The sequence below is a fragment of the Ceratotherium simum genome, chromosome 5, assembly GCF_057802395.1.
Source record: "Ceratotherium simum simum isolate JZ-2026a chromosome 5, ASM5780239v1, whole genome shotgun sequence".
In the NCBI taxonomy this organism is placed as follows: Eukaryota; Metazoa; Chordata; class Mammalia; order Perissodactyla; family Rhinocerotidae; genus Ceratotherium; species Ceratotherium simum.
Genome location: NC_141904.1, coordinates 54015595 through 54136248, shown reverse-complemented (window position 1 = coordinate 54136248; position 120654 = coordinate 54015595). Strand labels below are relative to the sequence as shown.

The following is a 120654-nucleotide window of genomic DNA, read 5'->3' as shown; positions in this document are numbered from 1 at the left end:
TGACTACAAAGTGTTTGGTCTGAGCAACTAGAGGGAAGGCTGTGGGAGGAACAAATTGGAAGGCAGGAGGGTGTGGTGACTCAGGAGTTCAATTTTGGACATGTTGCTTTTGCAATGCCTATTAGACATCCGAGAATAGATGAAGATATAGCTCTGGAATTCAGAGGAAAGATCCTGGCTGGGGATACAAATTTAGGAGTTGATGGCATATACATGGGATATAAACCCATGAGACTGGCTGAGGGCCCCTGGGGAGTGAGTGTAAAGAAGAGAAAAGGTCTGACGCCTGAGCCCTGGGGCTTATCAGCATTAGGAGGACTGAAAGATAAGGAGGGAGCATCTAAGAAGATGGAGAGATGTGGCCAGTGAAGCAGGAGGAACATTAGAGGGAGAGTGCTCCAGAAGTCAAAAGAACAAAGAAAAGTAATCAATCATGTCAAATGTTCCTGACAGGCCAAGATGAGGACTCATGATTCTTGCTACAACATGAATAAAACTGGAAACATTACGGTAAATAAAAGAAACCAGTCACAAAAGGCCACATATTGTATGATTCTATTTATGTAAAATGTCCAGAATACGCAAATCCATAGAGACACAAAGTAGATTAGTGGTTACCAGAAGCTGGGAGAGGAAGAAATGAGGAGTAACTGCTAGTGGGTATGAGGCTTCTTTTTGGGAGGTGATAAAAATGTTCTGGGATTAGAAAGTGGGGATGACTGCACAACTTTGTGAATAAACTGAAAAAACCACTGAATTGTACACTTTAAAAGAGTGAATATTATAGTGTGTGAATTATATCTCAATTTTAAAATTTTTTTGAGAAATGAGAACTCAGAATTGACTATTGGATTTCGTGACATGGAGGCCAATGGTGGCATTGTCAAGAGTGGTGGCGATCACTGAAGTGGGTTTAAGAGAGAGTGGGAATGGAACAATTTGAGCATCACCATGGACAATAACTGTAATGGATTGAAACACATCTAATATGCTTAAATACGTGAGTTTATAATGATACTTGGGGGAAAAATCACAAAAAAGAACCCAAAATCAAATTAGAAGATGCTAGGGAATCAACTCATTATTTTGAGACTAGTAAATAAAGAAAAGAATCAAGAATTGATCCTGCCTTTACTGTATAAATTGTACCATAGGGTATCCAATAGTAGTTGAGGGTAAATATCTCTTTGGCGCCACCACCTGGCCCCTGGTCCCACACCCTTCAAATCAAACCTGTATCTGATCAAGTCTCTAGATTCAGCTACCAATTTTTAGGAAATACAGAGGGCAGAGAAACCTGTTACACTACACCACAGGGATGCAATCAGCAAAATACAGACTATGAAAAACTCTGAAGGACAGGCATCGTGGTTTCTTCAACACACAAATTACAAGTGAGGGAAAGACGGAGAGAGAGAGAGAGGGCACAAATGCAATAAAAGGACATTATTTGAATCCTGTTTCAAATACTGCAAAAAAAAAAAACGTTATGACATAGATGAAACAATTAGAAATTTCAAGACCTAATGGATATTTAATGATAGTAAGAAATCATTATTTTTTAAGGTATTGGTTATGGTACCAGGGTACTTATCTTTTAGTAATACATATACACTGAAATATTTACAGATGATGTGATGTAGTATATGAAATTTGATTCAAAATATGGAAATGGAGAAGTGAATAAAGCTATAGATGAAACAAAATTGGCAACGATTGACCACTGTTCAAGCTGGGCGAGGAGTATCTGGGGGTTCATTCTACTATTCTCTCTACTGTTATGTCCGTTTAAAACTCACCATCAAAAAAAACATTGAAAGAGGGGCTGGCTCCGTGGCTTGGAGGTTAAGTGAGCTGGCTCCGCTGCTGGCGGCCTGGGTTTGGATCCCGGGCGTGCACCGACGCACCGCTTCTCCGGCCATGCTGAGGCCGCGTCCCACATACAGCAACTAGAAGGATGTGCAGCTGTGACATACGACTATCTACTGGGGCTTTGGGGGGAAAAATAAATAAAAAATAAAATCTTTAAAAAAAAAGGTTGAAAGAGATAATGGGAGGAGAGGACCTGGGGAGAGCAAGTACAGACCACTCTTTAGAGAAGCCAGAAAAGAGAAGCAGAGACATGGGACAGTAGTTAAAAAAGAATGTGGGGGCCAATGGAGGGTTTTCTGAAAATGGCAGACATTCGAGAAGGTCTGTATTCTGAAGAGAGAATAATCCAGTAGAGGGGAAAACAACTGGGAGAGGGAACAATTCCTGGATCGATGCTCTAGTACAGGTGTTAGGCATTACCTGCAAATAAAGCTAGCACACTCTCACAGCCACATTATGCCAGGGACAGAGGATTCCTAGGAGAAAAACCATATCCGAGGTTGTTCTATTGAAGAGAATCACAGAAGTGAATCTGGGGTACCTCCTCATTCTTGGGAAGCTTCTTCCTGAAAACACCCTCCTTCCTAGGATCAGGCCTTAAACCGGCCATGATTATTCTCCACTAATAGTAATTCCCCCTAACACCGACTCAGCACCCTTTTCCCAAGAGTTTTTCGTTTTAAACAATTATTTTTTTTGCGGAAATAATAAAAACAAAAACAGCCCATAATCCCACTGCTCAGATATCCCTGTTAATATTTGTAATAGAAGTAATAAAATGAAAAGTAGATGCCTCTCTCTATTCCTTAATAATAACCACAGTTTTTCATTTGCCTTTCTAGTAAAGAAAAATGCTATATATTATTAGCATATATGTGTTTGAATAAAAATTCATACACAAAAAAATCATAACAAAAAACATCATACTATAACTACGACTCTGCACCTTACTCTTTATACTTAGTAATATATCCTGGCAATCTTTGTGTGTGTGTGTGCGTGTGTGTGTGTGAGGAAGACCAGCCCTGAGCTAACATCCATGCCAATCCTCCTCTTTTTGCTGAGGAAGACCGGCTCTGAGCTAACATGTATTGCCAATCCTCCTCCTTTTTTTCCCCAAAGCCCCAGTAGATAGTTGTGTGTCACAGTTGCACATCCTTCTACAGCAAGTAGAAGGGACGCGGCCTCAGCATGGCTGGAGAAGCGGTGCGTCAGTGCGCACCCAGGATCTGAACCTGGGCTGCCAGTAGCGGAGCGCCCGCTCTTAACCGCTAAGCCACTGGGCCGGCCCCCTATCCTGGCAATCTTTAGCGACATTGTTTTAATGGCCACAGTGCACTTTTTAAAAACCAATTTGCTGTCTATCGTATCTTACTCTCATTGAAGCACATTGAGAACAGATCTCACTTTGCAGATAGCAAAACTGACCCGGAGCGAGATTAAATGGCCTGTCCAAGGTCTCACAGGAGTTGGAAGCTCAGGAATAGTAGTTGCTGGGTTCCTTTCACTCGCTGTGCCACAGCGCCTCCCAGTGGCGTTCAGGTGACATTTTCCACCCACAGCCCCACGGCTTCCATCCTCATAGTCCGCAAGTTCTCAGGAAATTTTTCATTTGAATTGTTAAGATCACCCCATATCCTAAGACAAGATGTCTCTTTTTTACCCAACTTCGCTATTTGTGAAATGATTTTTATAACCATTGAGATTTAAATTTCTTAATAGAATGTTAAGTTGTATATCCTACAATATCTGACTTTCTAAGCCTTTCACGTGGAAAGAGAAGGCATAGATGCCCAGAGAAGTTTCTTTTATCAATTTCTTAGATTTAGTCCAATGTACTGAGCATTTTCAAATGTTTGTGATTCTTAATCCTCTGGCGGAACATGGACACTTTTGAGAATCTGATGAAAGCCACCAATCCTCCATAGACACTCAAAATCTTGCTTTTAATCCCAGGGCAGTCACAGAATTTCTGAAGTCCATGCTCAGGCCCTGGGTTAAAAACCACTGCAATCATGACTTCATCTCCTTATTTTGCTACACCTAAGTATATCTCCAACATTTTAATCAGTGTCACAACATGCTCTCTAATTCGCTCTAACTTTTAACATATATGCCAAATCTTCTCCTCCTGCTGGTTATTTAGGGATTTCTCAGTATAAGCTCAACTATCACAGACCATCCGAGAACTCTGAAATATTTTGTTTAAAATGTTTTAAAAAGAACAGAATTAGATTTCAATTTCCACTGAAAAAATTATTCAACAAAAAAGATATTGAAATTAAGATTTGACCTAAATTATATAGTGATGACTTGATGCTCAGTCTTTACTTACACTGACAATAAAACCAAACAAAACAAAAGTCCAGGCTCTGGATATGGTGGGGAGGGGTCAAGGGGATAGAGGACTCATCACAACATCAATTATTAATCATTAACTTCAGAAATATAATGAACCTCAGGGACAGAGAAAGTTTATCCTTTGGCTTTTGGGTGGCAAAAACTCTCCCTGAAGAAAATCTTTTCTTGTACCACCTTTAGAATCCTCTACTCTAATTAGGTTCTCCTTTTCTGAGGTGTCCTAGGACATCACTTTACAAAGGCTTGGGCCCCCATGGAAATGGAGTCTGCATACAACACCATCATTAAATAACAATAAAGGACCATATCAAATTTTTTTTTCACATAATTAAAACTACCTTTGCTTTCCCTTTTCCACGGTGACTATCCAACTTTTCAGCTCAAAGACCACTCTGAACAAGAGTTTAGTCAGCTGCCTGAAACATGAAAAGACTATTTGCAAACATTTCAAAAAAGTGAACTTCACTATTTAATGATAAGGTGAGAAAAAGAGGGGAAAGGGGTAGAAACAATAATGTCATTTTTCTCACCTCTAAGAGCTTTTTTTTTTTTTTAAGATTTTATTTATTTATTTTTTTCCCCCCAAAGCCCCAGTAGATAGTTGCATGTCATAGCTGCACATCCTTCTAGTTGCTGTACATGGGACGCGGCCTCAGCATGGCCGGAGAAGCGGTGCGTCGGTGCGCGCCCGGGATCCGAACCCCGGCCGCCAGCAGCGGAGCGCACGCACTTAACCGCTAAGCCACGGGGCCGGCCCATCTAAGAGCTTCTCTAAGGCCATGTCCCTAACACCAACCCTAACTTCATCTCCCAAAGAGCAAATACTTTCTTCAGCATGAAACCAAACCCTCTCTACTGACTTACTCAGTGTTAGAGCAAGAAATAGAGACCCCTGCAGACTTGGAAGATGGTGACCTTGCTGTACTGGAGGCTGGCTGCCCAGTAGAAGCAATTCTTCAGAGCCACAAAAGTTCCTCCCTTCCAGTGCTAGTAGCAAAGGTTAAAACAAGTGGTTTTACCTTTGTGGGTTTTTTTTGGGGCGGTTGCCTTGGATCTGTTTCTCTGACTGGAAATATTTGTCATTTGTTGTTATTGTTCTTGTTATTATTACAAACTCAACAGAAACCCTGGAACATGAGGACACAGGAGTCCTAGATGTGTACCTGATTCATTCTGAAATTACGTGTAGCTTTTAAAGGGATGTTATTTACCTTGCGAGGGGGCCTGTGATAATGCAACCTCTCCCTTTCTCCAATTTCTAGGCTTAGAACAAGCTGCAAAACCAGATTCTCCCCCTCATAGTGGCCACTTTCCCAGTACAATGTTTTAATTAATTAAGTAGAGCACAGAGGCCGTTTCTCTCTCTGTACCTGCTAGCAGAGAGCAGATTTAACCAGCATGTCTGTCTCATCTGATTCACTACTATAGGATTTTAGAAGGCCACCCAGGAAAATATACACAAGAAAAATTACCATAGTTCCGTGCTAGACTAGCTCACTGGGAAACTTCTGATTACCTAGCAGTATGCATTTGTCCTTGGCTCACAAACGCCCTCACATTTGAACGTATATGCCTGGCCTCAGCACTTTTCAGGCATAAACTCTGCTGTCGTTTAATCCTCTTGACAGCTAGCATGTGTTCCAGGGCTCTTGAGGGTCGTGATGGCAGTGGATCAGGTGTGTGAACCATGGTGCCATCCATTTCCCAGACAGGGATGAGGGTCTTTGGGTGGCCACCAGTGAGAGGTCAGGCTTGGGTTTCCAAGAAGGCAGACCCAAATTTCATACACAAGTATTTCAGCAGAGATACCACATTCCTCATTCCTCACACGCTGCCATGGCCATGCTGGCTGTCCCCTACTCATAAAACAAATCTGTCATTTATGGCCTAGGTGGAGGGAAGAGAACCTTGTCACTGATTGAGCCCTTACCATGTGTAAGGCGCTATGTTAGCTAATTTGTTCACATTTTCTCAGTGTGGGCAAATTTCTCAGTTTCTGTAAGCCTAGAAGGTAGGTATTATGAACGCAGTTTTTTTCAGATGAGAAAACAGATCCAGAGAAGTTAAATGACTTCTCCAGAGGTGCCAGCTGTCAGGTGGTAGAGCCAAGATGGGAGTTCTCGTTTGACTTTCTGATTTAGAATGCTCAGATGTTGGGTGTCTTAAAGCTATTGGTGAGACATATCACAGCAAATAGGAGAAAACAGAGCATTCTTCCCAAAAATGATCCAAGAAATATTACTCAAAAATGTAACCCCAAAGAGAATCCATATGCTTTTCTCTGTAACACAGCACAGACAAAGAAGGGAGTTGGTATCTTCTCCTCTCCTCTCAGCCTATCCTAACCCTATCCCTCACCAAGGCTCAATTCCAGGTCTGCCTCCTCCATCACAGCTCCTCTGAATGCCCTTCATCTGGGAGTCAGCCCTGGCTATCAGTACCGTATACCACCTTATGTTGTTGGTGTTCCCTCTTCTAACTTTCCTTCCCAAGTCCTAAGTACCTGATGGGAATTATAATAAGCAGAGAAATGTTAAGGAAAAAAAAAAAGTAAAGGAAGCAACCTAAGTGTCTATGGATGGATGAATGGATAAAGAAAATGTGGTATATATACAATGGAATATTATCCAGCTATAAAAAATAAGGAAATCTTGCCACTTGTGACAACATGGATGGACCTTGAGGACATTATGCTAAGTGCCACAAGTCAGACAGAGAGAGACAAATACTGTATGATCTCACGTATATGTAGAATCCAAAAACAAAAAACAAAAAAAAACCCTCATAGATACAGAGAGCAGATTGGTGGTTGCCACCAATTAGCAATTGGTGGTGGGAAGTGAAGGGTGGGTGAAATGGATGCTGGTGGTCAAAAGGTACAAACTTCCGGTTATAAAATGAATAAGTCATGGAGATGTAATGTGCAGCATGGTGACTATACTTAATAATACTGTATTGTATATTCAAAAGTTGCTAAGAGAATACATCTTAAAAGTTCTCACTCCAAGAAAAAAAATTTGTAACTATGTGTGGTAATGGATGTTAACTAAACTTATTGTGATAATCATTTTGCAATACATACAAATATCAAATCATTATGTTGTACACCTGAAACTAATATAATGTCATATGTCAGTTACATCTCAATTTCTAAAAAGGTAAAAAAAAAAAAAAAGCGAAGATCCTGGACATTCCACAGATTGGGTCCTCAGCCCCTGATATCCAGAGTTGACTCTGTTACAGCAGAAGCATCATAGCATTGTGGCCTCACCATGTCCCACCTGAAGAGAAGGAGGGGAAGCCAGGAACAGATTGTCCAAAGTCCAATCTTGTGAGAGTGAATGCACTGAGTTGTTCGGCAGTGAAGGAGCAAGAGAGGAGGAAGCCTGTGCCCAGCTCCAAGGCAGAGAAAGCTCCAGTTACAAAATTGAGTTAAGTTAATCATGAGTGTCTTCCAAAAATAGTTCCCAAAGTTTTTTATGCTACCTAATAAAATGTTATGGACACCAGAATTTTTATATGTTTCTCCTTTCTTGCTTCACAACCCAGTTCTGTTATCTTACTAGCACAAAACCATCTTTCAGACTTCCTGAAACATCCACCCTGAAAGCTGCTAGCAGAGTAGCTCAGGTAAAACGCATTTTGCCTGGGAATGGTCCTCTGGACAACCATTGGTACATTAGCGTTCGTTTATTGGTTTTGCTACGTGATTCCTTGGACGCCAAAGGGCTGAGATCCCAGATGAGTCCATGGATAGTGAGGCAGAGTAGTTTTGTGGGATGGGCCCTGTGGTGATGGGTGCTGGTTCCACCTCTGTGGAGGCAGGATCTGTCACCTCACTTACTGGAGAGCCAACTTTCCTCTAAATGAAACAGGGATAAACATCCTTGCCCTGTCCTGGGTTGAGTATTAAAGGAGATAATATGTATGGACGTTCAATGTAAGACATAAATATTTCTATGGCAGTAGCAAGGTTCAAGACATGCTACTCCAAAACATGGCACTTTGGCATATTGAATATTTCAAGCTGAAGGAATTTGAGAAATGGCAGGTGCGGGAAGGACTTGCTGACCTTTCCCTGAAGCAGGTCATAAAACCCTCATGTGAGAGAGGCCCTCCCTATACCCAGAGGAAAGGAGCACCCTTATCACAGAAGACAAAGGGACACAGAGAGGAATTTAAACAGAACTTGCTGAGTTTCCCGCACTTTACTACACTTAGCTCATATTCTGTATCCTGTCATATCTTTTCCCAACTTCCCATTCTTCATCAAACTTAGCATAAAAACACCCAGGTTTAACCATTTCTTTGGGTCTTTATTTCCTTATGAAGGCTCTTATGTCACATAAAACTTATATTAAATAAATTTGTATGCCTTTCTCCTGTTAATCTTTGTCAGTTTAATTTTCAGACCCAGCCAAGGACCTAAGAGGGTAGAGGAAAACCGGTTTTCCTCCCCTACAGCAGGCAGTATGTTAAAAGATCAAAGTACCAGTGCGGATGTAGTTTATCACTGTTCTTATCCTGGAACTGTCAAGACAAGATTGTTTGGTCACAACAAATAACAAGTGTCGGCGAGGATGTAGAGAAAAGGGAAGCCTTATGCTCTGTTGGTGGGAACATAAATTGGTGCAACCACTATGGAAAACAGTATGGAGGTTTCTCAAAAAATTAAAAATAGAGCTACCATACCACCCAGCAATACCACTTCTGGGTACTTATCCAAAGAAAACAAAAACATTAACTCAAAAAGATATATGCACCCTTATGTTCATTGCAGCATTATTTACAATAGCCAAGACATGGAAGCAATCTAAGTGCCCATTGGTAGATGAATGGATAAAGAATATGTGGTGTGTATTATATATATATATATATATATATATATATATATATATATAGTGTATATATACACTATATATGTGTATAATATATATGTATTGTGTGTATATATATATACACACAATGGAATATTACTCAGCCATAAAAAAAATGAATGAAATCCTCCCATTTGCCACAAAATGGATGGATCTAGAGGGTATTATGCTAAATTAAATAAGCCAGAAAGAGAAAGAAGAATACCATATGATTTCTCTTACCTATGGAATCTAAAAAAAATAAGACAAATACAAAACAGAAACAGACTCATAGATACAGAGAACAAATTGGTTGCGAAGGGAAGGGCAAAATAGGTGAAGGGGATAAGAGGTACAAACTTCCAGTCATAAAATGAATGTCATGGGGATGTAATGTACAGCATGGGGAATATAGTCAACAATATTGTAACAACTTTGTATTGATGACAGATTTGTTATGTAAATAAATGTCGAATCACTATGTTGTACACCTGAAACTAATACAATATTGTACCTCAACTATACTTGACTTAAAAAAAAAAAGAGGGGGCCGGCCCAGTGGCGTAGCGGTTAAGTGCATGCACTCCGCTGCTGGCTGCCCAGGTTCAGATCCCAGGCACGCACCGACGCACCACTCATCAGGCCATGCTGGGGCGGCGGCCCACATAAAGTGGAGGAAGATAGGCACAGGTGTTAGCCCAGGGCCAGTCTTCCTCAGCAAAAAGAGGAGGATTGGCATGGATGTTAGCTCAGGGCCGATCTTCCTCACAAAAAAAAAAAAAGATTGTTTGGTCAATTAATTCTATACAAAAATGAACTTCCTAAATATTTATTGCATGGACTGGCCCTGTGGCTTAGCAGTTAAGTGCGCGTGCTCCGCTGCTGGCGGCCCGGGTTCGGATCCCAGGCGTGCACCGATGCACCGCTTCTCCGGCCATGCTGAGGCCGTGTCCCACATGCAGCAGCTAGAGGGACGTGCAACTATGACATACTATGTCAACTATGACATATCTACTGGGGCTTTGGGGGAAAAATAAATTAATTAATTAAATTAAAAAAAAGATTAAGTAACTTTAAAAAATATATATATATATATTTATTGCAAAAAATGCTACTGAGTCCTCAAAGATTTGTTGCTTATGTTTTTGCTTTAAAGTTAAAAGTATTTTAGTATACATACGTCTGATGGGGATGGTTTTAAACAAAACTAGATTCAAAAGCTAGGTAGAAGATCAAAAGAAAGCCAGGTCTGTATTTTTCCCTCGGCTTTTAAAAGGCTATTTTCTCCCCATCTGGATCTTGGAGGACAGGTGACCCTAAAGCAGAAGGCATGGCCACACCATGAGATGGCGCAGTCAGCAGTTCGCTTTGCTCTGCTCAGTCCTATGAAATATGTAGGTCTAATAGATGCAGGCCTAACCCACGTTTTCATAAAAGGTCAGTTCTCTTTTGTTTCACAATGTTAATACATTTACCCTCTGCCAGACCCAAGAATAATGACATAAACTCGTCGGCTTTGCCTCTGAAACTTATTGTACACCACCAGTCTCCAGTTTGAAGGACAAAATCCAAAGACTGCTCCTTTTTTATGGTCAATGATACTTTTTAAAAAAGACCTTTCTAGGTCACATTAGGAAAGATCTATGCTATTCAAAACTTCAAAAATCAGTCAACTTCTTGGGGGGGGAAGAAAAGACTCCTTGCTTATTCTGAGAAGGCACACCAAAAGATGACATTAAGATTACCTGTCAATTTGGTTCAGCTGATGTATCTCTAGCAATTGCAAGCTACACGGCTCATTTCTTTGGTGTGATATGCCTTTCAACAGATCTCTTGGCTGCTTCCTATAGATGATGTGCCGCAATCCTCAGGGATTCACTAACTAAAGAATTTGAGATTTTTATGTGGGTATATCCTACTAGTATAAACTGTGGGTGGGCGTTTTTTTCTCCCAAGCCTCAGTTTTCAGTAGATTACTTTAAATGCAAGAATCTGTAGAAAGCAGAGAATGCCCATATGGTAATGTTTCACCCAAGTAATCATATTTCCCTTTCCTTTACTAAACCACAAGGCAATTTAGCTCAAAAACAGATAAATGGAAAGTTTAAAACTGTGTGTGTTCTCCTGCGCTTCATTACTGAAGAATAAAAGGCCATCAATGGAAAACAAAGATAGGAAAGGGTCACTGAAAGGAAAACAAAGTACTTTCCATATGAAAGCATCCATCAATACTTAGGAAATACATGATTTTTAGACATTTACAAATAAAAAGCCCCAATTTCCCCCCAAATCTCTTAAAACTAACGTACGTCTATCTTAAAACGTCTCACTTAGATTATTTTCCAGCATTAAATACTATACAAATACAACTACTTTAAAATACTCTTAAAAAACAACATAGAAGTGTCTGAAAGTTAAAGAAACTTTAAGAATTAATTTTTCAAAACTAGATATAGCTCTTTTAAAAAGTAATTTTGCCAGCTTTTGCTGCTGGAAGATTTCACATAAAAATAACTAAATCATATTTTTCATACAATTTTACCAGAAAGACATTTATATTGTATGATATTTTTAATGTCATATCTTTTTATTTCAGTTTTTTTTTTTGCTTATACTTATTAGCAATCTAAGTAAAATAAAATTACAAATATTCAAAATGAGATTCTATTTGGTTCACATTTTAATATTACCTTTCTAGACCATCTGCCTCTGGATTTTCAATAAAAGATCTTTTGGTTTGAAGATCTTCATATTTGCCAAAACACAGTTTCTAGAGCTTTAGGAAGTTGTCACGCTAATACAATCACAAAATGAAATGGTGCAGAGCAGCTTAGGAAGATACAGGAGAGGGGGTGTTTTATTACATTTCTGTACCAGATCATTGTTTCTAGGAGGTAATCCATAAATTTTTAATCCTTCTAGTGTTCTTGAGCAATGTAAAAAGGACTGCTCCTGACCTAGTTCAACCTCTTTTATCACACTCGTGGCGATAATTTTATTGTGCAGGAAAAATTGGTTATTCCATTATCTTTTAGGTTAACGCTTATTGAATGGCAAAGTGTAATTTATGCACTTCTCTTTAGATAATGAATATTGAGGTCTCCTTCAAGGTCCAAAACAGGTAATATTCTTTAAATTCAAGGCTGCAGGCAACATCCAGATGAGCAAATGGTTTTTCATATTGTGACAGTTAATCTCCATTAAGCTATAGTATTTCAGTAATTCAGAGGGATTTTTAATATAGCCTGTTTAACATCAATTTCTATGCTATAAATGCAATTGAGTGCATAAAGATAGAATTTCCTACACTTGAGCCTTCAGGACAAATGAATTCAAGTTTACCAAAATAGCATAAACTGTATCTTGACCATGTTTATTATCCCACAAATCATATAATGAGTGGTTTACACAAGAAAGACTCCCAATGAATCCTCTCGTCAGTTCTGCCTCAAGTAGACCACAGGTTGGAGACCAAAATTAAGACAATATGTAAACAGAAAACAGAAAGCATTGAACCTTTTACGTACGTACATTGGTTTTACCTCAAAGTGGGAGGTGTAATGAAGATAAATAATTCATTCTTAAGGGTATTTCTGTGAAAATTCAATCCATAGGAGTTCAACAACTTATTAATATGCCCTAACCACTGAATAATCAAATTTCAGATTCAAGGGAGCTAAAACTCATTAAATGAATTAAATGCATATGTAAAAATGATTATGATGTTAATTTTGCCAGATAAATAAATATTAATAAATGAATAATGGTAATATAAGACTAGAAGCAACCCAGAACTGAAACCAGGAAGACACAGAAAAGAATTCACAAACAGAAAGAAACTACAGATTCTATTATTAGTACTGCTTACATTTTCATATTAATCTAAAGAGGCAAGAAAGAAGCTTTCAGGTTTCAGAGTTGACATAGCAGATAGATGCCTTTACTCAAACTCTTCTTATTGTGTTGGCTGAAGAAACACTTGTATTTTAATATTCCCAAGGGAATAAGGAAGACAGAATTAAAAGAAATCCAACTGTATCTGTGGAAACTCTCATGGAGAAGTGCATTTTAAACGACAGCCTCCCATTTTAGCTTAGCAGGTTACTTCATGATGCATTTGCAAAATCAATTGCCTAATGGTATAGCAAAAAATATTTTTGGTCTTTAGCCACTTTGTGACTCTGCAAATTTGTGCCTATAACTGATTATAAATGCAGAGCTCTGGCTGAAGTCCTTTTAAAACCTTGACTTATTGTCAAAGCAGTAAGCAGTGTGTTCTGGTAAATCATATGCTTAATTTTAATTCTACTTCAGAAGACTGAAGTTTTATTGCTGACTTTCTAAGCAATCTGGAGGCTAGACTGAGCTAACAAAAATACCTCAAAGTACTGTAGGGGAGGAAGACATCTCCTCTACCCTCTCTGGGTCCTTCTGGCTGGGCTAAGAATTAAATTGACATGATGCAGAATAACAGGAGAAAATCAAACAAAGCTTTATAACATGTGTACATGGGAGGGACCCAGGAAAAACTGGGTAACTCAGCCATCTGGCTGAGATTCTCATCTTAAATAGCATCTTCAGCTAAAAACAAAGGAGGATGTTAGGGGTAGTGGTTTGGGACTTCAAAGGGGAGGAAAGCAGTTCACATGGAGATGGAAACACAAATGTTTTTTAGACAACTGTTTACGGGGCCACCTATAGAGAATGTGACCCAAGAGACAGAATTTCCATAAGATGGGCTTGTTGGTGCCTTTCTTATCACACCTATTTTACATTATACTATACTTATCTCATGGTATTAACTCCTTCCTGGAGCAGGCCTTCTATCTTAAATTCTTTTAGGCCGTTAGAGGGAAGCCAAAGTTTCTTTCAGAAAAAGAAATAATTTGTTTTGTTCTTAAAAATAATCAAGGCAAAGAGACACATTTTGGGGTGGCCAATTCTGATCCCCCACAGTACATAATTCCTCAAACCCAAAAGAGTTCACTTCTCATTCACATAATAGTCTGAGAAGGATACTGTGGTCAGCAGGCAGCTCTCCAGTGTGTGGTGATTCAGGGTCCCAGCTCTTTCCACCCTCTGCCTCTGTCATTCCTCATGGCCTCAGAGTCGCCTGTACCCAGCTAGCAGAAGGGAGAAGAGAAAGTGTAGAGGGGCAATGTGCTCCTTTAAGCCTTGGCCTGGAGAAGGCAGACAGCACTTCCGCTAACATTCCACTGGCCAGATTGGGGTCATAGAACCATACCCAACCCAAAGGAGCTGGGGAAGTGAAGCCTAGCTGTGTGCCTAAGGCAACAGAAAAGGATAAATGGATTGTCCATTTGTCCGTGATCAGCAAACAATCTCTGCCACAGGCCAGTCAACTCATCTTGTGCTTGTAGGCTCCTTCATTTACAAGTGTGTAACAATTATGTATACCCAATACTGTCTTGAGAGCTTGTGAATATCTATACCTATGAAGCACTTTGAGTTCCATGGATAAGCAGTGCACTCGTTGAATATATTGCTATTGTTTACGCCATTGCTATGCTATTGTTATTTGAAACATTACATTGGGCTTAGTAACAGTAAACAACATAGAACTTTCTACCAAAGAACATTACCAAAAACACTATGTGAAATGCAATCTTGCCTGGCAATAAAGGGATTAACTAAATGCTGTTCTCATCCCATGTTCTTTTATTCTAGTTACATTACTCCATATAGAACAGCTATTTCTTTCTTCCTGGTTGAAAGCATTAGTATTTCTGCTCCAGAACTGATGGACTAAACTAGTTCATATATCAGAAATATAATTCTAGAAAACATCTGGCACCTTTTAAAATACGTTTATAAAATAACATTTTAAAATACAGAGGTCTGAGACCTTTCTGGAAAAACTCTAGGAAAGAATTACCATCCTAAGTATCTCGTAAGGGCAAGCTAATGAATTTTATAGTAAGTTCACAACTTTTTGGAAATCAATCATGTAAAATAAATATCAGTAGTGAAACAGCAGCACAAGGATAACAAGTTTCACTCACATGTAGCCAGTGTAATTTAAGAATGTGCCAGGCAGAATGGTAGCAAGATACACGATCTACCTCAAAGCCATGGTTAGAAGATGCTAATCCCAACTCAGCAAATGAATCATTATATGACTTTGGGAAAATTAGCTTAGTTTCTCTGCCTAAAAAGGCAAACAGTAATAAGCAGATACTTCTAGAATAAATCTTCAAAATCTGAGAGAGAAAGGGAGATGGAGAGTGAGAAGTGGAAGAGAGGGGAGACAGAGAGATGGAGAGAAAATGGACACAGGGAAAGCTGCAAGATTGAAAAGGTGCTGAATGCTTGCTCTGTGCTATACTAAAAACAACATGTCTGCTTCAGGAAGCATAGAGTTTATGAATCAAAATATGTTAATACAAGCAAATCAGGCATCATTATTTATTTAGCACATATGACAAACAAATGCTTTGTTAGATGTGAGTTTAAACAACCATCCCTTCTCTCAGGGTTATGCTATAGATAAAGAGAAAACATACTAACATTCCAATTAATCCAACAAATAGTTATTAGCCCTTGCCTCTCTGCCAGGTACTGACAATGTGACAGTAAACAAGACAGACGTGGTTCCTGCTTCATTGAGCTGACAAGATAGACAAAACATAAGTAAATAAAATAATTACAATTTGCAGATAAGAGCTATGAAGAAAGTGAGGAAATGAGCCAAAAGGATATCAGAGGGATATCAAAGAGAAGAATGTTCTAGAAAGGGGGAACAACAAGTGCAAAGGCCCTGAGGCAAGACTCACTTGGCACATGTTCAAGAATAGCAAGGAGGTCAATGGGCTGGGGTAGAATCACTGAAAGAGCAATTCATAGAAAATGGAGATGGAAAGACAGCAGGAGGCCAGACCAGGCAATGTCTCCTAGGCCAAGGCAAGGACTTTGGATTTTACACCAGAGAAATGGGAAGTCTGTGACTGACTGACAAAGTTACACAGCTGGTAAACTTGGAACTAAAACACTCATCTTCTGACTTGTATTCTAGTGTCCTTTACCTTAGACTCTGTGATTTTATTTTTCATTTTATTTTATTTTGTGAGGAAGATTGTCCCTGGACTAACATCTGTGCCAATATTCCTCTATTTTGTATGTGGGACACCACTGCAGCATGGCTTGATAAGTGGTGTGTAGGTCCACGCCCAGGATCTAAACCCACGAACCCAGGGCCGCCGAAGTGGAGCATGCGAACTTAACCACTCCACCACTGGGCCAGTCCCTAGACCCCATGATTTTAAATGGTAAGTTTTGTTTTTTACCACAAAGGCACTCAGAATGAAAGAGAGCTGGCGTTGGATTGATTGGGTTTTTTTAGATTGTCATATTTTAAATTATTTTTAAAAAAATATTTTTTTAAAAAATTGACATTCATGGAACACAACTCAAAAGTGACCACAGGTTTTTCAGTGCAGAGTTAGACTCTTTCCCACCTCTGATCCCAGCCACTCATCTCCCCTCCCCTCCCGCTAGTCTCTGTCATGGCCTTAAAGGAGTTGAGTTTCAAGATGACATTCATGCACCAATATTTACTGAGAGTCTATTCTTTGCCATGGGCTGTACTAGGTACTGGAGACTTAATAGACTAAGACGCAATCTCTGCCCTCTGAAAGCCTATTGTCTAAAAGACACAAGAAAGCTCTTAAGGTTTGATTCACAAATATAAGGCAAAAATAGGTCCCAAAGTAAAACAAGAAGATTTTCAATTCCAAAATGTTCACATTTTCTTTAACATATCTTAAGAGCTGTATAGGGCATTAAAGTCAACACTAACGTTTTTGGGTCATGCAAACAAGCATTTTGAAGCAATTTTCTATTCCAAATATGAAAACTCCCTAAAATAGCTTGGGGTTCTTCACTAGTTTATCCCTATTCAACCAAAAATAATAAATGAAAAGGAAATGTCTTCAATTACTTTAGGAAATCTATATAAGAAAAAAAAACTAATGAATAAGTCACAAAGATGTAATGTACAGCGTGGTGACTATAGTTAATAATATTGCATTGCATATTTGAAAGCAGGTAGGACAGTGGATCTTAAAAGCCCTCATCACAAGAAAAAAATTTTGTAAGTATGTACGGTGATGGATGTTAACTGGGCTATTGTGGTGATCATTTTGCAATATATAAAAATATCAAATCATTATGTTGTACACCTGAAACTAATATAATGTTATATGTCAATTACACTCAATAAAAAAATAACTTTTTAAAAAGAAAAAAACCTAAATTCAGTTTCATGTGTGCCTTTGGATTTTGTACCAAGGGAATGTATTACCTATTCAAAAAATACATATATATCTTTTTAAATCAGGGTACAGATTGAAAGTAGGTAGAGGGGAGTAGGGCTCTGTCTCCAGGAGGAAGAAAGGCAGCCATAGTGTGGAGGAAAGGACCCTGGGGTAGAAGGCAGGAGTCCCTGAATTCTAATACTAGATCCTCCCTGACTAGTGTGGAACTTTGAGCCAGTGATTTCTCCACTCAGCTTCAACGAAATCATCTACCAAGTGAGGATGACCACATCTTCCCTACCTCACCATTAGACTGTCAAATGAAAGGGAGCCCTTGCCCTTCTTCTGTGATGAACTCCTACTCATCCCTGGAGCACTGATTCAAACATCACCTCCCCCATGAAGTCTTCCTAGACTTTCCTGACCAGATGACATTAGTGGCTCCATCCTCTGGGTTTCAAGAGAAATGTTTCTAGCATTGTCCCAGTTTCCTGACATTGTTCTACTTCTTTCAGTTTCTCCCAGAGGCAGGAAGTTGTCTTAGTCTGTGAAGCTCCCAAGGGCTAACAGTTCACAATTAGAAGTTCAATAAATAAATACTTGCTTAATGAACAGTGAATGAATGATACATGTTTCCTTGTCTGCATTTGTACACACTTCTTACATGTGATAAATAAATGAAAAGCAATAGGATATATTGGAGTATATGAGGAAGCCATTTAGTTTAAAACTAATTCTGCCTCACATGGCCTATTGATCATGCATTGTATGTCTGCTTTAAACATTTACTACATACCAAAGACAAGAATGATGCCCTTAGAGATAAGGATGTAACTTCCCCCCATACTGGCATTTCTTCAAGGATAAGCATCTCTTCCTAGAAACTAAGGATTGATTACCAACTTGCTGTGCTCACCTTGTGACCACTGACCTGCTGTGCCAGCCAAGCATCTCAGGACAGTAGTAAAAGAGATACTCCTATCATATGTAACATATGCTCTTTGTTCCAAGACAGTATATAACCACTCTATACATCCCACTCCTTAAGAGTGCTTCCTTCCTTGGGGAAGGCAGGCCCTGGGCTATAGTCCTCAGGCCTGGCTCATAATAAACTCACCCCAATTTTGATTATGAATCGTTTGTGTTGACACGATTCTGCAAAAAATGTAAGATATGAATGGACGTAAAATCATAAACAATACAAATATTATGGGCTTTTTCTTTCAAAAACGTTCAATTCCATTAGGGCATCTTTTCAACATAAGCAAATGTTTTAAACAACAACAACCGGGGGTGGGGGTGGGGGAGGGTACATGGAACAGAGCTCCCTATAGTCTCCACACCTTGTTTTACGCTTCAGCTGGTACCAGGCTCTTAGCTGTTTGCTAAAAGAATGAGTTATCTTTTTAAAGCTTTAAACGATTCACGACAAACTCAAGCCTCCACGGACTCTTCTCAAGACTGGATGGAAAGATTTCCGTAGGATTCAGACGAGGAAAATAAGCAGCAAGAGTGAACAGCACAAGACACTCCTGTGTAGTTACAGGCAGGTTAGTTTGGCCTTTTTCAAAAATTTCCTTCAGAAAAACACGACATTGCTAAGGTGGTGATCTAGTGAGATGCGAGATCTGGGGTAACTTTCGGGGTTCCCTCGCTCCCCCTCTCCGCTTCTCTGAGCTTTCTACACGGCCCGTGGAGCCCTGCAGGGCCACAGCGGGGTTTTCGTGCTGAGGCCACGGGCCCTTCCCGTGCGCGAGCCGACGCAGGCCCCGCGTCCGTCTCCAGCCTCGTCCGGAAGGAGCTCGGAGGAAGCTCTTGGGCAGCCTTGATCCCGGCGCCGGGACGTTTTAGCCCGCGGAAACCTCGACCTCCACCTGCCAGCTCTGCTACGCGGTCCTGCACACCGCACCGGGGCCTCTAACACCTGCAGAGGCCGGAACCCGCCGCCCGGGGCGTGGGCGCAGCGGAGCGTAATAGCTACGGTACCGCCCCGCCGCCAGGCCCCGCGGAGAGGCGGAAGTTGAGGGCGCTGACGCAGCTGGGGGAACTTTGCTTCTATGGCACCTTCCTGTCCGCTACTCCGCCCCCGCCAGAGGGGCTCGGCTCGGGAATTCAAGATGGAGTCGCTGAGCCGAGCTGGGCAGGAGATGAGTCTAGCGGCCCTGAAGCAGCACGACCCCTACATCACCAGCATCGCAGATCTCACGGGCCAGGTCGCTTTGTACACCTTCTGCCCTAAGGCCAACCAGTGGGTGAGTGCGGCCAGGCCGCTGAGGTCGCTCGCCCTGCCGCCGCCTCTTAAAGGGGCCGCGCGGAACGCCCTGGGTGGGGGGCGATGCGGGAGGCCAGGACGACGGAGGCGAGGCCAGGGACTGTAGAATAGCCTGGCCGGCGCCAGAGGGGTGTCGGGGGCGCCCTGGATCGGGGGAGAGGAGCGAGAGAAGTAGGCCCAAGACAGGGGGAAAAGCCGATAGAGAGGAGGATTGGAGGAGAATCTGTCGCTTGGGGTCGGGTCCGGGGACGTGGGCGCCCTGCCTTCTTTGCAGGTGTGTTTTAGAATACGAAGCCGATGGGGTCAGAAAGATGCCTGAAAGATTGTTTGAAGCTTCGAGGGTTATTAAATAAGTTACATATGCATAACATATAAAGTAAACACCTCGTAAATACAAGCTCTCCCCGCAACAGACACATAAATAAGAGCCCCCTTCGCAGAGGTCATTTGGATTGAAAGCTTGAAATCCAGTTAGTTTCAGTTCTTGGAAAAGGAGGTGGGGATAAGTCCGGCTTTTATCGAACTACGCTGTGTTTCCCGAGTTTTGGAGAAGATTTCAAGGCACTTAGGAAAAGGGCTTCGTATTAACTGGATTCCTTTGAACTCTTTGGAAAACGAGACCCTGTAAATGTGTCTCCTTTCAGCTCTGCTGCTGGTGATGTCACCTCTGAATGCTCCCATTAGACTAAGTACTTTTTGGCTTTTTTGCACGGAAGGGGGTCCGAAAAGTTACGTTCAGTCTGTTCAGTGACTTGTTAGCCCCTGTTTGAAGCTTCGTTCGTTGTTTAAATAATATAATTTCCCGTTTTCTCGTAATCGACCCTTCTTAATGAACTCATTCAGCTATAAGCTTGACATTTAGAAAATAATCCGTACATGTTTGTTGGATTGAATTCGTGAGTGACTGACGTTCACATTTCAGTAAGGAATGAAATCTTTATGTTAACAAAACTCTAAAAGATTGTTATTGTAATATGTCCTTTACAATATAATGCTAACAAAACTCTAAAAGATTGTTATTGTAATATGTCCTTTACAATATAATACAGATACATAGGTTATATTTAATCAGTAATTTTGTGAAAATCATTTGGCATTTATAAACGGTTAATTCAGGTGAACAGAGTTTTCAAAATCATCTTGCTTTACTTTTTCTTTCCTTCATCTCCTGAAAGAGGAGATATAGGAGGCCACAAATAAGAAAATTATAGAATTTTTTTAAGTGTAGCTGTTTTAGACGTTGCCTTAGTTTGAATTGTTCTTAATCATTTTTCTTTTCTTGGTCTACCTATAAATTTGTGAAATATGGATTGCAGACAAATGGTGAAGACTTGGGGCAGGGATTTATTACCAGCAAGCTTTTATTTCCAGTTTTTAACAGACTTTCATTATTTTGGAATTTTAATTGTGGAGTTCTATTTTAAATATGAAATACAAGCTTTAATAACCTGAATTGAAAAATAAGCTGCTGTCGTTCATTTGGATCATGGCACATAGAGCATAACCAAAATCTTTCTTTCTTTATTATTTTACAGTGAGTTGTAACTTTGCACAGTGTTTTGTTTGGGCAAGTTTGCTTCCACTGTAAGACAGTTGATTACCAATTTCTTATACTAATAACTTGACATTTGAAAGGCAAGAAAAAGCCTCTGAATCCTTAGGAAGGAAAAGTTTCATGTGATATTTCAGCTAGGGCAATACTCCTGGAAGAAATCAAGATGATAAATATTTTTTAAAATTTTTTATCCCAACAAATTCAATTTGATATGACTAACATTTAAGGTTTTCTAGCAGTTTGTTGATTACATTAAAATATTTAGGTCCCATCCAGGCTGTGAACTGCAGACTATTATGGTTATTTGTTTCTTTAAAACATCATAACTGTTTAAAACCTAAGTACACTCTTATCACAGCAAGTGAAAGATGATATGAGTTGTACTTTCTTAATCAAAACATTTCACTTTAAGCTAAAAAAAATTTTTTAATTATATGTAAGACCTACAGTAATTACATTAAGGCAGAGTATAGTTTCAGTATTCATAATTCTTCAACAAAGTTCTAAAAATAAGCTAATCATTTTTGACAGTATTTCTTAACTAACCACAGAATTTGCTACTCATGAAAATCTCCCAATGATGAAACAAAGTGTCCTATAAGATAAAATTTTGTTTTTTTATCCTACTAACTTTGATAAACTTTAAAAGTGAAGAAATTGCTGTACACAGGACCTTGGCTTTAAAATTAAGAAATTTGGCTAAAACATTTTGGCTTTAAAAAGTGAAAGTTGGGGCCAGCCCAGTGACCGTGATGTAGTGGTTACGTTTCAGCACACTCGGCTTCGGCAGCCCGGGGTTCAAGGGTTCAGATCCCGGGTACAGACCCTCACCACTCGTCAGCCACGCTGTGGCGGCAACTCACGTACAAAATAAAGGAAGATTGGCACAGGTGTTAGCTCAGGGCCAATCTTCCTCAACCAAAACAAAAAAAAGAGGAAGATTGGCAACGGATGTTAGCTTAGGACCGGTCTTCCTGAAATTGAAAAGAAAAAAGTAAAAGCTAATTCTAGGGTTTTCTTCTTTAAAATTTAAAAAAGGAAAAGAAGGGGCCAGCCCAGTGGCTAATGGTTAAGTTCACGTGCTCTGCTTCAGCGGCCTAGGGTTTGCGGGTTTGGATCCTGGGCGCAGACCTACACCCTGCTTATCAAGCCACGCTGTGGCAGGTGCCCCACATATGAAGAAGAGGAAGATGGGCACAGATGTTAGCCCAGGGCCAATCTTCCTCAGCAAAAAAAAAGAGGAGGATTGGCAACAGATGTTAGCTCAGGGCTAACCTTCCTCACCAAAAAAAAAGGAAAAGAAAAATGCTGTAGATACAAGCATGTTCCTGGATTGAACATTGCATATACATTAATATGCATCAATAGCATAGAAAGGATACAAAAGAAGCTGGTAACAGTAGTTTGTGGACTGAGAGACTTACTGGGCCTGTTCAAAAGAGATTAATTTTAAAATAAATAAGTCGATCTTAAACATGAAGTAGTTCTTCTCCGTTGGGACTATTTGGGGTTAGATTATGGAGAAAAAACTAATTGATTCATTGTCTGTTATAGGAGAAGACGGATATAGAAGGGACCTTATTTGTATATCGAAGGTAAGCTTTTTTTTTTTTAATGATATTTATTTATTTTTTTAATTTAAATGTGAGCAATGTAGGGGCTGGCCCGGTGGCGCAAGCAGTTAAGTGCACACGCTCCGCTGTGGCGGCCCAGGGTTCGCCAGTTCGTATCCCGGGCGCGCACCGACGCACCACTTGGCAAGCCATGCTGTGGCGGCGTCCCATATAAAGTCGAGGAAGATGGGCACAGATGTTAGCCCAGGGCCAGTCTTCCTCAGCAAAAAAAAGAGGAGGATTGGCAGATGTTAGCACAGGGCTGATCTTCCTCACAAAAAAACAAACAAAAAAATAAATTAAAAAAAAAATGTGAGCAATCTCATATGGAGTGGTTCATCTCTGTTGTACATTTGTCTTTGAAACTGTCCTGCTTGGCTCTTCAAGTATTCATCCATCCCTAGCTGTGAGATCCTAACTAAGTTATGTCCTTTCTTTGAGCCTTCCTGTGGTTCAGAATAAACATAACCAGAAGTTATTTAGGAATCTAGCAAAACCGTCTCAAAATAGAAAACATTTTCTAGTAATGAATGAGTCTTAAACAGATTCCTTCCTCCTTCCCCCCCATATTTAAAAAAAAAGGTATGTAGTCGAGAAGACTATAATACATGGACTAGCTCTATAAAGTAATGTAGTTGAAAGTTCAGTTTCTGCTGCTCTGTGGTTACTGAATGGGAGGTTATCTTCTATAACTCTGGTTCTGTCCCCTTTTCGACCTCCCCCAAAAGTTCTGGATTGTGTACAGTGTCTTTGGTAATGTGTTTTTTTAGTTTGAGAGTCCTTTAGAAAGCCTGGATTATTCATAATTGCACATTTTTTATTTTCCACTTTTTAGAGAATTAATTATTATCTTAAAACGTGATTGGTTTGCAAATTGCAGCCTTTGTTTTGTCTGGCAGTTTTTGTGGCCTGAAGGCAACTGACAGGTTATGATAGTCACGGAGTTCCTTGTTTTCCTGGATCGCTCTTAGGTCTTGCTCTAACTGGGGCAGGTTCCTTCCCTTGATTTCTAAAGCTTAGGGACTCAGCAGGAGTTACTACTGACATATGGTTCTTTTCCTTTTTTTTTTTTTTGTGTGTGTATTGTGGGTTATCTTTTAATGATTACTTTTCTCTGTTGATGGTAATTAACAAGAATTTGTCAAATACTCTTCTAAATTTTGGTGGACTGCTTTGAGATCTTGTCTAAACACACTGATCTTTTTTTTTCCCTTAAATGTAAGGGCTTTGATATTATACACCAAGCTCTTTATTCTTTGACACTTCGTTCTCTGTTATTCATCTTTCTCCTTTAACAAAAAAAAAGGCTTTCACCCTTCAGCTACTTCATTATCAATATAAATCTCTAGAAACTCTTCAACTTTGTTAGAACCTTGGTACCTATAATATTTGGAAAGTACTTTCCTAGCCTATTGTTACAGTGTAGTATAGATCCACTGATTGTAGAAAATGTGAAATTTAGTATAATGAGTGACTTGATTTAATAAAATTCATGGAGGTATTGAGTCTAATAAAAGGACACTGAAGAAACTCTGTTTGGGAAATGTGAGAACATTTTATGTACCTTGGGTAAAGCTATACTGGGATGTCAGAATATCACTTTGCAGAGACCTTAGTGTAGAAGCCTGGATTTGGAGTCAGAAAACCTGAAGCTGAATCCCGGTTACATTATTTGTGTGACTTTGGGTGCAGACCTTAATCATTCTGAGCTTGTTTCCTAATCTGTAGAATAGGATTCTAAAATCTTTCCCATGTACACAGAGAAACGAATGAGAAACTATGAAGTGTTAATACATGTGAAGAATGTCTAAAGGATCATGTGCTGAATCACCCTGATATGGGAACCAAGGATGTTGCTTATTGTAGGATTTCGGGCATTTTCTGTTTAACTTAAGAGAATTATAAAGAAAGACCCATTTGGTGCAAGAAAAATCATTATTGTAATGGCGGGCAGTTATTATTATAACCAATCCTGTATCATATTTAAAATAAATGATATTTTCATTGAGCAGATTTTTATTAAACATCTGCTGTGTGTCTCTCTTAGGATACATCTGAAAAAATAAGACAAAAACCCTATTTGCATGGAGCTTGCTTTCTAATGGAGAAAGACAGTAAATATAAAAAATGATAAGTAAGTGGTATGGAAAAAGAGAGAGGAGAGTTAGAGGTGTTGAGCTTGGGAGCAGATTGGGAGCATTAAAAAGGGTAGTTCTCAGTTAGGCCTCATTGAAAAAGTGACATTTGAGCAAAGGCTTGCAGGAGATGAGATAACTGTAGATGCTGGGCAAGTGGTCCAGGCAGACGTCTTTAGATGGAAGCATACCTGTAGGGAGAGTGGTAAGGAGCTCAGTGTGGCTGGAGCAGGAGGAGCAAAGAAGAGGCATAGGAGATGAAGTCAGGGGGGGCCTTGGCAGACTTAGTAAGAACTTTGACCTTTACTCTGAGGGACTGAGTCCTTGGAAGCTTCTGAGAGGAGGAGGGGTATGATCTGATTTAAATTTTTTGTTTACGATTTTAAGTGCTACAATTTTAAATTTTTTTTTTACAATTTTTTTAATATTGTATATTGCAATAATATAGTCATTCTTTGAAATGGTAATTTAAAAAGTAGATAATGTTTCTGCAAATTAAACAGTGACTACAGATTTTTTTTTCTTCTATTAAATCTAAGATCAGCTTCACCTTATCACGGTTTTACCATTGTGAATCGACTGAATATGCACAATCTAGTTGAACCAGTGAATAAAGATCTGGAATTTCAGCTCCATGAACCATTTCTTCTGTATAGAAATGCAAGCTGTAAGTATATCTGTTTTATTATAGTTTGTATATTTACAATTAAAATTGAGTGACTTTAGTTTCTATCAGCACATTACTTTTGGAGTTTCAAGTTTTAATAAAAAATATGGTCTGTACTCTTTTATGGTTATATAGGAATCTCTTAGTAAGATTAAACCTTTTGAATTGGGCTTCTAAAATTGAAACACCGTTGTATACAATAACATATTTTAGTTAACTATACTATTCTGTAGAATAGCATTACATTATATTCCTGTGGTTTGTTTTATGAAAATAAGTTTCACTCTTTTTGTTCTGACAGTGAATTATTGGCTGCCCATGCCCCTGAGCAACAGAACTTAGTTTGAGAGACACAAGATGGGGACAGATACTGATATTTCTATCCACAGAGAAAGTACTGTCTTTGCCCTGGTAGTGGTAATTTTCAATCTGTTTATTTAGTTGAGTAACTAGTGGGTACATGCGCTGGGGCAAAAGTGATTGTACTTTAATGTTAATGATACAATAACCCATGTGGAGTAGGCAGGCACTTAAGTCAACTGAAACTCAGAGGTGAATGGCAGCTACTCAGTTGGAGAGTGAGGATTATACCCCTTTTTTCTGCTTCCTAGTCCAGGGTCCTTTTAGGCATTTTACAGACTCTGAGAATGGTTGCATGCAGTCAGCAAAGCCAGAGTGGCCCTTTCAAGAAGTAAAGTCAAAAAAGTATGTTTGGTTCCTGTATTTCAGTATGGGTACTGAAGGTATGAGTGCTGAGGACAGGAGACAGGCAGTTTGTTTGGCACTGACTGTGGGGATCTCAAAAGTGGGGATGGTGGTAGAGTAATTGTGCTGTAACTACTATCTGGGGAGATTGCTGTAGAAATGTTGCTTCTGACTTAAAAAGTAAAAATTACAGTGCTTGAATTTCACTTGACTAGGAGGTAACTGGTATTGGCGGAATGTCTTCAGTGTAAAATATAAAAAGCTGCTAGAAATTATGCATCTTTTTTTTGTTTTTGGTGAGGAAGATTAACCCTGAGCTAACATCTGTTGGCAATCCTCCTCCTTTTTTTTTTTTTTTTTTTTTTTGCTGAGGAAGATTGGCCCTAGGCTAACATCCGTGCCCATCTTCCTATACTTTTATATGTGGGACGCCTGCCACAGCATGGCTTGGTAAGCGGTGCATAGGTCTGCGCCTGGGATCTGAACCCACGAAGCCCGGGCTGCCAAAGCAGAGCAGGCTAACCCAACTGCTACGCCACTGGGCCGGCCCCAAATTATGCGTCTTTTAATTCCCTGAATAAGAAATGGCAAGGTCTATTTTGAAGCTAGAAGCCCCAAGTTATTCTCCCCTGGCTCACTTTTAAGTATCTAAGTGAAATAGAATCTCTCTCTTGACTTTTTGGTAAACTATATGTCCAGATAATTACCTCTCTAGAATTTGAATTTCTGTGGACATATTGGCAATGCTTTTTAACACCTGTAAGTTCAGAGGGATCTACTTAAACTAATGTTAACAGTAGAATTACTTCAGATGGCTGTTTTCTTTGTGCTGAACATTCTGTTAAAGGGAAAGTTCTGCAAAGGAACAGATCCAATTTTTTTTTTTTAAGGGAAATTGGCTTAATTCTGCTCTTTGCTACCTAGAGACTTAATCTAGCTATTGCTTTCAAGAAAAGTTTGATTATTAAAGTAGTCAGTAGGGAAAAATTATCAGAGGTCCGTGGACTTAATAACCATTAGCATAAGCCTGGAGTGGATCATATTGTATTTGTTTCACAAGTAAAGGTTCCTATGAAGTTGAAAGTGCAACATAACACAAATATAATTGAACTGTGATTAACCAAAATTTAGCTAATGAGAGCCTCAATATCTGGAAATATTTCTATAGTCGATGTGTGGAAGAAACGAAGGCAAGTTATAAGAAAACAAGCTACGTTAGGTTTTATTTTGTGAAAATCTAGCAGATAGCTCAAGTGTAACCTGGGGTCAGCATAAAAATGTCAATATTCTGTAACTTTAACTCCATTATAGTATCATAGATTAATTTGTTGTAACTATAAGACATGAAATCATCAGGAGTGTTTATTATGTTAATTAGAATATTCTTGAGCAGAAGTGTGCACTAATGCATTTTATTTTAGAATGATATTCAACAAGAAGTTGAAACAAAAATTTCCTTAGTTAAACAGAAAACTCACTTAACCAGGTCATTCCAGTCCCCAGTTAATTGAGGCACTGGATCATCTCCTAAGGGCCATACAGTTTCTGATATTGCTAATTAGAAATTCAAGAGCACATCAGCTTGTTTTCAGGCTAGAGAAAGGCCTGAAAAGGTCAAGTACAACACCGTGGGTATGTTAGAAACAGTCTAGAAGAGGAGCTTGGGGACACTATTTAAAGGAGTAGCTTTATCGGGGAGAAGTGACGAGACAGCATAAAGGGATTCTGGGAGTATTAAGATCTCTCTTGAGTGTGTGTTTTGTCTAGCTGATCTCAAAAGTGGAAGATAGTCTTGTCAGGTCAGCAAGCCATTGAGCTGTTTAGGGATTTGCTCTTTAAATAAAAAGTTAATTAGTGTCTGATCGTGTATACAGGTAATTATACCTAATTCTGTAGCTGTCCTCTTTTCTTGTGGGAAATATCACCAAGACACCTGACCCATTTTACTCGTCACACCTTCAGATCCAGCTTCTTTCGCTCAAATCAGTTTTTAGAGTTAATAGAAAATTGAACTGTAACTTTTTCTAGTTCTAAACTGTTGGTTTTGTTTTACTTTTTAGTTTTTCTTTATACAAAATACCCACCCCCACCTCCTCAAGAAAAAGGTAAAATCTTACAGAGAAAATGCTTATCAAGGGCTTAGTTTTGGTGATTCTCTTGAATCTTTCAGAAGCAGTCTATTTTTATAGTATACTCTGCAAAGCACCTTTTGGCAGCCACAAGACCCCAAAGGGGCTACGGTGAGGTTTGGGGAGACTGGAGATTCTGTAGTTATTAAGCAAAAGTGATGTTCCCAGCACCTTATTTTGATTCCTGATTTACAGATGAGGAAACGAGTACCAGAAAAATTAAGAAGCTCCTTAAGAGTCACAAAGGTTGTAAGTGACAGGGGCAGAAGTCAAATCTAGGTCTGTTGAGCTTCAAAGCCAGTGTTCTTTCTACTCCACTGCAACAATAAAATTACTTAGTTCAACAATCCACGTTCTAGAGCACTGCTATCCAAAGAACTCTGTGATGTTGGAAATGTTCTGTATCGGTACTGTCCTGTATAGCAGCCACCAACCACATGTGACTGTGGAGCACCTGAAACGTGGCTAGCGCAACCAAGGGAAAAATTTTTTCATTTTATTTAATTAATTAATTATTATAAATAATATAATTTAATATAAACTAAATTTATTATTTAATCAGTTTGCATTTAAATAGCCATATGATGCTATTGGCTACCGTGTTGGACAACGGAGGTCTAAAACATGCTCAAACACCCTTTTGTTGTGCCAAGCCTGATTTTAACAAGCATCTGGGAAGCTTTGGATTAGATTTTTGTCTCCCACTTAGTCATTCCTTTTTAAAATTTATAAATGATTTCTAGATACAAAGGCTGCAGAAGATATCCCTGAGGGTGGCTTTGCCATGGTAACACTCCTTTGGTTTGGAATTTAGTTTGCAGACAAGAATTCTATTCTAGGCTTGGCCATTCTACCAACTGTAACCTTGGATGAATCGCTTAAACCACTGATGTAACCTGCTTGTCTTAAAAGGGCATCATATATATGAAGCACATACAGATATAAATTATTACAGACTATGTCTCCATCCTGGACTCAGACCAAATGATCTCATCGATGAAAGAGTCATAAGGACTTTAGTATTATTCAGGTCCTCTTATAACCCAGGCCCGTAATGTGCTTCTTCCCATCCCTTCTGACTAGTACTGTGACAAACTGGGGACTCTGTTTATCTTTACAAATACTATTTTCAGATGTTGTAGGAGCCATGACTAGACAGCCTGAGGTATGATGAGTTGAAAATATACGTATGTTAAAAATGAGAAATCTTAGCGGGTACAAATTTTTTAAAACTCTGAACAGAAGCAGTTCTGATCAGTGGGTTATGGTGTTCATTTTTATCAGAATACTGGAATACATAGTACCCTCCTGGCTAAAACTTTGTGTTAATGTAATGATGTTTTAATCTGTGGACACTTCTCCCTAAAAAACATTGATGATAGTTTTAATTTCATCTGTGATTAGTTGAAAAAACATAGTTCTTTTGCTATGTAAACATATGCGTTACTACCAGTCTGCTCATCTTCTGTTTGCATTTGTAAACAGAATCCATTTTACTAACTGAATTATAAAACCATTCTTTGGCAACTCTGAACTTCTAGGAGTTCTGTGGCATAGGCACATCAAAGAAAGTATCCTTCAGTCCTGTCTAGCAATATCATGACAGCAAATCTTACTTCTACAAACGTTTAGAAATGCTATATGAAATATTAAATGCATAGCTTAGCCGGAAGGGGAGTAGGGGACATTTCAGTGGGCCAGCATCAAAGTAAAAACTGAAAGCTAAAGTGGAAAGCTTGTGACCTGACACTGCCTGCCAGCTGTTATGGCATTCTTGGGGATGGGGAGCTCTCCTTAATATAAGGACCCCATTATAATTACATGGGATCAGGAGACAAGACCTTGAGCCCGCATGAAGTAGAGAGTTGGAGCTGAGACCCACATTCCAGCATACAGCCAGGTCCCCTGATGAACTACATATTAATAAATCAGAAAGATATAGATCCACCAACCTAGGGAGATGACAGGTAAGCTTATGTCTCAATCTGGGCTGTGAGTTAGAGGGAGAATGTCTCCCCTGAAAATTGTAATTGTGAGCCTTCCCTCGTACAAATTTTTGGTTCAAGTGACACCATTCATTTGGTATAATTTATTACCTGGGCCAAAAAATTAACATAAAATTAATCCTCAGCTGGTGAGTACTCTAGGACAACACCTGGCAAAAGCAAATGGAAACCCTTCTGGAGGGACACATCCTTAACCCAGATTGCCCAGGAATCTCATTGATAAGCCTCATGGTCCAAAATTACTAAATATTACAAGGAAATAATTCACTGTCAATGAAAGATAGGATACAAAAACAGCGGGGTTAGCCAACCCTTCCCAAAAACTTTAGTTAATGAAATGATCAGATAGAGATTTAATGGATGTAAATATCAGGTGTAGATTATAAAATAAAATGACAGATTTGAAAAATTACCAAGTAGAACTTCCGGAAATTAAAATCTTAATTATTGAAATAAACTCTCTACCTGGACTCAACAGTTAACTTGTTACACCTGAAAAGAGGATTGGGGAACTGAAAAAGACATCTGAGGAAATTATCCAGAATGCATCCCAGAAAGGAGAAGAAATGGTAAATATGACAGAGAGGATACAATTGGAAAGTCTTAACATGACAGAGAAGAATTTCAGGTTGATAAAATAGATTTAGAAAGAGGCAATATTTGAAGAGATTATAACTGAAAATTTTCTAGAATCCATGAAAGACATAAATCTCAGATTTATGCAGTAGAATAAGGCCCCAAGCATAATAAATAGAGATAAATACACATCTGGACACATTATGGTAAAACATCAAAGGCAAAGAGAAGCAACCACAGTCTGCTTGAGATTGATTATTGACAAAAGAGCACCAGTTAGACTGACAGCATATTTAGTTGCAGCTACTGAGTTTGGAAGACAAAGGAATAATATTTTCAGAGTACTGAGGAAAAAACAATTAACCAACAATTCAGTAATTTAAAAAAACAAAGACATTTTTCAACAAAAACAGAGTTTGTCTCCACCAGACCTTGCTGTGAGCACTTCTAAATCAACGTTGTCCAGTATGGTATCCACTAGCCACATGTTTGAAATACACTTAGTGCAACTGAATTTTTAATTGTATTTAATTTTAATTAAAGCCTTAATTTATCTAATTAATTTAAATTCAACAGTGCAGTTCTAAAGGCTGTAGTTCAGAAGTAAGAAAATTGAGCACAGAAGTAAGAAATGAGATATAGGAAATAATAATGAGCAAAGAAAAGGAGGTAAATCAAAATAAGCGTTGACTATATAAAACAATAAAATGACTAGTTTGTGTAGAGGTATTGAAAAGGTGAAGAAAAATACGACACCAATAACATAAGATAAAAGCTCTTCAAACTTAAAGCATCCCAAGGCTGAGGTGAGGGTAGGTAAATTGATTAACTATAGACTTTTAAATCAAGTTATGTGTGTTCAAAAGATTCAGGGTAACCATTGCCAAACAAAAATAGGATGTCTTAACTTTTAAACCAGTACAAACCCAAGATGGGAAAAAAGTAGATAGAAACCATGGGAAATAGAAAGCCCAAAATAAAATGGCAGAACTAAATAAATCAGTAATTAGAACAAATGTTAAACGAACTAAACTTAACAGTTAAAAGACAGATTCTGAGATTGGATAAAGACACAAAAGTTGCCTATAATGCTGTTTTCAAAAAACTTAAAACTCAAAAACTTGGAAAGGTTGAAAATAAAGGGATAGAATGAGATAAATCGGGCAGCTATTAACCAAACAAGGCTGATGTAACCATGTTAATCATGTATGAGAGATTCTAAGGTAAAACACATCATCAGGGGTAAAAGTTACCATAAAATGATAAAAGGAGTAAATTACCTAGAAGATAAAACAATTCCAGTCTGGTATGTACCTAGTACATGTCAGAAATACATATCGAATTTTAAAAATCATAATTATAGTGGCAGATTTTAACAGGCCAACTCAGTTATTGACAGATAAAGCAGACAATTTAGTAAGGTTATGGGATATTTAAACTATGCAGTCAACTTTGATCTAATGGGCATATAAAAAACATTGCTTCCAGCAATTCGGGAATTTGCATTTTTTTCAAGTACATATTAGAATTTTATAAAGATTATCATAGGTAGGCCATCTATCCCAAGAAATTAGAGAGGAAAAAAGAGATACCTGAGTTAAATTGAAGGAAAATATAGATGAGTAGAAATTAATTGCAGAAAGTAGAAATTGCAATAGAACAAATACAATGAATCAACAAAACAAAAAACTCTCCCCTATAACCTGATTGATCCAACAACAGCAAAAAGAATGAGGAGAGGCGTAATAGGCAATATATTGCGACTAAAGGTAGAGAACACAAATTTCTTAAAAACAAGAAAACACTATGAAGAACTTTTTGTCTGTAAGTTTAAAACATAGATTATACTGTCAATTTCCTGGAGGAAACATAGTGTAACAGAACTTACTCAGGAATAAATAGATCTGAATGGATTCACAAACAATAAAATAATTGTTTATTGGTCAGTAGTTTAAAATTTCTCTATTCAGTAAATGGTACTAGAACAGTTAGTTCTGCATTTGAGACTGGCCTCTGAAAAAGCAGATATAGGATCTATACATTTCTGATCTTATCACAGGAAACTTATCTCCACAGACCACTCTTCTGCAGTGAGGAAATAATGCTTCTCTTATCCACCATTCCTTCAAGCTAGCGTTGGACGAGCACCTACTACAGGAAACATACCTCACTAAGTACGTTTCTTTTAGAAGGTGCTTTTCTCCAAGACCAGTGTCAGGGGGACTTTGATTACCACTTTCTCTGGGCAGCTTTTAGAGTGTAAGTAGTAACCCAGAATATGGTTTTTTATATATATGCTTACTTATGTCTTAATTATGAAATACCCCAAGAATATTCTCTAACGTAGGTTCTGAGCAATTTTTTTTAAAATCTAAAATTTGGTATGTGAATCAACAAAACAGTAAAAGCAAGCAAAACTGGTTTTTCTCCTTGTTACAGCTAGACAGTCTACAGTATAACCTGTTTAATTGAAAATATTAAGATAAAAGTTGTGGTACCATTAATCTCTGTAAAGTCGATTCTGGCATTTAATGATTTTCTTTTGCAAAAACTATTTCAATATTGTCTTTTACTTTGTTTTTAAAGTAACAAAACAGTGACTATGTAACTCAGGCGCACACCTTAATTCAGTGATATTTACTGAGTATCTGTCATTTGCCAAGCACTTTACCAAGTGCTATACCATTTCGGTTAAAATTATTGTGTACTTTTAAAGAATTTTATTTATTTTTTAGTCCTTAGGTTCTATTGTATTTTCTTAGAAAATTATAAGCAGTCATTAATTTCTTATATAATTATAAGCAGTCATTAAATTGTGTTAGAACTTTTAGTCAGAACTCTGCCTTTCTGGTAAGGGCCAAGATTCTTAATGAAATATGCTACTATATTAATCCCAGTGCCGTGCATATTTATTCCTAAAACAACCCTGTTACTGGTGAAAAGTAAGTAATGATTTAAGATCTGTGATTTGAGAATTATCAATTATAAATTAGAATGATTAGACTAGTAATAATGCAAATCTGACCCACCAGAGAGACTGAGGGTGTTCACATGTTTTTTCCTGGTTGTTTTTAGCAGCAATACTGATCCATTAATTAGAAGGAATATACAGTCTAGATTTTCTCTTTTCAGACCTAACTTGATTCTCTCCTTAGATCAGTGTGTGATGGTGGTTTTAGCCAAAAGAGAAGTGATTATTTTACTGTATGTGCGTGTTAGACTTGGCATCTTTTTGCTGAAAGATAATCATTTTAACAAGGACAACTTTTCATGTTTCCTCCACCAACTCCTTAAAGCGTGAATCTCCCACTAAAAGCCACCTTTCATATTTTAAAATGTTTTCTATAATCCAAAAGTACTTTTGGAAAAATAACTAAGTATATTGCTCTATAACCTGCTTAACAACAACAAAATAATCACCATAACAATAACAATTGAAAATAAAAATACTATTGCTATTTAATATTTTTAAGAACTTACCTCCAAAAGCCTGCGAGAAGTACCCCTTCGTTTCCACTTCACTTACAACTTTTCCTTTATATCGGGTATCAATCTCTTGATACAAAGCATTTTTAATTAAAATTAGATCACTAGAAAAAGCAGGGAGGTTCATTTCCATTGTGTTGAAAATGGCGCTGCCAAATGGAAAGTTTTAGTAGAAGAAATACTGTAGTGTGTGGTTTTTTTTTTTTTTTTTTTTGGTCTCTGTCCTTTCTCGGTTCAAGGGCAAGACTCAGAACGGTAGAGATGTTAGGTGGCTGTTGGCATTTGGCGCGAATCTTCAGACTTAAAGCACAGTGCAGAAAATTTCCTTGCAAGAGGAGTTTATAATTTGTCAAGTCAAAAAATGTGAGTTCTACCTCCAAACTGTAAGAGGAATTTATAAACAATTTTAAAAGTTCCACAGTTCATTCTTTGTGATTTTTGAATTCAGCACAGTGCTTCTTGTTTAGCCTGAAGAAAGGCAGTCAGTCTTCCACCATCAGCAGCAGCGCTGCCGTGGTTGGTATGATTCTGTAATCAGTGAAAGAGAAAGGATCTGTGGCAACTGCATTAGTCTGGCCTTCTGGACCAAGATAAGGAAAGAGCCTTGCTGTTGCCACGCTTGTAGACTGAAGAGGTAAAAACACCATGAAAACATAGAGCGACTTAGACTCCAAGGCTGAGCTGGTGTCACTGTTAGATCAGATGTTTCAAAAATCCATATTGCTTTCTATCTGTTGTAGGCTGCTGCTTAGTATTCTAGTAGAGCCTCTACCAGGTACCTTCTTGTTAACTTGGTGAGTCCATTAATATTTCAGAACTTCCTAAGCAGATTCTTTTCATTATGCCTCACTGATTACTGGCTTTTTTCCCCCATAGGTAGTGTTTGTCAGGTTAAAAAAAAGCAGTTTTTACCCTTTTTTTATTGTGGTGTTATCTTAATTATAAAGATTTTAATAGTTACCCACATGTGCACCATTTATCTCTTTTAGATAATTAATGTTTTCTCTTGTGAGAACTCACAAAGGAAAGCAACAATTACTTGTAGCTAAGTGGCAGAAATGTGTTCTTAATATGTAATATGTATGTGTATAGGCTTTCACTGTGCGTTTACATCGTGAAGTTGGTTGTGGAGGTAAAGATTGAAACAGAGTAACCACTAGTTCAAGAAGATTTGAAGTCACTCTGGAGTGGGCAGAATAAACCTCAAGACTGAGCCCTTGAGGTTCAGTACCCTGGAGTATCCAGGCAGATCAAGCTACTTACAGAGTCACTGCTCCCAGGCATGCTCAGCTTTTTCTTTTTATTAAAAGAAAAGCAGGGGTCAGCCCCGTGGCTTAGGGGTTAAGTGCACACGCTCTGCTACTGGTGGCCCGGGGTTCGGATCCCGGGCACACACCGCCACACCGCTTGTCCAGCCATGCTGAGGCAGCGTCCCGCATACAGCAACTAGAAGGATATGCAGCTATGACATACAACTATCTACTGGGGCTTTGGGGAGAAAAAGGGAAAAAAAGGAGAAGGATTGGCAATAGATGTTAGCTCAGGGCTGGTCTTCCTCACAAAAAAAAGGGAAGGCATAGGGTAAGCATTTGCTACCAACATTTAAAAATTAGGATATTTTACACACGCACACACACATATCTGGATTTCTACCTTTTCTTCTTATGACGAAATGGCATGCGTGGCCACGCAGCATCTGCGTTTCTGGAAGCGCTAATAGTCAGCCAGAGCTCTGGATAGGGCATGCGCACCACAGCCTCACCACAGCCTCACCGATCTCACCACACCCTGAGGTCTCTTATACCCCTGTGGGCGTTTGCTTTACAACCCTGGACTGGATGATCTCTTAGTAAATTGGTAGAAAACTATGTAGGAGAGAAGTTAGGGAGGGTGAGAACAGAACTTCTCCTTTTTCTTTTACTACTGTCTGACCTAACTATTTCTCAAAGCCCTAAGTGTAGATTTTTAGAAGCCTAGGAAATAGGAACTCAACTCCATGGAGGCCAAGGGCCATGCTTCCTACCCTTTATTGTCCCTTATGACACTAAAAAGTGACAATATTTGTGTGATACACTGGGGTGAGTAGACCACCAGTGGGGGTTGGATGGGTCCAACATTTTGGCACACCATAATCGCTTGCAGCACACACTTAGGGGAAGCTCTGCCTCAAGGAATGGCGAGTACTATGTGGCAATAAATCCTAACAGTAGAGGTAAAACCCTAGTGTGAGTCCCTGTTTTATTTGAGTTGCTCATCTTTTAAGAATAAAAAGTTTATAAATAGGAATGATCAGCTGTGATATTCTTGGGTTTATTTTGCTAATCCCCAAAACAGTTCAGTAGTCATTTCATATATCCGAATCCTGTACTGAGTTTGCAGTGTTAAAAAGGGATTGTGGAAGCAGTGTTCCTGGTAAATGTTTCACACTTGATTTAATTTAGAGAGGGTTGTCAAATTTTAAAATAATAAACCAAAGAGCTTGCAGAATAGCATTTTTAAATTTCCTGGCCTAAGTCTTTTAGCTAGTGTTCAATAAATAATTACAATTTAAATTTTAGAAAGTGGGTTCTTTCTCTACCATGTTAGTGTTCAGTGGTGTTTTGTTTTGATTTTTGGTTTTTGGTTTTTTCAGTAAGGAAGACCAGCCCTGAGCTAACGTCCCTTGCCAGTCTTCCTCTTTTTGGTGAGGAAGATTAGCCCTGAGCCAACATCCATGCCCATTTTCCTCTATTTTGTATGTGGAATGCTGTCACAGCATGGCTTGATGAGCGGTATGTAGGTCCACACCCAGGATTCAAACCTGAGAACCCCAGGCTGCTGAAGTGGAGCACGTGAACCTAACCACTATGCCACGGGCTGGGCTGTCAGTGGTTTTTGTTTTGTTTTGTTTTGTTTTGTTTTTTTTGCTGAGGAAGATTGGCCCTGGGCTAACATTCGTGCCCATCTTCCTCTACTTTATTTGTGATGCCGCCACAGCATGGCTTGATGAGTGGTACGTTGGTGCGCACCCAGGATCCAAACTTGTGAACCCTGGGCCACCGCAGGGGAGCGTGCACACTTAACCACTCCGCTACCGGGCCAGCCCCCTCAGTGGTATTTTAAGATATGTGTTCTTTTGGCCAAAGAGACTGAGCTGCTAAGGTAACTGAATCACGGTTACCAGCCTTACTTATAGATTCACACGGCATTTCCTCATCTGCCTGTTTGCCACCTACCACGGTCTCCTGTTGTAATCCCAGGTCAGTCAGTCTTTGGCTCCATACCCTTTTTCCTGTGTGTGTGAGTGTTCTACTGCCACCTCAGAGCCTTTTTCTTCTCTCCTTTCCCAACCTTTTGATGTGATGTGGAGCCATGAGGCTTATTCTTGTCTTAAAGGAAATGATCTGTCAAGACAGAGGCATTTGCTTTTTCACTTGCCAGGGCAGGCTTATGTTTGTATAATCTATTCCATTCTTACATTACTTTTATAATCCGAAGGGTCTTCCTTATGTCTAGAGTAAATGTTTTTCGCCATGTTCAAAGCCCGTTTTCTTGTTTTTGTTTCCTGGTGTAGGGGATCTTTGTCAGTATCATCTTTAGAAATTTCATAACTCTTAACACTATTGCCAAAAAGCTTTTATCAAACCCCCTTGTCTGCTTGGTACTATACTGAGAAAATCTCCAGCCTCCTCAAATCCTTTTAGAAAATAGGTCAGATCTAAATAATAAATGAATCAAAAAGACAACAGGTGCATGAGAGTGATTCCTAGCTCTGTTTTTGTGACATTTCACAGGATGTCTAGGAGTCTCAAGGGATTTTCCAAAGTCTCTGAATTAATTTGGATTTTCTTGATCTTGTGTGTGCTGTATATTACTCCAGATGAGAAGGAGAGTGAGGTATAACATCAAATCATAGTAGGCTGCTGGATATTCAAACAGGGCTCTCTAGGGAAATGGAAAACTCTTGCCCCTCAGCTTTTTAAAATTTCTCAATACAATACCTTTAATCTATGTCAGTCTTATTTTTTTTTGGTGAAAGATTGGCTCTGAGCTAACATCTGTTGCCAATCTTCCTTTTTTTGCTGAGGAAGGTTGGCCCTGAGCTAATATCCGTGCCCATCCTCCTCTATTTTTTTTGTATGTGGGACGCTGCCGTAGCGTGGCTTGATGAACGTTGCGTAGGTCTGCACCAAGGATCCGAACCTGCGAACCCGGAGCAGAGTGCACAAACTTAACCACTACACCACCAAGCCAGCCCCCAGTCTTATTCTTTATACTTTTATAAGAAAGGGACTGTCATTTGAAAAGCAAAGTAAACATTTAATTTTGGATATTCTTTTCTGCATTTTGATATTTTTCATGAAAGTACAACCTAAAGGTAATTAAATGTCCTGTCACACCCCCTAACTCTTCAGTGACTTGTCTGTGCAGCATGACTGGGGACAGCTGCTAACAGCCACGGTATATTGTGGATGTCCAATAATTAAATAGTTTGCCTTCATCTTGAGAAAAGCCACTTATAAAACAGGATGCCATCATTATTTGCCATAGCAAAATAATACTGTATTGCCAGATCCATGATTCCTCTGTGGTGTGGTTAATCAAGAAAAAATTATTTCAGGATATTTCAGCAAGCATGTTTTGGGCCTTATGTGTTAGAATGTAAGTTCTCTTGGGGGAAGAATACTTAGCTTTGGTTTGGAGACAAGGTCCTCCATGGTTTTAGCTGTCTGGCAGACTTGTCTGTCTTTCCTCACCAGTGACAGTGACAGGCTCAGCGGCAGCTCCCTGGGCCTTCTTGCCAGTTGCATGCACTGAGCATTTGATATGTTGGCAGACAGAGCTGATTCTTGGATGCGTGTCTGAACCTCTACAGGTCTGCTTTTGGCAGAATCGAGTGTGACTCTTATCCTTTACCCATTAAGCTATCATTATGGCTTCCTTATCTTTGTTTCTTCTGCAAACATGCCTTTGAAAGTGTTTGGCTCTTTTTTGGCAGTTTACTTGATAAGGTACAAGAGTGGAAGGCGTGTGTCTTATTTCTAAATTATAGAAATTATTATAAATTATAGAAATTATTCTAAATTATAGTGTAGTTCTTCAAAGGAAAAGGGGGGACTTAAGTGAAGATTTGTCACAATAAGTTTATAGCTCTGTTGGACTTATTTTGATTATCAATATGGAATTCTTTCCTAAGAGTTTGGTTTGCAGTCCTCTGTGAAAACATACTTAAATGCCTCTGTTTAGCACAAAAAAAAAATGTTGTGTGTTCCCCTCTGAGCCTGATATGTTACATTTCATAAACTTTTTCTCATCCTATAAGTTGTATGAGTATGTCTATTAGAGGAAAACTGGAATCTTTTATATTTGGACTCTTGTGTTTTGCATGTTCTTTAGCCAGGGTTGGAAGAGGCATATTTAGAGAAAGGTAGTTATGTGTAATTGCCATATATGGTGTCTTTTCAAACCCCAGTCTGATTTACTCTACATTGGAGCAATCTTTAGCTTCTAGGAACATAACTAAGACCCCGCAGTAGATAATGCCTAATGATTATCTCCTCTGCAACAAGGCTGCTTCTGTGCTCCTTCCATTGGCATGTGAAAGCTAAATTTAAACTATTGACTTGCATGATGTAAAATATTCCAGAGTTACTTGTTATTCATTGGATGTTGATTCTGTTTGAAGCATTGGTAGTGTTTTGAAGTTCTGTGAACAGAAGAGGGGCTGTGAAAATGGATTCCAAACACAAGAAACTATTCACAGCAGGCTAAGGCTCAGAAAACAAAAGCGAACCTAAGCTGCCTCATGGTAGTGCATGCAGTCTTCTGCAGGACACATGGCCAGCCGTGGGGTCTGACCGTTAAGGACAGTTTTAGTGTAATTGGAGGGTTTCCCTACTAGAGAATCCCCTTTGCAAACAGGGCAGGAAAAAAATCATGTTCATGATCTTTATTCATTAAAATCAAGTCATTCACTCACTCTCTGTATCAATAATGTTTTAATTCACTCTACAATGACAATAGAAAAATCCAACTAAACTTTTATTTCCATTGAAAAGGGAACTTTTAAAGTTAGAATTGGCCATGAAGTCTTTTTTATAGAGTATAATGACCTTAATTCAGGATGAAACAAGAAACTCGCCATGAAAATAGTCTTTATTGTACACTGAAAACTATAAATTAATGAAAGAAATTGAAGTAGACACGAATAAACGAAAAGATATTCCATGCTCATGGATTGGAAGAATTAATATTGTTAAAATGTCCATACTACCCAAAGCAATCTACAGATTCAGTGCAATCCCAATCAAAATTCCAATGGCATTTTTCACAGAAATAGTACAAACAATCCTAAAATTTGTATGGAACCACAAAAGATCCTGAATAGCCAAAGCAATCCTGAGAAAGAAGAACAAAGCTGGAGACATCACACTCCCTGATTTTAAACTGTATTACAAAGCTATAGTAATCACAACAGTATAGTATTGACATAAAAACAGACACAGATCAATGGAACAGATTAGAAAGCCCAAAAATAACCCCGTGCATATATGGTCAATTAATTTACAACAAAGGAGCCAAGATATACAATGGGGAAAGAGCAGTCTCTTCAATAAATGGCGTTAGGAAAACTCTGGACAGCCACATGCAAAAGAATGAAATTGGATGACTATCTTACACCATACACAAAAATTAATTCAAAATGAATTAAAGACCTGAGTGTATGACCTGAAACCATAAAACTCCAGAGGAACACATAGACAGTAAGCTCCTTGACATCGGTTTTGGCCACAATTTTTTGGATTTGACACCAAAAGCAAAAATAAACGTGGGATTACATCAACCTAAAAATTTTCTGCATGATAAGGGAAACCATCAACAAAATGAAAACGCAACCTACCGAATGGGAGAAAATGTTAGCAAATCATTTATCTGATAAGGGGTTAATATCCAAAATATATATTAAAAAACTCATACAACTCAATAGCAAAAGAATAGTCTGATTAAGAAATGGGCAGAGGCTCTGAATAGACAGACGTTTTTCCAAAGAAGGCATATGGGTGGCCAGCAGATACATGTAAAGATGCTCAACATCACTAATCATCAGGGAAATGCAACTCAAAACCACGGTGAGATATTACCTTGTACCTGTTAGAATGGCTGTTATCAAAAGACAAGAAATAAGCGTCGGCGAGGATGTGGAGAAAAGGGAACCCTCGTGCACTTGTTGAGAGGGTTGGGTGGGAATGTAAATTCATGTAGCCACTATGGAAAACAGTATGGAGGTTTCTCAAAAAATTAAAAGTAGAACTACCGTATGTTCCAGCAGTTCCACTTATGGGTATTTATCTGAAGAAAACAAAAATGCTAATTGGAAGAGATATATGTACCCGCAAGTTCATTGCAGCATTATTTACGATAGCCAAGACATAGAAACAACCTAAATGTCCGTCGATAGATGAATGGATAAAGGAAATGTAGTGTGCGTGTGTGTGTGTTTATAAAATTCGTATTCAATGGAGTCTTACTCAGCCATAAAAAGGAACGAAATCTTGCTGTTTGTGACAACACGGATAGACCTTGAGCACATTGTGCTAAGTGAAATAAAAAGATAAATACCTCATGATCTCACTTATATATGAAACCTTAAAAAATAAAACAAAAGCCGAGCTCATGGATATAGAGAACAGATCCATGGTTGCCTGAGGGGGGGGAGTGGTGGAGTGGACAAAATAGGTGAAAGGGGTCAAAAGATACAAATTTCCAGTTATAAAATGAATAAGTCACAGGGATATAATGTGCAGTGTGGTGACAGTAGTTAATACTGTATTGCATATTTGAAAGTAGCTAAGAGAGTGAATCTTAAAAGTTCTCATCACAAGAAAAAATTTTTTTGTAACTATGTATGGTGACAGATAACTGGGCTTATTGTGTGATCGTTTTGCAATATATGCAAATATCAAATCATTACGTTATACGTGAAACTAATATAATGTTATGTGAATTACACCTCAGTTTAAAAAAGCTTTTAGTAACAATGGCTTTCTAAATTAATGTATGTTGATAGTATCAGTATAATGTATATTGATTAATATATATTAATGTATATTGAGTTTAAATAATAGTTATAAAAAAGAGATTTTTAATTTATTTAGTTTCTTGTGCTAACATTTATATTTCCTATATTCTATCATCCTTTTACTGTATAATTTTTCTTTTTCTTTTTTTTTTTTTTTGTTGTGAGGAAGATCAGCCCTGAGCTAACATCCATGCTAATCCTCCTCTTTTTGCTGAGGAGGACCAGCTCTGAGCTAACATCCATTGCCAATCCTCCTCCTTTTTTTCCCCAAAGCTCCAGTAGATAATTGTATGTCATAGTTGCATATCCTTCTAGTTGCTGTATGGGGGACGTGGCCTCAGCATGGCCGGAGAAGCGGTGCGTTAGTACGCGCCTGGGATCCGAACCCGGGCCGCCAGTAGTGGAGCATGCGCACTTAACTGCTAAGCCACGGGGCCGGCCCCTACTGTATAATTTTTAACTTAATTATGTATGCTGCTTTTGTTTGTTGCTTTAGTCTTCAAGCATAATTGAAGCTCATTAACTTTTTGTTTCTATAAAAAAATTTTGTTGGGGCCGGCCCAGTGGCGCAAGCGGTTTAGTGCGCGCGCTCCGGTGTCGCAGCCCAGGGTTCGCCAGTTCAGATCCCGGGCATGCACCGACGCACCGCTTGTCAAGCCATGCTGTGGCGCTCTCCCATGTAAAGTGGAGGAAGATGGCCAGGGATATTAGCCCAGGGCCAGTCTTCCTCAGCAGAAAGAGGAGGATTGGCAGATGTTAGCTCAGGGCCAATCTTCCTCACACACACAAAAAAATTTTTGTTATTTCAACTAATGAGGCAGTGACTGTGTAGTGGCAAGACAGTAGGCCTAGTAATGAGAAGATCTGAGTTCTAGTTCTAGTTCTAAGACTATTTTTCTCTGGTTTATTAGTAAGTCACTTAGTCTTTCTGTGAGCTTCCATCCATAAAAGTGCATAATGAGACTTCTGCTCCAAACAAAATGGCATAGACTTGTCTCTCCTTGCTTCTCCCTGTTATGTACAACTATAAAAATACCCAGAAATAACACAAGAGACAATCAGGAGAATTCTGAAAGGTAGAAAGAGGAAGACAGTCTGGTGTGAGACCCAGAACTGGCAGGACAACACAGCAGCAGCATAAGGGGACCCAGGCTTGGTGTTTCTTGACCTCCAAGCTAGCAACAGAAGGTGGCCCAGGTAGGCTTATTCCTCTCCTTGATTGAGTGGGAGCCCTGCCAACAGTACCAGGTGAGCCCAGCAAAACTGGCAGGAAGGATTGGAAGCCCTACTGACAATAAGTCGCCACCAGGGGAGTGCTTTCCCACCCCTCCGTGGTGGGGAGGATTCCCATCACAACCAGCCTGGGCTGGGGAGCAGTCTTCATCTGTGAAGTTTAGAGGCTTCCGTCCGTACCAGAGGCACACCAGATGGCCTAGCCATGGCAACTCCTCCCACCCCTTCAAGCAGCGCTGGATGAGACCCTACTAAATTCCCACCTCAAGAAATTAGATAAAGAAGAGCAGAATAAACTCAAAGCATACAGAAGTAAGGAATCAAGATGAGAGCAGAAATCAATAACATTGAAAATAGAGAAAAATCAATGAAACAAAAAGCTGGTTCTTTGAAAAAAGTCAATAAAATTGATACATCTTTAGCAAGACTAACAAAACAAAAAAGACTAAAAAAAAAGAAGACACAAATTAGCAGCATCAGTAATGAAATAGTGGATATCACTACAGATTCTTCAGACTTTAAACGAGTAATAAGAGAATGCCGTGAACAACTTTACATTCATAAACTTGACAACTTAGAAGAAATGGGCCAATTCCTTGAAAACCACAAACTACAAAAGTCAGCCAAGATAAAATGATAACATGAATAGTTATATAGCCATTAAAGAAATTGAATTCATAATTTAAAAGCTCCCAAAAAAGAAATCTACAGGCCCAGATGGTTTTACTGGGGAATTCAAAGAGGAATTAACATTAATTTTATGGTTTCTTCCAGAAAACAGAAAAGGAGGCAACACTTCTCAGCTGATTTTATAAGGCCATTATTACCCTGATAGCCAAACAAGGCAAAGACAGTACAAACAAAGAAAAATACAAACCAGTATCTCTCATGAATTTAGATGAAAAAAATCTTCAACCCAATATTAGCAAATTCCACAATATGTAGAAAAGAAATATAAATGATGCCCAAATGGGCTTAATCCAGTTCTGCAAAGCTAGTTCAATATTGAGAGTCAGTCTGTAATCCACCATATCAACAAGCTAAAGAAGAAATAGCAGAACTATCATGTGATCATATTTTGTGGGTTTTGACACACACAAAAAATAAATCAGATGTCCATTCATGATAAAAACTCCCAAGTTAGGAGTAGAAGTGAACTATCTCTTGATAAAGAGCATCTACAACAAACTTACAGCTAACATCATATTTATAGTGAAAGGTTGAATGTTTTCCCTCTAAGATCCCAGCCAGCAAAGCTTTTTGTAGGCATAGACAAACTTACTCTGCAATTTATATGGAAAGGTACAGGCCCTAGAAGCTAATAAAACAATCTTGAAAAAGAAGCATAAAGTGGGAGGAATTATTCTACCCAGCATGAAGGCCTACTGTATAGCTGCAATAATCAAAATAGTGTGGTATTGTTGGAGGGATAAACACGTAAATAAATAGGACAGAACAAAGAATCCAGAAATAGACCCACACAAATATGCCCAGCTGTTATTTGACAAAGGTATAAAAGATTCCTCAATAGAAGAGCATTATTTTCAACAAATAATGCTAGAGCAATTGGACCCCCCAAAAAAATGAACCTCAACCTAAACCTTTTTATATAAAAATTTACTCAAAATGAATCACCAACTTAAATGTAAAACTATAAACCTTTTAAGAAGAAACATAGGAGAAAAATTTGAAACTCAGGATCAGCGAAGAGTTCTTAGACTTGACAACAAAAGCATGATCTGCACAAGGAAAAACTGGTAAATTAGACCTTGTCAAAATTAAAAACTTTTGCTCTGGAAGGACCTTATTAAGAGGATGGAAAAAACAAGCTACAAAGAGGGAGAAAATACTTTCAAACCCCATATTCGAAAGAGGGCTGGTATCTTGAATATATGAAAAACTCTCAAAACTCAACAGTAAAATAAACAATTCAATTAGAAGGGGTGAAGAGTGGCCGCTACACCGGCCCCGTGGTGTAGCAGTTGAATGCGCGCGCTCCACTGCTGGCGGCCTGGGTTCGGATCCCGGGCGCGCACCGATGCACCACTTGGCAAGCCATGCAGTGGCGTAGTCCCACATAAAGTGGAGGAAGATCGGCATGGATGTTAGCCCAGGGCCAGTCTTCCTCAGCAAAAAAAGAGGAGGAGTGGCAGATGTTAGCTCAGGGCTGATCTTCCTCACAAAAAAAAACGGGGAGGCAAAGACATGAACAGATAATTGACTAAAGAGGATATACAGATAACGAAGAAGCACACGAAGAGATGTTCAACATCATTAGCTATTAGGGAAATGTAAGTTAAAACCACAATGAGATACCACTATACACCTATTAGAATGGGTAAAGTTAAAACAGAAGAACAAATGTTGGCAAGCATGCAGAGAAACTGGATTGCTCATCCATTGCTGGTAGGAATATAAAATAGTGCGACCACTCTGGAAAACAGTTTAACAGTTTCTTATTAAACTAAATATTCAACTACTGTGACTCAGTAACTGTATTTTTGGGCATTTAACCCAGAGACATGAAAACTTATGTTCACACGAAAACCTGTACATGAACATTTCTAGCAGCTTTATGCATAATAGCCAAAAACTGGAGACACTCCAGATGTCCTTCAACAGATAAATGGTTAAACAAACTGGTACCTCCATACCATGAAATACCACTCAGCAAAAGAAGAGAACGAACTCTTGATGCAGGTAACGACTTGGATGAATATCCAGAGAATTATGTTTAGTCAGTAAAGTCGATCTCAAAAAGTTGCATGCTATATGATTCCATTTATATAACATTCTTGAAATCACATTATAGAAATGGAGAACAGATTAATGCGTTTGCCAGGAGTCAGACACAGGGGAGGGGGGACCAAGGGAGAAGGGTGTGGCTGTAAAAGGGCACCAGGGATCCTTGTGGCCATGGAAATGTTCTATATCTTGATTGTATCAATGTCAGTAGCCTGGCTGTGGTATTATATTATAGTTTTACAAAATGTTACCATTGGAGGAAACAAAGGGCACACAGGATCTCTGTTTATTTTTTACATTGCATGTGAAGCTACAGTTATTTCAAAATTAAAAGTTTAATTTTAAAAAAAGCGTAATGGGGGGCTGGCCCCGTGGTGTAGTGGTTAAGTGCGCGCTCCGCTGCTGGCAGCCTGGGTTCGGATCCCGGGCATGCACCAGTACACCGCTTGTCAGGCCATGCTGTGGCGGCATCCCATATAAAGTAGAGGAAGATGGGCACAGATGTTAGCCCAGGGCCAGTCTTCCTCAGCAAAAAGAGGAGGATTGGCATGGATGTTAGCTCAGGGCTGATCTTCCTCACAAAAAAAAATAATAATAATAAAAAAAAAGCGTAACGATACCTGCCCTTTCTGTACCCAAGAGTCTTTGTAAGTATGAAAGGAGGTGCAGCCTGGAATGAGCTGTGAGTGTCACGGTGGGCGCACGTGGTAGCAATGAGCCATACCTATCCATATGTTTGTTTTGACTAATATATTCAGTATTCCTACTCTACCTTATTCAAAAAGTATTTACAGTAGTTTTTATATATTGTTATCTTTAATAATAAAGTTCTTTATCTGTTCACCAAATATTTTGTGAGGGCTGTCTTAGTGCTGATCACCATACTGGGAATAAAGAAAAAGGGAAAAGAAGTATGATAGACTGAGTTCAGCCCCAGAATTTCCATTCCACGTGTAAATGGCGTTGATCATAGGGTGGATCTGGAGCTGGTATTTGTTTTTAAAGCTTTGTTTTTACTGTAATGTAATATTAATTCTTAATTTTAAGTTTCAGGAGATTCATAAAAGTTCTAATGTTTGGTTAGCTAGTGAACTTGGTTTTCAGTAATCAAGACGCTTTTTTTCCACATTTCACTATCAATTTGGAATGCATCTTACAATCAATGTTGATTCTTAGTTTAATTGGCAGCATTTTTTTTCTTGATAACATAAAAAAAATGGTGCATCTTACACTTAGTGGCATCTTAGGCTCAATGAGATCTGGTAATGTAATGTCTAAAACCAGCTGTTTTGCGATTTTCATCTGAATATTTTACCTGTCCTAATTTTATTAATAATTTTATTAAGCAGTTTTGGGGAGAGACTTTTTTTTTCCTTTCGGAGAACTGTTAACAATTTGAGGGTCTGGGCCGGCCCCGTGGCTTAGCAGTTAAGTGTGCGCACTCCGCTACTGGCGGCCCGGGTTCGGATCCTGGGTGCGCACCGACACACCGCTTCTCCGGCCATGCTGAGGCCGCCTCCCACATACAGCAACTAGAAGGATGTGCAACTACGACATAGAACTATCTACTGGGGCTTTGGGGAAAAAAAGGAGGAGGATTGGCAATAGATGTTAGCTCAGAGCTGGTCTTCCTCAGCAAAAAGAGGAGGATTAGCATGGATGTTAGCTCAGGGCTGATCTTCCTCACCAAAAAAAAAAAAAAAAAAAAACAATTTGAGGGTCTGATGGTAAATTCTGTGACATTCCTTGGTAATAGTTTATTACATATACCCAAATGTTGAAACCTCATTTCTCCTCATCTTTTTTTTTTTTCTTTGCTTTTCAAGTGTCAATATACAGTATCTGGTTTTATGACAAGAATGACTGTCACCGCATAGCCAAACTCATGGCCGAGTAAGTATTTATATTGCTCCATAGATTTAATTAATGATATATGAGAGATGAAAAAATGACTTTTCTCCTTCTCTTTGTTACTAGAGTCTGCTAACTCATGTATTTCCCCCCTAATTTCCTGTTTATTGTCCAAAATTTGGAAAAGGCAGAAAAGCTTAAAGAAATCTAAAATTATCTATAATCCTACTACTCCCAGTGTTAGCATTTTAGTCTCTTTCCTTTCAATCTTTTTCTTTATGTGTGCATTGGGTTGATGTGTATGATTGTTTCTCACAAAAATAGGATCATACTGCACACCCTACTTTTCATGTCATCCGCATTTTTCCAGGGTGTTAATAGTCCTCTACAGTATTTCTAATGACTGCATTGTGTCCAGTCCAGCAGACAGATCATAATTTAACCAGAATCTTACTGTCAAACATTGGTTAGGGCCATCAGACTGCCTGCCTCCAGATGATATCGTCTACGTCCAGTGCACAGCCTAACCACCATATGCAGTGGGTCTGATTTAGGTTCTCTCCAGATTTCCCCTGTGACAAGTAGTACCATGTCCAGTAGCTGATAGAGAACTCCCCCGCACGTCCATGTTTACTTCCTTCAAGTGAGCTTATTTTTGACACCAATTCTACGTATAGTAGTCACCAATCCACTAAGGGATTGTGTTCTGGGAGATTTTTTTGTAAGTCATAGTCTTGGAATTTGGAAAGTAATTTTCATTGAATTAATGTTCTAAAGGGTGGATCATTGTCCTTTCTCAAGCTAGCCCACAGAAGCCACCCCTCATGTGGCTTATCTGTATTGCTGGTACTGCCAGTCTGGATTCTGGGTGCCCAAGACGCTATGGTGCTAGAGGGGCCTGAGGTGCTATACAGAGCTCTGGGCAAAAGCCTACAGTTAGCAGTGTATTCTGGTGCACTTAGGTTTCCTTTTCAATTTTTGCTTGAATCTCCTCAGAAGTGTGGACCTCTCTTCCCTCTCTGTCAAATCAGAATTCCCTTTGCTCTCCTATAAAGTTTTATCTACATGTTTGGAAGAAAACAATCTTAATTTTTTTTTACAGTCTAATTTTAAGCTAATTCTTGTAAAAGTGTAAATAAATCATTAATCCCCAAACCTCAGTTCCAGGTATATTTGCATTTTGAAAGAAGTGCACGTGGCTAAGGCCAGGTTTTAATCCAGGACTGCTGACTCGTCCTGACTGGGACTGGGTGTTTATCAGCCTCCTCCTTTATTTGCTCTGGCTGTGAGCTCGCAGGGCAGGCCATGTTGATTACTGTAGGCACCCCTGAGGACATTGTTCCATATGAACTTGTGTCATTCATATTTGAAAAAATGTTGGCTCTCTGGAACCACACTTTCTTTTTAGAATACCTTTTCTCTAAAAAAAGATAAAAACTACTTGTTTCAAGGCCAATTATTTGATGACTACTTTTTATATAGTTTTGAAAGTGACAGCAAAGGCAGCTTACTTCTGATTACTTAGAAGATGCAGATTTGTTGATTCTTGGTTATCCTGAAATCCGGAATATTTTTCTTAAGTGTCTAAGGTTTGAAATGTATTCATATATAGACTTCCTACTGCATACCAAGAGCTTTTGGGCCCCAGTTGAGAGAACCGGGTTCTTTTAGCTCTGACAGCTCTTCACAGAAACTATTTTGAGCTTTTTTTCTCTATCAGGCCAAGTGGTACCCCTAATGCAAGACTTCAGATGGTGTAAATGAAGCAGAGTACTGAAGGCCTACCTGAAGATATTGTATTGAATCCAAAAATAGGATGAGGAAGTAGAAACAGGAAGCAGAGAGGGAAAAGAAAAGCATTCAGGGTTCTTTCACTAGAAATGCCCAAAAGAGGGACATTTGCTTCAGCTTTCAGCTTGTTTTACTAGAAGCAAGGGAAGTACTGAAAGTAATTAAGGGAATGCCCTCGTGAAACAGTCGATAGTGATTTTTCAAGTGTCTGCCCTATTTATGGCTGAAGAGAATACCTTATATGTTAACATTAACTTTGTGATAAATGGCATTCCAGTCACCAAAGATAAAAAAGACTATCTTTCTTTGCTCTAATTTTGCCTGCGTACAGCCTCTGTTTGCTACATATTTTAGAATATCACTTCTGTTAACCAGAAATACAGGTAAAATTCTTTTAGGTGTATTGTGTGTCTAAATAAATGTGCCTGTCAGTGCCCATTCTGTTAAATTTAGTTCTTCCCATCATTGTTTTAACAGCTGTATTATAATAAAAATTCTCCGAGTAAAAAACTGATTTATTCCAAAAGATATTTATAAAAACTGAGAAGCTATGTAGGAGACCAAGCAACCTTCTAGACCTGTATTGTCTAAATTTGGAAATTCTCTTTGGTCAGTGGCAAAGTTGAAAATCCACTAAACCTGGAAAATGTTGACTCTCCTAAAGAGGAAGTGTAGTCTGCCAGAAACTATTTTTCACAATAAAAACTTGTTTGATTGCTACATAGAGTATAAAATTTGGAGAACTAATGGAAATGAGCTTTATTCCTGATAGTCTTCGGGGTATATTTGGGGGTTTGAGAGGAAGGGAGAGAGCCAAGGTACTCTTCACAGAGTTTGAATTGGAAGAGGCCTTAGAATCTAAGCCTCACTCATATGAGGGTCCCTTTTCACCACTCGATAGCTTCTGCTTTCAGTATTGGTGAGCTTTGTGAGGTGCCCTGTTCCATGGGTGAACAGTAGTGATGATTAGAAATTTTCTTCCTTTGAACCAAAATCACAAATCCAGTCTAGGTCAGGAGAGAGGTGAATACCAGCATGGGCAAGCCAGGCATCATGGCGGGAGGTAGGAAGAAACAGGCTGTGTGACCAGAGTCTTTGATGATGGTGGATTCAGGCCAGTGCAGCCTATAACTGTGTATTAAATAATGTCATTTTAGGGGCCGGCCCAGTGGCATAGTGGTTAAGTTTGTGCGCTCCGCTTCGGCAGCCCGGGGTTCACAGGTTCAGATCCCAGGCACGGACCAACACACCACTTACCAATCCATGCTGTGGCGGCGTCCCATGTAAAGTAAAGGAAGATGGGCACAGATGTTAGCTCAGGGCTAATCTTCCTCACCAAAAAAAAAAAAAAAAAAAGTCATTTTAAATAGTATTCCGTTTTTTCTGATGATTAAAGGAGTGCCTGTTAATTATGGAAAATGGAGAAAAGTACAAAAAAGAAAGTGAAATTGCTTGTAATCCACTATCAAGAAATAACCAATGTATATCTCTCCAGTCTTTTTTTCATTTGCAACAGGCCTCACAGTTGTGACAGAACAGTATTTCTTTCCCAAGAGTTGATTACCAGTATAGGTAGAAAAGAAACAATATTTATTCTAATTGGTCGATTCCTCATATCACATACTAGTCTTCTTTCAGTCTACCATAAATTCATGAGTCTGTGTTCCTTTTAGAAATAATAATCCTATTAAGAGCTATGAAAATCTAGAAAGAGAAATGACACCATTACCTTAAAGCAGCATTTTCCAAACAGGAATCCTGCCTCAGGAGAAGATCCTGTGTTCAAATAAATTTGGGAAAATCTATAAGCCCACCCTTCTTGGAGAATCATAATACATTTTATCATGTTAAAAACTCAGAATGAGGGGTGGGCCCAGTGGTGTAGGGGTTAAATTCGGTGCATCCAGCTTCGTTTGGCCCAGGTTCGCAGGTTGGGATCCCAAGCGTGGACCTACACCACTCAGCCACACTGTGGTGGCGACCCACACATAAAATAGAGGAGGATTGGCACAGATGTTAGCTCAGGGCTAATCTTTCTCAAGTGAAAAACGAGGAAGATTGGCAACAGGTGTTAGCTCAGGTGTTTTGCTAATCTTCCTCAGCAAAAAAAAGAAAAAAGAAACTCAGAATGAATCTGCTGCCTGAAAAAAATTATTTAATATTGTTTGACCCAATGTTTTCAAATAAAAGAACCAGCCCACACACACTAATGGGAGTTCCTGGGCAGGCTATTTTAAAGCAGTGAACTGACACTGAGTGGCCTATACTTGTCCTACTCCTCCTAGTCCATAAAAACAAACCATTTACTACTGAATTGTTTTATTGCCTGTCATCATCACTGTCTGGAAAGTTCTCAGTTAATACAATTATCAAGTTATTACTATGCCCATAATACATGTCCAGGTAGGCCTGTTTATTAAAGTTGGGATTGAAACCGGAGTGAATCTTAAAAAAAAAAAGAAGATTAGTTGCCTTATTAAAATTTGATATTTTTATTTCAAGCTTGAAGAAAAATATAAGAAACAATAAAATATCCATGTGCTTACCACCCAGCTTTCAATTCCTAACATTTTGCTGTAATTACTTCAGACCTTTATATATGGGGGAGAGGATGTTCTTAAGAAATGAAACCCCAGAGATAGATTTGTAGACCCCAACCCTATCAGTGGCATTCTTAACCATCAACTTTTCTTGCTTTATGTGTTTTCAGGTGCAGAATTAGCTTGAGCAATACCAATCAAAATAGAGAGCATTGCCACAATCACCCTGACCTCAGTCACACACTTAGTGATTTTTTAAGGAGAGAATAAGGGAAATCTTTTGTTTGCTTGCAGTGCTATCATTAACTTCTGAAGATTCATCAAGACCTCTTGTTTTCAAGAAGCTAATCTTTCCCTGTCCCTGCCAGCCCAGTGTCAGTACAGACTTTCCACAGGGGGTTGTTCAGCTATGCAGCTTTCCTTTGTCTTAGAAGCATTATCCATTTTCAAACTTACTTTACCAGTTAGTTTGACTGATTTTGAGGTACTTCAAAAAAAGAGAAAGATAATTTAGTAGAATTTTTAATGTACCTACTTCTACCAACTCTAGAAAGGAATTCTCTGTTTTTGTCCTTCTAACAGTGAAATACATTGATTGGCACTGTTGTGGATGAGGTGGTGAAGTGGTTAGTCATATAATTCTGGAATGAGGTAATCGAGGCTCTGTGTTTTGTATTGCAAGGACAGTGTTATCATGTGACATTCTTCCTGTGTCCTTGGAAGATGGACACCAAAAGAGTTCTTAGGTCAGATTGTGCCTAAAGAGATCTTTCTAAAATCTGGTTCTCCTCCTCTAGTGTTGTAGAAGAGGAGACACGGCGGTCCCAGCAAGCTGCTCGGGATAAGCAGAGTCCCAGCCAGGCCAATGGCTGCAGTGACCACAGGCCCATCGACATCCTGGAGATGCTAAGCAGAGCCAAGGATGAGTATGAGAGGGTGAGACTCAGCATGTTGACCCGGAGGACCAAAGGGGAAGAAGAGGCCTGCAGGGGGCTGGTGGACTGGGAAAGTCTCCTCCAGGGCCAGCAGAAATAATTAATCAAAAAGAAAACATGTTTTATACTTCCAAGCCTAAAAGATAAGGAAAGAATTTTGCCTACCTCAGAGTCCTTGCCTTGGCATGAAAATTTAGAATGCTCTTTTTCTATTTCTGTAAAATTACTATGGGAGAAAATGGTTTTGGAATATGGAAGTTACCCTGCAACAAGTAGATCTGGAAAAGCTTCATGCCTCTTCTTTACCCCTGCAGTCTCTGCTAGGTCTTAGGAATTTATGTCGTCTTTGAAAAGTAGTCTGATAATTTGCACCCCTTAATACTAAAGAGCATATTTATGGTCTGTAGGTGGTGGTAGGTGCACTGCCTCATTATACGTCATTTGGAATTTTACCCAAATGAGAGGTTTTTCTAGAATTCATTTTTTTGTTTCATATTTTAGTTTAAAAGTTAACTGATAATATTTTCTCCCCAAAGTTGAATAAAATGGAAGTTGTGGTGCATTCATTAATTTATTCAGTACATACTTATGAACTGTCCACTATGTGGCAAGCAGTGGTCTTCAGACCTTGTAGCTTTGGAACTGTCCTTTCTTTTCACTTGACATCAGCACTTCAGAGCCCCATGCTTCACTGGAGTGAAACTGAAGGTTTCCACCACTGGCACTTTGTTTCAGCAGAATTATAATTGTCACCTTACTCTTCATTAACACTGGGTTAACTACTTTCATTTCTTCTTTAGTCCTCACCTCACCAAAAGTTCAAGGAACAAGGTGTGAAGAACACTCTCTAAGACCATGTTTCCCAAAGAGTACTACTCTGACACTAGCCTCTACTCATTAACAGGTGATCCTTGAAAAAAGGTTCCAATTGGTCAAATGAGTTAAGGAAATATTGTCAGCATGGCTGTTCCTCCCCCATCCTTTGGGCTTTACAGTGCTCAAGACTCAGAGTTCCCACAGTAAATAAAACTAACACCAGTTTCCAGGTTGATTCGAGTACAGGACCATTTTTCACATACTACTCTTTAATGTCTCAAGAATCTAGAGTTCAGGGAACAAACTTTGGAAACAGTGGTCTGGGACGTGGTTTCCTCTAACTAAAAATGAAAGAGTCATGTTCACCACAAACTATGATAAACCTTCTACTTTCAAACACCAAAGGAAATCCCACTTCTTGGGTAGTGAAGTATACGTTGGAGCCCATGAGAAGTTTCAAGTTGTACCAAATTTCTCAGTGTCTCATAGAGAATTAGGAGGAATTTATGGATCCAAGAAAATTAATATAAGAAAAGCAGTCTTCTCTATAATGAGTTCACTGATTCTCAGGAAACTAGATAAGAATAAATTTCAAGAATCATTTTCTGAACTTTTAGGTTACCTTATATTCCCAAAATTCCCTCTCATATCCTTAGTGAAGTCTGGGTTATCTACATAGATGCCTTGTTCTGTTTTTATGGAGGCCTGTCTGTGTTCTGATAACAGGTAGCTAGTACGTCCAGCGCTCTGTTACCCGTTCCTAGTGATGACTAGATTAAGGTGCCACACGGGACAGAAAGCATAGGTGCTGCACGCTAGAGCAGACACTCCAAGAGGTGGCCTGGCTTACTCCTCAGGCTGAGAAACAGATAGCCACAAAATGACACAAAGCTGTAAAGGAACTCTAGGTCAAGCAGGCAATCTAAAACTCTGACGTGATTTTTAGTTAATATACATTGCAAAAGTAAGAATATGGAGAGCACAGTAATTACTGTTGTAAAGAAAATTCTTCCACGGTATGGAATAAATAAAATGTTGTCTATGGTTAGATTAAATCTTTTGGAATTTAATTAAATATGTGATACTTGCTCTATAACATATTCTTTCTTTTTTTGAAGACTGTCCGTAAACAGGTGGAGCTTCCTTAAACAACAGTTTTGTTTCTTGTCTATACTTGCCTATCATCTAACCAAATGGAGTTGGTATTAGCAGTGACCCATGAATTCCTATCTTCATGTTTGGATGGGCTCTCCTCAGCTGCCACATGGTTCCAGATGGCCCCTTTGTTTATCTTTAGGTAGAGACTCGGGGGATTGACAGTCCAGGGCAGAGGCGCAAACCTGGCCTCAGTGATGAGATTTAATCCCAATTCTAAATCTCCCCTGCCCAGTGTGTGTAATACAATGAGTGAAATTCCAGACTTTTGAGTGAGAGATTTATAATAGAGACTGTTTGAAAATAAAAACTCTCTATAGTAAACGTTTTCTCCCAAAGTCCTGTAGTTTGTTTTAACCACCTTTCCTATTTTTAGTGTAAAGAAAGATAGCTGAAACTAGTCCTTTACAGTTGGCCCATTCTGAGTTGCTTCTAGCTGCAGGATATAATCCTGGATTTTGGTTGTTTGTTTTGTTTTGTTTTAGTATAATTGCAAAAAACTTTTTAAACCTATGTTTTTTGTTATTCTTAAAAAATAGGAACACCGGGGCCGGCCCGGTGGGGCAAGCGGTTAAGTGCGCGCGCTCCGCTGCGGCGGCCTGGGGTTCGCCGGTTCGGATCCCGGGCATGCACCGATGCACCGCTTAGCAAGTCATGCCATGACGGTGTCCCATATAAAGTGGAGGAAGATGGGCACGGATGTTAGCCCAGGGCCAGTCTTCCTCAGCAAAAAAAAGAGGAGGATTGGCAGATGTTAACACAGGGCTGATCTCCTCAAAAAAAAAAAATAGGAACACCACTATTTTTCATATTATGTAAGTAGTACATATTAATTATAGAAAATTTTATATTTAAAAATTAAAAGAAAAAAACCATAAGTCCACCACCTAGAAATAAATCACTGCTAATACCTGGTTATGTATCCTTCTGAAAATATTTATAAATATGTCCCAATATATGTTAACTAGTTTTAGAAGTAGTTTTTATTAACTCTTTTTGTAATGTATTTTCTTTCTGAAGAACAATATGTTTTTATGATGGTAACTATTCGTCTCACAGGAAGTCCCTGTGAGATTTCATTTGGTAGAATGAAAAGTTTTTGAAAAAAAGAACTATGATGTTAGTAGCTGGATATTTTTCCTTGTGTCCCTTATATAAATAATACCCTAGATTGTTCTGACTCTTTCTATTAAGAACTCAGAAATATATCCTTGTAGCTAAGTCTTCATGTATAGCATTTTCTCTTAAGATAAGTTACTTGAAATGGAATTGGTAGATTGAAGGATTTTGGCATTTTTAAGGCTTTTAACCAAATATTATAAAATTACCCTCTGGAAAGTTTGTTTGTGATTGTTCATTTCCCCTAATCCTTACAAACACTGGAAACTGTCATTAACAAACTCAGAATAAACCTTCTAAGAATGGCCCTGCACAAATATAAAAAAATATTTGAAGTTCTGGAGACCTTTTAAAGTACCACCCATCTCATAGCTCATGTTGAGTTAAGTATTGCAGAGTCAAATGCCCCAAAACCACGTGGGCCGTGGTAGTGCCTACAACAGGCCAGCGTGGAACGGACGTGAACAGAGAGCTTGTCCCTATGTCAGAGGGTCAGTTGCAGCTCAGCTCCAGCCAGTTGTTGCCAAATGAGCCAGTGTAGCCAAATTATCCAGCTTCTCTCTGAAAATGACAAGCCAGAATTTTTATGTGAAAACTCAATTTTCAAAATGTTTCTGAACATTTTGTGCCTTCTGTTTTAAGAACTTGTTATGAACAATGTTTTTTTTTGTTTTGTTTTGTTTTTAAAGATTTTATTTATTTTATTTTTTCCCCCCAAAGCTCCAGTGGATAGTTGTATGTCGTAGCTGCACATCCTTCTAGTTGCTGTATGCGGGACTCGGCCTCAGGATGAACGGAGAAGTGGTGCCTCGATGCGCACCCGGGATCCGAACCCGGGCCACCAGCATCGCAGCGCGCGCACTTAACCACCAAGCCACAGGGCCGGCCCATGAACAATGTTTTGAGTTTATATTTTCTCTAATACAATTCAATTCCAAGCATTCTCCATAGTGTGTTGACACAGATTGATGGTGGTGTTGCACAAAGAGAGATGTTAGAAGATAAGATATTTCATAGGCTTTCACAGACTATTTCATCTTTGTTTAAATGGGCAACACTGAGTAAATGGTGTTCGGAAATAATATAAGGATTAAGTCATTTGAATAGAAAAAATGCATATTAGCCATTCATTTAACATTCAAGTACCTAATCCTATGCTAAGCACATATATTTATAGTATGATATCAAGAAAATTAATCTGTCTCTGGACTAAAGTTTAGGATTTTTATTTATTTACTTATTTTAATCTGGTCTCTTGAGTGTGCTAAACTGTATTTGGTGTCTGTTTTGACATTGATAATACTCACCAGATGCTGGAACAGTTAGCCAAAATATAACTTAAGTTTCTAAAAATTCAGAATTCCACATCCATCTAGTGATCATATTTTTAGGATTCTCTTTAAGAACAAAAGTATTTTCACTTCTAGTGTTATGTACAGGTTAATAGGAATTTTAAAACACTTGACTATTTTGTAATCTGTGATAGTAATGTATAGAGACCTTTTTAGTTTAATTTTTAAGAATATATGATGATTTCAACAAATGGTGTTGGAAACAATTGGCGTTTATATGCCAGAAAAAAATGAACCCCAACCTAAATGTAACACCTTTTACAAAAATCAGCTCAAAATGGATCATAGATCTAAATGTAAAACATAAAACTATAAAAATTTAGAAGAAAAATATATACTGTATGACCCCAGGAGTATCACTCCTAGGTGTTTAGTCTAGAGAAATGAAGCTTTTATCCACATAAAAACCTGTGCACAAATGTTCATAGAAGCTGGATTCACAGTCACCAAAAACTAGAAACAACTCAAATGTCCTCCTATGGGTGAATGGTTAACAAACTGTAATGCAGTCATACAGTGGAATACTACTCAGCAGTAAAAAGGAATGAACTATTAATATCACACAACAGCTTGGATGAATCTCAAATGCATTACACCAAGCGAAAGAAGCTAGCATTCCATTTTTTATGACATTCTTGAAAAGACAAAACTGTAGTGACAGAGAACAGATCACTAGTTTCCAGGAGTGGAGGAAGGGCGTCACTACAATGAGATAGCACAAGGGAGTGTTTGGGGAGTTGATAGAGCTATTTTACATCCTGATTGTGGTGATGGGTACACAGATATAACTGTACACCCCCCAAAAAGTTAATTTCACCATATGTTAACTTAAAATGGAAAAGAATATGTAATAACGTAGTACCTTTGGCTTTTCCTTAAAAGGGTTATAAAAATAATTGTTGCTGACACTATTGTCTAAAATCAAGTGCTCAACTTTCTAGAAATTTTATTATATAAATTAGTTGCATGAGGATGCAAAGCAAAACATTTGGGGGGATTTTTTTTGCTTGTTTTTTAAAAAGCGTTTCTGATAACCTTGAATGCTGTTTTGTGAGCCAGATAATAGCAAACTTTTTTACGTGATATGCTTTTCATTTTAATTTCAGAATCAGATGGGCGACTCCAATATCTCCAGCCCTGGGTTACAGCCGAGTACTCAGCTCTCCAATCTGGGAAGCACTGAGACTCTAGAAGAGACGCCGTCCGGGTCACAAGATAAGGTGGGTACAGCTGAAGCCCTAGCTTTGTCTGAGGTAGCAAAACAGAGAGTAACATTTTGTAAGGATTTTAATGCAGTACAAATTTAATTTGTCATTTATCTGTCAAGGGACGTACAGGTGGCAGCATAGTGACATCCGCTCATGTCGTTTCCCCTGGTCCATGTAACTGTCTTTCATCTGATTTTCTGGTTACTGTTTTTATTGCCACTCCCTTAACTATTCTTAACACAGCAGCCAGAGTAATCCTTGTAAAACATAAGTTAGATCCTGGCATTCCTCTGCTTAAAACTCTCCAGTGGTATCCCATCTCACTCAGATAAAAGCCATGGTCGTGGCAGTGGCCCAAAGGCCCTACCTGATTTGGCCTCCCTACCCCTGGCTTCATCTTCTACCTGTCTGCCTTGCTCACATGGCCCCAGCTCATTGGCTCTTGTGCCTTTCCACAAACATGCCAGACTTGCTCCTGCCTCGGGACAGGCCTTCGAACTCATAGTTTCCTTGGCCTGGAATACTCTCCTCCCAGATATAGCTTGCTCCCTTACTTCTGTCAGGTCTCAAGTGTCCTCCATATTGGTGAGGCTTCTCTGACCACCCTATTTTTAGATAACATTCTTTGTCTACCCCTATCTTTCTGTGCTTTATTTTCTCCCTAAGACTTCTACCCAGCTAATGTGGTATGTGGTTTTCTTATTTATTCATTGTGTCTCCTTGCACCATTTATTCATTGTGTCTCCTCGCACCAAAGTGCAAGCTCCCTTGGGGGCAGGCAGTTTTGTCTGCCTTGTTCATTGCTATATCCTCAGCATCTAGCATTGTAAATATTTGTTGACTGAATTAGTTCTCCTTGTAACTGATGGCTTGATAAATAAACAGATACTGAGTAAAACCCATAGTTTTTTAATTAAACTTCTTATTTTGAGGTAATTCAATTGTAAGAATAATGTAGTTATAACACGAAAAGATCCCGGGCCGGCCCTGTGGCTTAGCGGTTAAGTGTGCACGCTCCGCTACTGGCGGCCTGGGTTCGGATCCCAGGCGCGCACCGACGCACTGCTTCTCCGGCCATGCTGAGGCCGAGTCCCACATACACCAACTGGAGGGATGTGCAACTGTGACATACAACTATCTACTGGGGCTTTGGGGAAACAAAAAAAAGGAGGAGGATTGGCAATGGATGTTAGCTCAGAGCCGGTCTTCTTCGGCAAAAAGAGGAGGATTGGCAATGGATGTTGACTCAGAGCCGGTCTTCTTCGGCAAAAAGAGGAGGATTTGGCATGGATGTTAGCTCAGGGCTGATCTTCCTCACAAAAAAAAAAAAAAAGAAATAACACAAAAAGATCCCATGTACCTTTACCCATTTCCCCATTGATAACAGCTTGCAAAATATAGTGCACTATCACAACCAGGATATTGACACAATCTATCAATCTAGTTCACATTTCCTCTTATTTATTTGTATTCATTTGTGTGTGTATGTGCATGTATGTATTTAGCTCTATGCAATTTTATCTCACATATAGCTTTGTGTAGCCACCATTACAGTCAAGATACAGAAGACTTCTGTCACACGGATCCTTTGTGTTGCCCTTCTATTACTATACTGACTTCCTTACTTTACCCACTCCTCCCATCCTTAACCCTGGCAGCCACTAATCTGTCTCCAATTCTAGAATGTTGTCATTTCAGGGATGTTATATAAATGGAATCATACAATATATGACCTTTGGGATTGTCTTTCTTCACTCAGCATAATTCCTGGAGATTCATTGAAATTGTTTTGTTATCAATAGTTCATTCCCTTTTATTGCTGATTAGTATTTCATGATATAGAAGTACCACAATTTGTTTAACCATTCACCTCTTGAAAGACATCTGGGTTGTTTTCAGTTTTGGGCTGTTACAAATAAAGCTTTATGTACACTTGTGTGCAGGTTTTTGTACATAAATTTCCATTTCTCTGGGATAAATGCCCAAGAGTGTGAATGTTGGGTCATTTGATAATTGCATGTTTTCATTTAATAAGAAACTGCCGGGCCGGCCCCGTAGCTTAGCAGTTAAGTGTGCACGCTCCGCTGCTGGCGGCCCGGGGTTCGGATACCAGGTGCGCGCCGACACACCGCCTCTCCGGCCATGCTGAGGCTGCGTCCCACATACAGCAACTAGAAGGATGTGCAGCTATGACATACAACTATCTACTGGGGCTTTGGGGGGAAAAATAAATAAATAAGTCCTTTGAGTCAAATAAATTAAAAAAAAAAAAAAAAAAGAAACTGCCATACTGTTTTCCAAAGATGCTGTGCCATTTTACATTCCCATCAGCAATGTATCCATAATGTTTTTAGGTACTTAGTTGATAATTAATTTAAACCAGAGTTTGTATACTACATTCCTCTGCTCCATTTTTACTGTATTTGGATTTGGGATCCTAAAGATCAAACATATATTAAAAGCAGAGCTATATAAAATTTATTTATTTTCTTAAACAATTGATTTTTTTATTTATTTTTGAGGAAGATTGGCCCTGCGTTAACATGTGTTGCCAATCTTCCTCTTTTTCTTTTCTCTCCCCAAAGCCCCAGTACATAGTTGTATATCATAGTTGTGGAGTTGTAGCTGTTCTGTGTGGGACGCCGCCTCAGCATGGCTTGATGAGCAGTGAGTAGATCCGCACCCAGGATCCAAACTCGTGAACCCCAGGCCACAGAAGCGGAATGCGCGAACTTAACCACTATGCCACTGGGCCGGACCCTTAATTTTTTTTTAAATATATATTGAGAGAGGGAGGGAGGGAAGGAGCAAGGTCCCTAGATTCCTTCTGATCTGGTTTATCAGCCATGAGTGTTCAGTGGGCCACTCACTTCCCCTTTTTGAATTATGAGTCACTTCCCCTTTCCTTTCTGATTCATGGGGTTAAGAATTCTGGCACTTCCTGGGCTGGCCCCATGGCATAGCAGTTAAGTGTGCGCTCTCCACTGCTGGCGGCCTGGGTTTGGATCCCAGGCGCGCACCGACACACCACTTGTCAGGCCGTGCTGTGGCGGCGTCCCACATAAAGTGGAGGAAGACGGGCACGGATGTTACCTCAGGGCCAGTCTTCCACAGCAAAAAGAGGGGGATTGGCATGGATGTTAACTCAGGGCTAATCTTCCTCACAAAAAAAAAAAAAAAGGAAGAAAGAATTCTTGCACTTCCTAGCTCACAGAGTTACTGTGAGACCCAAATGAAGAAAAGGACCCAAAAAATGTCTTAAGAACCATAAAACACTGTCCACTGAAAGATGGAAGATGAGTGTGATAAGCCGTAGATGCTCAGCCTTTCAACAAAAGCACCAGTGATGGATCTGTGGACATACAGAATTCAAGTTGGAGACTTGTACCTTTTAATGTGAATAATGCTGATATTGTTATTCCTTCATTTTTCACATACTTTTAAAATTCCATTTTATAGGCCAGAGTGACAAACCTTTGTAAAATATTGAGATCTGAAAATTGTCAGAAGCCATGTGATTCAGTAAAATTACCTTAAATCGATAACAGCCCCTACACACAGGTAGTACATTTGTTTAGTAACACTGCCATCTAGTGCTGAGGAGCAAATAATGCTGTCAAGTCTTAATAATATTAAATTCCATTTCAGTTTCATAATTCATTTATTAAAATTCCCTTGGGACTATTTCCCTAATTTGTTTAGTATTGTTTTTTGGTTCCTGTGATTAAGAATAATGCGTACCAGGCTGGCCCCATGGCTTAGCGGTTAAGTGCGCACGCTCCGCTGCTGGCAGCCCGGGTTTGGATCCCGGGCGCGCACCAACACACTGCTTCTCCGGCCATGCTGAGGCCGCGTCCCACATACAGCAACTAGAAGGATGTGCAGCTATGACATACAACTATCTACTGGGGCTTTGGGGGGAAAATAAATAAATAAATAAAATCTTTAAAAAAAAAAAAGAATAATGCATACCTTCTAGGAAAGTAGTTCAACATAATAAAGAACGTATATGACAGACGCACAGCCAACATCATACTCAACAGTGAAAAACTGAAAGCTGTTCCTCTGAGAACAGGAACAAGACAAGGATGCCCACTCTCGCCACTGTTATTCAACATAATACTGCATGTTTTAGCCAGAGTAATTAGGCAAGAAAAAGAATCCAAATTGGAAAGGAAGAAGTAAAACTGTCACTATTTGCAGATGACATGATTCTGTATATAGAAAACCCTCAAGAATCCACCAGAAAACTATTAGACATAATCAACAAATACAGTAAAGTTGCAGGGGACAAAATTAACATACAAAAATCAATTGTGATTCAATACACTAATAACAAACTAGCAGAAAGAGAAATCAAGAATGCAATTCCATTTATAATCCAACAAAAAGAATAAAATACCTAGGAATAAATTTAACCAAGGAGGTGAAAGACCTATACACTGAAAAGTGTAAGACATTAATGAAAGAAATTGAAGAAGACGCAAAGAAATGGAAAGCTGTTCCATGCTCATGGAGTGGAAGAATAAACAGTTAAAATGTCCATACTACCTAAAACAATCTACAGATTCAGTGCAATCCCAGTCAGAATCCCAGTGACATTCTTCATGGAAATAGAACAAAGAATCCTAAAATTTATGTGGAACAACAAAAGACCTTGACTAGCCAAAGCAATCCTGAGAAAAAAGAACAAAGGAGGTGTCACACTCCCTGACTTCACAATATACTACAAAGCTATAGTAATCAAAACAGCATGGTACTGGCAGAAAAACAGACACAGAGATCAGTGGAACAGTATTGAAAGCCCGGAAATAAACCCACACATCTTTGGACAGCTAATCTTCAACAAAGGAGCCAAGAACATATAATGGAGAAAGGAAAGTCTCTTGAATAAATGGTGTTGGAAAAACTGGACGGCTATGTGCAAAGAATGAAAGTAGACCATTGTCTTACACTATATACAAAAATTAACTTCAGGTGGATTAAAGACTTGAATGTAAGACCTGAAACCATAAAACTCCTAGAAGAAAATATAGGCAGTATGCTCTTTGGCATCAGTCTTAGCAATATCTTTTCGAATACCTTATCTACTGAGGCAAGGGAAACAGAAGATAAAAATAAACAAAAGGGACTACATCAGACTGAAAAACCTCCATATGGCAAAGGAAACCATCAACAAAACAAAAAGACAGCCCACCAATGGGGAGAAAATATTTGTAAATCATATATCTGGCAAGGGGTTAATTTCCAAAATATATAAAGAACTCATACGACTCAACAACAAAAAAGTGAACCACCCTATCAAAAAAAATGGGCAGAGGATAGGAACAGACATTTTTCCAAAGAAGATATACAGATGGCCAACAGGCACATGAAAAGATGTTCAACATCACTAAGTATCAGGGAAAGGCGAATCAAAACTACGAGCTATCACCTCACACTGATCAGAATGGCTGTAATTATCAAGACAAAAAACAAATATTAGAGAGGTGGAGAGAAGGGAACCTTCATAAGAGTGCTGGTGGGAATGCAAACTGGTGCAGCCACTATGGAAAACAGTATGGAGATTTTTCAAAAAATTAAAAATAGAAATACCATATGATCCAGCTATTCCACTACTGGGTATTTATCCAAAGAACATGAAATCGATAATTCAAAAAGAGTTATGCACCCATGTTCATCACAGCATTATTCACAACAGCTAAGAGATGTGGAAGCAACCCAAGTGCCCATCAACCAATGAATGGATAAAGAAGATGTGGTATATATATATATATATATATATATATATACAGTGGAATACTACTCAGCCATAAAAAAAAGACAAAATTGTGCCATTTGTGACAATATGGATGGACCTTGAGGACATTATGCTAAGCAAAATAAGTCAGAGAGAGAAAGACAAATATATGATTTCACTCATATGTAGAAGATAAACACATACATAGAGAACAGATTAGTGGTTACCAGAGGGAAAGGGGTAAAGGGGCACATACGTATGATGACAGATAAGAACTAGACTATTAGTGGCGAACATGATGCAGTCTATACTATATAATAATGTACACCTGAAATTTCCACAGTGTTATAAGCCAATATAACCTCAATAAAATAGAATAACTCATACCTTCTATTGTGCCCAGTGCACTGACCAGGTAGGATATCTTACATGGACACAATAAATCAAAATGGAAATGTGAAATTCTCTAAATATCAAGAGCTGTGGGTGAGGAAGGAACAATGTAAAACCTGATACGATATATTAGAATTTTGTTGTGCACCATACATGCTGTTGCTCCCTGAATTCCATTTCCCAGGGGGAATGGTATTACTAACACTTGATTTAATTGAGGCATTACAAAACTCAGAATCCAGACTTTAAGAATATTCAGACATGAGGAAAGAATAAATTTTCACCTTTTCTATGGATGCTGCAAGATGAACCCGTGAATAAATAAGCCCAACTACTAGAAGAGCGTAGCCAGTATTTCTTGTCATAGGCAGAGAAGTACAGAGAGGGTCCTGTCAAACACAGAGACTGTAAAGCTTTTGGGAGCTTGTGTGGAGAAGCGTGTTCTGCTCACTCAGCCTTTTGTGACTGATGCAGCCTGTTACATATTTCCAAAAGTTGAGACATTTTAACCTGGAGCCGCCTCTTCATTCTTCAAGCTTTAGCTGCACCTGTTTTCTAGAGGTCAATATCACCATCCAATTGAGTAGGTAACCCGTAACCTGCTTAATTGACACCTCAGTGTGGTGGCATAATGGTTAAGAATGGACTGAATTGTGGGAACTAAGTTGGAGTTGGATTCTGTTGTTGTACTTGGGCAGCGTCTATAAAATGGCGGTAATAGTAGTGCTGCCCTGGCAGATTAACAGAGTAGTACATATAAAGTGCGTAGCGTGGGGCTCCCATATAGTGCACATGCTGTCCGGGATGACTGTTAACTGCCATCACAGCTTCATTTATTCCTTCTTATGTGAGACACCACTGAAACCCTGATGCTTTACCAGGCACCCTATTCCAGAGAAACACGGAGTCTGTTTCTGGCCTGGCCAAAGTTCTAGGGATGCAACATGGAGAAATCTAGAAACTTTCTGTGTCTTTTGTAGTCAGAGTTCAGGGTTCCACCATATGGTTTCATTTTTTAATATGAAGTAGATTTTAAACCGTTAGAAATACCTATTTTTAAGTGTAAGTGTAAAAACATCCCAAATGTAAATGCAGGTAATTTTAATTGTTCAAAAGTTGATTTGTGTTTCACTAGACAGGTAAAAGTTGCTACCTGGATCATGCTATTCTTGAAGCCTAAGGTGTATTTCATGGTGAGGCTTCTCCATGTCCTGTTTGAAGATTTATTTTATTTTATTTTCGCCCCAAAGCCCCAGTAGATAGCTGTATGTCATAGTTGCACAGCTTTCCAGTTGCCATATGTGGGACACGGCCCCAGCGTGGCCGGAGAAGCGGTGCGTCGGTGCGCACCCGGGATCCGAACCCGGGCCGCCAGCATCAGAGAGCACGCACTTAACCGCTAAGCCACAGGGCCGGCCCTCCATGTCCTGTTTGATTGGTCCTTTTCTTATAACATGAAAATAGTATTCTTATCTGGAAAAGACTTAAATTTCTGCGAAATAGCCCCAATACGGTCTGTATTTTTCAAAGTAGGTATATCTAGATGTTGGTTTGTGTGTATGTATATATACACATGTATATAAAACAGAATGTGGTGGTGAAGATCTACATAATTTGCATTAATGAATAAGAATTAGTGTAGTTTTCCAGTACTGTTTTTGCAGGCAGTCTTGAACATCTTGTTCTAAACATAATGTTTATAAAAAAGAATTAACCCGATTTAAAAATGGGCAAAGGACTTGAATAGACATTTCTCCAAATAAGATATACAAATGGCCAACAAGTGTTGGCCAGGACATGGGGAAATTGGAATCCTCTTGGCATTGTTGGTGGGCATGTAAAATGGTGCAGCAGCTGTGGAAAACAGTTTGGCAGTTCCTCAAAAAGTTAAACGTAGAATTACCATATGATCCAGCAATTCTGTTTCTGATTATATACCCAAAAGGATTGAAAACAAAGATTAAAACAGATACTTTTACACTAACGTTCATAGCAGCATTATTCACAATAGCCAAAAGGTGGAAACAATCCAAGTGTCAGTCATTAGATGAATGGTTAAACAAGATATGGTATATAACACAATGGAATATTATTCAGTCTTAAAAAGGAATGAAATTCTGATACATGCTACAACATGGATGAACCTTGAAAACATTAGGCTAAGTGAAATAAGCCATTCACAGGACAGTATTGTATGATTGCACTTATATGAGGTACCTAGAGTAGGCAGATTCATAGAAACAGAAAGTAGACTAGAGATGCCAGGGGCTGTGGGTGAGATGGTGGAGGAGAGAGAAGATGGGGAGTCAGTATTTAATGGGTACAGAGTTTCTGTTGGGTTGATGAAAGAGTTCTAGAAATAGCTGGTGGTGGTAGTTACACAACCTTGTAAATGTACTGAACGCCCCTGAATTTTACACTTAAGTTTGGTTAAATGGTAACTTTTGTTATGTATATTTTACCGGAATTTGTAGAAATGGAGGTGGGGGGAATTATCTCTGTGGTCATCAATAGACATTTATGATGCCAGGGATCCAAAAGTGAATAAATCACAGTGTTCACCTTGGGAAATGGAACCTGTGCATTCTACTACAGTTATATGGCCTAGACAGAGACAAAGAGAAGTCTGTCCCAAATGAGAATTCATTGTCTGTTTTGAGTTACATTCAATGAATTTGAAATGTTACCAGTGAGTTTTAAACAACCAGCTGTGTCTTTAATGACTCTGCATCAGGGAACGACAGGGTGGTTTAAAATAGCATAGCTTTGATATCCCACCAGGTGGTTTTTTTGTTGTTATTTTGCATTTTGAGAGTATGACATTCCAGAGGATTTGATGAATTTTTAATATCCCAACACACCATTTGATGTTCTTTAAAACATATCCAAACACAGATTTATCATGATTGCTATTAAGAGTACGTGGTGTTCATATAATGATAACAGTAGCCAGCTTCCATCTATTGCTTGCTTGTTAGGCACCGGACATTATATTGATAATTTAATTTTCACAACAGCTCTATGGGGTGATTACCACATTTGCTCCCATTTTTCAGATGAGGGAACTGAATAGAAAGTTTATGTAACTTTCCCAGTTAACAGCTGGGAATTGAAACCTAAGTATCTTTGGCTTCAGATCCTAAGCTCTAGTTTTTTCAGAAGTAAAAATGTGAGGAAATTAAACCATATAAAATCTTTTGCATTTTTTTGCAAAAGATTTTAGTGCTGCCTTATATTTGAAGTGAGATTCTGAATCTGGAAAATCCCTTAAAGTGCTAGAAAGTGTTATGATAAGATAGTCTTACTAGTCTCACTACAGCATTAGTGGGGGACCTAAATTTGCCATTCGAATTCTTTCACCTAAACAAACCCTCTTGTCACATTAACTTGGCAACATATATTATGTTAGCTTTTAATATTAATAGAATTCTCTTTATTGAATATTTTCTAAGATAAAGTGGTTTGGTATGAAATTACTATTTTTACAACTGGAGGAGGCTTCTGCCTCTTCCTCCACAGCAGTTATTTTGCACTGCCTGCGCTCTCCTCAGGCCTGTTCTGCCACATCTCACCCCAGAGATGAGGCTGTCCTCACACCTGCGAGAAAATACACAGTGGCCCTCCCATGACTTTCTGTCCCTCATATGTAAGCTTCCTGCAACCACAGTCCTCAGTGCTGGACCCCCTTCCCTGTTGCCCCTCCTTAACAAAGGAGATCTCCAACCCTCTGCCCTTAAGAGCCTGCTGCTAGTAAGCTCCCTCTCTCCCCTTTTCCCCACCCCCACCCATCACAGTACAGTTCCCCTGGCACCCAGTGAACTCAATAATTATTTGTCAAATGGATGAAGCAAACATTTGCCTGGGAAAAACTGAGCTTGTTTTCCTGTAGAGATGCAATCATACCGTGGTGCTATCATCATTATATTTCAGATACAGCGTACTTCAGGGCCTTTATACACTTTATGAGGCCCTGGAGATTGTGTGTTTCAGTGAATATTTTTTCCATATAAACATAAACCTAAACAACTAAGTAGTCCACATGCTTTAGGAATAAAACCCTGGGTTAAGGATGCTTGTGTTTTCAAAGTACTTAGGTTTGTCTCCCACTAGACGTAAGCTCTGTCAGGGTAGGACTTTTTTGTTACTCCCTGCTGTGTTCCTTGGGCCCAGGTCAGAGCAGGAACTGGCACCCTGTGGGTATTCAGTACATAAAGGATAAATGACTATGGCAATACTGCATGGAGGTGCAGGAAAGCTCGCAGGTGGAAAGCGTGAATATTTCTCTTTTGAATTGTTGCAATGGTGTCAATAAACCATATCACTAAAATATGTGTAAATTTAACATTTTCAGGCATAAATGCTTTGCTTTTTCTTAAGGATTTTGTGATTTGGTAATAGGAAAGAAGAATGGCCTGCTATTAAAAAAAATGGTTAAATTTATTTTCTGGTATTTGAGACCCAGTCCTTGAGGTGCAGTGCCTAGCTTTTTATCAAGAATGGTGAAAATCAAGTAGGATTGCTTGATCAGCGTTAGTCTCTATCCTCTTGAGTATAGTTTCCCTACATGTGTTACTGACATGGAGCAATTAGGCATAATTAGCTTTTTAATAAGATAATTGCCCCTATACCTTATATCTTTATATCCTTGCCAAGAAAAGGGGTGAATTGTAACATTATCACCTGGAGTCCTTAAAATTTGAATGTTACTACTGATGCTGATTTCTGTCCACCAGCTTGGGGAGACCAGTTGCATATTGGCCTTAACCCCTAGTACATCTTCAGTTTGTTCCGTTTCCTTACTTTCAGACTCCATCCATCCTTGCTTCTGCAAACTGTTTTGGCTGATGGAAAAGAAGTTTGGTTACGCTGATTTGCAAGATATTTCTTTCATTGGGTGGTTTGGTTTGTTTTTCAGTCTGCTCCATCTGGACACAAACATCTGACAGTGGAAGAATTATTTGGAACCTCTTTGCCAAAGGAGCAGCCAACAGTTGTGGGTCTGGATTCAGAAGAAGTGGAGAAGCTGCCAGGAGATGCCTCCCAGAAAGAGCCTAGCTCGTTCCTACCATTTTCCTTTGAGCAGTCAGGAGGGGCCCCTCAGTCAGAAAACCTGGGTGTCCATCATGCTGCCCACCACTCAGTCCAGCCTGAAGTCACCACCCCGGTGCTAATCACTCCTGCCTCCATCACACAGTCCAGTGAAAAGCAGGCCGCAAACTATGCGATCCCATTGCGCCCTATGCTCAGTCCCACTCTGCCTGCAGAAGCTCCTACTGCACAGGTTCCTCCTACCTTACCCCGAAACACCGCCATGATGCAGGCGGTGAAGACCACGCCTAGACAGAGGTCTCCGCTCCTGAGTCAGCCGGTCCCTGAGCTGAGCCACGCCAGTCTGACTGTCAGCCAGAGCCCCTTCAGGGCCCCACTGAGCATGACAAACACAGCTGGTACATCCCTCCCAAGCATTGATCTTCTCCAGAAACTCAGGTTGCCCCCACAGCATGACCAAATACAGACACAGTCACTTGGGAAAGGTGCAATGGCACCCAGCTTTTCTCCAGCAGCCGGCCAGCTGGCCACGCCTGAGAGCTTCATAGAGCCTCCCCCTAAGACATCAGCAGCAAGAGCCTCAGCGTCACTGAGCAACATGGTGCTTGCTCCCCTTCAGGTACTAGTGGAAGCATGGGTGGCTGTAATTGGGTGGGATGAACCTGCAAAGACCTTGATTTTGACTGACATGCGACAGAGGCATTTCAAAGAGACAACTGTTGAGTATGTCAGGGGCTAGAAGAAACGGGAGGTAAGAAGCCCTGTGAACAACGAAATAATTGGTAAATGTTGTTGTAACTTAATTCCACTTCCCAAAGTTATTTCAACTGATAAAAGCTAACAGTGTTGTATTTTTCTATCAGAGTCTGCACTTTGGGGTTTTTTGTTTTTTTTGCCTGACAGTTCCAGGAGTTCTCATTGCCTCGGGACCATAGATCCAGATTATCCCGAGCTTTCTTCTGTTCCCAGCTCCCTCAGTACTCTCATTGAGCGCCCGCTTTGTGCCAGGCACACTAGGGATTCAGGAGGGGCCTCCCAGATTTGGAGGGATGAGGTCAAATAAAGCTTCCTAGTGAAATTGATGTTTCAGCCAAGATCTGAAGACTCAGTAAAAGTTAGCCAGACCTTTCCCAGAGGTGGGAAGAGTGTTTGAGGCAAGGAAAATAGCATGTGCAGAGGTCTGGAGATGAGAAGGCGTTTGCTAAACTTAAAGAACTTTAGTGACTGGGTTTACTGTGGAAAGAAACTTGGAGGAGTGGGTGTTGGTTGATGAGCAAGACTTTGTAAATTGTGTTAAGGAGTTAGAGGACTGTTCTCAGAGCCCTGGGGAGTCTTTCAAGGGCTTCGAGCAATGGGTGACATGCTGGGAAAGGAGAAGGCGGGAGTAGGACGACCTATCGGGAAAGAGGCTGTGGCAGTCACCCAGACTTGAGCTGAATTGGGGAGTGGACAAGTAGATTTGTTAAGACATGTGGTCAGTGAGATTGGGAGATTGGGTGTGGAGGGTGAAGAAGAGGTTTGTCCCTCAATAATTTATAAGGTTGGTGAGTTTTAATCAGTTCAGAGTTTAAGTGACTTGTGCAAGATCACAGAACTAAAAGAGGGTAGAACCTTCTACTCTAAAACGGTGTTGGGGGCCCGCCCCGTGGCTTAGCGGTTAAGTGCGCGCGCTCCGCTACTGGCAGCCCGGGTTCGGATCCTGGGCGCGCACTGAGGCACCGCTTCTCCAGCCATGCTGAGGCCACGTCCCACATGCAGCAACTAGAAGGATGTGCAACTATGACATACAACTATCTACTGGGGCTTGGAGGGGAAAAAAAAAAAGGAGGAAGATTGGCAATAGATGTTAGCACAGAGCCAGTCTTCCTCAGCAAAAAGGAGGAGGATTAGCACGGATGTTAGCTCAGGGCTAATCTTCCACAAAAAAAAAAAAAAAATAGTGTTGCCTTTCAGGATTTTAGTCTCGTGCCCTTTAGTAATAATAATAATAATAATCCCCAATCTTAACATTTTACCAAGTAATATTACATAGAAGAACCCATCATAATAATTGTATATTATTTCTTAGCTAATGGAATATTTTGTTCCATTCCTTTGAAATCTTATACAAAAAGAGAAGAAACTTAGTATCTTGGTTACATCATTAAATTGTTATTTTTCGCCATTTCTCTTACAGTTCTCTGCAGTATGAGGAGGAGAGAGAATGTCTGTTTAACAGATAGGTATCACGCCCCCAAAAGGCGCCTGCTGCCGCTGTTCTGTTGCTCTGGAAGTGCAGCCAGCAGTCTTCAGTGCTGCGCTCTCCAGATTCTGACCTCTGGGACAGCACTCTGCTCTCTAGCATGCCTCCTTGCAGAGGATGCTTACATATGTGAAAATTTTCATTTACATGGCAGTATCAAATTTTAGGACCTGGGACTTCATTGAGTTCTAATTTGGTCTACAAAAAGAAATTCTTTGTCTCCTAAAGATGAGGACAAAATTTAGCATGTGGAAGTGAGACTCTGAAATGAGGACTGTCTAATGCCACCTGTCCAAAGTTGAAATCACCTCATCAAGAGGTGTCATGCTGCCAGGATCTTGCATCTCTACAGACTCAAAAGCAAAAATACACTTGGGCTGTCCCCAGCTCTTATAAGAGACACAGGTTTTGGCTTTTTCATTAGAGATACCTTAAAGGCTTTGCACACACCCCTTTTCTGGGGGGAACTGGAGGGGTCCTGCAGTCGAGTCATTGGTTGCATTGTCACAAGTTCCTGTCAGCCTCTTCCCTCAGGAATCTAGGAATGATTAACGTCTGAACTATTCCTTATTGCTAACCTAGATTTTCCCCAGTAACTAGGAAATCTTAATAGAAACATGCTACATCTATTCATCTTTTCTTTTTAAACATTGCAGTCTATGCAGCAAAACCAGGATCCTGAAGTCTTTGCCCAGCCTAAAGTGTTATCCAGTGCCATCCCGGTAAGGACTCCCTTTTTCTTTCTTTTTTTTTTTTTTTGTGAGGAATATCGGCCCTGAGCTAACATCTGCAAATCCTCCTCTTTTTTTTTTTTTTTTTTTTGCCGAGGAAGACTGGCCCTGGGCTAACATCCATGCCCATCTTCCTCTACTTTATATGGGACGCCGCCACAGCATGGCTTAACAAGCAGTGCATAGCTGTGCGCCCGGGATCCGAACTGGTGAACCCCAACACAGCAGAGCACGCGCACCTAACCACTTGCGCCACCGGGCCGGCCCCAAGGACTCCCTTTTTCTGAAGAACACATTGTGTCTGTTTAAGTTCTTCTGCTGGGTGTGAAGTCGAACATTGTCACTTGAGTGGAAAATTTTAGCTTTTAGGCCTAGACCCAGCTTAGATTCCCCCTCCCAGACTAGGCTCCCCAGCTCCCCCAGACAAGCTTCATTGCTGTGGCCTCTGTAGGCCTCCAGTCATCTCTCTGTATGGATGTCTTCCCCAGCTGTGTGTATACAAAGGTGGAGTTGGCCACCGGGTGGGCACTTACTCGGTGTTTGTGAATGGGCCACTGCTGGGAGCGTGTCAGCCTGGTTTCTGTGTGTAGGAAATATTCTTTGCCCTGGAAGAACTGGGCTGTCTAGGTTAACAGAGTCACTACCGTGCTATGATGCTCTCATTGGCTCGCATTGCTCAGCCAACAAAGCCTCCCGGGCCTGCGTGCTCTGTCCCGTGCTTGTTCTCCCCTGCCCCATTTTTTAAAGTTGTCCCCACCCTTCATTACCTACCAGCCTTGAAATGCACACTTAACTTTGTTCAGTTCCTAAAATTTGACGTTCCCATTTGCCTTCGAGCCTTGACCCCTCTCCTGAGTCTCAGAATTGAAAGCCAGCTTCTGACTGGTCTCGTTAACCAGTCTTTCCTTAGCTTGTCCTGCTACATGGTGATGGGCGGGAGCTCTCAGCCTGGTGTTGCACCAAAAAACAAGCTAAATGGCTCAGAAACCACAGCCTTAAAACTATGGCAAGCTCTTTGCTGTTTGTAAATGAGGAGGATGACAGATGGGAAAAAGAGAAATACAGATCTCTGTTGGTTGTATCAAATATGAGAATTATTAAAAATACTGATTATTACTGGTTTAGTGTATTCTGATGGCTAGCCATTATTAGCCTAGAAGCACATCTAAATGGGGGAAGGAGGTAGATGTTAGTTGTATTTTTTAGGAAATGTATCTTTGATACCTGTAATGGTATAATAAATATATTGAATGCTACAAAAGAAACTAATGCTTCGTATAACTGGATTTTTAAAATCCTCTTAAAATTTACATACAATAAAATGCAGGTTTTAATGAGTTTTAACACACAGATCCCTTGGGTAACCACTCAATCAAGCTATGTAGCATTTGCATCATCCCAGAAAGTTCCCTCATGCCCTCTTCCAGTCATTTCCCTGCCCCGCATATAAAAACTACATTTATTATGCATACCGTGCTGTTATTTCTCAAATTTGCCTTCTGTGATTATCCAACTTGGCCTCCTATAACAACTTAGGGCATTCTTCTTGTATAAATGAGCTCTTCATCCTTTAGCTGACAAGCTTCATAACCCGACATAAAATGCTCAAGTGCTTCAACTAAATGTTTATCTGAACCCCGGATAGTTAGCACTGGACTCTGCGCTTCAGTCTCCTACTGCTTATGCCTCTTATTAGGTGTTCCCTACTCTAGGCCAGCTGCTGGCTTCCGCACTTTGGTGCAAAATGACCATTGTTTCCCTGCAGGTTGTAGGCTCCCCACTGGTTACTGCAACAACCACGGCGGTGTCTTCAGTCCTGCTGTCCCCAAGTGTTTTCCAGCAGACAGTTACAAGGTCCACAGACCTTGAGAGGAAAGCAAGCTCTCCTTCTCCTCTAACTGTTGGAACATCAGAAAATCAGAGAAAGCCTTCCATTATTCTGAGCAAGTCTCAGCTCCAGGATACGTTAATACATCTAATAAAGGTATGTAGGATATCAGTCTAGTCTTTGAATTTTCATTCTTTAATTAAAAGAAAAAACAAATTGATAAGTTCTTAGAAAATCAGTTCATAAAGTAAATTTAAGACCAGCCGGGAATAATGTTTCTCTGTTCCTGAGCATACACTCCTGTTGGAAAAATATCTGAGTGAATTCCAAAATATTAATTATGGTTGTTTTTTGATGGTGAGATTCTTTGGGTATTAATTACACAAATCAGTTATACAGCTTTTTTCCTAAACTGTAACTAAGGAAGTAAATTCTGATGAGGTAAGTGTGACGTTACCGTCTCTTCCAGAATGATTCCAGCTTCCTCAGTACGCTTCATGAAGTCTACTTGCAGGTTCTGACCAAGAACAAGGACAACCACAGCCTGTGACTGGAGCAGAATAAATCTGAAGGCAGAGTGTTGACCTCAGAAACAAATAGGCCTCATCATGGAAACTTCTAAATAGAACGTTGGGTTTCGAGAATCCTGAAATTGAGCCTATGAGAAAGAGACTCATTCCTTAAGAATGTTTTCCAAGTGACGTTCTCAGTGATAATGGAGGTTTCACTGTGAAGCATCACCAGCAGACCTTTGTTTTGACAAAAAAAAAAGACCATTGTGTTAAGTTGTGTGGGTGTTTTCATCAGCTGTAAGCAAGTATGAGAAATAAGGAGTCTGATCTTCAGCTTGCTTTCACTGTCAAGGTCTTAGGGAGGAGGGATTGCACCAGCCTTGCAGCAGTCAGAGTTCAGCCCAGCCCACACCCGTCCCCCTCCCCTCCTCCCCTCCCCCCCAGAAACTTAAGCATCAGGCTGATAGTCAAGTTCTGAACAGAGCAGAAGGCAGCTCTGTGCAAAGTGGCTTCAAGATTTAAGAATCAGCATTTAGGTTGGCAAATTAGTACTGATTTGTTCAAGTGAAGTATATTTTATATGAATGCCCCATTTGGGCCTTAAAAGTTCTGAAATTTCTTAATTATGTTTGTTTTTAAGTGTCCCCAGTGCTGGCATGCACTGGGCTCCCAGCACAGGGGTGCCACTAGAATAGGGCCCTGTCAGGCCCTGTGGTGGTGTGGGAGTGGGCATGTCACACCTTTGAAGCAAAGGCAGGAGCTGGTAAAGCCTGAATTCTATCAGAAATCTTTAAGTTAAACTCTCAGTGGCTTTGAAAATGTTAAGTTTGTGTGTGAAGCATAGCCTTATTTTCCTTCTCTGTCTAAACACAGTTAGAAGTCATTGTTGATTGTTTTCCTTAACATTGACAAAAGGACCAGTGGACCAATCTGACAAAGCCATTCTGGTTTCATTCCTTGAGTCTACTGAGAATAGTTTTAAAGCTATGCAGAAAAGGGAGCTGTTATTCACGCTGCCCTTACTTTATTGTAGAATGTGGACTTAAAAACAGAGTGTGAAATTCAGAACTTTACCAATGTATTCCTAGGCTGTGAGTACTTGTGCAGCCCAAAGTGTGAAAATATGTAAAGATGCTTTGTTATGCTGCTATTGATCTGCCATGATTTCTATTTATTCTTTTACAGCATGTAATGGTGATTACTAATATTTTAATGTAGATTTTGATTTATTTCAGCAATAGTAATTTTAAGATATTCTTTGAATGAAAGTGTCTTCATTTCTATGATACAGGTCATTTTGTAGTATATAACCAATTAAGATGCACTGCTTACTTTTCTGAGCACTATTTAATGATGGGGTAAAAACCCAATTGGCTCGACCAGCTAGCATAAGGATTAGCTGTGAATAATGCTGACAGATGTGATGGTTCCTTGGGAACAATCATTTAAGCTTTAATGGTAACTCAGTCATAAGTCCATAGATTTCTTTCTAGCCGAGATTTTAGAAAATAACTTGTGAATTACCTGCTTGTTTTAGTTCGGTTTTAGTTTTTTAGCTTAAAGAATACTTTGAGTGGCTTTTGTTAATGTAAACGTGCTTTCTGGGCAACTTTTCTGCTTCTCAATTTAGATCTTCTGTTGCTGTCTACCTACCTATTTGTGAATTGTGCAGAAGTCAGGGAAGCTTCTAAGTTCTCATACTCAATTAGAAATAGTTTGTTTTCAAAGATAGTGTGCAAATTCAGCAACCAAAAATGAATTGCTCGTGCATCACGTGGGAAAGAGAAAGTTATAATAAGATACAGAGTGTTGCTGACTCCAGGAGAGGGTGTCCGGGGAGCCACGTGACTGTTCTCAGAAAACAGTTGCACCGGTAGGTTTGATCACACCCCTAGTGTAGTCTCAGTGGGCTTTGGTAAATGGAAGAATCAGGGGATTCTTGTTACAATAGACATTTGAATTGAAATGATGATTTGGGTATGTATAATATCATGAGAGAGTTGAGAGAATATCCTAAAGAGGGTCTGTAATCAAATCTGTTAATTTTCACCCTTTAATCCAAGGAATGAATATGATAGATGATAAAGAGAATCTGTGATAAAGTTTCTTTAGTGTGAAAGTAAACTTTTAAGTGCCCAAGTCATGGAGACTTGAAAAGGGTAAACCTGTTTCAACTCCTAAATTTATATATTCAAAGCATTTACTTAAAATTCAGAAGCCAGAAGTTCACCATCATGATTACCAGGAAGTTCAGACCAAGCCTGCATAGTTGCAGTTGTTTGACCCTGGCCCGAAAGTCACAGTTCAGTTGCCTTATTCTTCGTTCAGGCTTACTGTCCAGAACCTCATGCTAGCTTAGGTTGCATGTTTATGTTGCTGCAGTGTGTTTACTAGAACCTTAGTTTTAAACCTTAGTTGAATCAAAATGGACACCAAAACAGAGATGCTTCTTGCTAGGTTTTGCAGAACTCTAGGTGACCTGCTTTTAGGCACCCTGTCTATCTGTATGCCTATCCCCAACCCCGATGGGTGGCACTGCTCTTCTTTTGATGTAGTTAATGTGATGTCTTTGAATGGACTCCTGCACCTCCAAACAGCCTCGTTCCTTTAAGGCAGAAGCTCCTCCTCATTGTGCATCTCTCCCGAGATTTGTGAGGTATGACTTGGAATTCTAGGTTTTCAAGTGACTGTCAGTGTCAGGAGAAGCATTTCATGCCATCTGCATGTGAATGTCCACAGCTTACTTTAGAAGGCTTTTGAGTAACCATCCAGAGTGCTGTTTTGTTAAGAGCGCACGTTGACCTGGGTCCTTCTCTGCCGGAGGATGCACAGGCTTAGTTTAGAATATGTCTGACCCGATTTTGCATGTTGAGCATTTGTTCTTTTTCTGCCCATGTTTCCTTGTAAAAATTATAAACCCCATTGAATCCTTTACTAGGTAAATATTTTTAAACCATGCAGCTTTATTACTCTCCTCCCCAAAGAATGTAGTTTGAAATTTTCTCATTTTCGTAGTAGAGGCCATAACTGCCATTGTATTACTAATAATGCAACATGAAATTGAAGGTGCCTAACTGCTTAAAAAACAAAATCAGCCATCATACTGTAACTCTGGGCAAACGTAGAAACGCAGAGGAATGAGAGGTGGCACAGGCACGAGTGGGCTCGTTCCGTGTGAGTGAAGACATGCATCACAGGGACGTGTGTCCTGTGTTCTTGCTGCACATTTGCTGCAGAGCACGTGTTTCTTTCTGACCTATCTTTGGTTTTCTCCAGTTGTATTCCAAGTACTTTCTGGAACCAGTAGTGCCCTGTGTTTTCAAGTGTTTAAAATCTTTTTTTTTTTTTTTGTGAGGAGATCAGCCCTGTGCTAACATCTGCCAATCCTCCTCCTTTTTTTTTTTTTTTTTTTTTTTTTGCTGAGGAAGACTGGCCCTGGGCTAACATCCGTGCCCATCTTCCTCCACTTTATATGGGATGCCGCCACAGCATGGCTTGCCAAGCAGTGCGTCAGTGCACGCCCAGGATCCAAACCGGCGAACCCCGGGCCGCCACAGCAGAGCGTGCGCATTTAACCGCTTGCGCCACCGGGCTGGCCCCTCGAGTGTTTAAAATCTTAAGATCTGCACCAAGTGAAGCAACTTACACTGGGCTTTTTAAAAGCTGTGCTTGAGAACATTTCCCTGAGTGAGCCGGGGCCTCAAGGAGCCTGTTTTTCAGCAAATTCGGCAGGAGAAATGTGTGCAATGGTTCACTCGGTTTTGTATTTGACATCTTCATTTGAAATGCTAAGATGCAATATCGTTCACTTTGGGAAAAATGCAAAATTGTGTTTCCCTTTTATCTGCGTGATTCCTTAAGAAACATGTTTTTAAAATATGTGTTCTAAATGGTTTTTATTCTGTATTACTGCTTTGACTGTACTCTCATGACTTTCATTGGACCAGACTCTCGGCTTCCTGAAATGGGAGGATGAGAGGCTCTGGAATCACAGCAAGATTTTTGTTCCATGAGCGAAATACTGCATCATTAACATTTTTAATGGTATGAATTTTATATCATCTGTGTATGTTTGCAAATATTTTAAGTTATTACATGTTTTCAAATGAGCATTTTTCATCCTAAATTTTATATGTTTGCAAATATATTTTTTTAATAAAAGTTCAAAACCAAGTTTTAGCACCTACCAAATTTTAATTGTGTTTTTATTTAATTTATAGAAATAGGAACTTTTGAATAAGTTGCTACACTTTGCCAGAGCCTCGTGCTGGTGAGATACGGTGGGGCGAGACAACAAAACCGACACAGAAAACCCTTGTCTGCCTGTTTCCAACCTGTTCCCAGCCAGCCGGATCACAGGCCACAGGGATTCTTAGCTGAATCCCCTGGTGTCTGTTAATTAAATGAGCACTTCCCTCCCCGGTAGCTAAACATTACGTGTGTAACTTGTATGAGTGGACATCTAAAGAACTTCGTTTACTCCTCTAAGCTTTCCCCAGATAGAGGGTACAGTTTTTTTTTTGTTTTTTTTTTTTGTAAGGAAGATCAGCCTTGAGCTAACATCTGTCGCCTATCCTCCTCTTTTTGCTGAGGAAGACCGGCCCTGAGTTCACATCCGTGCCTACCTTCCTGCACTTTATATGGGACACCGCCACAGCATGGCTTGACAAGCGGTGAGTCGGTGCGCGCCCGGGATCCGAACCCTAGGCTGCCGCAGCGGAGCACGTGCACTTAACCGCTACGCCACTAGGCCGGCCCCAAGGGTACAGTTCTAATCACAGCCCAGAACAGTGTTTTATAGGGGACTTGACAGTCTGGGTCATTTCCCCAATTCACTCAATTCATGGTTATTGAGCTGTCATTATGTGCCAGGCATCTAGGATGATAAGGAAGGAAAGAAAAAAGGAAGGAGGAAAGTAAAATATGATCATGGGAAATAGAGATGAGTTTAAAGAAAAAAAAATTGGTTAATCATATATCTCCCTAATAATTATTAACATTTTAATGTGTTTCCAAACGAAATTCACCCTAAAATGTTTGCTATACCTGCCTGCTTTCTTAGAGCAGAGCTATGCTAACTATTGCTTTATGACTGATGTTTTTTTGGGTGAGGAAGATTGGCCCTGAGCTAACATCCATTGCCACTCCTCCTCTTTTTGCTTGAGGAAGGTTGTCGCTGAGCTAACATCAGTGCCAATCTTCCTCTATTTTGTACGTGGGACGCTGCCACAGCATGGCTTGATGAGCGGTGTGTGGGTCCACGCCCCGGATCCGAACCCACCAACCCCGGGCCGCCAAAGCAGAGCGCACTCACTTAACCACTAATGCCACTGGGCCGGCCCTGCTTTATGACTCATTTTTATATACACACACATCAGTCATCATTAATGCTGCAAGGTCATTCAGCACTTAAGGATTGCTGTCCCATTGTTTTCTTGATCTTCACAGTAACCCATTTTAGGGAGAAGGAAGTTGAAGCTGAGAGTGATTGAGGGATGTGCCAAAGGTTGCTTATTAAGCCAGTGGTGGGTCAAGGACCTGAAGCCAAGCAGACCAAAAAGCTGGTCTATAATTCCGTGCTTGACTCCGTTGCCTCCTTGGTAAATTATTCTAGATTGCTTTTTATAGTTTCTTAGGTCACTCATTACCACGTATGTTTATTAAAAGCTAGAATGGTCTGCTCACCTGCTGTTTTTTATCTGTCATGACCTAGGAAAACAGGTAACTAGGTCTGTTGGAATTTCGTAAAAAACTAAGGTCTGTGGGACCCCAAATAAGAGCTGCGGAGGATGGGGTTTTAGGTTTCTAGGATGTTCCTAATGACATTTTCACTCACTTTGTGGATCCTCATTCATAGATTAGATAAGCGATTGTTGAGGCTTCTGGGAAGAAGTGTTTGTCTCAGAGAGCTGTCAGGAACCAGCCAGTCTGCTACTGGATGAGAAGCTACAAATCAGGCGGCTGTGTTGTCGCTCTGAGGGAAGCTCATCTTTAGATGAAGCCAGGTCCTTGGAAGGCAGAAGGGAAGAGCATCAGGGAACAGTCACATAAACCAACCCTGGTGCTCATCCTACATTTCCATCTTTCCAACAGTGTATATTGGGTTTATCTCTTAAATGTAATGTAAAGAAGCTAACAGGTTTCTAAAGGGCTTGGATCCATTCAAGATTCTAAACCTCTTAGAGTTTGCTAAATGGAGTTAGGCAAGAAGACAGCTGCCACACTCACATGGATAGAACCCATGGCGAACTCATGCTGTCCGAACACTGGTGGAAGGGAGGGTGGGGCTCCTGGCGCCGCACAAGGCTTACCCACATCTCTTCAGGTTCACCAGGCTAAATTAGCTCATAATTCAACATAGGAGATTTCTTATAACCAAGAGAGGTAGAATGGCTTCAAAAGAGGTGATACAAAGTCAGTGTGACAGTCACATCACGTTCGCCATGCATTTTTTTCAGATGAGTTTGAATAAATTTGAAGTGCAATTCCACAAGTAACCATACCTGGCATTTGTCGTGTGCTGCGTGCTTTGGGTGCATTCTCATGTGACCCTCTCCACGACCCTGAGAGGGGGATATTCGGAGTGCAGCCTCAGGGAAGGGCCACACAATGACCCCCAGCACACACGACATCAGCTTCCTGTCATCTCTGGAAGGGGCAGAGGCACCGGCAGTTCTTAGACTGATACAGTCCATCAGTCTGAAAAGGGCCCCAGAATGTGGAGCCCAGCGGGCAGCCACAGTCCACAGCAACTGCTGTGTTCTTACTGGGTCCCTGTCACTCCAGAAAGACGGGTCTGGTGCTGCCTGAGCCCTGGCAAAGCTCGAGGAGGCACCCTCAGCAAACCACTCCGGTTTTCTGTGGAATCTCGGAGGGATGGCAACGGTGGCTTCTTGGCTTCAGAAGCAGGTGCAAAACCTGCACCCTTACACATTTTGCTACCCAAGCCCCATTTTGTCATTTCCCTCTCCAACGTATCCCTGCCCCGAGAGATTGCCCCTCCCGAGCCTTTCCCAGACAGGGGTCTTTCATCTAAGTAGAGCTGGCTAATACCTTCTCCCCATTCTGCTGGCACTGAGAGGCTGCCCTGACTTCTGTTTGACCTCCGCTCCGCCACCAGACCCTTTGGAAGGAAAAAGCGACACTAACAGTGGTGTGTAGGCAATAGCCCCCGTTTAACACGTGGTCTCACCAGGGCCCTCCACTAGGCAGGTCCCTTGCCCCCTTGTTAAACAAATATTTTGTAATGTCCCCTTTACTATCCTGACCTGGAATTCATAGAGAATGTAACGTGTGCCTACACACAGCATTTCAAAATAATGCCCTAATTGTGATATAAAGGAGAAATTTAAAATAATGTATAATGAAATGTTCTATATTAAATAGGTAAATGGTTAGGCATCTACACAAATTCTCAACATGCCCCCATGGAGAAGCCCCGGTCTTCACTCTGATACTTCTCCCCACTCGACCCCAAAGATCTCTGCTCTCCCACAAAGGGGCTGTCTGGGGCTCAACACACCTGGGAGTCAGCCTCCCCCACCCCTCCATCACCCACAGCCCTGGCTTTCAGCACCCATCACCATGACTCACCTGAGCTCCTGCCCAAAAGGAGACTGAAGAGTTGTTTGCACTGCAGCCCAGGACAGTGAGGTTATTAATTAATGCTCCCAGAGGACTTTGGAGTCCTTAAATGATGGGCCAGGTGCGATGGCTGGTGGCTCAGGGAAAGGGCACCTTTGATCACCTGGCACCTCTCTCTGGGAGAGGGCAGAGAAAGGGCGGGCAGGTGGGAGGAGAGACACGTGCGCATGCTATTTGTTAGTCCTCATCTGAGCCTTGGGGCTGGGGGTAGCGGCTATTCTATCTGTTCCGGACACCGTGCTTGGCACCAGTGAACACACATGCCTACACGCCCACACACGCCGCTCCCGTTAGGCTGTGGCTCTGAGGGGAACAGGGGCTGCTTGAGCCCCTTTGTACCCAGTGTAGCACATAGTAGAGGTGCGTGTCACTATTTGTAGAATACACGACCAGCTGGGAGATGCATGTTGTTACCTCATTTTTCAGATGACGGAACCGGAGATTGAGTAATTTGCCTAAGGCGATCAGTCCAAGTTCACCCAGCTAGAGAGCAGCAGAGGCAAGAATTGAACTGGACTTGTTCACACCACCTCCCTCTGGGTTTGTGGAAGGTTGAGAAAGCCTCTCGGTCCCTCGAGAACTTTGAAGAGCATTTTGAAATGACAGAGGTAATGCTCCTCGAGACGGAGCCTTAATGGGCAAAGGGACTGCTTCGCCTATTATGATTATTCCCAATTACCCCTCACACACGGGACTCTCAGAGGGCCTCCTCGGCCTAGGCCAGAGGTGGGCATGAGAGGCGCAGAGGCATCATGCCAGGACACTGGACGATCAGGGAAATTGAGGCCCAGGGCAGGAGGTAGATGTAGACTCAACCTGCTTTTTCCTTCCACAGCCATTGCTGCTTTCCCATACGGTGTTTTAAAATTTAAAATAGGTTTGTTGTCTCAATCCTCCTCACCCATGCCAGCTTGACACAGGGATAGTTTTGTTGCAGGGAATACTGTTATTTCAAAACTTGCTGTCCATGGTCACCTCCTCCTTGGAGCCTTCCCTGATCTGCAGCCTCAGCAAGCAATTGTTTTGTACTGATCACAGGACAGTGCCACGTGTATACATGATCCCTGCCAACCTGTGACCTGTGAGCCAAGGATCATCTTTTTTCCCCAAGCATCTAGCCTGAATGAATTGATGAGTGAATCAAAGAGTCAATGATGATGGGGCCTGCCTAGTGGCGTGGTGGTTAAGTTCGCCTGCTCCGCTTCGGTGGCCCACGGTTTGTGGCTTCAGATCCTGGGCACGGACCTACACACTGCTCATCAAGCTATGCTGTGGCGGCGTCCCACATACAAAATAGAGGAAGATTGGCAACAGATGTTAGCTCAGGGCCAATCTTCCTCACCAAAAAAAAAAAAAAGTCAATGATGGCAAAACCATTTCCCTGTCCTGACCTGGTGACCAGCAGCTGCAGCAGCACTTTTCTGTTTTGCACAGGAGTGCAGAGCGATGCTTTCCGGAGGCCTCATCTAAGGCACCAGAACAGGACAGCCTACTAGATGCCGGTGCTGATTCTGGGAGTGGGGTTGGGGAGAGAGATAGTAAAAGCCATTGTGTTTGGAGGGCAACTAACCTGGCCTTGGGACTTTCTGTGTCTCCTCACTAATCCTCTCACTCGACCGCATTCCGTTCATGGCTTCCTGCCTCCTGGGAGGAGCTGTGGCTCAGAGCAGTGAAAGACCCCTCTACATGCTTTTCTCCCCCAAGTGCTTTCGTCCTGCCATGAGTAGCCATGCACTTCAGCTAGTCAACACCTACCTACTCAGGAGAAAACCCACTCAGTCTCCCCACATTAAAACAAAACGTTCATCTTTAATATCCACGGGAACAGAACAGCCACCTCTGCCACTCTGGCTTGCTCGGGGAAACCCAGGAGCTACGAGAAAAGGGGCCAAGGGTGAAGATTCTCCCCACTCTGTCCTGCAGACTGTGCGAGGTGGGACCCAACTGCCCTACAAGTGTCCTGACTAAAGAGCACCGCCCAAGCCCAGCCTGGCAAGGCCCCCCTGGGAAGGGGCTATCAGGGGCTGAGGCAGCTCCCTGCTCCCTGCCCAGGGAGGTGCCCAGGCTCCACTACTCAAATTGCAAGCTACGATGACTAGGCATCTTTTCTTTGTGGGCAAGGAAAGCAGGCCCGGCAGGGCTTGGCTGGGCTCCATACCGGTGCTCACCTTTCAGGAGGACCAGGTCTCTGCAGCCCCAGGCCTTCAGGGTGACTCAGAGAGTCAACCACCCAGGCTGATCCTGGGATTGGCCAAAGATAGATGATGTCGACCAGAAAAAAGCCCTCTCTCCCAGAAGCACAGCACTGGCTGGATTGAAAACGCAAGTATTGTTTGTTACAGTTCAATTGCAGAAGCAATGCAGATGTTCAACCAAAGAGGGACAGTGGTTGACCTTCCTCTGTGCCAGAAATAATCCTTGGGGAGAAAAGTAGGTGGGCTCCGTGAGAAGAGATTTAAGATGTACTGCGACATAAACAAAAGCAAGATGTGCAGAGGGTTCGCAACCTTATATTTAAGTTCATGGATAGAAAGGGGAAAAAAAGACTGGAAGGAAATAGCCAAAAAATTGTCCATGGTTATTGTCCACCTCTGGATGGTGGGATTATGGGGGATGAAATTTTCTTCCTTGTGTGTATATCAGTCAGGGTCCAACCAGAGAAGCAGATCTGTATTAAGAGATTTGTTGGAAGGAATTGGCTTGCTGCATTGTGGGGACTGGCTGGGCAGGTTGGAAGGGCAGGCCCTCAGGACAGGCAGGCTGGACACTCGGGCACAGGTGGAGCTGCTACCATAGGTGGAATTGCTTTCTTCTTCAGCCTTTCAACAAACTGAATCAGGTCCACCAAGGTTATCTAGAATAATCTCCTTTACTTAAAATCACCTGATTAAGAACTTTAATCATATCCACAAGATACGTTCACAGCCACACCTAGGTTAGATTGAATAACTGGGGACTCTAGCCTAGCCACATTAACACATAAAATGGACCATCACAGTATTTTTGTTAAATTTCCAAATTTTCTACAAGGAATATTGGTTATTTATATAACACTTTTTAAAAAGCAATAAATGACAGTGCCAGCACTGATGGCCTAGTTAAAGTTCTGAGTGCTCCGCTTCAGCGGCCTGGGTTCGGTTCCTGGGCGCAGAACCACACCACTCATCTGTCAGTAGCCATGCTGTGGTTGTGGCTCACATAGAAGGACTTACAACTAGAATATACAACCAGGTACTGGGGCTTTGGGGAGGAAAAGAAAAAGGAGGAAGATTGGCAACAGATGTTAGCTCAGTGCAAATCTTTCCCAGCAAAAAAAAAAAAGGCAATAAATGACAAAACCACCATGAGATACCACTTCGCACCTGCTAGGATAGTTAAAATAAAAAAGACAGATGATAACAAGTGTTGACAAGGATGTGGAGAAATTGGGACCCTCATCCACTGCTGGTAAATTGTAAAATGGTGCGGCCACTTTGGAAAACAGTTTGACGGTTCTTCAAACAGTTAAAATGCGGAATTGCCAAATGACCTAGCATTTCCACTCCTAGGTGTATACTCAAGAGAATTGGAAATATATATCCACACAAAAATCTTTACATTAATGTTCAAAGCAGCATTAATCATGATAGCACAACAGTAGAAACAACCCAAATGTCCAGCAGCCCATGAACAGATAAACGAAATGTGGTCTATCCATACAATGGAGAATTATGCATCAATGAAAAAGGATGGAATACTGACACGTGCTACAACATGGATGAGCCTTGAAAACATTATGCCGAGTGAAAGGAGCCAGTCACAAAGACCACATACTGTATGATTCCATTTATATGAAATGTCCAGAATAGACAAATCCACAGAGACAGAAAGTAGAGTAGAGGTTGCTAGGGCCTGGGGAGGAGGGGAAAATAAGGAGTGACTGCTAATGGGTACAGGTTTCTTTTGGGGGTGATGAAAATGTTCTAAAATTAAATAGTGGTAATGCTTGCATAATTCTATAAATATACCAAAAATCACTGAAGTGTACACTTTAAAAGGGTTAATTTTATGGTGTGTTAATTATATCTCAATAAAGCTGTGATTAAAAAAAAAAAATGCCATACAAGAGAAAGGAAGGAGCCACGTGTGCTGGGGTGAGCTGTCTCCCAGCCAAGTCAAGGAGCTGGTGGGTTATCTCCTATCTGGAGTTCTCTTTCCCCACACTTGCCTCCCTCCCTTGGGGCTTTCACCCAGGGCCCAGGGCCCCACCGTCTGCAGATGTCCTGGAGAAGCCATCTGCAAAACTCGTCTCTTCTCATTGATCTTCCCTTTGCTCACTGGCCACAGGAGTCAATACATCCCACAGCCTGCATACCACTGCCAGGAAGAGCTCACAGTCCTGTGAAAATGACAGCAGCCTTCCAGCCCTGCTAACCTCTGTTGAATTTGCTTCCCCCAGGCAGAGAGTGGCCCTACAGGCTTCTGACCTGGCACATAGGGCCTGGCAGACAGGGAGAGCACAACCTCTGTGTATTTCAGGAATGAGCCCATTTTACAGATGTGAGAAAACTGAGGTCCAGAGAATGACAGGGATCCCCCCAAGATCATACACGTCTCCGATTCCCTCCCTCCACTCTCTCCCTGAGCACACGCTGGGACCTCTCCAGTTAGAGGCAAAGGTGACTGGACTACAGAACCAGACTTTCTGGAGAGCTCTTTGCCAAATATGTATCAAGAGCTTTAAAGAGTTGCCACCCTCTGACCCAGTGGTTTCTCATTTAGGACTCTGGTTCTGGAGATAACCTGAGAGGAGGACCAGGATTTAGGTACCAAAATGTTGCCTGCAGGGCAATACATCATGGAGAAAAACTGGAAACAGTCCAAACATCCATCACCAGGGACTGTTAATAAACAAGGACATAGCTCTAGGGTGGGACAGTACACAGCCATAAAATTGGTGTTTTTGAAGAATTTTGGCATGCTAATGGGAACAGGGAGGAGAAAAATGGCAAATGACAATTTGAAAAAAAAAGAACAGCCTACGACAGCAAATACATATTGAGTGATGACTCTGCCTGTTTCAGCCTTGCTGACCCCCGAAGTCCAGATGTGCCTCCAGCCCCTCTCCAGCCCCTGATCCTTGACCTTGTTTTATTTTCTTCATAACAATTATAATAAATCAATAGTGTCAAATAAGCAAATGGCTTTAACAGTGGTCCTCTTTGGGTGGGATTATGCATGATTTTAGTTTACTATTAAATTTTCTATACCTTCCAGGTTTTTATAATGAGCATGTTTTACTTTTATATTTAGGGGAAAAAGTGTTTTTAAAAAGCAAAAGTCAACTGAAGAAAAGCTAGAGGTTCCATGAGTGAGCTGAACCATGTGTGATCTTACCTTCCTGGGGGCAACATTATCAAAAGAAGCATTTCCCAAAAAATTCCTCCAGAAGGAAATTTCAGGGATGGAGAGGAGAGATGGGTTTATTAAAATTTGATCAACTTACAAGCCTGTATAGAGTGCCTGTGCATGAGCCCTCTTCTAGGCATTAGTGGGCACAGGCTGGACACACCTTTGCACAGGAGGCACCCCAGGCCCCTGCAGGCCGTGAGCCCTGGATAGGAGTCGAAGAACGTGTCCTGAGGATCCAGACTGGGATGTTGGCTCCACTGCAAGCCCTGTGCTACCTTGGGGGCCCCAGGGCCCAGCCCAGGCGTGCCCTAGGAGCACACACTAGCCAAGCCCTGCCAAAGCGATGCCCAGCGCTGTCACTCAGGAACGCAGCTGCTCAGGGCTGTTCACGCCTCATCAGTGCCCGCTCGGTGGACATGCAGGAGCACATCAGGATAGCTCTGCCCTAGTCTCATGCGGGTAGCAAAGCAGGGGCAGGAGGGGCCGCACTGGTGAGCACCCACCGCCTGGGGATTTGCTCCCAACCCAAAACATCCAGGGCAGCAGCCTGGCTTATGAAACACAGGGGCAGCTTTACATAATCATGGGAAATCATGAGAAAAAGTGCATTCATGAAAATGCATCCCCAGACCTTAACTGTATTCTTTTCAAGATGGAATTTTTTTTGCTTTCTTCAGATTATACAAGTCAACCATGTTCACTGGGCACTAACTTTCAACAAAAGAGAAATTCATAAAGTAGAAACTGAAAGTCCTCCTCGGTCCTACACTCCAAAGTCCCCCACGGCTTGGAGCCCATCCTTGCAGCCTCTTTGCCTTGCCCATGCACATACATGGGCACTGATGCACACACATGCTTTTATTTATTTTGGACAGAAATAGGATTATACTCTACCTGCTGTTCTATACCTTGCTTTTACTCCATTAACAACGGATCACAGACATCTTCCCACCACGTGCTGGACTTTCAATGCTTCACCTGCCGTACCGCACTCGGCCTATGTGGCATCCAGCAAGGCACTGAACCCAGGTCTGCCCAGCCCCAGAACCCAGGTCCTGATGATCTTCCCAGTGTTTTCCTCTGGAGAGTTCTCAGAACCCCAAAATGGAATTGCCTGAAGGTCTTCTTAGAAATGCAGAGTCCTAGGCCCCACTCCAGAGATTCTGACTCACAAGGTTAGTTGTGGTGCCTGGAGATCTGCATGTTGAATAACTGCTACAAGCAATTCTTATGACCTAGCCAGCTAAGGGACTGTCATGTCTGGTTGTTGGGACCACTAAGGAGCTACATTTCCCCACAGGCCTTTCCAATTTCTGTCCCCAAGTCAATATACTTTAGTAAACCCATTTCTTAGGAGGTTTGGTCTTCACCCTGATTGGGGAAATGACCTCTCAGGCCCCCGCCAGCCCCTGCCCTCTACCATCGCAGGCACGTTTGCAGGTGGAGCTTCCCTCAGGATCATCTCCCAGGCACAGAGTTCTGCACCGAAGGGCACCAGCATCGTGGGGGCCTCATGTCCAAGTGTCCACTTGGGGGCCCAGGGCTGAGCAGCAGGAGGAGCTGGACCTTGGCTCTGCCCTGTGCCTCAGCCAAGGCACCCAGGCCTTGCCAGAGGCCGAGAAGGTGCTGTGGTGATGTCAGCCTGCACTCTCCAGGGCAGGGCAGGGCAAGACACATGGGAAACAGTGCAAGGGAGCTGTGTGTATGAGTGTGTGTGTGACGGTTCTGGCAACCTCGGCTTCCTGCCGCCTGGCCCATGTGCAGCTGCAGATCCCCTGCAGAGGAGGGAAATGCCCAGCCCCACACTGCCAGCCTCCCATCCAGTTGCCTCTGCCTAGCATTGCTGATCAGTCCTGGCACTTCCTTCTGAAGTACAACTTGAAGGTCTGCTGCTCCCTATCCCGCTCCAGGCAGCCATTACAGGCCGTCAGCACTGACACAGTGACCCAAAACTACCCTCCAATAAACACATCACATAACGGTGCTAGGCTGTACGTCACCCCTTGGCACCCCTATTTCTTTCTCAAGTCCCTTCTGGTGATCCTGGAGGTCCCTGGGGAGCCGGCTGCGGGGGACTCTCATATGGGGACTTGCACTGTCCTGGTTCCCCTAAGGGCACCCTTCTCCCCGGGCCCGCATGGGTCCTGGGGGACGGCTCAGACTCCTGTGTGTGGCTCTGCTCTCAGGTCACTGTGACCTTTACTGGCACCTGATGCTGGCAGCAAGGCATCTGTGCCACTTCCTACCCTCCAACAGTGCACCTTTGTGTCCCAACCCCTGGAAAGGCTGGAATGGAGGGCACGGGCCTGAGCGGCCAGACTCCATCCCCTGAGGGCTCTCAGATGCCCTCTCTCCTTGGGTGCAGCTCTGGCAAGTTGATGGCTGTGTGACTTTGGGCAAATCATGAAACATCATACTTTCATTCGGCAGGCATTTATTGAGCGCCTACTGTATATGAGACATAGTTGTAGTCCCTGGGGGTAGAGGCAGGGACAAGAGAATGCATCCCTCCTCTCCTGGAGCTGACATAAGATCATGCAGCCAGGAGGAGAGCACTGCAGAAACTAAGAGAGGCGTGTGAGGGAAGGAGGGCTGCCCTAGGTCCAGGCAATGTGAAGTTCGGGAACGGCATTATTGGCTCAGGGAAGAGGACGTGCTAAAGCCTCTAGGTGGCGTGAGCTTAGTGTTTTTTAAGGAAAGCAAGAAGGCCAGTGTGGCTGGAATGGGGTGGGGGTAGGGGATGCGAGTGGAGGGAAACGGGAGAGGTCGAAAGTAGGAGGACAGAGCATGCATGCCATGGAGTGGCCTGGATTTTATTCTAAGGGTGAAGGGAGACCAATGGGGGTTTAACTGGGAAGCAACAGGAGTTCTGTCTGGCAGCCATGGGAATGTGGATGGGAGGCTGAAAGAGGATCTGGGGGGTGGGGAGCGGGGTGGGGAGTGGAAGGGAGGGGAGCAGAGGAGCAAAATGGTGGCTCAAAGCCAGGCAGAAAGCCTCCATCAGCAGGACCCAAAGTCTCCCTCCCAAATGCCATGTGATTTGTGGAGTGCATGTGGCTGGATAAAGACCCAGAACCTGGGGATAGGAGTACCACCTTGGACAAACAGGGTGTTGGCAACACTTCCAGCTAGCCTGGGATTCTGGTTCTGGAGCTGATCTTGGGGACAGGCAAGAGCTCCTGAAATATGGCAGAAGCCCAGGATGAACTGGGTCTCATTCACCTGGTCCCGGGATGAGAAGAAGCTGCCCCCCGGGGTCCCTAGAGCCCCATGGTGGGGCAGGTGGAGGGGCACTTTTCTTTCCATCAGTACTGGGGCCCCAGAGCCACAATGAGTCCTCTGTGACCGTGAGAGACCAATGCGGGTGCAGAGTGGCAAAGATTAGTCCCATTGGGTAGATGGAGAAATTGAGGTTTGGAATAGGAAACCACTGCTCTAAGGGCCACAGAGTTGGAAGGCACAGGGTTTTCAAATGGTTTCAAAGGTGTGTCCTCTTTTATCAGACTGGGAGCAGCCTGAGGGCAGAGGTGGCACCTGCCAGGCCTCTGACGGTGGTATACCCCGGGGCTACCTCACTCTGATCCCAGCCTGCAGCCCTCACCAGCTATGAGGGCCAGCCTTGGGTGGGCGGGCCTCTGTGGGCTGGACCAGCAGGAGCCAGGTGCTATGGGATGCCACACTTGGGGTCTGACCAGGCATCTGGGAGCCAGGCCAGCCAAGGAACACCTGGGGTTGGGGTGGGGGACTCACGTTTAGTCCATTGTGCCTTATGACCCAGAGCTCTGAGTGTGGGCTATGCAAAGGACACAGAGGGCACAGAGGCAGAGCTTGGCCACTGGTGCCTCCCTCTGCTCTCTCAGGGGCTCAGCATCAGAAAGATCTGGTACAGACCACTGCTCAGCCACCAATTTAAGGGGCCTGCCTTTATCTCTTCTCTGTAAAATGGACCTTCCTCCTGTGCAAGAGGTTGTAAACAGTATCGACTTCATGGGGCATGTGTGGTGGGTGGATTCTATAGACAGGGTCTGTGATGACAGTCACCTCCCTACCCCTACCCCGGGAAGTCCCATTCTCCTGGGGGCCAGGGGTCTGGTAACAGCAGAGGTCGGTGCTCCTGGCCCTGCAGACCTGGAACCAAATCCAATCATCCCCCAGTCAGCAGCATTATTAGGCCCTAATAACTTGTGAAGGGTCTGTCTCCAGATATTTCTCAATTAATGTTATCTGGTATTAGCATTACTACTATTCTCATTTTCATAATCCCAATCCCTCCTACAGGCCCCTAAAGCCCTGTGCTCCCTCTCTTGAGGCTGGGGCTCTGGCATGGAGTCGGTCTGCTATGGCAGAGCCCCGCATCCACAAGCCCCGTGACCTTGCTAGGCTCAACTGGTTCATCTGTAAAATGGGATTACCAGTGAAGCCTCTCCTCTCAATTCCACCCAGGGCAGTGTGAAGGAAGGAGACAGAGACCGAGCGGTCTGCAGTAAGATGCGAGTCAACAGGCAAACTCTGAGCCAAGCCTAGAACCTGGAGTTATTATTATTATTTGTGTGTGTGGTTAACTCCGGCAAGGCAGTGCAGCCTGACACGCAAATGTGAGGGGCAAGGAGGACGTTAGGAGGGTGGACAGCAGAGGCCTGGGGAGGCGGCCGCGGTTTCCCGATTGGCGCTGGAGGGCTCGGGGAGGGCGGGGCGGGGCGGGGTCGGCGGCGGCAGGCGGCCTGGGGTGACGGCCGCGCCCCGCCCCACGGGCGGGTCCTGGGAGTCTTAACGCGCCCCCGCGCGGCGCCCGCCCTCGGCCGCTGCCAGTCGCTTCCCGAGCCGCCGTGCCGCTTCTGGGTCTCCGCGTCCTCTCCATCGTGCTCGCCGGGCCGCGTCATGGAGGGCTACCATAAGCCTGACCAGCAGAAGCTGCAAGCCCTGAAAGACACGGCCAACCGCCTGCGCATCGGCTCCATCCAGGCCACCACGGCGGCCGGCTCGGGGTGAGTGCGGGCGCGGGGCCGGGGAGGGGGCGCCGGGCCCGGCGGGGCTCAGGCAGGGTGGGGGAGCCGTTCCTGGCGGCCGGGCACGCCGGCTCCGTGTTGCGCTGCACGATGGCACCACGAGGGAGGCGGCCGGGGGCGCGGTCAGATGGCGGAGACGTGCGCTCCGTAGGGCCCGGCCGGCCGGGAGGCGCCTTCCGCTGCGCCGCGCGCCCTCGGCCCGGCTTCCGCCCGTGGGCCTCGGCTCCCGGGGCGCGCAGGCCGGCCTGGCCCTCGCTAGTCTCCGGCTCCCCGCTGCCCTATGGCGCGGGGGGCGCGGCTGGTGAGTCGCAGAGCCAGGTCTCCGGCCATGCCGGGGAGGCCACCATTATCGCTCTCTCACTGAGAGCCAGGCCCTGGGCCGTGCGCGCTGCACGCGCGGCCCTGGTGACCCCTTCCACAGGCTGAGTGGGCGCCGCTGGTAACGTTGCACCTTGTGGATGGGGAAACCGAGGCTCCGAGTTTGTCAGTTGCCCAAGGTCCCACGGCGGCGAGAGCTGAAATTTGAACCCAAGCTGCCCAACACGAGAGCGCCTGTTTTAACCCCTCATCTTGCAGGGAGACTGGGGCCCGGCCTTCTCCCCACCCCTTCCCTTCGCCGCCTCACACTACCCCTTCCCTTCGCCGCCTCACACACCTGCCACCCTTGGGTTGGGGGCCGTGTTTGGATCACGGGACTGCTGAGACACCAAGTGAGGAGAGTGGGGAGGAAGGTGGCCACGTGGATGCAGAACCCTGGCATCCGGCGTAAAGGGGATGTCTAAGATCTGACCAGGGGCTGGAGGCGGGCGTTGGGGTTGGAGAGGAGGGGAGACTTGGAAGGGTAAGAGAACCAAGAACCAGTCACAGGGGCCTAGCTGTGGGAATGCAGCCCTGGGAGCAGAGCCAGCCGCTAGGTGCACTTTCCCCATGGCCCATGCAGGACGCCCATCCCCCAACATTCTGCCTCCGCCAGCCCTTCTGGCCCAGAAGGTGGAGAAAGGCTGCTGCTGATCCCGAGGAGCCTCCTCTGAAGGTGGCCAGAAGCAGGCACAGTGGTAATAACAGGGGCCACCGTGCAGCGGGATGCTTTCAGTGCGGTAGCTGAGAGAATCAGCTGTGAGTTACCTCAGAGGCTGTGTCCCACTCTGTAAAATGGCAACAATAGTAGCTCCCGCACACTGGGTGGTTTCAAGGATTCGAGCCCCTCCCTTGGGGCCTGGCGTGAGGCTGAGGAGACAGCAATGTGCTGGGTTCATGGAATGATTTTGAGAGGACTGAGTGGGGGGTGATTTCTTAGAAAAATGACAAAATTCTAGCTTCTGGCCAATTTCATACAGGATATATTATTAATAACTAAATCTCTTTTTTTTTTTAAAGATTTATTTATTTATTTTCCCCCCAAAGCCCCAGTAGATAGTTGTATGTCATAGCTGCACATCCTTCTAGTTGCTGTATGTGGGAGGCGGCATCAGCATGGCAGGAGAGGCGGTGTGTTGGTGCGCACCCGGGATCCGAACCCCGGGCCGCCAGCATCCGAGAGCGCGCACTTAACCGCTAAGCCACGGGGCCGGCCTCTAAGTAAATCTCTTTTGACCTTCAGGGTGGGTACATATGCACCGATTGTACCTGTAAGACACCTGGTTCTCAGAAGGGATTAGACCTCTCCTGGCAGGCCATTTCCCTCCCACGCCACCCCCATGCACACTTGGACACGTTATCTCTGTTGCACTTATATCAGACTTACCCGTTGTGTGGGGCATCCCCAGCACCCAGCTTACTTTCCGTGTCACCTCCCCCAGCCTGGCACACCATAGGTCTGCACACCCTGTATTACTTGCTGGCTACTACTGGGTCCTCTTTCCTTGACCATTTCAGGGGGTCATTCACCCTGCAGGGCCTCGTTGAGCCCTAGTGTGTGCTAGGAGTTGTCTAGCCAGGCTCCTGGCTAGACACAGCAAGTTACCCAACTAAATACTGTTACACATCTGAGCATATAGCCTTACAGGGCTAGGTGAGACCTGCAGACTATTACAGGGTCAATAAGCAGCCACATAGGTATCCCTGGGGTGACACAGAGCATCCTTTATTGCTAATATTGTCTCCTGCATTCTGAGAATAACCCTGTGAGATAGATGCTGTTATTATATGCACATTTTATAGGTGAGGAAACTGAGGCTAGTGTGTTAAGTGTCTGGCCAAACTAGTCATTGGTGGCTGTTCCGTGCTGCCCAGTGAGAGGCTCATGTTATCAGGAAGACTTCTTGGACAGGTGGGCAGCACCAGGCTGCAGAATGGAGAGAAATTGGAAAGGGGGAGGTCAGTTGCAGTGATGGTGGATATCAGTCAGTTTGAAAGGCACTTGGCAAGAAATGAGATAACATTTACAACTGTAGGGCGGCTCCCAAAGGGAGGGGCTGTTGAGTCGGTCTTCTGGGTCTTTGTTAGGTGGTTAAACTGATTTCTATGGAGAAAGATACTATGTGTGGCCACAAGAGTGACACCCAGGTTTACATTGTAATGCCTTAGGCAGGAACTCACTGAATTCAAAAAGTGTCCATTTGCAATAAGGAAAAAAGAGAGTGTAAAACGCAGTTATTCCTGTGTGTTTGTGTGTGTGTATAAAAGATACAGGAAAGAAATACTTAGAAAAAGTTATTTTTCAGAAGAAAATAACATTGCTATGCAACCTTGTCACAAGAGAGATTTTGAAAGGTGTGTGCCAAGAGGTATGTGTGGGCACAAAAACTGTCAAAGGAAGACTTGACACCAGGGCAGTGTTCCGGCCCCTGGAGGTTTGTTTTGAGGCCCACCGTTCCCTGAGGCCCTGGCCCAATTTGTGTGGCAGTCACAGCCAAAGTGACCGTCCTGTCAGGATGTTCCCTCTCTGGGGGAGCTTACAGTCCTGGGGGTGGAGCAGCACTTTGGTCAAGTCTTTTCATGGTCGCCCACAGAGGCTGGACTCAGACATCTGTCAGTGAGGACCGAAGCCGTAGGGTTCAGGATTTGGTGAAGTCCTGTGCCATCGCTGACACCGTGTCAGTGGACTTCACCAGGCCCCGGGGAGTGAGTACACTGGCCTCTGTCGGCGGCTGGCCTGGTCTGGAGGGACAGCCCTCACAGAGGGCTCTTTGTGGAGGCAGCACCCACAGTGGCCGCAGCTTCTCCTGGGTCATCTCCCTCCACGTGCTGAGGGGGCTGTGGCAAGGGTCCAGCTCATCCAGGCTTTAAACAAGTGAAACCCGATGGCCTTGTCACAAGTGGCCTGGCTGGTGGTGAAGATTTCATAGTTCTCACTGACCGGGGCTCGACTGTGGCATTATCCAGACAGTGCTAAGTGTCATCTGAGGACACGATCAGAAGCAGGCCTGAATCGGGGAGGGGCGGGCTGTACTTTTAGCAAGTCCCCAGGGCTGTGACCCACAGTGTTGGGGAGCGTTCCCCGGGCACATAATGTCTGCCCAGGCCTGGCTGGTGGGCACAAGGAGACAGGAATCTAATGCTGGCTCTGTTCTGAGCAGCTATGCCCTTGTCAGAAAGGCCCTTCCCATCTAGGGCCTCAATTTCCCCCCTCTTTAAAGGAGAAAGTCATAGATAGGTGGTTTTCAAACAGGGTCCCTCAAAAGTGGGCCTGGAGGAGCAGAGTGAGCCATCTCTGGGGTCCTGCCCCCTGCTGTTGTGGGTTTCACAGCCTGGTGTCCGTGGGACTTGGAAGTGGCTGGAAGTGCATGCCTCTACCCAGCTCTGGCATTTGGGAATGCCTCGGCTGAGTGCCCAGAGGGACCCTCCATGGCCCAGGCCCTTTGGGTCTTTGGCCCCATGTATGCCCAGCCTGTCTGGGCAGAAAACCACTGCCCCGGCCTGCTTCTCCATTTGGGTTGCCTCCACCCCAGCCTGGCCTGACTGAGGCAAGAGTGCAGCCCGTTGAGATTGCCCCAGCAGCAGTGTTTCCCAACTCAGGGTGAAGACACCTGGCTGTCCTGGAGTGACTCAGTTCTTTGCCTGAGTGACCTCTGAACTCAGCAGGGCTGGTGGTCAGTGTTTCTTGAAGGTGGGAACCAGGTGCAGCCCCCTGGTTAGGGTCTGGCTGAGACGTTCTCGTGGCCTCTGTGAGCTCTGACCCCTGGACTTCACTTCTTTAGGCAGGCCTGTTGTCACTAGAGCCCGGTCCCACAAAATCAGGAACTCCTTTATTGCCACAGACACAGCTCTCTGCCCTGGATGCCCAGAGCCGGGTCCTGAGGCAGACTCTGTGCTCGTGCCCTGAGCAGCGAGGCAGGGTCCACTCAGAGTGAGGTGGGCTTGTGGGAGCTGGGTGATTCCACCAGCAGGTGGGTCTGGCTGACCGGGCCACACTGTTTGGGCTTCTTGCTCAGAAGTCAGTTGCACTCATGACCTGGACGTAATCTCTGAGGGCTGCGCAACCGGGCAGGGGAGTGTGGACACTCGAGAACTTCCTCTACAGGACTCACACCACCTTTTTCCTCCTTTTAAAAAACAAATCTTTAACAGCTCTGTTGAGGTATAATTTGCAAATCATAGCATTTGCAAATTATACAGTTCAGTGGCTTTTAGTAAATTTAGTAAATTAACAGTGATTTACAATAAGTTTTAGTGGATTGACCACATCCAATTTTAGGACACATCCTCACCCCTAAAAGACCCCTCGTGCTCATTTGTTCCCACTTCCACTCCCAGCTCCTGGGCAACCACGAATCTACTCTCTGTATCTGTAGACTTAACTCTTATGGACATTTCATATGAGTAGAATGATACAGAATGAGGTCTTTGGGGTCTGGTTTCTTTCTCTTAGCATAATGTTGGGGAGGTCATCCGTGTTGTAGCATGAATTAGTATTTTTTTTTTATTGCTGAGTATTCCATTGTGTGGATATACCACATCTGGTCATCAGTTTCTCTTAGCATTTTGCTTTTGTCCTGGCTCTTCTGATGACAGACTGTGTCACCTTGGCAAGTTACTTCCCTACTGTGGACCTTAGTGGTCCAGTCCTCAAAATGAGGAAGAGGTTAGATTTAATCTCTGGTGTGCTAAGAGCTAATATACTGAGCAATTGCCATTTTTCTATGCACTGTGCTAAGTTATGTGCACACACACGACCTCATTCAGTCAGGTTCTGTTACCATCTCATTTTCACAGTGAGGAAACTGAGGCTCAGAGAGGTCACATCCCTAGAGTCTCGGAGCCAGGATACATCATTTTTTCATTTGTGCCCTTTGAGCCAGGTGCTGTTCAGGCCCTAGAATACAACAGTGAAAAAGCTCCGAGTCCGTGCCGTCATGGAGCTTGTGTTGCAGTAGGATAGACAGGCAATAAATAGCCACAGGTGGTGGCAAGTGTGAGGGAGGGGAAGAAGAGGTACTTTAGAGAGTTTGGTTAGGGAGGGCTTCTTGGAGGAGGTGACATGGGGCAGAGCTCTGGAGGCAGTCTTTGTGGGCAGGAGCCAGCTCGGGCTGTGCAGGGAACACGAAGAACACGGACTACTTCTGAGGTTCACTTCTGCCCTGGCATCCTGGGATTCTCACCTGATAATTTTTAAAAAAATAAATATATGCCTAAAAAAGAATATAAATAATGTACTTATGTTATAAACAATGAACCTGTGTGTACCTACCACCAGGCTCAAGAACTAGGACATTACAGCACTTTAGAAACTCCTGGGTGTCCCTCTGATCATCCTCATATCCCTCCTCCCCCCGAAAGAATTACATCCTGAATTTTGCATTATCATTCCATTGTTTTTCATATAGTTTTATAACATTTGTATGTATTCTTAAACAGTATGGTCTTCTCTCCTAAACAGATCCTTCTGCAGTGTGCTTTGTTCACACGTTGTATTTGTGAAATAATGTTGATGTTGGATCTGTGTAGTTCACTCGTCTCACTGCTCATAGTATTCCATTCTGTGAACATATTGTGATTACTCTATTCTATTGATGGACACATGGGTGGCTTCCAGGTCTGGCTGATGCAGACAATGTGGACACTCCCGGGTGTGTTTCCTAGAGCGTGCGTGAAGCACGCATGGATGTTTTGCTGTGGGTATGTGCCTGTGAGTGGAGTTGCTGGGTCTTAGGGAATGTGCATCTGCAGCTACTGATTTGGTTTCTTTTTAATAGAGTTAAAAGATTACTTGGGTTTTCTATTTCTTCTTGAGTCAGTTTTGGTAAATTATTTTTTCGTAGACATTTTCCTGTTTTAAAATTTATTTGCATCAAGTGTTCAGGGTATTTTATCGTCTGTTCTTATGTCCCTCCGTTCATTTGTAATATTTCCCTTCTCTTTTTCGGGACCTGCCTTGTGAAAAGTTTTCTAAATTTTTAGTCTTTTTTTTTAAGAACTAACCCTTGGCTTTGATTTTCTTAAATTGTATTTTTGATTCCTATTTCATAAATTTCTGTTATTTATTATCTTCTTTCTCTGTCTTTGAGCTCACTCCATTTTTCTAACTTTTTCAGTTGGGTCTTAGGTATTGGTTTGTTTTTTTGTGAGGAAGATCAGCCCTGAGCTAACATCCATACCAATCCTCCTCTTTCTTTTTTTTTTTTTTTGCTGAGGAAGACCGACCCTGAGCTAACATATATTGCCAATCCTCCTCCTTTTTTGTTCCCCCAAAGCCCCAGTAGATAGTTGTATGTCATAGTTGCACATCCTTCTAGTTGGTGTACGTGGGACGTGGCCTCAGCATGGCCGGAGAAGCGGTGCGTCAGTGCGCACCTGGGATCCGAACCCCGGGCCGCCAGTAGCAGAGCGCGCGCACTCAACCGCTACGCTGCAGGCCGGCCCCTTAGCTATTGGTTTTCAATTCTTCTGTTTCTTACTTTCTTCTTTGGGCCCTTATTTCTTCTCCATAACAAGTTTTTCTTTGTGTTTTAAGCATTGAGGATCGCCTTAGTGAGGCTGTTATCCATGCTTGGCCTCCCTGGTTTGTTCATTTGTTGAGAAACCTTGTGACTCCTGGTGATTCAGGCCCAGTGTGTGTCCTTCGGGAGAGGGGCTGTTTTTGAATGGAATTGATGGCTATTACCTCTTGCTAATGGCGAGGAGACAGGGTGAGGGATCTTCTCGGCACTTTTCCTGCAGTGAAACTGTGAGCAAGTGGAGTGAGTGCTAAGGGAGATGCGAGAGACCCTCCTGGTAAGGGAACCGCTGGAGGAATGTGTGTCCTCCCCTAGGTGGGGGGCGTCTTTGAGAAACTTAATTGATTAAGCTCCTAGCATCACCTTCATAGACTGAACTACTTGGGACTGTAAGTAGACTGTTCAGGCCAAGGCAGGGTTTTTGAACAAAGCTGTAACCCCCGTGCATCACCAAGAATCGGGTAAAGTACCCTACAGCCCCCCAGCCCACCCCACCCCCACCTGTCTCTAGCCAGTTTGTGTGTGTCCATGGGTGTGTCATACACAGTGCCATGGGATGGGGCCTCCACCAGCAGTTGTGCCCCCAGAGGAGGCCAGGTTTCAGGACAAGCTCAGGCCCTGAGGCCACAGACTCACGACGTTTTCTGCCCTGAAGGCCTTCTAGTAGGTTGAGCTTAAAAGTAACTGCCTCCTGTGTGCGCAGCACTTCACAGTTTACAGAGCCGCGTCTCGATCCTTGGCTCATTCTTCCCTCCTGCCTGCCCCCTGGTCGGTGGGGGTCACGGTCCCAGCCCACAGATGAGGAGTTGGCGGCACGGAGAGATTTAGCATCTGTCCTCCTGCAGATGGTGGTGGCTGATGGTGACCTGGGCACTTGAAACTTATCATCCTACTGGGACTCCTGGACCTACCCCACACCCCCAGCGTCCTCATTTACCAGTGGAGAAGCTGAGCCTCAGGGAGGTGGGGCACTTGCTCAAGTCAAACAGCACGAGTGGTGCAGCCTGTATCCCCACCCCGGGCACTTTGCAAAGGGAGTTCCTTGAAAGCTCCGGGGTGGAATGGGGCGGACACTGGCCCCTAGGACCCCCTTATTCTGTGTGCTTTTACGTGGTGGGTGTGAAGATAGGGCCAACAGTGTGGTGGGACACAGGCTTTGGAGAGAATAAAATATTGCAAGCTCCCCCTCTTCATGGGCCTAGCAAGGAAGGGTTAAAATCAACTAATTTTCGACTTTTGGAGTCGCTCTGTGCTGACCTCTCCCTCCCTCCACGTCCACTCAGCCTGGGCTTGGGCTCACTTCCGTCATGTGCAGAAAGTGGTTGTGCCTCGCCATTTATCCCTTCCAGGCAGCCAGGTGGGAATGTCACCATGGGATTACAAGGTGGACAGGCAGGCGGAGCCCTGCACCTGCCTGCTTTCGCCTCGGAGCAGTTTCGCCCGCTGTCCACCCCGCCTTCCCCCGCTCTTCTCATAACAGGGTCAAGACTTTTGACACAGGATTCCTCAGGGATGGGGCTGCCCTTGAGGCAGGAAGGGCAGGAGGTCAGGCCGACCGGTGTTGACGGGTGTCCTCCAGCTGAAGCTGGGCACCAGGAACAAGGGAGTGGGGTCTTCCCAGGCAGAGGCAGGTTTCTCGTTTACATTTCCTCACCTCCCTCTTCCAGGTCTAGTGTCTTTCCCCATCCACGACCAGGAGTTCATAGAAATGGTTAAGTATAAGATGACTGTGTACTGGGAATGTGGCCACTAAACCAGCATGGACAGTTCTGGATTTCCCTACTAATGTGTCTGTGCTGGGAGTGACTCACCCCTAACCCAGTGGGGGGCCAACTGCAGGGGAGGAGGGGGGCTCCCGTGAACTCCAGGTGTTGCATGTGCCCTTGGGTTTGGCATTGGGCATGTTTAGGGTGAAGGATTTCAAAGAGCAGGTCAGAGGGCTGCGCTAAGCTGCATGGAGCGGGAGGCGGGAGGCATGAGACCTGAGGCTGACGTCTTAACAAAACTGTGGAGCAGAGGGCTTCAGGGTGAGCCAGGATCACAGCATGTCCCTGCAGGAACCCCGGCCTCTGCCCCATTACTATAGGTGGTGGCCGGGTTAATCAAGTGGGTCCTCAGAGACCTGAACCTGAACAAGTCTCATCTGTAAGGTGTAATCCTTGCACTTTCCATTGTCATTTCCTTTGCCCAGTAGCCATTCAGATAACTGTGAAATTATTAGAACAAGAGGTTTAAAAAGAGGGGACCCTTTGACCCCACCACTCCAGGCTGGAAGGGCAGGCTCTTGCTCCTCCTCAGCCCTTGTCACAGGCAGAAGGGATTTTTATTTTTACATGATAGTAGCCTTTGTAGAAGATGAGATTGTGTGTGTTGCCTTTTAAAGTTTGCACAAAAGCATGGTTCCAAGTGGCAGCACCAGCCCCCAATGCCCATTAAGAAAGCTGCCAAGCAGCCCGATGATGCTATTGGAAACCCCAAGTGCTGTTTTTCAGACTCCCAAGCCCGTGTGTTGAGGCTGCTGGGAGGTTTATGGTAATTCCACGAGCCTCGGTCCCTTCTCCCTGCCCGTGGACTCAGAAGACCAGCACCCCTGGGGGCCTGGGAGGGCAGGGTGCCCCTCACAAGTGGGTAGAGTCCTGGGCAGTCCCACTGGGACGTAGCTCACTGGTCAGTCGAGGGGCCACCGCTCTCAACTGCTGAATCCTTGTAACTCCTGCTAGGAGCCACGAGGTGAGAGCTGGGCTCCACCCAGCACCAGCCACCCCCAGCCACAGTGCTACCTTGTGCTGGGTCTGCTGTGCGTGGTCTCCTGGACCCCTCCTTCTTTCTTATTGTAGTCCAGCCTCAGAATTTTTCAGTTGCCATGACTCTGAGGGTTGGACCGTTGGCCCCTGGGAGGGTGTGACCATTCCTGGCACCCACTAGCTGGCCCAGACCCCAAGCTGCCAGCAGTGGCCTCCTTGAGACCCTGTGCGACCCTCCCAGGGAGCAAGAGCATGTGGCTCTCTGATAAGCCAGGCCTGTGACTCCCTGGGACACGCACTCCCAGGTCCCTGTATACGGGCCTGGGGTGAGCCCTGTAGGTCAGGGTCTAGGGCCGTGATGCATGTGTTGTCTCTCTCCTGGGCCACAGCCACCCCACGTCATGCTGCAGCGCCGCGGAGATCATGGCTGTCCTCTTTTTCCACACGATGCGCTACAAGCCTCAGGACCCCCGGAACCCTCACAATGACCGCTTCGTGCTCTCCAAGGTAGGAGCCCAGCTGCCCACCACTGACCACCCTTCGCCTGGGGTTGGGTGTCGTGTAGGCCCTGGAATGGTGAGAAGGTGCTGGCAGCGAGTGATCTCCAAGGAGACCTCCCCTGGTATAGGTCCAACCCTGGCCCACCCTTCCCAGGCTCCTTCTCCCACCAGCCTGGCCCGGTCCAGCCCCTCCCTTGGTGTCTTGCACTGTGCTGACCCAGCTGGTAAACTTAACCCGAGTTAAGGAATAAATGACTGAATTAATAGGGGACAGTGGAAATGACCTGCGGGGTGTTGTGCCCATGTTTGGTGTTGACAGGCGGGACTCGAGTCCAGGTCTGGGGTGCAGCTTTGTGGCTTTCTGCACGTGTCTTTCAGTGCTGTGCCAGCACCCCCGAGGCCATGGCTTGCTCCCTCAGGAGTGGTGGTGTGCCACAGCAGGGTTTAGGATGGGGCACCCTGTCCTGCCCCTCCTGCGTGAGAATCACAGCCACAAATCACCATGCCACGAGCCTCTGAGATCCACCTGTACCCAGGCCTGGCCCCGTGGCCTCTGGTCTCCCGGGGCAGGCATCAGAACTTAGAAGTCTGTCCAAGTCTGCTCACATGCCAGAAACCAGAGATTAGCGCGGCCGGCTGCCTGCTGGGGTTTTGGCCTCGGCCGGCCTCACAGCTGTGCTCCTCCTGCACCTGTCCAGGGCCTGCCTGGCCTTGGCTGTGGGAACTCCAGGCTGGAGAGGAATGAAAGGAGGGAAGTGGCCTTCACTTGCTTCCTGCCCTGAAATGGATACCTTGGGCAACAGGCTTGGCCGGGCCCTGGTTTCAGTGTGTGGTTGGAACAACCCCTAAGTATCAGCTCCCATCTTACCCCCTCCACCGTGCATCCCCTGGCAGGGCCACGCAGCCCCCATCCTGTACGCGGTCTGGGCTGAAGCCGGCTTCCTGCCCGAGGTGGAGCTGCTGAACCTGAGGAAGATCACCTCCGACTTGGATGGGCACCCAGTCCCGGTAAGCGCATCCTGCCAGGAGCCGCACAGGGCCGTCTCCACTTCCTGTTTCCCAGGGCAAGTGGAAGGGGGGCCCGGCGCCCACTGAGGCGCCGAAGGTGTTGAAAGGTGGAGGAGTGTGATGAGGAGAGGAAGGAAAGAAGTGGGTGTTTGGGGGGCCCGCTTTATGCACCCCAAGCTGGTGCTGAAGGGCGGGGCTTTTCAAGGCCCCCCTGAGGGCACTGAGGGTCTACTGCAGGGAAGCCCTCTCCCCAAGCACCAGACACCCAGCTCCGCTTCCCTGCTTGGTCTCCCTGGCCACATAGACACAGCCCAGGAGAAGAGGTTCACCAGGGAGTCAGTAAGGAGGTCGCAGCAGGATGCTGGTCACGGCCCAGTTTGCTCCCCAGGGTGCTAATCCCTGCAAATGTTTGGAGTTCAAGGGTTACCGTGAAAACTATCACTTCCCCATCTGGGTACCTACTCAGGCCAAATGTTCTGTCAGTTTTGTCATGAATTTTCCCCACCACTGTGTGAGGTGGATGATGTGGGCTGCATTTACAGAGGAGGGGACTGAGGCCCAGAGGGCTACAGTCTGTGGCCTGAGATCACACAGCTCCCTGGGAGCAGAGCTGGGATTTGAACCGCCACACCCACAATTACTGCTATATGAGAATGAGAAGTCACGCTCACGCTCGGGGTGGAGGCCGCCCCGGGGGTGGGCCTTCTGCAGACCCACCCTACACCCTGGGTCTCGTGGGGGTGTGGCTGCTGCAGCTTCCGTGGCCAGGAGGCCAGGATCCTGGGAGGCGAGTTGGGGAAACACACTGCTTCCTCCTCTGCCCTGAGAGTGACTGTGACCCTGTTATGGCAGAAACAAGCTTTCACCGACGTGGCCACTGGCTCCCTGGGCCAGGGCCTTGGAGCTGCCTGCGGGATGGCCTACACGGGCAAATACTTCGACAAAGCCAGGTAACACTCCCACTCCCCACCCCCAGCCTGGATAATTTTGGGAGGGGTCTTCAGTCGCTCAGCCTTAACTGCAGCCCCCAGGTACCTCCTCTTGCCTGACTGGGACTGAGTGGGAGCTGAGTAACCGTGCATGTGTGGCCTGAGGCTGGTACTGTGACCTGCTGCCTTTTCAGATGAGGAAATAGGCTCAGAGGAGTGAAGGGACCTGCCTGGAGTCCCTTGATAGTGACTGGCAAGGCCAGGTTTGCACCCAGAGCCCATGCTCTCAACCGCATGCACTTTGGCCAGAGTGCTTTAGCTGATAAGTTCCTGTGTCACCCCCAAGCCCGGTGCCTGGACCCTGGAAGTCTCAGAAAGCCCCACCCCCCAATGTCTGAGACTAAGTGCCACAAGGTCAGGCCCAAGCCCCTTGCCTTTATCTTGGGAAAGGAGAAGATTGTGTTCAGGGTGGTTCTTGGGCATCCCTGATCTCTTCAGCATCAGTGGGGTAGAAGCAAACTGGAGGGATTGACCTGCGGAGAGTGGGTGAGCAGCCTGATCAGAGGGGTTTGCAGCTCCAGTACCAGGGGGTTTGGAGGAGAACCCTCCTGAGGCAGATTTCAGCTGCAGGGCTGTCTGCTGTGGGCAGATTTGGCCTGCAGACAGGTCACTTTATTGGGCAAGGGAGGAGTGTTGGCTGCAGACTGTTAAGGGAAGTACTTGTCAGAGGGTTTCTTCAATCCTTTACTGTTGGGGGCGCTGTACTCTGTGCTCAGTGCTTTATCGGGTCTCACCTTGATAAGCCCCCTATGGGCTGAGTGGTGCATGAGTACAATTACCCCTCTCACAGATCAGGGAAACTGAGGTAAGATGCTTGCTTAGTGGTGGGGGCAGGATTTGAACTCAGGGCGTGCATCCAAAGTCTCCACATTCAGACCCCAGGCTGCTCTAAGGGACCTGAGGGAAGCCCTGTGGGTAGGACACTTCCTAGAGGAGGGGCTGACGGAGCCTGACCTGCAGGTGGCAGGAAGGGCCCAGCTGTGCAGCCGGTGGCTTCCCTACTGCCCCACAGTCCACCCCACTGGCAGGAGAAGGGCCACAGCCAGGGCAGTCAGGGGGTGTGGTGGTGACTGCAGCCCTCTGAGGACCGGTGGCTGCAAGGAGCCTGACTGGATGCTCCTCAGTGAGCACCTACAATGTGCAGGCCGATCTGAGGGGAGGGGTCTCCTGAACTGGCTCTCCAGGAGGTGGGCTGGGGCCATGAGGCCTTCCAGACCCTGTCAGGCCAGTGTCACCTGGAAGCATAGCATCTGCCTTCAGCCCCTGGCTGGGCTTTGGGGCCAGGCTCAACTACACCCAGAAGTGATTCACCATGAAGTGAAGAATGGGATGTATGTTTAAGAGTATTTTATTTGGCACAACACCAGAGATGTGAGTTAATTATTCCCTACAGTTGCTTGACATAATTCCCTGTGAAGGGTCATTTCCTGACCCTAATATAATGGAACAGGCTGGCGTAGGGAGAAGGGGTTTAGCTGGATTCCCAGCAGCCAGGGTTGGCTAAGGCTCAGGCCCTTGAACTGTACCTTGAGAGGGTTGCGGGGGGCATCAAGGGAATTATCAGGCCATGCAGGCCCCTGGAGGTGGCATCTGGATAGAGCAGATCTGGCCTCCAGTCACAGCTCTCCAGCCATCAACCAGGGAGCATACATCAAATTGGCACTCTTTTCATTTCTTTTTTAAATAATTTTTGGGAGGGATTATAAAATACCTACTCATCTGAAAAATAAAGTATTAAAAAGAAGTGAATATTTTCCTTATTCTTAACCACCCCCTCCTGCTTTAAATCTCACTAACAATGTATCATATTTCCTTCCTGTTATTGTGAGGAAAAACTTACAGATTTGTAATCTTAGTATGACACAATTTTATATTCTGCTTTTTAGAAACATCTAAACAGCATGAACGGTTTCTCATGTTAACTGTCGAGAGCTAGTGTCGATGATTGCATAACGTTCTGTGTTATGGATCTGCTGTAACTCATTTAGGCGGTTCTGTGGTTGGACATTTCAGGTGGTTTCCAAAATCTCTGCAACAAATGTCGACCCTCTATTTAGGGTCCCTTCTCTTCAGGGTAGTTCATGGCTGTGGGTATTTGCAGCCCCCCACCCCAAATCTAACAGCTTCAGGCAACACAAAGCCTCAGGGATCGTCCTGGCTTCTGCAGTGCCCGCTTTCCTGTCCACAAGCCTCCCCAGTGTCTCCTCATGACCCCAGGACGTCCTCCTGCCCTGAGCCCATTGGCCTCAAAGGGCCAGCCCTGCCCCAGGTCTGGAAGCCTGAAGCTATGCTGGAACTCCACTCTTGGCCCCAGTCTGACTTCCGTGAAGGTGGATGTGGGGTTGGGAAGGCAGCCAGTCTGCTTCCCTGGAATCTTTCTGGGGAAGTCAGTTCCCTGCAGGCCTCTTTGGCTCAGCCCCAACAAGCCGGTCACTTTCAGGAGCTGATGTGCCAGATCCGACCCCCTGCAGCGTCTCTGGGCCCCCTTGCAGAAAAGCTTGAGGACAGGCTGCAGCCTCAGATAGGCCTCTGTGAGTGTGGCCCTGGGACCTTCTGCTCCTGGCCAGGGAACTAGTGGCCTGCCTGCTGGAGGCCACAGAAGGGAAGGCAGTGGGCAAGGGAGGAAGCAGAAGCCCTGCCTGACCTGCTGGCCTGCGGAGGTGCTGAATCATGCTGACAGCGCCGTAGCTGTCTCCGCCTCTTCTCCAGCTCCCTGCTGCCTTGGCCCTGCATGAGGAGGCCTGGAGGCCCGAGCCGCTCAGCTGCAGCCAGCTCCAGGGCCGTTTCCTGAGGAGCAGGGCAGCTGTGTCCTCTCTGAGCCCATCCAGGCACCAGCCTCGCTGCCTGGGCAGGGGAAATGAGCATCTCCGAGTCCTGCCGCTCCTCCCCCTGCATGTTTGTTCCTAGACAGCAGGAAGTGGATAGCCTGGGCTGGGCTGTCAGACCTGGGTTTGAATCCCTGCTCGGCTACTCCCCAACTCTGTGACCTTCAGACAAGTCCCTTGACCTTTGAGCCTGTTTCCTTGTCTGTGGGTTTTGGGAATAACAGCTGCACTTAACCTCACGGAGAGGGTTACCCAGCACAGGGTCCCGCACCAGCCCTGCCAGAGCCCCTGGGTACCATGGGCAGCCTGTGATAGGGTTATTGTGTCTATGCCTGTGGTCACTGCCCCTCAGCCACCCCCAAGCTCTGCATCTCCAGGGTGGGGGTCAGAGCCCCTGAACTGGTCTCCCTGCCTCTAGCCTCACCCTCTTGCCTGCAGCCTCCCCGAGGCCAGGGAGGGTTCTGTTCACTGGGTAATTTATCCCAGTTCACTGCTCTTTTTACCGTATCACGCTGCCTTTGAGTTGATCATGGGTGCCTGTGCTGAGGGCAGGACAAGGCCCCTGGGGTGGAGAAGGCCCAGGCCCTGCTCCAGTCTTAGGCAAGAACCAGCCTTAGAGCCCATCCTGTGAGGTACCTGTCCCCACCATGGTCCTGGTCCTCAAGTCCTCTTGTTAGTGCTCACTCTTTACCTGAGGCCTTGCTCTAGGATGCTGCCTGGTGGTGCATCTCGGCCTCCCCAGCCTGGCTCCTCTGAGCAAGTCCACAGGCCTCCCCAACACTCCTGGTTCCTGGGAGGGTGGAGAGAAGTGGGTCGATCCCTGCAGCAGGTGGATCAAGCCCCTCCCACCCAACGAGAGTAGTTCACCCCACTTCACTTTACTTGTGCCCCAACAACCCCCGATTTTCTGGATCTTACTGACCAGGCCCCGGGATTTGGACTTGGGGTGGGCAACGGGACCTGCCGGCTCTGTTGCACATCTGTTGCACGTTGGGTGTGGCTGCTCCTTTCCCCAGAGAGCAGGCTCTTCGGAGGGATGGGCTGGGAGCACGGTGGGGGCCGGCCTCAGACCCACCCCCCTTATCCACAGCTACCGTGTCTTTTGCTTGCTGGGAGACGGGGAGCTGTCCGAGGGCTCTGTGTGGGAGGCCATGGCCTTTGCTGGCATCTACAAGCTGGACAACCTCATCGCCATTCTTGACATCAACCGTCTGGGCCAGAGCGACCCCACCCCGCTGCAGCACCAGATGGATGTCTACCAGAAGCGCTGCGAGGCCTTTGGGTAAGTACCATCACCTTACAGATCCTCACTTTGTCCTGGGTGAGGCGGGAGGAGGTGCCCAGTGTGGACCGGGCTCACTTAGGGAGGCTAAGGGACAGGTAGGGTTTGAACATCTGTCCAGTGGCCACCGCCTGTGCGGGCCCCAGCCAGCCTGGGGAGGAGGAACAGGCCCCTCTCCTAGTGAAATGGTTGTGAATTTAGAGTCATGTGTTACAAAACAGGGTGGTCCATCTGGGTGAGTGTCATCCAGAGGGGCCCTCGCCCCGAGGGACCCAGGCCCCCAGGCTCAGCCCCAGCTGAGGACACTGTGGAGGACTCTCAGCCGGGGCCTCCAGAACCGCCCTTTGTAGAGTCGATGACCAGGGAAGGTCGAGGTGGAGTTGCAGTCCCTGATTACCCAGCAGATACGGGGTTGTTATCTCTGGTGACTGACTTAAGAGGGAGAAAGTGAAGAGAGGAGACATTCTCTCTGTTGGGCAGAGAGGGAAACAGTCACAAAGTGTCTCAAGGGCCTGCCCAAGGCCACATCAGGGTGAGGACTTGGAGTATAACTCCGATAGTGTCCCTGGGTCTGCGTCCATAACATGTGGCTCTGAAGCCAGATTCCTTAAGTCCTGGCTCCATCACTAACTTGCTTTGTGACCTTGGGCAGGTTACTCCACCTTCAGTGTCTCAGTTTACTTGTCTGTAAAATGGGGGCAACAGCAGTGTCCACCCTGGGGGTTGTGGTGAGGCTTAAACGGGTTACTATGTGTCATGCTTGGCCCAGTGCCTGCACAGAGTGGGCACTCGTACGTGTTAGCTGCTATTTTTATCCTATTAATATGACGAAGAGTCCCTGAAAGGATTGCCTTAAAGAGCAAGGTTGCCCTGCCCCAGCTCCTTCATCTAGATGTTTGCCAGCACGGCTCATTTTATGCAAGGTTCTGGCACCACATCCAGCTTCTGTGGGGTGATCAGATGTGTCTCCTAAATAAAAATTGGGTCAAAAAATTCATCAAGAAGCTAACAGCAGACAGATTCCAAACCCGGTGCATTGTCCCCAAAGAAGCTTTCAGTAGGAAATGAGTAGATCAGGAAGGAAAGAGACAATAAATGAACTAAGCTTTGCGTTACTTAGGAAAGTGGAGGAAAACTTGCTCAGAGGCAAACAAGAGGAAGTAAAATAATATGAAAAGAGAAAGAAAAGAGAAAATAAAACCCACATTGGAAACAGAAATGTTTTGGGCTTCCCAGCTCCTCCAGATCTTTCCAGATTGCAGCTGTGCAGTAGAGCAAGGGCAGACCTTTCCCTGGGACCCTCCTCGGGGTCCTGGGGCATCTGGCCCTTGCCCGTCACTCTCCCCTTTTCTGTCCCCAGCTGGCACGCCGTCATCGTAGATGGACACAGCGTGGAGGAGCTGTGCAAGGCCTTTGGCCAGGCCAAGCACCAGCCAACGGCCATCATTGCCAAGACCTTCAAGGGCCGAGGGATCACAGGTCTGTATGCATGAGCCTGCCTCCCCACCCCCACCCCTGGGACTGGGCCCCATGGCTGACTGGGGAGGCATATCTCTGAGGTCCTGTGTCTGGGAAAGTGCCAGCCCTTTGCTGCCTTACTGAGTGTACTCGGGCCTAAGAACGAGGAGCAGGAGACTGTGCTCCCTGGGGTGACTCAGTGGTCAGCGTGGCTGAGCCAGGATTCAAACCTAGGTTGGACTGGCCTCAGCCGAGGGGCACATACAGGCAGGAGAAGAGGAGGGCCTTCAGAAGGGCCTGTGGGTAAGGAGAAAGGACACTAGTGTGAGTCAGTCCCCCATGCCCCCTCCCTGGCTGGCATTTGCAGAGCATCCTTAACAGCTCCAGCTGTCTGCCCTGAGCTGAAGGGCCAATGCAGAGAGCCCAGGAGAACCTGGAAAGACCTAGGCTCTCCCTAGAAGGTGCACGGGGTGCCCCTCAAGCAATGTGTAGGTAGAGAGCCTGGAAGGGTCTGGAAGATGGTTCCTGCGCTAGACCTGAGAGCGACGCAGGCATAAGTCACTGCCCAGCACTCAGAGGAGGCTCGAGACCCTTGGGCAGAGATGGCCATCGCCCATTTTAAAGATGGTAAAATTGGGTCTAGAAGTGGTCGGGAACCTTCCCAGGGACACGGAGTCTGGGGCACTAGGGGACCTAACTGCAGGCCCCAGGCCCACTTTGCTGTGCCATGTGCCCTGGCTGACCACCTGCCCGCCCCATGGTCATAGTTCCCCGGCCTGCATGGACTCAAGGCAGATGAGGATGTTCGCTGCTGTCTGGGAGCAGGTGCACAGTTCTGGGCGCCTTCCAGGAGGGGTGGACATCCAGGAGAGGACCCCGGGGTATTGTCACTGCCTCAGTGCTGTTGCCTGGCACTGACCCTCAGATGTTACCACCAGGCGAGATCTGGAAACCTTTTCTGGTTCTGGGGGTTTCTGGGGGTCTGCAGGGCTGCTGGGTGCTGCCTGAGAGGGTCAGTCCTTGGCTCTGCCCGGGCTGTGGTGACATCTGAGGTAACCTCGGAGGAGAGGGCTCTTAAGCCTCATTGGCACAATTCCTCAGATGTCACCATACAGCAAGGCACCACGGAGGGACATGCCTGGGTGCCTACAGAGCCTGCTGATGCCTCAGGTGACCTTGGCAGTGCTCACCCTGCTCTGGGCCCACCTTCCCCTCTGATGGCTTCCTCTCCTGAACCATTCAACAAACTGAGTGGGATTTCTACAGCAGATCCCTCTCTGCAGGTGGGGAGGTGACACAGGAGAACGGGATGGGACGATCTGCCCACGCATGCTCCCCTCCCCACTCGGCTGTGAGCTCCTGGAGGACTGGGTGGCTATTCAGTGGGTGCCAGGCATGTGGAATCCTGGTCACCATGACCCTCCTTTCCCAACCCCCATGGTGCCCAGTGCAGGGCTCTGCTTGACTGTGACATCATTCCTTTTCTTTCCCTCCAGGGAGGCCCACTGGCCTGCCCTCAGCGGGTAGAGAGCCAGGCCCTGGAGCAGCCTCTGGGCCCTTGGGAAGCCTCCATTTCACCTGGCCCTCCGCCCTCCTCCGTTGTACCCGCAGGGATAGAAGATAAGGAGTCTTGGCATGGGAAGCCCCTCCCCAAAAACATGGCTGATGATATCATCCAGGAAATCTACAGCCAGATCCAGAGCAAAAAGAAGATCCTGGCGACACCCCCACAGGAGGATGCCCCCTCAGTGGACATCACCAACATCCGCATGCCCACCCCACCCAGCTACAAAGTTGGGGACAAGGTACACAGTTAGGCCTTGCTTTTCTGGTCTGGCTGGGGTGGGGTAGCCATGGTTCTCAGGCTCCCTGAGGCTGGGGCCAAGATGCGCCCCTGGAGAGCTGGGAAAGGGAGGAGAGGATTAGTTGGTGGTGAGAAGGAACCCTGAGGTGTTGCTCCTGCCAATTCCTTCATGGGGATAGCCAGCTCTGGAATTATTTACCTGCAGAGGCTCAGAGAGGGCAAGGGCCTTCCTCACAGTCACACAGCAAGCTACTGGCAGCACTGGGATCAGAGCTCATAGCTCCCGAGTCCCCCCATCCCTGGTCTTTGAGGGCCTTGGCCTGAGCTCAGGACTCCCCGATGTCTGGCCTGGCAAAGGCTAGGCAGGCCCGTCCTGCTCCAAGGCCCTCCCTCTTGTGAACCCACGTCAGGCTTTCTGACTCCCAGGCCCTTGGTGTATTCCCATGCCAAGTGGGGTGAGTACACAGACTTCGTCACAGGGGAGGGGAAATTGAGGGTGTTAGGACATCTTTCACAGCTCAGACGGCTCATAGCTGGGCTGGGGACAAGGTGCTGCAGGGAATCCCACGACATTCATCGTAGTTCTCATGGGCAACCTTACAGAAGTTATGCTTCCACAGGACCCGGTGTTGTTGGGCTTCCTTTTTCTGCCCCTATTTTTATCCTTTTCCTCCCTAAAAGCTATGCCCCACAAACGGCTGAGCAGGGCTCCAGGCCACATGCTCACCACAGTGCTCAGAGCCTTCCCGCTCTCCACCCCACAGATAGCCACCCGCAAGGCCTATGGGCAGGCCCTGGCCAAGCTGGGCCACGCCAGCGACCGTGTCATTGCCCTGGACGGGGATACCAAGAATTCCACCTTCTCAGAGATCTTCAGAAAGGAGCATCCGGACCGCTTCATTGAGTGCTACATTGCCGAGCAGAACATGGTGGGTGCCGGGGCAGCCAGGTGGGTGCAGGGCCAGTCACAGCCTTGGGCTGGGGTCTGAGGGGGACAGGGGTAGGGCTGAGTCCTCCTGATCCTTTGGACAGCTACGTTGGCAGTGCCGGGTGCCTGCTGTGGGTCAGCCCAGGGATGCTGCAGGAACAGTTAGGACCCAGCATTGATCCGTGACCTCAAGTGACCACAGTAGTGAGGGAGGGGTGTGTGTGTGTGTGTGTGTGTGTGTGTGAGATGCCCAGGTACAAATGTACTGGATGAGCGTGTGAATGGGGAGCTGAGCGGGCTGCAGGTGCACACAGGACATGCTGCACATAGGCCAGGTGTGGTGGTGAATGGGCCTTCTCTGGGGGTCAAGGGCCTTCCAGGTGGAAGGGCGGGCACAGCTAGGAGGCTGGAACATGGGTCTAGCAGCCAATGGGTCTGCCAAGCCCCTTTTATGCACAAGGCCCTGGCCCCACCACACTGAGGGATGCAGAGATGAGAGAACTCTGCGGTCCCCTGACCTGCACATAGAGGTTAGCAGCCTCTTGTCAGGAACTGAGGTTGTGAAATGAGGAACTAGGTTTTGTCCTGTTTTTCAAAATATCCTTTCCTTCTGGCCAAAGTTCTTCCTCCAGCTGAGCCTGAAGTCTCCCTGTCGCTTCTAGTCTTGGCAGCTGGAGGGTCCAGACTGAACTGGGGCTGGCAGGGGGCTGGGGAAGGAGGACTCATGTCAGCTGGCGGGTTTCAGAGCCGTGGAGGAGGTGGCCAATTCGGAACCAACGCCTGCTCTTAGTGCTTCTGGGCCAGGGATTTGGGGCCTGGAGCCTCCAGGGGCAGACGGGGGGTTGAGAGGACTGGTCTCTGCAGAGGCCTTGGGGCTGGCGAGGGAGGTGGGAAGGGGGACTTGCAGATGCCTGGGAAAGATGAACTGTCTATGCCCAAGCTTACTAGCCTGCTGTGTGAAAGGCTTTGCTGGTTGCTAGAAAAAAATGTTCCCCAGGAAAATAATTTTAAGAGAACTTTTGAAATGGTTATTTCAAGTTAAAGGAGTTCACTGTTCAGAAACAGACTGCAGAGGCCATGAGTGCACAGAAATCTCTTGCATGGGAGGAAGAGAATTAACAGTTACTAGGATGATAGACCCCTTCCCTCCCACCCCCCAAGAGGTGGCCTCAAGAGGGGTCCTGGGCTCCCTGGCCACCCTCTCCCTCCTCTTTGGGGCTGACGCTGCCCAACTCTGCCCCTCAGGTGAGCGTTGCCGTGGGCTGTGCCACACGCGACAGGACGGTACCCTTCTGCAGCACTTTTGCAGCCTTCTTCACACGGGCCTTCGACCAGATTCGCATGGCGGCTATCTCAGAGAGCAACGTCAACCTCTGCGGCTCCCACTGTGGCGTGTCCATCGGTGAGTTGAACCGGGGCCAGGATGCTTCCACCTGCAACTTCCCTTGGCTTTGGACCAAGAGGCAAGGGGGCGGGGCCAGGATTCCATTCCACGAATGGGGGTCTGACTTCAGCGTATCCTTTCCCACACCCCAGGGGAAGACGGGCCTTCTCAGATGGCCCTGGAAGATCTGGCCATGTTTCGATCAGTCCCCATGTCAACTGTCTTTTACCCAAGCGATGGGGTGGCTACGGAAAAGGCGGTGGAATTAGCAGCCAATACGAAGGTTGGTCACATGGCTTTTCTTTCTTCTGCTGGCAGCTGGCTCTTCCCTAGAGGGACAGGATGGGAGGCCAGCATGCAGGCACAGAGCTGGTCATCCACTGCCCCAGAGTGGTGTCTCCTAACTTTGCCTCTGGTGTTTGCAGCTTGTAGAAGTTAGACCAGGAAAAATGAAACATACACCACCCTTCCTGCTGCGTGGCAGACATTGCTAATGGATCACCACACTTTCCCCACTGAGAATCCTGGCAGTCCCTGCCAATCTGGCAGTTGACGCCTATCTGCCCTCCCTGGGTTGGGTTCTCCAAGACAGAAAGAATGAGTTGAGCAACATGGTCTTGACCAAGGGCCATGCTGCCATATACCAGAGTGCCCCGTGGTTCCTGTTCTCGGCCTGATGGAGTAGCCCCACTTTGGAGGCCAGGCTACCTGATAGAAAAGTCATTTTCTGTCTGGGGCTTGGTGCTGGCAGAGTTGTTGGGCTGCTCTCACTCAGGAGGAGTGTTCAGAGAGGTACACACTGCAGAGGACAAGAGAGTCCTTTTTCCTGCTAGAGGAGCAGCCAGCATGAGGTGACTCAGACACCTCCATGGGGACGACGGGGTGGAAGTTTGCAAGTGGGAAGTGACGGCCTTTCTAGAAAGATTCCGCTCTTTGAGGTTGGATGTGCTACATTGTAATCCTCAGTTATTCTGTTTCATTCCAGGGCATCTGCTTCATCCGGACCAGCCGCCCAGAAAACGCCATCATCTATAACAACAGTGAAGATTTCCAAGTCGGACAAGCCAAGGTCAGTGCAGTTCAGGCCCCAGGAGATCCCATAGAGCGAGCCTGAAGTCGGGGCCCACCCCAGGCCACCAGTCCCTGAGCCTCACTGCCCCGTGTCACCCCCAGGTGGTCCTGAAGAGCAGGGATGACCAGGTGACTGTGATTGGGGCTGGAGTGACCCTCCACGAGGCCTTGGCCGCTGCTGACCTGCTAAAGAAAGGTGAGGAGGGAGGGACCCAAAAGGTCTGAGATCGGGCGCCGGCTGTGTGTGAGGTCTTGGGGGTGAGAATTTCATCTAATTGAACGGTGACAATAGTAATAAAAGCGACCCTTTGAGCCTTACTGGGTGCCTAGCATGCTGCGAAGTCCTGGGGCTGCAGTGGCCAGTCCCTACCCTGGGGGCCTAGAGTTGAGGTGCCTCAGCATGGTGGTCAGATCAGAGGCCCTGGAGCCTGCCAGTGGGGCTTGAATCGCCACTCAGCTGGACACTCGTTAAGTTATTCAGCATCACTGTGCCTCAGTTTGCACATCCATAAAATGGAGATATTGTCACCTTCCCCGTGGGCCTGTCCTAAGTATTTAATAAATGTGACCAGGCATTATCATTATTATTGTGAGCTCGCAGATGTTAGCTGCTGATACTATAGGGGAGACAGGCATTAGCCTCCGCTATAATAGAATCACAATAGATGTCACATCTCAGCTGTGCTGGGCACGAAGGAGAGGGTGGACGTGGGCGTCCTTGGGAAAGTGACCTCAGATGTGAGTAGGAACTGATGAGCAAAGTGGCCCAGGCAGAATGAAGGGCGTGTACAGACTCGGAGGAGGTGGAGGAGGGAGCCAGGCAGGAGCAAGATGGGCTGGAGAAGCCAGGGGAAGCCCAGCCCCATCTGGATGGAGATCCAGGGGATGGTGTGAAGCAGCCACAGCAGAGACTTGTCCTTCTAGGTCATTCTGCTGGGTCCTCACCTGACCTGACCCCTCATGCCTGTGGCCACAGGTCCCTTTCCCATCACCCCATAAGCCTTTGCCTTAGATCAGACCCATGGAGCTGTCCCTCTGGCTTCCCTTTCATCTTCAAAGGTATTTGGGAGGATGAGGAAAGCTTTGCACTCGATGTTCTTTGAGAGTCCCAAGGCAGAGACCCCATGGCCCAGGGCGTTAGGGAAAAAAGAGGGCACTCCTCTCTCTTCCCTGAGACCAGATGCTCCTAAATCAGGCCAGGGAAGGCTTCCTGGAGGAGGTGGGTGCAGACTGCCAGAGGACATGGGCGTCCTGGATAAGCTGAGGGAGGAAAGAAGCTACCAGGGGTCGGCAAGCACAAGCTTGATGGGAACAAGGGGACAGCTGGTCCTCCGCCGGACAGGGACAGGCCGCGGGCTGAGCTTTAGCTGTGTGACAGCTCTCAGGACACCTCCACCAGGCCCACACCCAGGGGTTCTGTCAAAGGGCAGACCCCCAGAGCCCAGCCCCTTCCCCTCAGCCCTGTCCCTGCATCCTCTCCCCTCACAGAGAAGATCAACATTCGCGTGTTGGACCCCTTCACCATCAAGCCCCTGGACAGGAGACTCATTCTCGACAGCGCCCGTGCCACCAAAGGCAGGATCCTCACGGTGGAGGACCACTACTACGAAGGTGACGGTCTGGGCCAGAGAGCCAGGGGCAGATGGGTCAAGAGGGCTGGGGGGCGCAGGGCCGCAGTCAGAGGGCTGGACATCCTTCTTTATCCCAGCCCCCAGAGGGCAGCTGCAGCCCAGGAAACCCAGAGCTGTCCCTTGGAGCGGCTGGGACTTGGCCTCTTAACAGGCCTCAGGCTTGGCCTGGGGACCCAGTGATCTCTCAGCTGCTAAGAATGGCTCCTTGGAGCCTTTGCCACCCAGGAAGCCAGTGGGGATTCCAGTCTCACTGCTAAGAATGGAAACATGGCTTGTGTCCTGGAAGTAGTTGCAGGTTAAGGCTATTGTGCAGAATCAAACTGGGAGAGTCACACAGAATTTCTGTTTTTCATGAGTCCTTCACAAAGCAGCCGTCCATAAGCACATACAACCTTCCTTTCTCCCCAGAAGAGATGGGCCTAGACTCTGGGGTCAAGTGCAAAGGCTAGTCCACAGATGACAGCTGCCCAGAGGATGGTGTTAAAAATGATTCAGAGGCCACATTTGGGCTTATGAAAAAAAATGAGTACCATGACTGATTGGTGATGTCTGCTCTGGCTACAGGCGTCGGGGGAGGGTGGTGGTATGTATGTGCCGTCTCTGCCATTCTTGGGTTAGGGAATAAACTAGAGACTGGCAAAGGGTCAGGGAGGCAACCAGGGGCTCTGGGGACCTACCCACTGCTCACCCTGAGGCTGCATCACCTGACGCACCTCCTTTCCTTTGCCCAGGTGGCATAGGTGAGGCAGTGTCATCTGCAGTAGTGGGCGAACCTGGCATCACTGTCACCCGCCTGGCTGTTAGCCAGGTACCAAGAAGCGGGAAGCCTGCTGAGCTGCTGAAGATGTTTGGCATTGACAAGGACGCCATTGTGCAAGCTGTGAGGGGCCTCATCACCAGGGCCTAGGGAGGGTATCAGACGTAGGGCGGGTGTTCTACACATTCCTGAGAGAGTCTGGCAGAGGGGATCAAAGATGTACTGAGAGGAGTGGTAAATATATGTTTTGAGAAAAATGAATCAGCCCTGAAATGTTTTTTCTTTGATGTGGATGCAGCCAGTGGTGGTTCTGGGAAAGAAGGGTGGAGGGAGCATTAGGGACGTTTGTTCCCTTGGCTCTGGGCCTACTCCCCCAGAGAAAGGGGGTCACCCAGACGTGACCCTAAGGGCAGGAGCAGGAAAGTTTCTCCTTTGAGTTGAATCCTGGATGGAGACCTGGCGGGGGCTGCTGGCGGCCCAGGTTGGGCACACAGGGTCCGCATTTGTGCTGGGTTTCTGCTGACTCACTAGGTCAGACACAGCCGTGGAAGAATGAGCCCTTTGGTCCAGCTGGCAAGGCAGGAGAGTGCTGGGAACTTTCGGGGGGGCTGTCCTCAGGGTCGGGGGTCCTGCTGCCTCCCCTACAGCCTGAGTCTGAGAAAGGAGGTGCCCTGCCCCTACCCACTCTGGGAACTGAGAGGGACAATGTCGGCAGCAGGGAGGGGCCCAAACTGTTAAAGCCCCTGTGTGAGCTGGGGCTGCTGTAACAAAATACTAGAGGCCGGTGGCTTAAACAACAGAAACTTATTTCTCATGGTTCTGTAGGCTGGAAAGTCCGAGGTCAAGATGCCCACCGATTTGGTTTCTAGTGAGGGCCCACTTCTGGCTTGTAGATGCTGCTTTCTCCATGTCTCTCTGGTGTCTCTTCTTATAAGGACGCTAATCCTGTTGGATCAGGGCCCCACCCTTATGACCTCATTTAACCTTAATTACCTCCTTAGAGGCCCCATCTCCAAATATAGTCACATTGGGGGTTAGGGCTTCAACCTGTGAATTTGGGAGGGACACAACCTAACAGCTCCCAAATCTGCCAAGGTCACAGTTCACCCATCCTCTCCCAGGGGCATGCCGTTCTAGATGTCGGTACATGATGTTTAAGAGAAAAACGAAAATATCTGGGATTTAAAGGGGAAGAGTGAGGGTTTTTACAAAAGGGGGCAGAAATTCATTAGCAGGGCACTGACCACCCCCCAACACCCCTTTGGGCCCAGGGTAGAAGAAACCCAGAGCCCCCACCCTTCATCCAGTCTCATCCCCACCAAAGAACAACACAGAGTTTCCGGCATTGGCAAACGCTTTTCCTCAAAAATGTCTGTTTCGGCCTCAGTCTTCATCAGATAGCACAGGTGAGTTAATTAGTACACCAAGTTGTACGTGGCCCGTTTGTGTGTGTGTGTGTGTGTGTGTGTGTAAGATTAGCCCTGAGCTAACATCTGATGCCAATCCTCCTCTTTTTGCTGAGGAAGACTGGCCCTGTGCTAACATCCGTGCC

General features: G+C 44.2%; 2 protein-coding genes across 5 annotated transcripts; both read left to right on the top strand.

Annotated features, from left to right (window-relative positions):
• Positions 1 to 19454: 19454 nt before the first annotated feature.
• Positions 19455 to 79978, top strand: DCP1A (decapping mRNA 1A). Of its 4 annotated transcripts, none has more exons than XM_004419819.3 (10): positions 19455 to 19614; positions 22744 to 22784; positions 25477 to 25604; positions 48370 to 48436; positions 53523 to 53661; positions 59209 to 59322; positions 70359 to 71111; positions 73391 to 73456; positions 75231 to 75449; positions 75763 to 79978. In XM_004419819.3, the coding sequence occupies exons 1-10, from the start codon at positions 19480 to 19482 to the stop codon at positions 75841 to 75843; spliced, it is 1743 nt and encodes a 580-aa protein (XP_004419876.2). In that variant the 5' UTR covers positions 19455 to 19479; the 3' UTR covers positions 75844 to 79978. The 4 variants fall into 4 exon arrangements, with proteins under 4 accessions (XP_004419876.2, XP_087287308.1, XP_087287306.1 ...); XM_087431180.1 differs by having other exon boundaries at positions 19460 to 19575; XM_087431183.1 differs by having other exon boundaries at positions 19533 to 19614; positions 25482 to 25604.
• Positions 79979 to 93635: 13657 nt separating this feature from the next.
• Positions 93636 to 119363, top strand: TKT (transketolase). The gene is made up of 14 exons (XM_004419817.3): positions 93636 to 93825; positions 103855 to 103972; positions 104860 to 104973; positions 105826 to 105923; positions 109878 to 110069; positions 111430 to 111548; positions 113139 to 113332; positions 114096 to 114260; positions 115505 to 115661; positions 115796 to 115926; positions 116629 to 116712; positions 116817 to 116910; positions 118203 to 118325; positions 119077 to 119363. Exons 1-14 carry the CDS (start codon positions 93719 to 93721, stop codon positions 119250 to 119252), a joined length of 1872 nt encoding a protein of 623 aa, XP_004419874.1. The 5' UTR covers positions 93636 to 93718; the 3' UTR covers positions 119253 to 119363.
• Positions 119364 to 120654: the final 1291 nt, after the last annotated feature.

What these genes read in the sequence shown, in the direction of transcription:
- DCP1A (XM_004419819.3), top strand. Translation starts at nt 19,480, where the DNA reads ATGGAGTCGCTGAGCCGAGCTGGGCAGGAGATGAGTCTAGCGGCCCTG. An exon ending in CCAAGGATGAGTATGAGAGG is followed by an intron (nt 53,662 to 59,208) that starts GTGAGACTCAGC and finishes TTTTAATTTCAG; the next exon opens with AATCAGATGGGCGACTCCAA. An exon ending in CGTTAATACATCTAATAAAG is followed by an intron (nt 75,450 to 75,762) that starts GTATGTAGGATA and finishes CGTCTCTTCCAG; the next exon opens with AATGATTCCAGCTTCCTCAG.
- TKT (XM_004419817.3), top strand. Translation starts at nt 93,719, where the DNA reads ATGGAGGGCTACCATAAGCCTGACCAGCAGAAGCTGCAAGCCCTGAAA. An exon ending in ACCGCTTCGTGCTCTCCAAG is followed by an intron (nt 103,973 to 104,859) that starts GTAGGAGCCCAG and finishes ATCCCCTGGCAG; the next exon opens with GGCCACGCAGCCCCCATCCT. An exon ending in TCCAAGTCGGACAAGCCAAG is followed by an intron (nt 116,713 to 116,816) that starts GTCAGTGCAGTT and finishes TGTCACCCCCAG; the next exon opens with GTGGTCCTGAAGAGCAGGGA.